Source organism: Patella vulgata, chromosome 1, assembly GCF_932274485.2.
Source record: "Patella vulgata chromosome 1, xgPatVulg1.2, whole genome shotgun sequence".
Taxonomy (NCBI): domain Eukaryota; kingdom Metazoa; phylum Mollusca; class Gastropoda; family Patellidae; genus Patella; species Patella vulgata.
This window is the reverse complement of record NC_065879.2, coordinates 86,864,139-87,008,317: the sequence shown is the minus strand read 5'-3', so window position 1 is coordinate 87,008,317 and position 144,179 is coordinate 86,864,139. Positions and strand designations below refer to the sequence as shown.

The 144,179-nt window shown below is 38.7% G+C and overlaps 6 protein-coding genes and 1 long non-coding RNA gene across 10 annotated transcripts in view; 2 read left to right on the top strand and 5 right to left on the bottom strand.

Moving 5' to 3' along the window:
• Nucleotides 1–13,769: 13,769 nt before the first annotated feature.
• LOC126807839 (intermembrane lipid transfer protein VPS13B) lies at nt 13,770–27,431 on the top strand (the record flags this gene model as incomplete). Its single annotated transcript, XM_050532715.2, has 8 exons — nt 13,770–13,796; nt 14,338–16,009; nt 16,458–16,634; nt 17,934–18,104; nt 18,439–18,624; nt 19,415–19,517; nt 19,975–20,224; nt 21,065–27,431. Coding segments are annotated over 8 exons (2,823 nt in total), but the record flags the coding sequence as incomplete, so codon positions are not given.
• A 494-nt stretch (nt 27,432–27,925) lies between these two features.
• LOC126808867 (gamma-interferon-inducible lysosomal thiol reductase) lies at nt 27,926–36,128 on the bottom strand. Its single transcript, XM_056098301.1, has 7 exons — nt 35,934–36,128; nt 34,909–35,094; nt 33,632–33,706; nt 33,312–33,413; nt 31,643–31,789; nt 30,684–30,752; nt 27,926–29,937 (listed from the first exon to the last, which is right to left on the bottom strand). The coding sequence occupies exons 1-7, from the start codon at nt 36,051–36,053 to the stop codon at nt 29,872–29,874; spliced, it is 765 nt and encodes a 254-aa protein (XP_055954276.1). The 5' UTR covers nt 36,054–36,128; the 3' UTR covers nt 27,926–29,871.
• A 13,218-nt stretch (nt 36,129–49,346) lies between these two features.
• Nucleotides 49,347–63,617, top strand: LOC126808872 (uncharacterized). The gene is made up of 6 exons (XR_007674802.2): nt 49,347–49,601; nt 51,287–51,366; nt 53,733–54,060; nt 57,565–57,618; nt 60,271–60,327; nt 62,991–63,617. It is a non-coding gene; the product is annotated as an uncharacterized LOC126808872 (long non-coding RNA).
• A 2,207-nt stretch (nt 63,618–65,824) lies between these two features.
• Nucleotides 65,825–75,136, bottom strand: LOC126808868 (gamma-interferon-inducible lysosomal thiol reductase). Its single transcript, XM_050533920.2, has 7 exons — nt 74,917–75,136; nt 73,887–74,072; nt 72,370–72,444; nt 71,382–71,477; nt 70,490–70,636; nt 69,133–69,201; nt 65,825–68,075 (listed from the first exon to the last, which is right to left on the bottom strand). Exons 1-7 carry the CDS (start codon nt 75,034–75,036, stop codon nt 68,010–68,012), a joined length of 759 nt encoding a protein of 252 aa, XP_050389877.1. The 5' UTR covers nt 75,037–75,136; the 3' UTR covers nt 65,825–68,009.
• A 1,130-nt stretch (nt 75,137–76,266) lies between these two features.
• Nucleotides 76,267–86,763, bottom strand: LOC126808865 (sulfotransferase 1B1). The gene is made up of 7 exons (XM_050533916.2): nt 86,513–86,763; nt 84,648–84,799; nt 83,079–83,258; nt 81,811–82,134; nt 80,470–80,573; nt 78,549–78,708; nt 76,267–77,469 (listed from the first exon to the last, which is right to left on the bottom strand). The coding sequence occupies exons 3-7, from the start codon at nt 83,236–83,238 to the stop codon at nt 77,351–77,353; spliced, it is 867 nt and encodes a 288-aa protein (XP_050389873.1). The 5' UTR covers nt 83,239–83,258; nt 84,648–84,799; nt 86,513–86,763; the 3' UTR covers nt 76,267–77,350.
• Nucleotides 86,764–91,198: 4,435 nt separating this feature from the next.
• LOC126808849 (uncharacterized) lies at nt 91,199–106,338 on the bottom strand. Of its 3 annotated transcripts, none has more exons than XM_050533877.1 (10): nt 106,272–106,338; nt 103,498–103,892; nt 102,080–102,523; nt 101,228–101,375; nt 99,420–99,628; nt 98,255–98,529; nt 96,905–97,037; nt 96,178–96,558; nt 94,790–95,425; nt 91,199–93,925 (listed from the first exon to the last, which is right to left on the bottom strand). In XM_050533877.1, the coding sequence occupies exons 2-10, from the start codon at nt 103,856–103,858 to the stop codon at nt 93,759–93,761; spliced, it is 2,754 nt and encodes a 917-aa protein (XP_050389834.1). In that variant the 5' UTR covers nt 103,859–103,892; nt 106,272–106,338; the 3' UTR covers nt 91,199–93,758. The 3 variants fall into 3 exon arrangements, with proteins under 3 accessions (XP_050389834.1, XP_050389836.1, XP_050389835.1); XM_050533879.1 differs by having other exon boundaries at nt 98,255–98,526; XM_050533878.2 differs by lacking the exon at nt 106,272–106,338 and adding an exon at nt 106,215–106,237.
• Nucleotides 106,339–139,216: 32,878 nt separating this feature from the next.
• The window catches only part of LOC126808850 (zinc finger protein 37 homolog), an 11,373-nt gene continuing 6,410 nt past the window's right edge, over nt 139,217–144,179 (bottom strand). For both annotated transcript variants that reach the window (XM_050533882.2, XM_050533881.2), the window contains exon 2: nt 139,217–143,628. In XM_050533882.2, the coding sequence (XP_050389839.1) occupies nt 141,072–143,606 (2,535 nt within the window). In that variant the 5' untranslated portion in view covers nt 143,607–143,628 and the 3' untranslated portion in view covers nt 139,217–141,071. The remainder of the gene's footprint in view (nt 143,629–144,179) is intronic.

Below are 144,179 nucleotides of genomic sequence, written 5' to 3'. Positions count from 1 at the left end.
TTTCAAAACCATGGTATTTAAATAAAAGAAAAGGATTCGTACATATTTTCTTTATGATTACAGATACCATTAGCTAATAAATCATCATATATCCATATATGGTGTAGAATCTTCTGTCAACATTTTAAAAACGCTGTTCAGAACATGGTAAGTATGGGTTGTCTCATAATAGCTAATCTGTTTTTGTAAAATTTTACCTTGTAACGATTCTTCTACAGCAGATGTTATAGACAACCTCTGATGCATGCGCAAAATGTGGTGCATTAGATGATTAGAAGTGGCATATTTCATGATTGGTATCTGCAGTGGTCTCATACCGTTCTACTCCACTAACCCCTAGGTTAATCCATTGGGGGGGGGGGGGACATATATTCAAGTTATCTGCCCTTGATGAGTTAACTCATCATTGTACCTTGTAATGATTCTTCTGCAGCGTGGGTGGACAACCTCTGGCGCATGCGCAAGATGATTAGAAGTGGCCTTTTGTATCCCTGTGATAATGATAAAGCAATCTGATCAAAACACAGATCCTATTACGTTTCGTTTTTATAGTTCAAAATTTCGTTTTTATAGTTCAAAATTTCGTTTTACTTGTCTTCACAACACTAGGATCTGGAAGAGTTGTTATATAACAGGTGTTCTAGTTGATGTGAGGGATTAGCCAATGAAACGGTCCGTTATGGTGCGTTCTTTTCATGTTCGGCACGGAACTGTGGGTAAACCAACGCTGATTGATTAATCAATGTCTGACGTCATAGGGTCAAAAGCCGTTTGTATGATCCTTTCCACTACAACAGGTCAGATCTTCATGTAGTGTAGGTCATCGAAAGTATAAAAGACCGAAACGAAATAGGATCTGTGTTTTAATCAGATTGCCGGCGTGGTTTCCCCTTGTCAGTGATGCAGAACAGAGGGCCTGACAAGGACAGCTGCCTAGTCGTTCGGATGGGACGAAAAACCGAGGTCCCGTGTACACATTTGCGTGCACGTAAAAGATCCCTTGGCAGTTGGAATTCGATATAAGAGTAGGCCATAGCGCCGCTGCCCGGGCAAAATTTCCCTCATAGCACACTGTATGGCGTATGCCCGTCTTCAATTAGCCCAGGTTAGGTGCAGAAGCGTAGGACGTTAAACAACATTTCATTTCATTTCATTTAATCAAATTGATTGTGATAATTGGTCTTTGACAGGTAGTTTATGTCCTGGCATGTATATGAAGAGTCCAGGGGAAGAAAGATCTAAGTCACATTCTTGTCTTTTCGCATAAAAGGCAAAACAGACTTTTGGACGAGAATGTTTGACGTGAACAGAACAACGAGTGGGTTTAATTACAACCTCAAAATGAAGTTTAATACGAATCATAATTACCAGTACAACTGATTTCAACTTTTCAGGCAAATTAAGGTTAAATAAAGGGTACGATGGCCATTTCAGAAGGGCCATGGTTTTATGTGACTCCGATCGTTTTTACCTGAAATTTATTGTTCCACAGAAAGCTTATACAATTTGCTACCAGATGGCACCATTAACTCGGGTTCGTTGAAAAAGTGACTTAGATCGTTCTTCCCCGGGGCTCTTCAATTTGTGTCTGACAGTGTCTGTAATAGGTGCTTTATATCCAGGCTTGACTAAAGCAAACGAAAAATATGGCTTATTAATCTGATTCTGAGCTTGGTTCGTAACTATAATTTCTAGTTTAGGGAATCGTTAACCCTTTGTAGATCTTCGCTGGTTGGTGAAATAAATGCTTTTCATTAACTGTAATTAATTGACTAAATTAGGTGGCATGCAAAATTGGAGACAAATCGACCAACCTGTTGCTAAGATACACACGCCATTAAAAGTCGTTGTCAAGGAGTTCAAACTCTAATAGTAATAGTGAATGCGGGAGAACGGCACTACACACACAGCCCTGAAGACTGACCTGACAATGACAACCATCTAGTCGTTCAGATGGTACGAAAAACTGTTGACCTGTGTATACATTGGTGTGCACGTAAAAGATCCCTTGGCAGTTGGAATTCAAAATAAGAGTAGGCCATAGTGCCGCTGCCTGGGAAAAATTTCCCTCATAACACACTGTATGGCGTATACCCATCTTCATTAGCCCAGTTCGGGGCAAAACAGTAGGACGTTAAACTCTATTTCAGTTTATTTCTGAAGACAAACACACGAAAAAATTTTTATTGATGAATAAAACTAATCCCTAAATTCTTACTTGGATCCTATGCCCTATTCAATTTTACGGGTTTGAGTGACTGAATGGTTAATGTGTGCACGTTGGATAGGACGGTCAGTCATTGTTGGATTCCTCGCTTGTATATGACAAGGAGTAGGGTCGCCAGTTCAGCCTTGTTAGTCCCAAAATGACCTAGTTTGTGTCGAATGGACGTCAAACTCCATTTCTCTCTATTCAATTTTGTAAATGATGAGCTTTTTTCTATAATATTCTATAGAAGTCTGCTACAGCTACAAAAAGACTGGTAAGTCTTGGAATTGACAAATCTTAGTTGCTTTTTTTCCCTAATAAAGCATTCTATTGACACTTTCCATTTTCCGCTATGGGTTTGCTTATCATGTTTGATCTATTGCTTCATATTACACTCTTATTACATGAATGTTTAAATTAGATTGGGGGGGAGTGGATGGCTGAATGGTTAGCGTGCGCGCTGTATCATAAAGTCTGTCATTGAGTCGACTGGCGTGGTTTCTAATCCCCGGTTGTACGTGACAAGGAGTAGGGTCGCCTGTCCAACCTCGTGGGTTTTCTCCGGGTCCTCCGGTTTCCTCCCACTGCTAAAAACCCCTACGCGCAAGCGAATTATTGAAATAAAAAATCAAAAAAAAAAAATATGTTAGTCCCGAAATGACCTAGTTTGTGTCGAGTGGACGTTAAACCCCATTTCTCTCTCTCTTTAAATTAGATTGGGGGTGTTGGGTGGCCGAATGGTTAAATGCGCGCGCTTTGGATCATCGAGTTAAGCACACAAACAAAACCTGCAGGTTTAACCACGCCACTTGACTCAATGACAGACGTCCTGATCCAACGTGCATGCATTAACCATTTGTCCCAAGACACTTCATCCCAGGACAACTCGTCCCCAAGGACAATTCATCCACCAACAATTCGTCTCAGGACTATTAGTCCTCTGGGGCTATTCGTCCCCGAACAATGGTCCACAAGGACAATTCGACCCATGAATATTCGTCCCCTGGTCACTGGACAACAATAATGGTAGTCCTAGGGGACAAATCATCCGGTTACAATTTGGTGGGGTATGAATGGTCTCAAGAGAGTAATTGTCCAGCGACGAGTTGTCTGGGGACAAGTTATCCCATGACTATTAGCCCCCCAGGACTATTTGTCCCTGAACAGTGCATCACCAAGGACAATTCACCCCCAGACAATTCGCCTCATGACTATTCGTCCACTAGGACAATTTGTCCCTGGACAACGATAATGGTATTCCTTAAGGGACGAATTACCCGGGGACAAATTTGTGGGGAACGAATAAACCCCAGAGACGAATTGTCCAGTACCCTATTAGGCCATTGTTCAAGGACACCCGGATACCTGAAGGTCTACTGATCATGAATCAGGCCAACATCTTTATAAATTTAGGGGCCTACTGAGGAGTTTGGCGTAGGGCCCACAAGTAGGTAGATCCGACCATATGTTCTTTTAAAATACAGTGGCTCGTAATACTGATCTGGTCGTTGAATGGGATAGCACAGTATGTACCTCATGAACTCTGTCAGAAATAGTTGATTTTTTAAAGAAAATTTCATAAATTGTCTAACGATATCTAGAATAGAACTAGACGATAATACTCGCATACTACGCCCTATTTTAAATTTATACTGATAAGTTTTTTTCTATAATATTCTGTAGAACTCAGCTACGGCTACTAAACGACTGGTAAGTCTGGGGCTATATAAATCTTGGTTTATTTCTTTTTTCCTAAAGCATTCCATTATCATTCTTTCATATTGGAATTTGGGTTTTGCTAATCTCATTTGGCCATTTCCAGAGGTTGGAACAAGATGTGGGACCACAAGTCCGAGTGGATTTCTAAATTTCTGCAACTCGAGTTGTGGGTTGAGTCCCAAGTTGCTGACTTTCGTGTTGAGTCGAGTCCAAAGTCTTCACAAAGCCGTTGTCGCGGCACCTAAGTCCTGTTCAAGTTGCCAGTTTATAGTGAATGAGGCAAGTAAGAGTTATGTCCCTTCGCTGTGACAAGAATCTTTACCTCTTTCAAGTCGTGAGTTGTCACGACTGCCAAACAGTCGTGATTAATATCTCAAGTTGGTCTTTGATGTGACGTAAGTCAGACTCAAGTTTAAGATATGGGACTCGAGTTTCCACCTCTGGCCATTTCACATAGCTATTGCTTGATATTATAATCATCCTATTTATGGTAAATCCACATTTTTAACAAATGGTATGCGCTTAGCTTGGTATGTGGGCATTCAGCAATATTTTAATTTTCTACAAGTATTAACCCTTTTGGGGTAGTAGTTTACAGATATTTCCTCACAGCGACGCTAGATCATCAGATTCTTAAAAATAAATTAGGAGGGGGTGGGTGGGGGCGGGACGGAAAGCATACAAGTCAATAAGGCACTTGGTTCACTCGGCCATCATATTTAAAACCACTCAAGCATAACTGTCACTAAAGGTGCAGAAGGGGGAGGAGGGGGATTGGATGGCCGAATGGTTAGCACGTGTGGGCTGTATCATAAGACCCGTCATTGAGTCAACTGGCGTGGTTTTGAATCCCCGGTGAAAAGGAGTAGGGTCGCCTGTCCAACCTCGTGGGTTTTCTCCGGGTTCTCCGGTTTCCTCCCATCAGTGAACTATATTGGAACAGGATTGCTTGCGGCAGACATTTATAGTTATTTATAAATCCCTGCTTAACATCAGTACAAAAACAGAAGTGGATTTGTAAAATAGGGGGTTTGGATGGCCAAATGTTTAGCACGTGCGCGTTGCATCATATGGTATGTCATTGGGTCAACTGGCATGGTTTTGATTCCCCGGTTGTACGTGACAAGGAGTAGGGTCCAATCCCCTGGGTTTTCTCCGGGTCCTCTGGTTTCCTCCCACTGCTAAAGACCCCTACTCGCAAGCAAATTATTGAAATAAAATTGAACCATGTGTCAGCCCCGAAATGATCTAGTTTGTGTCGAGTGGACGTTAAACCCCATTTCTCTCTCTTTCGGATTTGTAAATATCGACTGAAATATATATGGTGTATTCCTTTGTTTTATCATCTGTGCTTATATATGCAGTATATAATACATACTTAATATCATTAGCATAAACCAGTTTTCAGATATCAGGTAGAAGTATCCAGTCTGAACGTACACCTGTTTTTTTTATAACGTACAAATTTAAACATTTTGTGAAAATACAGGTCAAAATTTTCTGGAATACAATTACTTCTTATTACCGAGCGATGTTTCGACTAGGCTTCTATAGTCATTATCAAGCAATATGAAAATATGGCAATTTATTTTATGATCAGTAGTGGAATACTGCGTTTTATCAGTGAAATAAAAGTGTTATTCCACTGGCTAGTTCTTTTTACCTAAAATGATCGTAAAATCATAAAATAAATAGAACATTTGTCGTTTTGTCGTGAATAACATATTTTCTTTCATCTCTAAGCATTCGTGAAAATATAAGTTTTCTTGCTTCTCAATGAAATGAAATATGTTATTCACTCTAAAACGACAAATATCCTCTATATATACATTTACACAACAATACTTAGTTAATGCTGACCAACCAGAGATACCCCTTAATTACATGTACCTAATTTAATAAGCAGTAATTGTATTCCATAGAATTGTGACCTGTATACTCAAATTCAATTACTAAATGGCATTGAAACAATATATTTTGTGAACACTTGATTTTTAATTGTTGTCTGAACCCAACTGCTTAAATAACAATGAGAGTTATGCCCCTTTATTTTTGGTGAAAAAATGTCTGACAAGAAAAATTTGGAAATAGCAACACTGCTATACATTATGACCTGAATTGTCAAACTTTATTCAAAATTTAAAACCATCAATGATGTTTTGGTTTTCAATTACAAGTCTTTAAAATTGTTTCATGGCGTTGTTTCCCCTTGTCAGTGATGCAAGACGGAGGGCCTGACAAGGACAGCTGTCTAGTCTTTCGGATGGAACGAAAAACCGAGTTCCTGTTTACACATTGCTGTGCACTTAAAAGATGGGATTCGATATAAGAATAGACCGTAGCGCCGCTGCCCGGGCAAAATTTCCCCCATAGCACACTGTGTGGCATATGCCTGTCTTCATTAGCCCAGTATAGGCGCAGAACAGTCGGACGTTTAAACCTCATTTCATTATATTTCATTTCATTTAATAAGCTGATTAAAAATGCCTTACTTTAAAGTAGCTAAATCTCTAACTCAATATCATCCAAAGTCTTACACGTTGAAAATGCGAATTATTTGTCAATTCAAATCAACATTGATGTTGTGATCTTACCAGGAAAAGGCAGGATTCTGATTTCTTATATTTAAGACAAAATAAATACTTTACCATTGGTACACGAATCGTGTTCCATAGTGCGTTTTAGCGTCATTTGCAAAAAGTGACCATAAAGAACGAGGCTAGACATATTCAACTGGAGAGCCTGCTGAATAGACTTGAATAACCAGACGCTAGAAATTGCTGTAGGGTTGAGACACATGCCTTATTTCGCTGGACATAACTGATTTGAAATAAGAGTCAAAACGAAAACAATTGAATGTAAATCAGTTTATATACAATCAGATTACATTATTATATGCGTTGCGACCCATTCGGGTCAATTTCTAGGTCCCAAGTATTAGCGATTTAGCTCCTTTAAGTAGTGATGTAGAAGGTCTTTGTTTTAGATTTTTGATTTTTTATTCAACAGTTTTCTTCATAGCGTCATAATGCCTCCTTAATCTTACTTCACATTATATTTCATTTTTATTGTGTTTAGCTATTTTTGTCCCCCGCCTTTCGAAGAAAGCAGGGGACTATTAAAATGGGTTCGTCCGTCTGTCTGTCCGTCTGTCTGTCCATCTGTCTGTCCGTCACACTTTTTGGGACACAATAACTCTCTTCCTAATTGAGCTAGAATGTTCAAACTTGGTGTATGTGTTTATTAGGTCAATGCCTTGATGGAGTTCGAAGATGAGCATTTTCCGCTTAGGGTAAGCAGAGATAAGCAATTTGATTGGTTGATGCTTTGGGACACGATAACTCTCTTCCTAATTGGGCTAGAATGTTCAAACTTGGTGTATGTGTTGATTAGGTCAATGCCTTGATGGAGTTCGAAGATGAGCATTTTCCGCTTAGGGTAAGCAGAGATAAGCAATTTGATTGGTTGATGCTTTGGGACACGATAACTTTTAATTGAGCTAGAATGTTCAAACTTGGTGTATGTGTTTATTAGGTCAATGCCTTGATGGAGTTCGAAGATGAGCATTTTCCGCTTAGGGTAAGCAGAGATAAGCAATTTGATTGGTTGATACTTTGGGGCACGATAACTCTCTTCCTAATTGAGCTAGAATGTTCAAACTTGGTGTATGTGTTGATTAGGTCAATGCCTTGATGGAGTTCGAAGATGAGCATTTTCCGCTTAGGGTAAGCAGAGATAAGCAATTTGATTGGTTGATGCTTTGGGACACGATAACTTTAGTTCTAATTAAGTGAGATTGATGAAACTTGGTGTATAGTTTCATTACAGTAATACCTTGACTAAGTTTGATAATGAGCATTTTCTGCTCAGGGTAAGCAGAGCGATACGCAATTTGATTGGTCGAGACTTTGGAAAACAATAACTCTCCTACTTTGATTGTTAGACTATAAGTAAAGATATACTGTTTGATTGTTCAATACTTTGTAAAAGATAATTTGTGATAAATTTATATGTGTCCTCTAATTATTTTCCTATTTCGGCGGGGGACATCAGCCTCACTGTTGGCTTGTTTTTTTTAAAGTACATCTCGGCAAACCTCAGCAGATTCCATAACCCTACATCTGGCCTCGGTTGTATGCCACTTTCAAGTTCCCCGGATTACCAACTGCGTTGCCCATGATGATGCCTTTGAAGAATGTTTTATCATACAAATATTTCGAAGTCTGAAGCTGTTTTTGTTTCAAGTTTATCCAATTTTGTTGAAACAAGGACAACTTTGCACTGAAAATTCTACACATGCTTCAAACGACGCAATTTTGATAACTTCTTTTTAAAGGCGACAAGTTTTCCTAATAAGTAAACCGGTGCCGTAATGCAATTGTATAGGCGTAGGTACATATCACTTACCGTCATACAGCCGAGGATAGATGTTGAGTAACGGAATCTGCCGAGGTTTGCTGAGTGGTAACCTTAGGTCAGTGACCTTACATTATAGTTCATTTTTATTATGTTCAGCTTCATTTTCTAATTGGGTGGATGGGTAACCTTATAAGTCAGTGACCATTTTGGTTGTGGTTTCTATTGTTTACGCTTTAGACCTTAAGGTCTGTCATTCAGTCAAATTTCGATCCCACACTTGTATGTGACAAGAAGTAGGATTGTCTGCTTAACCTGTTGGGGGGGGGGGTGAATGGTTAGCACAGTCGCGCCATATCATAAGGTCTGTCATTGAGTCAACTGGCGTGGTTTCGATTCACCGGTTGTACGTGACAAGGAGTAGAGTCGTCTCTCTAACCTCGTGGGTTTTCTGCAGGTCCTCTGGCTTCCTCCTACTGCTAAAGACTCGTAGGTAGCGAGCTTATTATCAAAATAAAATTTTACCATGTTAGTCCCGAAATGGCCTAGCTTGTGTCAAATGGACATTAAACATTAATTTACATACCATAAAATTAGGATTTGAAAGAATCTGATTGTAGAACACCATACATTAGAAATATTTTCAAAATTTGAGATCATACTAAAAATGTTCATAGTTTTTGTAAAAAAATATCTTGGGATTTGAAAGAATTTGACTTTAAAACTTTGTGTTAAAACCCAACACTAATTATCTAAACTAAACAGACCCTATAAACTACACAACAGTAGAAACTAAATGGTTTTCTATGACTCTCAACAGATTTAAACAGTTTTCCAACAATGGTTTGAAATTAAACATTAAATACAGAAACTCCTACTGAAACAGCACAACTACATGATACCCAAGTTGTAATGAAATGTGATTCATTTTGTATTTTTCCTAATTTCAGGTTTTATTAACTCCACTGTATGTTATAAGAACTCACCTACCTCGACCCCTTCTTGTCGACATGGCCTCACCCAAACTACAGGAACACCAGCAGTTAGAGGTCATAGGTCAAGCACGAGAATATCAACTACACACTGTAGGAGGCGACATCAGTCATGCTTTAGCCTTTAGATTAGGGTATGTAAATTTAAATAGTTTATGGCCTGTCCAACCTCGTTGGTTTTCTCCGGGTCGTCTGGTTTCCTCCCACTGCTAAAGACCCATACGTGCAACAAATTTCCGACATAAAATTGAACCATGTTTGTCCCAAAATTATCTAGTTTGTGTCGAGTGGATGTTAAACCCCATTCCTCTCTCTTCCTATACGGTCTTGTTAACCATGCAATTTCTATATAGAGCAACTACTCCAGATCAAAATAGTACTGTGATAGCCAACGATTGCCCTGACACCTGCTGTGTTTAGCCATGGTCCAAGTTCAGCAATTTCTATCTCCCCAGTAGAGAGCAACTACCCTGTGTCTGCAATTAACCATGATACGCTACCATGACAAAGGGGGAGCCACAGTGGTTAAGTGGGTAAGACGCTGGCTGAGTAACCTGGAGGTCACGTTTTCGATCCCTGCATTGGCCGGGAAAGTTTATCAGGATTTTCTGGTGTGGTTTCCCCTTGTCAGTGGTGCAGGACGAAGGGCCAAACAAGGACAGCTGTCTAGTCCTTCGGATGTTACGAATAAAACTGAGGTCCTGTGTATACATTGGAATGCACGTAAAAGATCCCTTGGCAGTTGGAATTTGATATAAGAGTAGGCAATAGTGCCGCTGTCGTTGCAAAATTTTCTTCATAGCACATTGTATGGCGTATTCCCGTCTTCATTAGCCCAGTCAGGAACAGAACAGTAGGACGTTCATTTCATCTCATTTATTCTTATCACAGGCATATGGGGTCTTGTAGATAGCAAGAAATAACCCTTAATGATGAACCTTCATTTTGTCCTTTGAGGACCTACGCACAAATCTGATTTGTTATGGCCCATGTTTCACTTTGTTGAACCCCTTGTAAATGCTCGAACGATAAAAGTTATCATCCAATCTGTATGAAATTAGTATCTGTGTCTTGTAAAAGCTTCTGTTACCCACAAAAAATTAAATATGCGACAACCCTTGGACGATTTAGCTGCTGTGGGCATATGTTTTATTGCCTGACACCCTATCTTTTATTTCAGGGCTGATATGGAGAAATCCAGTCCACCATTAATTATTTCAACTGGTTTGATTGATCAAATAGAAACTACTAAAATGGATCAGGTGGATATCGATGACCTTTGCACTCCATCGACCTCTGACCTCTCCATAACCTGGCCGCATTGTTTTGATAATGGAAATCTGAATACAGGGTAGGTTTTATTACAAAGATGTTGTTGAGTTAATGTTCGATTCTAGAGGTTAATATTTGACCCTTGAGGTTAATATTTGACTCTTGAGGTTAATATTGACCCCCAAGGTTAATATATGACTCTTGAGGTTAATATTTGACCCCCAGGGTTAATTTTTGACTCTTGAGGTTAATATTTGACTCCTCGAGGTTAATATTTGACTCTTGAGGTTAATATTTGACTCTTGAGGTTAATTTTTGACTCTTGAGGTTAATGTTTGGCCACCCTAGCCCCCTTCTAAAGAGGGGGGTTGGATGGCCGAATGGTTAGCTTGTGCACGCTGTATCATAAAGCCTGTCATTGAGTCAACTGGCTTGGTTTCGAATCCCCAGTTGTACGTGACAAGGAGTAGGGTCGCCTGTCCAACCTCGTGGGTTTTCTCCGGGTCCTCCGGTTTCCTTCCACTGCTAAAGACCCCTACGCGCAAGTAAATTATTGAAATAAAATTAAACCATATGTTAGTCCCGAAATGACCTAGTTTGTGTCGAGTGGACGTTAAACCCCATTTCTCTCTCTCTCTCTTCTAAAGAAAGAATAGGCTGGCTATATAGTTGTTCCACAGAAAATTTGTGTAGCGTGTGATAACATAATATGGCTGTTAATCTCAAAATGATATGATTATTCAGTTTCTGTTTATTTTTACAGGGAATTAAATCCTTATATGATGTCAACATGCAATGGTAGCGATGTCATCCAGCCATCTGTCGAGTTAAATGTTCGACTATCAGAGTATATAACTGGATGTTCCACTCTACTAATAGATATAGCACCAGAAATACTACTGGTTAATCTGTCTACTATAAAACTACAGTTACTGGCTAATACACAGACCTATCCACTTGATCCAAGTCAAACTTTTACACTACCCAAATTACAGGTATATTTATATCTGTCTATACTAATATTTGTGACTGTCGTGTGGCTAAGTGGGTAAGACGCTGGCTCGCTAGCCTGGAGATCGGGTGTACGATCCCTGCATTGGCCGAGAAAGTTTATCCAGATCTTCCGGCATGTTCCCCCTTGTCAGTAATGCAGGACGGAGGGCCTGACAAGGACAGCTGTCTAGTCGTATGGATGGTAGGTCCTGTGTAGACATTGGCATGCACATAAAAGATCCCTTGACAGTTTGATATAAGAGTAGGCCGTAGTGCCGCTGTCAGGGCAAAATTTCCCTCATAGCACACTGTTTAGCTTATACCCGTCTTCATTAGTCCAGTTCGGAGCAGAACAGAACATTTGAACGTTAAACTCCATTTCATTTCATTTCATTTAGAAAACCCCAAATTAAAAAGAGTTGCTACACTTAGCTTAAGTGTAGTTATCTCCCTTTAATGAAAGATTACAAGATTTGTATAACGTTTGCTTGTAAATTTCAGAAAGAAGAGTTTGTGCTGGGGTATATTTATAATGGTGAAGTTATCAAGTCTAATGTTATACCATTATCATCAGATGATATGTCCAGTAAATTATATAGTAGTGATATAGGCAGGGTATTATTTATAGATGGTATAGTCCATACAACTATTATATTATCTAATCAGGTTGGTATATGTTCTAATCCACTGTGGGCCCCCTCATCAGATGATGTGTCTAGTAAATTATATAGTAGTGATATAGGCAGGGTATTGTTTATAGATGGTATAGTCCATACAACTATTATACTATCTAGTCAGGTTGGTATATGTCCTAATCCACTGTGGGCCCCCTCATCAGATGATGTGTCGAGTAAATTATATTGTAGTGATATAAGCAGGGTATTGTTTATAGATGGTATAGTCCATACAACTATTATACTATCTAATCAGGTTGGTATATGTTCTAATCCACTGTGGGCCCCCTCATCAGATGATGTGTCTAGTAAATTATATAGTAGTGATATAGGCAGGGTATTGTTTATAGATGGTATAGTCCATACAACTATTATACTATCTAATCAGGTTGGTATATGTCCTAATCCACTGTGGGCCCCCTCATCAGATGATGTGTCTAGTAAATTATATATATTGACCTAAGCAGGGTATTGTTTATAGATGGTATAGTCCATATAACTATCATACTATCTAGTCAGGTTGGTATATATTCTAATCCACTGTGGGCCCATTCATCTTTTTATTGATTCGGTTCAATTTAGATCTTTTACATATATATATGTGCTTAATGGGGATGACTAGGAAGATCCATTCATAGTCGTCGATTTGACATCCTCGGTATGCCCAGCGATCTCATTCCGTTCAACTCCACTATGCTCTGGTTTTTTATGTCAGTCAAAACAGGAAGTGGCAAGTGATTGTGCTATCAAGCGTATTCGTCGATAAAAATAGCACAATCATCAAGGGCAGATAATTTGAATATGTGTCTCCCCTATTTATGAACGCAGGGGTTAGTAGAATAATGCAAGGAATTATGTCAACATATCCTTTCCATAAGTATGACACGAACCTGAATGTCAATGTTACCTGCCACAGGTAGACTTCTGCCGTTCTTCGTGAGTGGTCGTAACTTTCCGGCATTAAACAAGCCATGACATCATTTTAGTCCTTCTGCTCAGAAGGACTAAAATGATGTCACAGATTGTTTATTGCCGGAAAGTTACGACTACTCACAAAGAATGGCAGAAATTGCTAACATTGAAATTTGCCGTTGGTGTTGAGGGCTGGCACCGGTGTGGGGCCTATCTGCATTGGTTTGGGGTTCAGTGGCGCAAGTTTTTAGGTTGGTCTCGTACCTGTTTTTTTAGCTCGGGACATTAAACCCCATTGTTTATTTGTTATTTCAGGTGTTATTTTTAACGTTAAAATCTGAGTTGCATCATGGTATGCGAGTTATTAGTATAAAAGAAGGGTTCTGTATGAGTAATCTTACCAACATTCCAATTAAAACACAACTTATCACATTACCATTAGGATCTTCTAAGGTAAATATACTTTTATTATTAAGAATTAGTGGTCTGAAGCCTTAAATTCATTGAGTTATTTCCCTTTATTAAAACAACTTATTACATTACCATTAGGATCTTCTAAGGTAAATATACTTTTATTATTAAGAATGAGTGGTATGAAGCCTTAAATTCATTGAGTTATTTCCCTTTATTAAAACACAACTCGTCACATTACCATTAGGATCTTCTAAGGTAAATAATACTTATTTCCCTTTATTAAAACGCAACTTATTACATTACCTTGAGGATCTTCCAAGGTAAAAATACTTTTATTAATAAGAATTAGTGGTCTGGAGCCTTCTTAAGTTCATTAAATCAAAATAAGGTTATTTCTCTTTATTAAAACAAAATTATTACATTATATGCTTGATAGTCAGTCCGTACCGAATTGACAGAATTGCAATCGATCGACGCGAAATTGAGTTCTGTCACAGTTCTGTCAGTACCGACAGCGGAGGTGGTGTGAGTAGAATCGTGACATAATTAAACACAACGAATATGTATCAGCTGTCATGATTGGTTGAGATATTTTCTTATCCAACCTTTCACTCGATTGTTACTATTTCGGGGATTGAGGGAGGTCAATTCTGGAACGTGTAATCAAGTATAGTATAGTATATTGAGTTAAAATGAGTTATTTCCCTTCATTAATAAAAGAATCTGAGCAGCGGCACAACTGCCTAGTCGTCATCAAAATCCGACTGTCATTATTTGTCTGTTTAATTTATTTCAGATCAGTCTACCAGACGAAGTTTCAGCTCAAGAATCCATTCCATCCCAGAAGCCACCAGTCAACGCAGACGGCAATTTACACCCCTTGTTATTCTGGTCGCAATATTCCACGCATGATATACAACCGCAGAAAAACAATTACACGCAATATATACATTATATCTCAATAAAACAAAATAGCCTCCCTGGTGCGTCTGCTCCTACTGCAAGCCAGTGGTCAATACCAATCAGGATCGCAGCAAATAAAGATGGCATACGACACACAGTGGCTATTCCTGATCTATCGTTAGATGAATATACCACGCGGCCATTTTGTCTGACGGCGCAAACTAAAAATGGCGTCACTTATCTCGTGCTAATGGAGGATCATAGTCCCGTTTGCTTTCTTCGTAACAATTGTCCATTTCCTTTGTTTTATGGGCAGACGCTAATGAATATAACGCTGTCCGGGATGACCGTTCAAGAAGAAGCGGAACTAGTTGCAAAATTACCCATGATTCCTTCTGGTGGAAACAGTTATTACACAATGCCAAATGTAAATTCAAATTATCCGATAATGGACAGCAGTAAATATCCAAGAATTCATTTTAGTTCCTTGCTTGGTGAAAAAGATGGCGTTATAGATCATTCTCCGTGGAGTCTTGGCGTTGATTTGGCTGCTGGGAATACTTTTATCAAATTACCGCAAGTTGCAGATCTCAAAGTAAAAATAAAGAAAAAGTCTGGTATTTTTGAAGTGGAACTGGAGCCTGTCGGCAAGGCAGAAATATCGGCACGTGAAATACGTAGTAGGCTAAAGGGTGGAAATATTACATTTACGGTCAGTGAAATGGACAAAAAACCTAAAGAATCAGAAATTGAGGCGGAATTGAAACCCATCATGAAACCCCAAAAAAGTAGTGTTAATGTAACTACGGATATTATGATTGGTTGTAACGTAGATCAGTTTTCATTGGTTGTTTTAGACGAATCAAGTTCCCAGGATTCAATTGGAGAAGTGATTCATTTAAATATGGAGGATCTATTTATTGGGACGTACCCAGTCTCTTCTCAAGACAAGAAGTTTTGTCTGGCTGTGTGTGTGGGTAACGTGCATCTGGATAATCAACTCTACGGGTTGGGTCAGTTTGATTTTCCAGTCATTCTCCTTCCCCAGGGAAAAACGAAACGTTTATCAACCAGTGGTGATATTGATAACTTGTCTGTGATAGAAAAACACGCCATTTGTAAATTATCGAGTTTTGTGAATTTTCAAGTTGTGTTGTCGAGTGATAGTCTAGATCATTCAGTGCTGGAATCCCTGGACCTCTCTGTCAAACCATTATCTGTATATATAGACGATATGTATATCTACCGCATTCTCAAAGAAATAGAAATCCTGCTTCCCACCATTTTGTCCACAAACATTCCTGAACCAATCACATGGAGGTATCTACATTCAAATATCAAGCAGACGGCTACTTGTCTAAGTCAACCAATCAGAATTCAGCATTTATCAATCCAACCAATTAAAATGCTACTTAGTGTCCATGCTTCCCTGAAGTTGTTTTTAGCTGCAGACCATACACCGTTATCGTTTGGGGGATTTGAGCGTAATAATTTATCAACCACAAACTATCAGCTAATTCGAGCCCTAGCGATGCATTATGCCTCAGCAGCCATATTTAGAGCAGGTAAGTTCCTGAAACTGTTTTTTATTTTCACTGAAGCCTCGTCAACTTTCATCGACAGTCACTTTAAAAGATATACAACTCCTCTTCTTTTAGAGATTGGGGGGTTGGATGGCCGAATGGTTAGCACGAGCGCGCTGTATCATAAGGTCTGTCATTGAGTCAACTGGCAGGGTTTCGATTCCCTGGTTGTACGTGGTGAGGAGTATGGTCGCCTGTCCAACCGCGTGGGTTTTCTCTGGGTCCTCCGGTTTTCTCCCACTGCTAAAGACCTCTACGCGAAAGCAAAATATTGAAATAAAATTGAACCATATGTTAGTCCCGAAAGAATTATCATTTTAAAGAATGTTAAATCCCAAGTTTATTCTTAAGCTTATTTTGTTTTTAATCTATGACTATGACACACGTTCATGGGTAAGATACTAAACACTATTTCCTTTTTATATTACAGGCATTGTGATTGGTTCGCTAGAAATACTGGGTAATCCAACAGGATTAGTACGTAGCGTTGGTATTGGTATAGCAGATCTGTTTCGTATGCCGTATGCTGGTTTAACAAGGGGACCTGGAGCGTTTGTCAGTGGTGTATCAAATGGAATGGGATCCTTATTAAGAAATGTTTCTGCTGGTTAGTACATGTACATTATCATCGTCTTCAAACGTGGAAACATATACACACTATCTTCTAGTTCAAGAGGTGGGAACTAGTCATGGAGTCAAGTCCCAAGAAAACCCCACATGGTGTCCCAAGTCCTTGACTTTAGTACCAAGTCTTCACAAAGTCCAAATCCCGTTCAAGTTACAAGTTCATCAAATGAGTCAGCAATTTATGGTGAATAAGGGTACGAGCGTATTTCCCTTCACTAGGACTCTAGTCCTCCTCTCAGGTTTCCTCCCACTGCTAAAGACCTCTATGCGCTAGCGAATTAAAGATATAAAATTGTACCATTTGTTAGTCCCGAAATGACCTAGTATGTGTTAAGTGGACGGCATTATAGGTCTTTTTTTTTAAGTTACATTATGGGAGATTCGATAATGAGTTGGCAGTTCTCACTATAATAGTTAAAAACTAGATAACGTGAAGGCAGTTTGCTGAAAATTTCATTCAAATTGATCCACTATGAACTGAGAACTAAGCGAATGAAATTTCTGCCTAGCTCCGGTCATAGTCTCGATTATCCATTTAATCGTTAAATCGAGTTACAGTAAATCGGCTCACAATCCACTTAAGGTCGCAGGCTAGCGATGCCATGTAAAGTTGATTATGGTCTTGATAAGTTAATTAATGTCTAATTAATGATTTAGATAACATTTCAGGCCTAAAGAAAGACCTGCAATAGACAGATTTAGCTCTTGCATAATGTAGGTTTAAACATAATTTAAATTTTCTATGATTGGCATACCTGTACTATTCACATATCTGTATCATTTGCTTGATAAAGATGAGAGTATCCTTGTCGAAACGTCGCTTAGTATTAAACTCAGTAATTGTGTATCCACAAAATTGTACAGTACCTTGTGTTGTAACGAAATATGGTATATGGTAGATATGTTGCCAGTTTGCTGTTTTGTGTTTTTGGCTGTTTTGTAATAGGTACCATTATGAGTACTAGGAAACAAATAGATGTGTCACACTGATCTAGTTTCGAATCAAACTGGCATCTCAGAGTTAAAATCGAGGGTGGGTCACTATTCACAAAGAAAGTAGTTGAATGGATGAAAAACCAAATTCCTCATTGTCAAGGGGGAGATAATTCTCATAATTCTCCTATTCTTTTTAAACCATTATAATTTAATTTATTTATTCCAGATGGGTCACCATTCACAAAGAAAGTGTATTTAGTAGTTGAATGGATGAAAAACCAAATTCCTTGTTGTCAAGGGGGAGATAATTCTACTCTGTTATGATTTAAATTCTTTATTCCAGGTATGATAACATCAGTGACTAATCTAGCATCGAGTGTTTCTAGAAACATGGACAGATTATCCATGGATTCCAGTCATTTACAACGACAGGAAGAGAATCGTAGAAACAGACCTCTAGGTGTATCAGATGGACTAGTTCAAGGTTTTACTGGATTCGGCATCAGTCTCCTAGGTAAGTTACGAGGATTGGGTGGTCTAAAGGATTAATGTGTTCGTGTTGGGCCATTGAGTCAAGAGATGTGTTTTCAATTCCCTGCTTGTATGTGACAAGGAGTAGGGTCGCCTGTCCAACCTCGTGAGTTTTCTCCAGGTCTTCCAGTTTCCTCCCACTGCTAGAAACCCCTACGTGCATGCAAATTATTGAAATAAAATTAAACCATATGTTAGTCACGAAATGACCTAGTTTGTGTCGAGTGGACGTTTAACCCCATCTCTCTCTCTCTTTGTTAGCATAAAGAAATTAATTTGTTAGTCTTAGATAACCAAATAAATTTATATTTGTACAGGGGCAGTAGCAGGATTAGCAGATCAGCCATTACAGAGTGTTTTAACCAATCAGGGTGAGAGTGACAGACGGTCATCTACATCAGCTGTAGCATCTGGTCTTGTTACGGGTATGGGTAAAGGTCTGGTTGGCATAGTAACCAAACCTATAGGTGGTGCTGCTGAGCTTGTTTCACAGACTGGACAAGGTAGGCTTAAATTAATAGAAATTGAAGGCAAACAGAGACACAATACTTGAAATGTCAACACAAAGGCCTCGATGAATGATACTGGATAATCATACATTCCTAATTATACATAATCATACATGATGAGATAAATGTGATGTTTATGAAAAAATGAAAGCAGGTGTTAAACAGTGCCGGATTAACCTTGTGGGGGGGCCCGGGACATACCAACTGTCCGGGGGCCCCATTGTTGTTTGTTCAAATTGTTCGTACTGACCGTGGATCGTACTAGTATGTACTCTGCCCCCTTGAGTGCCTGGGGTGTTTTCCTCCAGGAATTTTTTTTTTAAAATTAGGATTAATTTCAGTGCATCTGAGACAATTTAGACAGCGATTTCCTGGGCCCCCGAAAATCTGTTGGTACATGTACCTACCAGTCCTGGGGCCCCCAATATCCCTTACTGCTCAGGGCCCCAATCCTCGCCCCCTCAGCCCAGGTACTGGTTGGCTCCGTCCGTGATAAAATATTAGTATGACCCATAATTGTGGGGGGCCCCTAAATGTGGGGGGGCCCGGGACATTTGTCCCACTTTGCCCCCCCTAGATCTGGTACTGGTGTTTAACACAACTGGGTTCGATCCCGGTGCTGACCGAGAAAGTTAATCAAGATTTTCCAGGGCGGTTTCCCCATGTCAGTGATGCAGCTCTATTTCTATCTCTCTCTTTCTTAAGTTTAAGTGTGAAAATGCTTTATGAACTTGTGGCCAGGATTAGTACAATTGTGACTATGAGTATAATATTTATATTACAGGATTATTACATGGTACAGGATTAGGACAATTACCACAAAGATTGGTTAAACCTACATCAAGATCTAAATCGTTTTATAGTAACGCTGTTATTAAATATCCTATGTAAGTTTTAACACGTTTTTATATGCCCACTTATCAGTGTGGTGGTATTATGTTGTCACCCTGTCTGTCGGTCTGTCACAATTGGCTTGTAAACACGATAGAGACTACAGTTTTTATATGCCCACATATAAGTGTTATATGAAATAATTCATAGAATACAATATCAAAAAAAACATCGTTTTATCCAACGTTTCGTCAGTGAAAATATTTACTTCTCCTTTTCAGTGTGGGTGTATTATGTCGTCACCCTGTCCGTCGGTGCGTCAACTATTGGCTTGTAAACACGATAGAAACTTCAAATTTGGTGTGAAGCATCGTTGCCATTAGAGATGACAAACCCTGTTCTGCGACTTTTTGTTTCTGGGTTATCCCCCCTTTGCCAAAAACCTTGTGATGTCTCAAACTGTTTATAATATATTTTTAATGTTACTTTCTTCATCTTTTGTTTCTCACACAGGAAAATCTTCAATACTCTGCCAAGAACCAATTTCTTAATGACTGTCGAAGCATGTCACCTTGACATGTCAGGGTCAGAGGTCATGGTCACGCTAATTTTAACGTCTGATATACTATTTGTTGTTAATAATGACGAAGATGCCCAACAACAGGCGTTTTCGTTAGCAGAATTAGAATGTTGTGATAATTTGTCTGACCCCACGTTAATATCGTTGCTATGGACAGACAACTCCTACAAAGCCAATGTTGAGGTAAGTAAGATTATTGTTATACAATTCCTGAGAATCGCTTCATGACTTACATTTATTACACAAAACGTACCGCATGGTTTTCTATAAAAAGGGGGTGGGGTTGGATGGCCGAATGGTTAAAGCGTGCGCATTGTATCATAAGGTCTGTCATTGAGTCAACTGACGTGATTTCGATTCCCTGGTTCTACGTGGCAAGGAGTCGGGTCGCCTGTCCAACCTCGTGGGTTTTCTCCGGCTCCTCTGGTATTCTCCCATTGCTAAAGAACCCTACGCGCAAACGAATTATGGAAATAAAATTGAACCATATGTTAGTCCCAAAATGACCTAGTTTGTGTCAAGTTGACCTTAAAACTCATTTCTCTCTCTCTCTCTCTCTCTCTCTCTCTCTCACTCTCTATTCCATTCTATTCATGCATACTCTATTTCTCTAAAAAGTGGTGTTGGGTTGTCGAGTGATCTAATGTGTGCACTTAAGATCATAAGGTCTAGCATTGAGTCAAGTGGCATGGTTTCGATCCCTGCCTAATCTTGTGGGTGTTTCTGGGTAATCCGGTTTCCTCCCACTGCTGAAGACCCCATTTCTCTCTCTGTCTCAGGGAGTTGAGTGGTCTAGTGGTTTAATGTGTGCACGTGAAACCATGAGGTCTGTCATTGAGTCAAGTGGCATTGTTTCGATTCCCCGCTTGTACATGACAAGGAGTAGGGTTCCCCCCCCCCCCCCTCCTAAAGCCCTATATTCGCAAAGAAATTATTGAAATTAAATTGAACCATATGTTAGTCCCAAAATAACCATGTTTGAGTCAAGTGGACATTAAACCCCATTTTTCTCTCTCTCTACAGGCTGGTAACTCTAATAAGGATCGTGTGGCTGCCTTTGTTTCGTCGGCTGCTACTTTTGCTCAACCAACCAATGAAGACACTCCTGGTACCGACAGCCAATCAGATGGAACTACAGCTAGTATCATGACGGCACCACAATATGATTTTCACGTTAATGAAGAATATCGTAATTTATTTATCTCGCTGTTTAAACTCGTTAAACTTAGAATACAAGGAAAGGGGTTTTCCATTATATGATTTTGAAATTAGGGTTTTACATTGGACCTGGTGTTGCGTAAAAAACTGCATTTATAAACAGTAAATATGAAAAAACGAGATGTTCCTCAGTGTGTTAAAGTTATTTTGGTGGTCGCTCTTTCAAAAGTCAATGCATCTACATCCTGGAATAAACTACCCTTAAACTTCCACAGAAGTCGATCACTCAATCAGACTGGACAACTTATCTGTTTGAATTATTGTTAGACACCAGTGTATTGTGCTTTAATATCATTGCTATGGAGATTATATTATTAGACACCAATGTATGATATCATTAATATTGTTGCTATGGAGATTGTATTGTTAGACACCATCATTAATATGGTTGCTATGGAGATTATATTATTAGAAGCCAGTGTATTAAGTCATTAATATTGTTGCTATGGAGATTGTATTGTTAGAGACACCATTGTATTAAGTCATTAATATGGTTGCTATGGACAGATAATTCCTATATTATTATTATACACTAGTATATCTTTATGTGTCCTATGTGGATATTTAGGGCTTTATAAATGGATATATCAGTCTATTCTGAGAATGGTTCCTGAGCATCTTTGGTGGATATTTAGGGCTTTATATAAATGTATATGTTACTATTGTTATTTATGAATTGTGCTTTGAGAATGGTTCCTGAGCTGAATAACACATATTCACCAGACATTTGAATTATTTATAAATTAACAAAAATAGATGAACATATTATAATCCGAGGATGGTTCCAGAGCCAAAAGTTATAATTTATTATTTTGATATTTTTTCAATTTATGATTTTTTAATATTAACAAAAATAGATGTAATCTATTAGTTAAAGTATCTAAGTCTCGATATCATCCAAAATCTTCAACATTGAAAACACGATTTATTTGTCAAATTAAATCAACATTCATGTTGTGATCTTACCGGAAAAAGATGGGCTTTTGATATCCAATATTTAAGACAAAATAAACATTTTACCATAATGCGCTTCAGCCCCAGTTGTATCAAGAGACTCAAGGGACGAGACTAGACACATTGCACCAAATCAAACGGCGGATGTAGACTGGAATAACCAGACGCTAGAAATTTGCACTCGCTTGAGACTGCTGGCATATTTCGCCGAACATAACTGATTTGAAATTGGAGTAAAAACGGAAACCATTGAATGTAAATCAGTTTATATACATTCATATTACAGTATTATATGCGTTGCGACCGACTTTTGTCAATTTCTGGCTCCCAAATGTTAGCGATTTAGCTCCTTTAAAACCAGTCAACTGAATGTCGACCGAGGGGAGTTTTTTTCCCCTCCCCTTAAAACTGAAAATCGCTCTCCTTTACATAGTCATTGGGGGTTTATTATCATTTATGAAACCAGGAATGACCCCATTACATGAAGTTATTGATCTTCAGAACCATTTCCCATACACACAACTAATCACTCTCCTTAATATCAGATCACTCTCCTTAATTTTTAAATCACTCTTCTTATCAAAACTGGGAGAGTTTTTTTAGGAGAGCGATTTTTTCAATTTGTTGATTGAGGGGAGCTTTATTTGACTCTCCTCTGAAATACAAACAACAACAAATGTAAAACAGAAGGTTTAGGTTAGATGCCATCTTGAGCAAGATTTTCGAGTATATATAATGAAAAATCATTTAGGAAAAGCCTAGCAGTCTTAGAGAAAAAAAAAGATAGCACCGAGAAATTAATTGAAAGTGTATGTTAAATGCCATCTTGAATTGACCTTGTTTGAATCAAAATGGAGGATGAAATTATTGTGACCTGGGTTATTAAAATGTATAGCATTATTAAATTATATTAAACATACATTATGGGAGATTCGATAACGAGTTGGCAGTTCTCACTATAATAGTTAAAAACTAGATAATGTAAAGGCAATTTGGATAACATTTCAGGCCTAAAGAAAGACCTGCAATAGACAGATTTAGCTCTTGCATAATGTATGTTTAAAATGTATAGCATTATTAAATTTTATAGCATTTATTTCTTGCTTTATGGTATATTTGTACATATGAAATATTTGTAAATAATAGTGGTTGGATCATTGGTGTGTAATGTACATTTAAACCTCTCTGATGTGATGGTCTTAACCTGAAACCTAACCCTTGTATTTCATGGGTCAACTGTCTTCAAGTCAACAGGGTGCTAGCAAGGTTCGCACACTCCTTGAAACTCATTGGAAATCCTGGAAAAATGAAAATGTGATTTCCAGTGCTGGAAAATCCTGGAAAAACAAGATTACTCCTTGAAACTCCTGGAAAATTAACATTTGTGTTTTCGCTATATATTTTGAAATATAAAATTGAACGTAGTAATCGAATGTTTCTTCAAAAGTTCACGAGTTCGTTGCTGTAAATGAACTTGAGTCAGTTGAACAATGTTCTTTAAGCGTAAAAAGAAAAATACATTATGATGTTGAATTCTATACAGGGACTCCTGGAAACTGGTAATTAGCTCCTGGAAAACTCATGGAATTTTATGTGTTCTCAGTTGAGCACACCCTGGCTAGGCTAAGAGATTGAGGGGCTTGTCTCACTGGCGCCTATGTTGCACTGTTTGTAAATTTATTAGTGTAGTGCACCCTTTAAAATGCTACGATGATCTCGAGTCAATCCCTAAGCCTGGAATTTCATTCGTCAAAAGGGTGCCGGAGGGTTCAGGGCTTCTCACGTGAATGCCTTAGTTGTACTATTTACTATTTTACTAATTAATTTATACCAGTATTACCTTCTTTAGTATGGCAAGATCTATTTGTTAAGGCCAACTTAATTTTCATCAAGGTCATTGAGATGTAAATAAATTTAGGACACGTGATTGTTGGTTAGATTGTAGGTTAGGGTTAGGGTAAATGTTAGGGTTAGGTCCAGGGTTTGGGTTGGGATTAGTGCTAGCCCTGTTTACATCTCGTGAGCTTTGACCAAACTTGAAGTTGGCCTTATCAAATAGATCTAAGCGTTTTGTATAGTATAACAAGAGGCCAACTCGATTGGCCACTTCCAGAAGAAATAGAAGCTCGTCCGGGAGAATCTGTGGATCGACTGAACAGCATACACAAATGTGGACGATAGTATCAGTTTATCTATCATTGACGTCCTATACGTCGATGTTATCTACAGTCGAATGGTTAGCATGTGCGTGCTGTATCATAAGGCCGGTCATTGAGTCAACTGGCGTGGTTTCGAATCCCCGGTTGTATGTGACAAGGAGTAGGGTCGCCTGTCCAACCTCGTGGGTTTTCCCCGGGTCCTCCGGTTTCCTCCCACTGCCAAAGACCCCAATGCGCAAGCGAATTATTGAAATAAAATTAAACCATATGTTAGTCCCGAAATGACCTAGTTTGTGTTGAGTGGACGTTAAACCCCATTTCTCTCTCCTTCTAGGTCCGGACTGCAAGAGGTGGAATATATTTTGATGGCGGAAGAGTCCAAATCAGGTGCACAGTGTCTTGTTTTGTATAGTTGTCTATACTGACTCTTTATGCGACCATGTCAATCTGGTTAAAACACAGATCCTATTTCGTTTCGTTTTTATAGTTCAAAATTTTGTTTTACTTGTCTTTACTACACTTGGATCTGGAAGACTTGTTATTTAACTTGTTTTCTGCTTGAAATGAGGGGTCAACCAATCAACTGTGGGTAATCCACTAGTAACATCAATGCTGATTGGTTAATCAAATGTCTGACATCATAGGTCAAAAGTCGGTCTTTTGACCCCTGACGTGACCTATCGCTATAACTTGTCAGATCTTCATGTAGTGTAGGCCATCGAAAGTATAAAAAACGAAATGAAATATAGATTTGTATTATAATCAGATTGGGACCATATAAAAATGTGTGTAAATGTGTATACCAGATATATTGAGTATATATAAGATGTGTGTATTATTATTTTGTAAGTAAGAAAAGAGATTATAAGTTAGAAAGAATACTGTATATATGTGAAATTATTATAAGAAATAAATTTATGAATGTTGATTTTATGAAATATACTAATTTATTAACATAAAATATTTATCTTTATATCCAATTTATTATTCCAATAATATTTTCAAAAAATTTCTGATCCTCTTTTTTGTTTATTATAACGAAGGCTATGGCATTAAAATCTAAGTTGAATTAATCTTAAGGTTCTATACCGCTTTTATTTAGGTAGAAAATAGTGTTTTTTGATTAAATTTTCATTTCAATATAGTAAGTGAAAGTTGATTTGTTTAATCAGTAAAACTGTCAACAGTGGAATACCAAATCAGTTATATCTCAATATTTGCTTAAAGATACATTATGGGAGATTAGATAAAGAGCTAGCAGTTCTCACTATAATAGTTAAAAACAAGATAATGTAAAGGGAATATGCTGAAAATTTCAGTCAAATTGATCCACTCTAAACCAAGAATTTAACGAATGAATTTTGGGCCCAGCCTCTATCATCATTACTAAAGTCGGTACAATAAAAAACATAGTCTCGATTATCCATTTTTTGATTTAATCATGAATGAGCGGTAAGCAGCAGATAGCATCCTAATCCAGTAAATATCTGGGTAAGTCAATTAATGTCTAATTAATAATTTAGATAACATTTCAGGCTCTTGCATAATGTATGTTTAATCTGTGAACCTAAAATTTTAAATGTAGACAGAAACCATATATAAACACTCCAAGGAAGGAAGAGAGAATTCGGCTGCACACACCCAGCCTCACCTTGAGCCTGAATGCACGAGATTTAATTAACATTAACAATGTTATTTATTCACTCAAATCAAAGATGTTGTTATATGTTTGTAAGTCAATGGTTATAAACTTACTGTTATCTTTTATAATGTTTTTTACACAGTAGAATTGGATAAAGAAATAACCATCTTAAAACTATTTTGAATTCTTTTTTTTTTTGTAAATAAAACTTTAAGTAAAGTATAAATAACCGTCTTAAAACTATTATGAATTTTGTTTTTAAGTTTGTTTGTTTCTATCAATTACAATATATTCTACATTTGTCTGTAATATTTCCTACCTTGTTGAAACTGACCTAAGCACTTATTGAATGGTGCTCATTCAGGGTCATTTAATCTATGTGTGTGTATTTTTTAGAATTTTCTTACTTTTTCACAGTTGTAATTTTGTCATCTAATAAATATATTAGAGATCACTAGAAAAGCTTCAAAATTTTTTAAATAATGCAAGGAATTGTCAACATATCCTTTCCATGATCCCAAATGTCAATGTTACCTGCCACAGGTAAATTTCAACAGGTAAATTTCCGCCGTTTTCCGTGAGTAGTCGTAACTTTCTGCTAATAAAAAAGCTGTGACCTAATTTTAGTCCTGCTCCTCATATTCTAGTCTATATTTCTATGAGCAGAAGGACTAAAATGACGTCGCGGCTGTTTTATTGGCGGAAAGTTAAGACTACCCACGGAGAACAGGGGAAATCGCTAATGTTGAAATTTACTTGTGGCCGGTAACATTGACATTCGGATTTTTTGTCATACTTATGGAAAGGATATGGTGACTTAAATTACAGATGTGACCTCATCCTTTGATGTTAGCGTACCATTGTTTCAAAGAATCGTACGGGCAATGTGCCAAGTGTAATATTGAACCCGAGTGACGTTTTTCATTGCAAAGCACGTGCGAGTGTCTGTATTCAAGTTGTTTACTGGTCTCGAGCTTAAGACATTGCGTAATATAATGAAACTACGTCCCTCGTGTTGTTTCAATATATTACTTAATATCTGGCTCTCGACCATTAAACCACTCTTAATTACTTGCATTATTTAAAAAAATTATGAAACTTTTCCAGTGACCTTTCATGATGCATGTATGGCTAGGAATCATATGTCTCTAACAGGTGGTTGGAAAATCACTAAACCACGACTTACATCCCGTTTAATTGGGTTATGGTATCAGGAAACTTTAATAATTCAATATGATAAGAGGGATTTTTATGCCAATTAACTTTATACATCCCCTTTAATTGGGTTAAGGTATCAGGAAAAATGTTTCTATTAACTTTGATAAGAGGGGTTTATATGCTTATTATCTTTAATAATTTGATAAGCGGGTCTATATGATAAGAGGGTTAATTAAACAATAAAATTACTGTCATACAATTGGTGGTGTTGTTTTTTTTTGTGTTTCCCTGATTGAAAGGCCAGAAGAAATATCCTCCTATTGTTCATCAGGTCATTTATTCCAACTGAAAACATTGGGTTTTTTATTGGCAGGAGCCTCAGTGAGTCAATGATTGATATGTTGGCTTGTAACCTGGAGGTCCCGTGTTGATCCCCGTGTTGATCCCTGCGTAGGTCGAGAAAGTTCATCAGGATTTTTTCTAGTGGTTTCTTTTTATCAATGGTGCAGAACAGAGGGTCTGGCAAGGGACACTGTATAGTCGTTTGGATGGGACAAAGTCCTGTGTACACATTAGCATGCATGTAAAAGATCCCTTGGCAGTTGGAATTTTCCTCACAGCATGCTGTATGATATATGCCACTCTTCATTACCTCAGTCATAGAAGAACACAATACCATTCAGATCAAATCAATTACAGAAAATATCTTTATTTTATTAATCATTTGAAATATAAATATAACAGAGTATTTTATAATCATTTGAAATATAAATATAACAGAGTATTTTATAATCATTTGATTAATAAAGGAATGTAAATGAAAACAGAGTATTTAAAAATCAACAAATAAATGCAAAACCCACATATAAATAACACCTGTAACATACATAACATCTTAAAAGCAGGTGGTTGGATGGCCGAATGGTTAGCACATGTGCGTTGTATCATAGGGTCTGTCATTGAGTCAACTGGTGTGGTGTCAATTCCTCGGTTGTACGTGATAAGAAGTACGGTCGCTTGTCCAACCACGTGGGTTTTCTCCGGATTCTCCAGTTTTCTCCCACTGCTAAAGACCCCTATGTGCAAGGAAATTATTGAAATCAAACTGAACCATATGTTAGTCTCGAAATGACCTAGTTTGTGTCGAGTGGATGTTAAACTCTGTTTCTCACTGCGACACTGATAACTAAATTAAGTTTGATTAACAAGGATACAAAAATAGATTTGATCAAAAGATCAGCAGAAATAATTCTAGCATTATTAGAGGTAATATAATCACAGTCATAAATCTATGTAATTGCTACATGTACATTACTAGTACTTGTTACTGTTAGAGGTAATTTAATCACAGTCATAAATTAATGTAATTTCTACATTACTAGTACTTGTTACTGTTAAAAGTAATTTAATCACAGTCATAAATTAATGTAATTTCTACATTACTAGTACTTGTTACTGTTAAAAGTAATTTAATCACAGTCATAAATTAATGTAATTTCTACATTACTAGTACTTGTTACTGTTAGAGGTAATTTAATCACAGTCATAAATTAATGTAATTTCTACATTACTAGTACTTGTTACTGTTAAAAGTAATTTAATCACAGTCATAAATTAATGTAATTTAATAAACACCAAACCCTGAGTTCACAAAGCATTCTCAGACTCAAGCTAAGAATTTACTCAACTTTCAATCACTGTTTATAAGAAATATCTTTAATACAGAAACAAAACTTTGCACATAGTTTCTTATTGATGTATTTGATACACTAAAACAATAAAAGTTTTATAAAGGGCTATATTTTAGTTAAAATAAGATGAACAATTTTGAGAATGGTTTGTGACCTCTGGGACAGGTCTATTGCCCATTTACCAAACTTTGTCATTAAATTTCAAGGATGTTCTGCTTGTCTTATATCATCAGACATCAATCCCATTAAAATACAGATCTATATTTTTTTTTTTTTTTTTTATACTTTCGATGGTCTACACTACATGAAGATCTGACCAGTTGTACTGGAAGGTCGTGTCAGGGGTCGTACGAGCGGCTTTTGACCCAATGATGTCAGACATTGATTAATCAATCAGTATTGACGTTTCTAGTGGTTTACTGACAGTTCCGTGCATCGCCTTAACAGACCGTTTCATTTGCTAATCCCTCACATCAATCAGAACGTGGGTTATATAACAACTCTTCCAGATCCTAGTGTAGAAAAGACAAGTAAAACAAAATTTTGAACTATAAAAAATGAAATGAAATACGATCTGTGTTTTAAACAGATTGTTCAGACATTAGCCATCATATGACAGACAAATGCTTTAAAGTTACAATTTCATATTTTCTAAGAAAGTCAAAACATAATTATTTCTATGTCTTTCGCTCAACAGGTTGTCAACTCACTATTATACGATCATAGGTATCATTCTCACACTTAAAAATCATCATTCATGGAATAGCTATCTTCAAATGTTTGAATTTGAAGTTGAAAATGATATTTTTGCCAATTTCTCAACTCACAATAGTGAATTATTGGATTAATAGGATTATTCTTTAACAAGGTAGGACTGTTTATAGATACCATCTATTTTAAGGCTTTATTTTAATACATTTTAAAAATATAACTTAAAAGTATGAAATTGTAACTTTAATCTAATACAAAACTTGTCTGAGCAAAAGCCTTTTGATGTACGATTAGAATCTATTTATAACAACGTTTTGAGTCTGGTTTTTCAAACTTCTTGCATGCAGCGGGTTTCATGGAACCCTGCAATTAAAAAAAAATGAATTAAATTTAAATGGTAAAGACAGGCAAATGTATTCCTGGGATTGAGCTAGTGACTTGCATAGATGACCCACCTTTGATCAGTGAGAGAGAATTGGGGTTTAATGTCCACTTGATACAAACTTGGTCATTTCGGGACTAATATATGGTTCAATGTTAATTTTCTTGAGCATAGGGGTCTTTAGCACTGGGCGGGAACCGCAGGACCCAGAGAAAACCCAAGAGGCTGGACAGACGACCCTATTCCTTGTCACGTACAAGTGAAACCATGTCACTCGACTCAATGATTTCACGCGCACACATTAACCATTCGGCCACCCAACCCCCCACCTTTCAATGCCAAGATCATTTGGTCAATCATGACTCTACCTCCCAAATTCTGGGGGGCAAAAATAAATAAAATGGGGTTTAACATCCTACTTTTCTGCACCGACTGGGGGGAATTTTGCACAGATAGTGGCGCTACGACCTACTCTTATATCGAATTTCAGAATGTCAAGGGTTATTTTACATTCATGCATACATGTACACAGGACCCTGGTTTTTCGTCCCATTCAAACAATTAGACAGCTGTCCTGCACCACTAACAAGGGGAAAACCACGTCGGAAAATCCCGATGATTTTTCTCGGCCGATGCAAGGATTGAATACAGGACCTCCAGGTTAGCGAGCCAGTGTCTTGCTCACCGAGCCACCGCAGCTCCCAGGTGGAAAAAAATTGTAACTTACTTGATAAGTTTGACAGATTAGCTTTATTAAATGGTTGCTAGCTTCATCCTGTATTTTTTCTGTATGTACCTGGTAGAAAAAGGTTTATCAAAAAATTAAATATCTTTAATTAAGGCTCACTGACAATAGAGAGACACTCTATGAAAAATTAGGTTATTTTGGGAGTAACAAACAGCTTCATTTTTACTTTAATAATTTCTTGTGTAGAAGTCTTTAGTAGTGGGAAGAATGGGGTGATGAAAATATACGATTCTACCTGTCAGTTAATTTATCTACCATCACTGGCAGCACAATTGAATGGTTAGAGAGAGAGAGAGAGAGATAGAGAGATATATATATATATATATGGTTTAACATCCACTTAACAAAAAAAGGTTATTTTAGGAATAACATACAGCTTAATTTTATTTTTTATAATTTCTTGCACGTAGGGGTCTTTATAGTACTGGAAGGAACTTGGAGAAAACCCTGTGTATAAAATTAAAGTCAATCCGATGATAACTGTAGGCTCAAGAGGGACTCCTGGAGAGTTTGGTGTGATGACAATATACGACTACATTTCAAACACATAAAACTTAAAGCTAATGATTTCCATTTGGATTTACAAATATATTTTTTCTACTTACCCCATTCAGTGTAACCCAGGGATGGGATTCGCCTCCGGCCTTGTGTTATTTCACATATCAACCCTCGATTAGGGTTATGGAAAACAGCTACTGATTTATTTAGGCGACGTTTCGAAGTAGCTGTTTTCCATAAGTATGTTTATAGTTTATTCAAGTTAATCTACTTACCCCATTCAATGTAACCCATGTTAATCTATTTAACCCATTCAGTGTAACCCATGTTAATTGACTTACCCCATTCAGTGTAACCCATGTTAATCTACTTACCCCATTCAGTGTAACCCATGTTAATCTATTTACCCCATTCAGTGTAACCCATGTTAATCTACTTACCCCATTCAGTGTAACCCATGGTACATATTGATGCTGTGGTCGAAGGGCATCAGTTTTTTCGGCCATTTCATGTTCTAATTTGTTACCAAAACTTGATTTAGCACATTCCAATATCCGGTCTACTGGGGCATAATTTGGGGTTCCACACTAAAAACAAAGCTTATATGTTTAAACTTAAATGAAATGGGGTTTAACGTCCTACTGTTCTGCTCTGACTGGGCTAAGCAAGTCGGGCATACGCCATACAGTGTGCTATGAGGGAAATTTTGCCTGGGTAGCGGAACTATGGCCTACTCTTATATCGAAGATTTTTTACGTGCACGCCAATGTATACACGGGACCTTGGTTTTTCGTTCCATCCGAACGACTAGACAGCTGTTATGAAATACCAATATATTTGAACGATATAACATTAAGGCCATACAAAAAAAATAAAAATCTTTTACGTGCATGCCAATGTATAATATTGATACTAAAACATATTGGTTTGTCAGGTGCCTGGAGTAAGACGTTGGCATGCTAACCTGACGTTCCCATGCTTGATCCCGAGGCTTTTTGAAGTAATTCATTGTCAGTGGTGCAGGACAGAGACAACATATAGTCATTCGGATGAGACAAAAAAATTGAAGTTGTGTTGGTGTTTTTAATAACAGAGTTTAGTCATTCGGATGGGTTGAAAAACTGAATGCCAATATATACACAGGCAGTTGGAATTCCATATAAGAGTAGGTAGTTGCTCCGTTCTCCGGGCAAAATTTCCCCCATAACACACTGTATGGCAAATGCCCGTCTTCAAGCAATTTGCAGATTGTTTTTCTGTCTATTAATTGAATAAATAAATTAGATTTTAGACAAGTAAAACGAAATTTTGAACTATAAAATAACAAAAACAAAATAGGATGAAATATTTACCTGCGGTAATTAAATAATGGTTTTTATTTTTTATTATTTGAAATAAAAACAGGTGACTCAGCAATGAGGATTATCTGAGAAATGAAATGAAATGAAATGGAGTTTAACGTCCTACTGTTCTGCTCCTAACCTGGGCTAATGAAGACGGGCATACGCCATACAGTGTGCTATGAGGGAAATTTTGCCCGGACAGCGGCACTACGGCCTACTCTTATATCGAATTCCAACTGCCAAGGGATCTTTTACGTGCACGCCAATGTGTACACGGGACCTAGGTTTTCCGTCCCATCCGAACGACTAGACAGCTTACCTTGTCAGCCCCTCCGTCCTGCATCACTGACAAGGGAGAACCACGCCGGAAAATCTGGATGAACTTTCTCGGCCAATGCAGGGATCGAACACCCGACCTCCAGGCTAGCGAGCTAGTGTCTTACCCACTTAGCCACGTGATCCCCGATTATCTGAGAACCAGAACCCTGAGTTCACAAAGCATTCTCAAACTTAAGTCAAGAATTCACTCAACTTTTTAATCACTGTTTATTAGAAATATCTTTAATCCAGAAACAGTCAGAAGCACAAAACTTTGCACATAGTTTCTTATTGATGTATTTGATACATTAAAACAACAAAAGTTTTATAAAAGGCTAGATGTTAGTTAAATTAAGGCGAACAGTTTTGTATATATTCTTAACTCAAGTTTGAGAATGCTTTGTGAACCCGGTACCAGAATATTTTTTGTATATGGTCTTGTTTATACCTTTTTAGCTGCCATAATTGGATCGATGGTGGATGTTGCTTTCTCCATACAGTATATATAAGGCATATATTCAGATTGATTCATGTAATAGATAGCACAAGACTGAAAGTAAAATAGTAAAACCTTATAGAGAGAGGGTGGGTTTAATGTCCACTCAACACAAACTAGGTCATTTTGGGACTAACATATGGTTCAATTTTATTTCAATAATTCGCTTGCACATAGGGGTCTTTAGCAGTGGGAGGAAACCGGAGGACCCGGAGTAAACCCACGAGGTTGAACAGAAATATTAAAGAAATAAGCACAAGTTAAATACTCACATCTATCAAGTTACCAACGCATTCATTTGGTCCGTGTTGACAAGTATACTTCCACAGATCACCATGTTCAGTCTCCTGAATACAATAAACAGTTTAAATGAGGAGCCCAATAAAAAACTCTTATAGAAAGTAGACCTACAAGAGAACGGCAAGTAGGCCTACAGGAGGCCCGCAATTAGGCCTACAGAAGAATAGCAAGTAGGTCTATAGGAGAACGGCAAGTAGGTCTATAGGAGAACCCCATGTAGGCCTACAGGAGAACCACAAGTAGGCCTACAGGAGAATAGTAAGGCCTACAGGATAATGACAAATTGGCCTACAGGAGAACTTCTAATAGGCCTATAGGAGAACCATATGTAGGCCTACAGAAGAACCGCAAGTAGGCCTACAGAGTTTCTAGCATATTGTTATTATAAACACAAATGCAATAAGCTGAGTCTTGAAATCCAGTTTTACAATTTTTACATCCAAAAACCATTTTTCAAGGACACAGGGACATGTGTACAAAAAGATTTGCAATTCCTTCACTTTGTGAGTGACAAGTCAATTTAGAACTGTTTTCTCAGAGAAATTGGTAGGTATGTAGCATAACATGTTCCTGAATCAACGACCACTAGCTTTACAACATCTAGCTGTTGCTACATTAGTCTGAAGTACCCAAACCTATAGGTACGTTATCTCCCTTTATCACAAACAAGTGAACAATAGCGTTTTCCAATCAACACTCAAATCAAACATGCCGACCTCCACGGAAACCTTAACATTGAACGAACCTTGAACTCTGTAACTCGATTAGCATGGTTAGACATTTTAGCAGGAAAGTGTTGGACTTAGTATTTGCGATGATATTTTCTATCGAGGAATCTGAGAGACCCCCAATTGGGTCAGTAGCCAATCGAAATTAGTGACGTAATACCCAGGGTATTATGTGAAGGGTTTTATAATATGTACAAATTTAAAGCGAGATCAAGATGTTATTAAAAATGGTTATCATGACTGAATAACCAAAACATTGATTTTTCCAAATATGTGTCTGTGTGGTATCTTTAGGTAACAAAAATGAAACAAAATCTATTACGACTAGGAAATCGAGGCCTAGTTTTTCAGTCTCTTATCATCCAGTACAGACAAATAGAAAAATATCAGATTGTTACAGACTAAATAAATGTTTTATATGTATATAACCTACCTCGGCGTTACCATACGGTACAATGGTAAGATTCATTATTTTAACCTACCTCAGCATTAATTTAATGTTTTAAATGTATATTACCTACCTCAGCATTACCATATGGTACAATGGTAAGATTCATTATTTTACCAACAGCCTGGTAAGCTGGGAAAAGCTGATCAACTATAAATTGTCTACAGTAAGGACATAACGATTCGTAATACAGGGTAAAGTTCACCAGTGGTCCATCAGACTTGATATTCCAACTGTTGACAGCACATTGTTCTGTTACCTGATTATAAAAGAGAGAGAGAAATGGGGTTTAACATCAACTCGACACAAACCAGGTCACTTCAGAACTAACACATGGTTCAATTTTATTTCAATTGATCATTTCAAATGATCATAACTACTGTACTGGTCATTCGAGTCTAATTAGCCTCGCTTCTCCATTTTTAAATTAAATCATTAAATGGCCAAACCATTCTAATCCACTTAGAAAAACCTGCAATTATAGACAGATTTAGCTGTTACATAATGCCTGGTTTAATATTTCGATATTTTTTCATTTAGTTACCGTATATTTAACAAGGGTGGATCAAAAGGGGCACTTGAATACTCAGCCCCTCGATCTGCCCTTTCATAATTTTGTGTTTCTTTATGATCAGGAAGGGGGTAGGATGACCGAATGGTTAGCGTGTGCATGCTGTATCATAAGGTCTGTCATTGAGTCAACTGGCGTGGTTTCGATTCTCCGCTTGTACATGACAAGGAGTAGGGTCGCCTGTCCAACCTTATGGGTTTTCTCCGGGTCCTCCGGTTTCCTCCCACTGCTAAAGACCCCTTGGATGGAACCTGGGACGTACAGGTATAGCTAGCCAACACCTGGCCCGTGACTGAGCCACCACGACTCCTCCTCTAATCTAATATACAAATTGGGGTTATGAGACACAATAAGTGTGGGCGTCTAAAAGATAAAGGTACCCCTTGAGCAAAAAACCCACATCCAATGAAACTGTGACACTGGTATTAAGATGTTAATGACAATTTTGTGCCCTTTTTCAGTGCATTCAATAGTGGAAATTAGAAGCCGTTTAAAACAAAATGAAAGTAGCTAAAGGAAATACAAACCTGACATAATTCGGCGATTTCTTTTGATGAGCACCACAAATCGGGTGGAAAATTACATTTGGTCGACACGGATGTAGAAATAAAATTCACAAGGATAACTGTAACTGCCAAAAACTTCATTTTGCTTGCTACTGACTGATAAGCTAAACTTTTCCTTGTCAAGCGCTTCACAAAAAAATAATAGGTCAGGAAGCATTCAGCTCACCATTTATTGACAAACTATTCAAGACTTGGTTGTCCAGGCTCAGGATAAAAATAAGTCATCTGGCTGATCATGAGACAGAAATGAAATAGGGTTTAACGTCCTACTGTTCTGCTCCAACTAGGCTAATGATGACGCGGTCAATAGAGAGCCAGGAATTTGAACTATTATATTTTCTATAATATTAGAAATTAAAAAAACGAAATGGAAATGATCAATATTGGTCGATTTCAATTCATATTGATGCTGTTATCTTGTAGCAGGCCCGTAGCCAGCGGGGGGCAGGGGGGGGGGGGGCTTGACCTGTCTTGTAGTGAAAATATGGGATCCTATATCCAATATTAAGACATATTGAACATTTTTATAATCACGAGGCATGTCCTGTATTTAATGAATTGGGCCCCATTTGTAATGTAAAAAGAAAAACATATCCTACAAGACAATGTGGGAGTAATAAGTAATGGCTGATTCACAAACGACAAAATAGTAATAAAATACGCGTGTATTTATATTTTATTCTTAAACTCGGCCATATGAAACCCGCTGCACGATAACAAAGAATATCAACCGAAGACTACCGTATCGATTTATAAATGAAATCACATGACAGTAAAAATAAAGCATGTGACCATGGATTGATCAGTTCTATGACTAGTCTCTATCATCCAGATTCTATGATGTGACTTTGTATTTTTACAGTTTTGTTATCGATGAGTATTGTTTGTCATTCAATATTATCGAGCACGTGATGCCCCCATGATTGAGTATACCGACTCTTTTTTTTTTTTACAAAAACACGAGACGAGGAAAGTGTTGCCGAGAAATCCATTCGGATTAGCTCATTTAAAGCAAAATAAAGGATGTGCCTATCGTCACTTCTGTCCGTTGTCCGTCTGTCCGTCCTAGTTCGTAAGACTAGGCATTGTCGACTTCTCCTCAACCGCTTGATGGATTTCACACAAAATTTTGTTGGTATTTTGCCAGGGTGGTGTTTGTTTCCAGATATGTTCAAATGAAGTAGCTCCCAGTGGGGGATCACGGTGGGTAAGACGCTGGCTTGCTAGCCTGGACGGAGGCGACGATATACGATCACATTTAAAAGGCTCAAAACACAATTGTCATGGGTGAACGAAGATTTCTGGAAATCTATTAACGGTAACAGAAAAGTTTTCTCCCTGCCTCTCAATTTTTTTCAGGTGAATGGTGACAGCTGGTGTTATGTGACGCACAACAAGCCCAGTAATTGTTTTGTTAGTGGGATCTCAGCGGCGGGCCCGACTAAAAGCCGGAATTCACTTGAAAACACCGGAATTAACATAGAAAACACCTGATTTCTCCCACAAAACTAATTTATTTTAAATGTATAATACATGATTTTGTAGAAAATGACTCACATTCACCTTATGTACAATTATATAATAACTTCCGGTTTCCTCCCACTGCATAAGACCCCTACGCGCAAGCGAATTATTGAAATAAAAAATAAAACCATATGTTAGTCCCAAAATGACATAGTATGTGTTGAGTCGACGTTAAACCCCATCTCTCTCTCTATATATATAATAACTATGTAAGTGACAACTGCAGCATAGATACAACAAAGATAAAAAGAAAGATAACCAAGGTCAGAGACTAATTGATATTTGCAAACAGGCCGGAACTCGTATACTCAATGGTAGTTACTTTAGTAACGAATTCTTAGAGACTCCTGGTGAAGAGAGCGAGAGTGAGAGAGAGTGAGAGAGAGAGGGGGGTGGGTAACGTTCACTTGACACAAACTAGGTCATTTCAGGACTAACACATGGTGCAATGTTATTTCAATAATTCGCTTGCGCGTAGGGGTCTTTAGCAGTGGGAGGAAACCGGGGGACCCACGAGGTTGGACAGGCGACTTTACTCCTTGTCACGGACAACCGGGGAACCGAACCTAGTGAAGAGAGAGCACTAGGACTTCGTTACTAAAGTTGGGGATCACGGTGGCTAAGTGGGTAGGGCGCTGGCTCGCTAGCCTGGAGGTCGGGTGTTCGATCCCTGCATTGGCCGAGAAAGTTCATCCCGATTTTCCGGCGTGGTTCTCCCTTGTCAGTGATGCAGGACGGAGGGGCTGACAAGGACAGCTGTCTAGTCGTTCGGATGGGACGAAAAACCGAGGTCTCGTGTACTCATTGGCGTGCACGTAAAAGATCCCTTGACAGTTGGAATTCGATATAAGAGTAGGCCGTAGTGCCGCTGTCCGGGCAAAATTTCCCTCATAGCACACTGTATGGCGTATGCCCGTCATGTGTACAAATGAGAAGACGCCTATCGCAATATTCTAAAACTTTTGAAAAATTTCATAATGACCCAACACGGCCAACAGTACGTCAAACATGTTATAAGTTAAAGTAGCTAAGTCTCTAACTCAATATCATCCAAAGTCTTACACGTTGAAAATACGAATTATTTGTCAATTCAAATGAACATTGATGTTGTGATCTTACCAGGAAAAGACAGGCTTCTGATATCCAATATTTAAGACAAAATAAACATTTTACCATTGGTACACGAATCGTGTACAATAGTGCGTTTCAGCGTCATTTGTAACAAGTGACCAGACACTTAGGCTGCCTCTCTACAGTTAGCTCCGCCTGTATTCTCGAGGTATGAAGTAGATGCATCGCTGTGTGCAGTATGACAACTCATGTCAAACGGTGACGCCATATCTTATCTGGAGAGCATGCGCAACAGACTGGAATAACCAGACCCTATAAATTGCTATTCGGTTGAGACTCATGCCGTATTTCGCTGGACATAACTGATTTGAAATTAGAGTCAAAACGGAAACAGTTGAATGTACATCAGTTTATATACAATCAGATTACATTATCATATGCGTTGCGACCCATTTGGGTCAATTTCTAGTTCCCAAATGTTAGCTATTTAGCTCCTTTAAAGCATACTGCACCCAACGATCCATCTACGTCATACAGCGGAGCTAGCTGTAGACAGACAGTCTAAGTTTGGGATGAAGTTAAAGTACACAAAACTGGTTAAATCTAAGAAGCGTGAATTCAAAGATGAATTACTAAACTTGAGCATTTAGATAAATCTAATCCAAAAAACTCTTCTTGGACATTATCAGTTAAAGAGAGAGAGAGAGAGAGAGAGAGAGAGGGGGGGGGTTAACGTCCAAGACTGTTCTGCTTCGACTGGGCTAATGAGAGTGAGAGAGAGTGAGAGAGAGAGAGAGAGTGAGAGAGAGAGAGAAATGGGGTTTAACGTCCACTCGACACAAACTAGATCATTTCGGGACTAATTTGATGTAGATGTTCATTGGGTGAATGTCTTGACTGAGTTCAATGATTAACATTTCGAGCTGAAGCTAGGCAGAGCTAATCAATTTCATTGGTCAATGCTTTGGAGAGAGAGAGAGAGAAATGGGGTTTAACTTCCACTGGACACAAACGAGGTCATTTCGGGACTAACATATGGTTCAATTTTATTTCAATAATTCGCTTGTACGTGGGGTCTTTAGCAGTGGGAGGAAACCGAAGGACCCGGAGAAAACTCACGAGGCTGGACAGGCGACCCTACTCCTTGATACGTACAACCGGGAAATCGAAACCATGCCAGTTGTCAATAACAGACATTATGATACAACCACAGGAGTCTGACCTTCTATCCGTATATATATGCATACACTATGTCCAACCAGACAATATATAATAAAAAAAGAAATATATTGTCTGGTTGGACATGGTGTATGCATATATATAGAAGGTCAGACTCCTTTGATACAACGTACACGCGCTAACCATTCGGCCACCCAACCCCCCTTTTGTATAACAGACAGGCCGGTAGCCAGCTTGCTAGCTTCGGAGGGGCTGTGAAGTTTTTAGGGGAGGCACACCCAGCACAGTCTACAGTAGGTATTTTACAGCTATGGCCGGCAAATTTTTTTTCGGGAGGGCAAAATATTTTTCGTAAAGATACATTATGTAAGATTTAGATAAAGATCCGGTCGTTCTGTTTCTAAAAAAGGTAATGATAAATGAATATATTGAAACTTTTAGACATATTACTTTATTCTGAGCAAATTTATGAATGAAATTTTAACGAGAAATCGTGCTAGATATTCTCGATTGATGATTTGGTTAAAAACAAACAAGATCAATCAACTTTTTTTGATCCTGAAACCATAAAATCTCACTTTCAGGACTTCGGTAAAATAGATACAAATTCTACTGTTCTTTCGATAATAACTTTATGATTGATATCAAACGATAACTGAAAGATCTGGAACAAAATAAAATAAAATGAAATGGAGTTTAACGTCCCACTGTTCTCCTCCGAACTGGGCTAATGAAGACGGGCGTACGCCATACAGTGTGCTATGGGGGAAATTTTGCCCGGACAGCAGCACTACGGCCTACTGTTATATCGAATTCCAACTGTCAAGGGATCTTTTACGTGCACGCCAATGTGTACACGGCACCTCAGTTTTTCGTCCCATCCGAACCACAGATCTGGAACAAACAATAACTTATTTGAATAAGTTGAATGAGCCTAGTCTCAAGGAGGTCCACATTCACATTGTAAAATTAAAGAGTGGGAAAAGTGAAGGATAAGACGGAATAATAAGCAATGAAATTATCAAGGCGCTTAAAACCCGTATTTCACCAAAGGTGGTGGAAATATATATTTAATAGTTGCATCGGGCATGTTTTCTTCTCACATCGATGGGTAGCTGCAGTTTAAAGCCGTGATAATTGTTATCTACGACTACAATTGATACACTATTCGAGGCTTTGAGCAAGTAAAATTAGGTTCAATAGCAAATTTTCAACACAAATAACAGTTACAAATAGTGAAGAGTGGAACACTGAAATCATAATCATAATACAGTTTTTCTGTATTTTCGAATGACTATGACGCCACGTGATTCTGGTTCGGCGGCCATTTTAAAATGAACAGAAATTTCGCATAGCAGTTGGGTTTAATCAAATTATATAATTATACGGTATGGTTTCACCTTTATTTCAATGGGATTGGTTTATTATATGTTAAGCTATGTACAGTACAGTTTGGGGTCAGTGTACTTGGAAATTAAGGGAGTTATAGGCCAGTAACTTTTTTGTAGACGAAAGACTACAAAACTTGCTCAAAGGAAGGCCTTAGGACGGTCCACTACTGTGGCTTGAGCAAGACGGAAAACAGTTGTGGAACCATTTCTAATCCATGGGTAGAAGGTTATATTCTACTGATCACGAAAGTCAAGTCACCGCAGAGTGCGAATGATTTTAGATGTCTTAAAATAATCAGCTGTATTGGAAAGTTATTTATTAGTATATTAACTGAGAGGTTAACCCAGTTTTTAAATAGTGTTAATGTTCCCTCTAACTTCCAGTGTGGCTTTAGAAAACATTATAAAACCTCTGACAATATTTTATTTTTAAGAACTTTAATTGATAAGTGTTTCAAGAAGAATATACGTCTTTATGTTCGTTTCATTGATTTTAATAAAGCCTTGGATAGAGTTTGGAGAGAAGATCTTTTCTACAAACTATTAGATTAAGGTGTAAATGGTAATGTTTATAGAAAATATGTTTTATAACAGCCAAGTACAAGTCAAAGTTAGAAATACACTAAGTGAAACGTTTATGAACGAAGTAGGCGTCATGCAAGGAAATAACCTTAATCCGTTATTATTCAACACCTTTATTGACAAGCCCCCATATATTTTATTGATGTTCCTAAATTAAATGATACCCCTATTTCTGCATTACTATATGCTGATGATATTAGTTTGTTTTCATTATCAAGTAGTGGTTTATAAACCTCATTAAATATAGTTGATAAATATTGCAAGCAATGGAGCCTTAAAATTAACATTTAAAAAAACCCAAAGGTAATGACGTTTAAAAGAAAACAGGAAGAAAACTATTTGACAAATTCAAACTGCCTAGAAATTGTTCAAGAATACAAATACTTAGGTGTAATTGTACGATTTTCTGGTTCTTTAACAAGAGGCGTTGACAATTTAAACGATAAAGCATTGAAAGCATTTTTCAAAATTTTAAAAGCCACGTTAAATTAAAACTTTTTGATATCCTAGTAAACCACATACTATTATATGGATGCGATTCCTGGGGCGACCATATTACATCCAACCATACAATCTGTTAAAATTCTTGAAAAGCTGCAGTTAAATCTTTTTAAACACTTTTTGCATGTTCATAATAAAACTTCAAACTCTGCTGTATTAGCTGAAGTTGGTCGGTTCCCGATTCTTCTTGATGTTAAATACAGGTTGGTCAAGACATGGATCGAATCAAAATCAAAACAAGCCAACCCCCTACTTCAACCTGCTCTGGACGAAATGAAAAATGTCAGCAGTAGATGGAGTAATCAAATTTGATATTTCTTAGAGGAGACTGGACTGGGTGGGTTGTATGAACAACCTATCTCTCAGTCTTTCAATGCAGACGCTTTTCTACAGATGTTCGAACAAAGATTGAGGGATATTTGTAACCGATTCCTAAATCGGGACAGTTTGTACGTTGGAACAGCCTTAAAGAAGAGTGTTTAGTTTAAGATACGTTATTGTTATTGTCTAATGATATGAACTCTCTGTACTGTTGTAATGTTTTTGATGTATGTTTTTGATGTATATTAATTTATTAGGTTATAAACTTCCAGGCTACGCTACGCTTCGCGAAATATAGTAGCCTAGCTAAAAGTATTGATTGTTAAATCGTTTAATGTCCCTGCGTATAATTATATTTTACGTTCGGCTATTTCCAATGTTTATATGATATCTTCGTGTGATGTCATGAAACATTAAAGAGACAATGAATAAATTTATGTATGGTGTACTACAGTTAGGCGAGTCTCCTTTTCAATCCAAAATGGTGTTATAAAAATACTCCTGTTTTCATGATCACAGGCTGGGTGCGCTCGTTCTAGGTCTCCAGCTGCCCTTACAATATTCATGAAATTATGCTCAGTCTTGGAAATATATTGAAAATGGAAGAACTGTTAAGAACTTAAATAATTGCCTTAAAAATAACACAGAAATGATTTTTATTAAAACATTTGGGCAAATTATGATATTGAGAAATGCCTGGAATGAACAAAAGAGCCCAATCTGATAAGAATACAGATCTATATTTCGTTTCATTTTTTTTATACTTTCGATGGCCAAAACTACACGAGTGTAGTAAAGACAAGTAAAACGAAATTTGGACTATAAAAACGAAACGAAATAGGATCTGTGTTTTAAACAGATTGAAAAGCGCCAGGCACTGAGACAGGAAGGCATAAAAAACCTTGTCTACAGGGATAAGAGGACCTGTAAAAATTGTACAAGCGGAGAAGTGGAAGATGAAACGCGCGTTCGTCTCCATTGCTCCGCCCACATTGCCCCACAATCTTCGGTAAAAGTTTTTAGCTTGAATGATTCAATACTGCATATAATGAACGCTGATAAACAGACCCCCCCCCCCCCCCCCTGTGAAAAAATTGTCGACGTCCCTGTTGATAAATGTAATGTATTACAAGGTGTTGCAACGTAATATGAAATGTTTAAAATTAGACATTAAATATCATTTGCTATGTAAGTGTTAATATAATATTATACTTAATATAATTTAACATACTGTCAAATGTATGATAACGTATGTTATTGTTACATTGTCTAATGAATAACTGTCTCGATCTTTCCACAGATTACATAAAATACACACCATTGTTATGGGTTTTCCCGCTTCATTTATCATTATTCACCGTCAAAGACAACTCTGTTTGGGAGATTATCAACACAGGAATTCCACGGTGGTACTTTTTACCGCCGACCACCGCCGACCAAATGCTTTTTACCGCCGACCGTCGTGTAATTACCGCCGACCAAATACTTTTTACCGCCGACCGCATTGTAATGACTTTTGACCGTAATATAATTACCGCCGACCAAATACTTGTTACCTCCGACCAAATGCTTAATGATTCGAAATGAAACGAAATGGGGTTTAACGTCCTACTGTTCTGCTCCTAAACTGGGCTAATGAAGACGGGCATACGCCATACAGTGTGCTATGAGGGACATTTTGCCCGGGCAGCGGCACTATCGCCTACTCTTATATCGAATTCCAACTGCCAAGGGAATCTTTAACGTGCATTCCAATGTATACACGGGACCTCGGTTTTTCGTCTCATCCGAAGGACTAGACGGCTGCCCTTGTCAGGCCCTCCGTCCTGCATCACTGACAAGGGGGAACCACGCTTAATGATTCCTCATACCGCCGACTATTTTACGGTTGTTGTTTTTTTTGTTTTTTTTATAAAAAAGAATACAACAAGAATGTTATTTTTTATTTGCGGTGTAATCACGTACAACTGTCGAAAAACATTCATATATATTTTAAAGAATATGGAAGGGTAAATAAAAAAATATCAACATTGTTTCAGCTACTGGTTATAAATAAATAACATTTTAGGCCTATCTTCTATTAGTGCGAGGGTTAGGGTTAGGGTTGTCGACCATATTTTTATATAATAAAATCTATATTTTTATCAAACTCTCTGTATTTAACCAAATCTATTTATTTGTCACTAATAATTTAATTAATTTTATATAGTCGGCGGTAACAAGGAATCATTAAGCATTTAGTCTGCGGTAACAAGTATTTGGTCGGCGGTAATTATATTACGGTTGAAAGTCATTACAATGCGGTTGGTGGTAAAAAAAGTATTTGGTCGGCGGTAATTTCACGAAGGTCGGCGTTAAAAGTATTGGTCGGCGGTAGTCGGCGGTGGTCGGCGGTAAAAAGTACCACCCGGAATTCCATACGTCATATTATCAACACAGGAATTCCATACGTCATATTATCAACACAGGAATTCCATACGTAATAATAAAAACAAAAGCACGTGGCTCGACGCAAATATATATATATATATGTGGCCGTGTGTATTGTCCCTTTAAAATTTTGCTTACGTGCTATAATGTTACTTGTATTCTTACATGAGATCTATTTATAGCACAGCTAGTAGTGGTCTGACTGGCGTTGCCTGAGTCAGTGAGAGAGCGAGAATTAGAGCTAACAGTCAACACAATTGCTGCGCTGTCAAATCAATGTTCTGGAACCGCGTGGTGAATAAAGATAGTTTTAAAGAAAATTAAACTTGCCACATATATAGTATAGACTAAGGGTATACGTTAATAGGCCTTGTTTATCTGCGTATCATTGCGCATATCCTTATTTCAATAAGAATAAGAGCATTCATAACCGGTATTAGAGTTGGGCGATGTGAAAATTTTTCACATCACGATATTTTTAAAATTATATCACGATACCTACACATATCGCGATATTTTACCTTAACTAAATAAAAACTAAAAAGGATCGTTTCATTCTTAATATACATGTATATATGTCTGTTATATAATAAAAGTATTTATTAACATAGAGAATATTATTTATTCCATGCCCTGTTAAAAATAGTGTTTGAATTGCCAAATTCAGCAAGCATTGTATTTACAAGTAGACATAGAATTGCCCTTTGCTGCCACTAAGGTAGAGTAGAAATTCCTTTTTGGGACTGGTTCAATGCTCTAAATTCCCTTCTGCACAATTTATAGAAAGACAGAACAGTATACAGAGTATGACAGATTTATTACAAGCATGAAAGTAATATTACACTAATTTGGATACAATATATCACCTGGATTTACTTTTAACAATTTACAAACAAATGAAACTAAAAGTAATAAGGCAGACAATTTGTCTACGAAGACTAAAGCATGGCCGCGTACGTATGGAGTTCGGAATTTTATTTCAGATTTTTAGCGAGAAAAACTAACATGTTAACTTTGTCTGGGTTAAGTCGGGTTCCCTTACAAGTGACTATGTTGCCACTTGTGCTAAAGAGCCTTTCTGATGCACAACTTGTTGCTGGAACACACAAGAATTTTCTAGCTACATTGGCTATCTTGGGGAACTGGATTGCAGTCTGCTTCCACCAAAGCAATGGATCCGATTCATACTCTAAATGGGGAAGTGAGAGGTAGTGATTTATTTCTCTATCTATTAACTGGTCTTCTGACAAGTTGAAACTACTATTAGAATCATTTACTCCACCGTCTTCATGTTGTCTTAAAAGTTTTGCCAATTTAAACTTTTTGTTGGAGCTTGGTTCAGATAGGTCATGGTTAGGAACAACTAGATTAAAATGAAGCTCACTATATTCACTTGTAAGCACAATTTGTTCTTTTAATTTGGTATGGACAGAAGCATCCTCTCCATCCTTTAAATATTTGACTTTGAAGCGTGGATCGACAAATGTGGCAATATTAAGTAACATTCGTGAAGTAGCATCTGAATATTTTTCATTCAGATATATATTTCAAAATTTGGGTTTTAGTATCTGTAGTGAGTTGGCTATCACCAGGCTTTTCAATCAGTGTGGTATTATTTAGCATATGCAGAACTGGGATATGCTAACATACTCTTCGCTGCCTAGGACATCAGTAAATTCTGCAACTGGTTCCAATGCTTTCACAACACTCTCTAAAATTTCAATATCCTGCCACTTTGGTATTAGACTAGAACTTTTTCGATCTGCTGAAAGTACTGCAGTTACAGCCTTTTCTTGTTCTATATATCTTGAAATCATTTTGTACATGGAGCCCCATCTTGTGTCACAAGCAATTTTTAAAGAGTGTGTTAGAAGAAGTAGCTGATTCTGCAATTTGAACAATTCTCTTTTCTTTTTCCAGCTAAACGAAAAAGCAGACACCACTTTCTTACATACTGCCACTGCTCTTTCAATTCTATTATCTTTCAAGCCATTATTAATAGCTAAATGGAGGCGGTGTCCAAAACATTGAAGACGGGTCCAGGAGTTCAATTCAGTAGCTTTAATAATGTTTGAACCATTGTCAGTTGTTAAACAAACAAGAAAGTCTTCCTCAAGACCCCAGTCATCTAATGTATCTTTCAATCCACTTGATAAATTTTCGCCAGTATGATCTGCAGGGAAAAACATTGTTAGAAGATGCCTTGTTTGTAAGTTCCATAATTTATCAATGTAATGTAGAGTAAAAGACATGAACGGTTCCATTTGAGAACTGGACCAGAGATCCGTGGTTGCAGAAAAGTAGGGTGACCCACCATAAATAAATATCTCCATATATTTCGACAATTACGCCACAATATTTATATATATGCCAAGCCTCAAATCAGTTTCACACAATTATAGTCACTAAATAAACGATCATGTTGTACTTAATAAGCTATGACCATTAATCATGTATAAATAATAGACTGAAAACTGGTTCCAAGAGTCGTCCATAACATCCAGATACTTTTGAGTAAAAGATAGGTTACGTGCCCTTGTTTTGAAATTAGTCTCGCTTAACCAGTCTATCGACCATTCTACGTCTGATTGACAGGTCGGGATAATCAAGACTACTTTTTTTACGAAACGTAACAGAAAGCTAGAACAAGAAATTGAATTTAGAAATAAGCACGTTAGGTAGCCCAACAATCGTTTTAAGACGCTTGTAAAAGTAAAATGAAACTACTGCTAGTATCATGTTCCTGCCTAACCCGAGTGATTCAGAGATATTATTTGTACTAAACCAAAAGATGCCGCTCTTAACGGTACAGTTAATGATAAAGCGATTTAAAAAATGAAACGAACGTAATTTCTAAATCTGCTGTAATAACCAAGAAGCTTAATTTAACTGCTATTCAAAATCGTCAACAATAAATTTTTTACGGCTGTAATAGTTGATAGATTTGTAGAGAATTGCACGTGCCATGGCTATTTATAGTATCATACTGTCAGTATCGGCACAGCGAATGTGCACGCTTCAGTGGTAGTCTCGAACTATCAGCGGTGGACTGTATTTCTGAGAGTACATGGGTCACCCTAAGAAAAGTACTGAAAATCCTGGATGTCTTTTAAAACTTCCTGTTCTTCTTCCGTTTATGCAGAGACATGGGCCTGGACTAACGTTTCAACAAGACAATGCTCGACCCCATATAGCAATTGCTACCCAGAATTTTTTTAAGATATGCCGGTGTCCAAGTTCTGGATTGGCCGTCGCTTAGCCCCGACCTTAATCCTATTGAACACATCTGGGACGAACTGGGTCGACGTGTTCGTCAGCAAGTGAATCCACCAGACGTTGCAGGACCTTCAACATGCTCTAGCTGGCTGAGCAGTGGCGACGTCTTCCTCGGGTAGTGTTTACTAATGTTCTGAGATCCATGAGAAGACGTTGTGTGGCAGTACGAGACGCTAGAGAAGGCCACAACCGTTACTAAACACTTTATTCCGATTGTTTTCCAAGTCTGTGAATTTCATTTTGGGGGGTACTGTGACATCACGAACGTTATCAATGTCAAGGACTTTCAGCGAGACGTATTCTTGCTTTCTGTTGATGTCAAGGTCGTCTGTGCACAACATAACACTAAAATAGTTGCCTTAAACCAAATATTACAAATCTAGTCCCAAAAATCCCGAGTGTCAAGTTTTTAATTTGGCTGAGTATAGATTGGAAGCATACCCTTTACTATAAATCTCGTAACTGATTCAGTAAGCGATTGCCATCGTTTACTGTTTTTGTTATATTTGCAGGTGTCCAAAATTGTTGTCTGATTCTGATTGGTTGCCTGTAATTTGGTTGTTGAGCTTAATAAACTAGCTGAAGTTGGACTTGGGGTTGTAGATTTTGATCTTGACCTAACCAATTTTGGTGATGGAGGGTACAACAGGCCCACTTCTTCTTTAGATTTGGCGTATTCAGCTGGATGTTTGTTTTTCAAATGTAGAAATAAATTTGTTGTATTGCCACCCTTTGCTGCAACTGGCTTCCTGCAGAATCGACAAATGTGATCAACTTGAGATTTATCGGTTTTGTACCCAAAAAATAGTCAAATATCACTCGTCAGATTTTTTTTTTGGCGGAACCAGGTTGTCCTCTGACTCTATGTCTAGGTCTAGACCTGTTCTTAATCTTAATTCAGATGTAGGCTTACCGGTGTTCATCTTACAAAATGTTAAATTGATTTAATATTATAAAAAACGTGTTCACTGGTTACTACTTTAGTTTTACACACCGACTGAAATGAGCGTGTGCTACCGTTGTTATGGTGACGATGCGGCATAAATCGTCTTGAATAGCTCGCTAAAGTAATATAGTGATTCTAAATAAGTCCTTATAATCCCGACAACGCAAAGCGGAAATCCTTCAATGTACACGTATGATTGAAAGCGAAAGTTGAGTTCAGACTCGATATTTCGGTATTAAGTGCGTAATATCGGCGATATCATAAACGGTTTTATCATGGTGATATACCGGTTTCGGATTTTTCCTACATCGTATCGTCCGTTTTGAGATCCAAACCGGTGTTTTCGGTAATATCGAATTATCGCCCAACTCTAACCGGTATACTTAGGCCAAGTTAGGCTACATGCAGGTGGGTGTAAAGATTAATCGGGTTCTCATTTTTTTTGTGTGTGTCTGTATGTCATTTACAGCCTACAATGCTTAATCGATCGTCTTGAAAACTATTTTATACCTATTCCTTATACCCTAAGGCTGACCTCTATTATTTTTGGTGTATGACCGACCCCCTGGGACAGATTCACACCCAATGTTTGTGTGTCTTTTGTTTCGCCTATTGATATTGTGATTTCAATAACAGGATGGTACCTATTTATATTGTTGAAATTGTTCCTTGTCCAACCCTCAGGAGCAGAGCCACACCCAATTTTTGTATGTGTCTACAGGCTGCAATTCTGAATGGATCATCTTGGAACTTTGCAACTATTTATTTTAGTGCTTGCCCCGACCTCCTGGGGCAGTGTCACACACACTTTTTTTTAATATTTTGTCTGTAAATTTCGCAAAACAAACCCAACGCCTAGCCTTCTTTGCCTCTTGTCATAGTACAGCGATTTCATATTTCATTCTCTTCATTTTAAAAAGTACCATATCAATCAAAACTGGAATGTGGACGTATATTGCAGGGTTAGCGATGCTCTTGTTTAAAATGTCACATACGTGTCTTCTGGTATCTCGCGCTGTATCATAAAGTCTGTCATTGAGTCAACTTGCGAGGTTTCGATTCCCCGGTTGTACGTGACAAGGACAAGGTGTAGGGTCGCCTGTCCAACCTCGTGGGTTTTCTCCGGTTTCCTCCCACTGCTAAAGACCTTTACGCGCAAGCGAATTATTGAAATAAAATTAAATCCATATGTTAGTCCCGAAATGACCTAGTTTGTGTCGAATGGACTTAAACCCCATTTCTCTCTCTCTCTCTTCTGGTATCTAATTATATTCAAAGGCAATTATATGCCCCTTCTAATTCGTAGTTGTCATTGTTAGGAATTACATGTTATAGTCAAACATCGGCTATTTCTGGTAAATTTCAAACTATCTGACGACTAAGACACAGAATTACCTACGTCGAAGGGCGCTCTGTAATCACTAGCAGTAGCATATCTAGAAGCTGTGAATGGGGGGGGGGCCAAATCTAGGGCGCCATCCACGGCTCCAGGACAATTCGTCCCCGGACTATTCGTCCCAATTGACTATTTGTCCCAAGACAATTTCTCCCTGAACAACAATACTGGTCGTTCCATTATCAAAAACTGAATTAATCTTTACTTTTTATCCTAAATCTCAGTTTTGATTCTAGTGTTTTACATCGTTTTACATTTAGTATTAAATCTAGGCCTTAACTTAATGGTTCATGAAGTTTTTTCGGGCTAATTGATATGCATGTAGTAATCAGCTACATGATCAGTGACACCTTTTGTGGGTTAGAGAATCTTTATTGTGTATGATAAAACAATAATAAAATCTTGAGTCATGACGTAACGTTATGTAAACATATTTGGTCCAATTTGGAGTTCTGTTTAAAGCGTAATGACATTGTTATGCAGTTAGCTATTGGTTGTTAATCGGTTATTTCTGACTTTGTATAAAAGTCTGTATGACTACTGGTAGTTTACTGCTTGATCTTTTACTATGCGGGGGCTATGCAGAATTCCAGGGGCTTCTGTGTACCTCCTGATCCTCCCGCAAAAAATAAATATTCACATTCCCAACTATGTCATTTTTAAAACTTATGCATTTGGATTTTTGTTATCTTTTTAGGTATGCCCCGATTAAATAATCTTATCATCCTAATCCTTGCAGTAATTTTTCCCATCGTTTCCAGGTATTCCCAAACTAAGGTAAGCTAATAAACAACATTTGAAATAATCTGTCCCATGTACACATCGGCATGCACGTAATTCGATATAAGTTGGAATTCGATATAAGAGTAGGCCGTAGCGCCGCTGCCCCGGCAAAATTTCTCTCATAGCACATTGTATGGCGTTTGCCAGTCTTCATTAGCCCAGGTTAGGAGCAGAACAGTAGGACGTTAAACGCCATTTCATTTTCGAAATAATCCAATTATAACTTATGCTTCGTTATATTCTTGACACCTAATAACTGAGAAGAAAAGTCACCAATTTTATAACAAAAACACTTGTGATTGTTTAATCACTAGTGCTGATATCAAGTATCGATGCATCGCCCACGAGCAATAGAGAATGTACTTCATAAATCTCTATATAGACCGTATAGCCAACACCCCTCACGCTAACGAGTGTCAATTGAAGTGAATTGCCATCGGACGATATTAATGTCACAGCGCTCGAAATTAACCACGGCAAACGGCAAAACCGTGGTAAAAGCCGACGCAACCCCCGTCAGCCACGGCATAATTCATATTTTTTTGCCGTGGTAGATCTTATGAACCTAATAATGACTAAATGTACCGGTTATAGGATAGTACCAGGAGGATGTCGTCATATATTTGTTTATCATTTTGACGAACATCTGACAAATATATTGTAATTATCGAATACCGGTACACTTTTAACTCATGTGCTGTAGGCATATCCATGCTTTACCGTTACAGTGGTGTTATTTTCAACGATTATAAACTAAAATAGACATAGAGTGCATGGACTGTTGCCTAGTTACCATTCTCGTCATTTGTATTTTTAACTGTATATCGTTTGTCACATACGAAGGACCTGGACCGATTCACACCCTTTGTTTATAATTACTACCCCGTATGTAACGGAGCGTAAAAATTCATAATATTTATTTTATTGCTATCCTTTCAAACCAAAATTACATAAAATAGATCTGTTTTAGCGTTGTAACAACAATATGCCAAACAAACAATAAATTTTAAATTCATTTCTCGAACTTTTCGCGCGTATGGACACACATAACTTACTTCCTCCACTCTTTTTGACACTCGTCTGGCATCGATGCCGTCTCACTCTTAATTCTCATCAGTTTTTATTCCATAAATAATGGGGATTAGAAAAAAAATCGTCGATAACTGGAAACTAGATAGCATTGGTTGTGAGTTAGAATCCAACAACAGTAATTTTTGAATAACAAAATGGCGGCAAAAAATTCCTGATGCATCGATGCGAGTATCGATGTTTGCGTCCGATGCATTGATGCGTAAAATTTTACTTGATATCAGCACTATTATTCACCATGCATATTTATTAATGAATGAATTAGAAATGAAATGAGGTTTAACGTCCTGCTGTTCTACTCCGACTGGGCTAATGAAGGCGGGCATACACCATACAGTGTGCTATGAGGGAAATTTTACCTGGACAGCGGCACTCCGGCCTACTCTTATATTGAATTCCAACTGTAAAGGGATCTTTTACATGCTTGTCAACATGTACACAGGACCTCGGTTGTTTGTCCCATCCGAATGACTAGACAGCTGTCCTTGTCAGGACCTCTGGAATTAATTAGAACCCATATACATTACCTATCATTGCAATCGACAAATGAAGACGTTTTAATTTATGTCGACACAAAGCAGGTCATTTCGGGACTAACATATGGTTTAATTTTATTTCAATAATTCGCTTCAGCGTAGGGGTCTTTAGCAGTGCGTGGAAACCGGAGTACCTGGAGAAAACCCACAAGGTTGGACAGACGACCCTACTCCTTGCCACAGACAACCGGGGATTCAAAACCACGCCAATTGACTCAATGACAGGCCTTTTTATGATACAGCGCACACATGCTAACCATTTGGCCACCCAACCCCCTGGGGTAAAAGCAAGATCTGTGATATTGCATTTTACATTTAAAGCGGAAATTGCAAATTTTCAAGTTATATTTTTAAAATGTATTAAAATAAAAGCCTTAAAATAGATGGTATCCATAAACAGTCCTACCTTGTTAAAGAATAACCCTATTAATCCTATAATTCGCTATTGCCAGCTGAGAAATTGGCAAAAATATCATTTTTAACTTCAAATTCCAACGTTGGAAAATGGCTGCCCCATGTTGTCAATAGCAAAACAGGGGAGGTAATTGTGTTATTTCCTGTGTCATAGATTTTTAAGGATGGGAAATAATGCCCATGATCGTATAATAGTGATTTGATAACCTATTGAGCAAAAGACATAGAAATAATTATGTTTTGACTTTCTTAGAAAATTTGAAATTCTCGCTTTAAGCTAGTATTTGTTATAATAATATTAAAATATCTTGGTGTTTTTAGGATAGAACTTTCCAAGCACAAGATGGGAAATATTGTCGTCTATGTCCTCCAGGCTCCCATTTGAAAGAATCCTGTGTCACTTCGTATGGAGACTCCATGTGTGAAAGTTGTCCTGATGGCCATTTTATCACGTATTACAACAATTCCTCGAAATGTCCGGCCTGTACCCATTGTCCAATAGGTTACACTGAGAAGGAACCATGCACACCTGAAAAAAATAGGGTGTGTGTGTGTCCACCAGGCATGTATTTGACGTTTAGATCAGGTACAGAGGGATACTGTGTAGCACATTCCGTGTGTAAAGAAGGAGAAACGCTGTTAAGAAATGGTAAGTAGTTTATTATTATTATTATTACAACATATTTATAGTGCGCCCATTCATATAGCATATTCAGGAGCATTTTACAAAGTGACAATGTAATCATAAATAAACAACAAGATTATGGACATGTTAACGATTGTATACAGTCAGTTGAAAGCCTGATTAAATAAATGTGTTTTAAGTTGTTTTTTAAAAGAATATAGAGATGTACAACATCTTAAACTAAATGGTAGATTATTCCATAAAACAGGTGCTTGATAACTAAAAGAGCGCTGAACATAAGAGACTAGTTTATGTAGATATATTCTTTTAAAGGAACCATCCCGATTTTAACAGTCTCAGAAATAAAAGTCCGAGTACGTATGAAATTGAAGCGCCAAAATATAAAGGAATGGTGTATTTACCTTGTCTCAAAATGTCAGCTCGAAATATTGAGTCGTTTGTACGTGAACGTCAAAACCGCTTATCTGGACACGTAACCCTTTTGAGATTTCGGGTTGCTGTTCCTATAAAGGTCTATAGAGTGAATGACCTACGTGCTGTAGTCGATAACGAAATGTAAATTTCACCTACACATTATTTTTAGGAGCTCTGCTCTTTGGTAGAGGATTTTAAGGGCTTTGAACACAATATTAAAGGGCCAGTCCGGATAATATATTGGAGAATAAAACTGCTTAATTTTGTCTTAAAATCCTCTACCTTAAGCAGTTGACACATTAGCCGAATCGTTCGGCTGAATCAATCGGCGCCGAATTTTATTCGGCCGAATGGGTGGACACACTAGCCGAATGCTTCGCCCGATTCAACCTGTCGGTTGCATCACCTTTCACGTCACATGATTAAACATGGCGGCGTCTATGTCTTCAATCTATCACGTGACTTCTCGGTATGAGTGGTGATTGGCTAATGAATTCTATATTCGACCGAATGCTTCGGCGAAGCGGACACACCAAGCGAATATATCAAACCTGTTTGATTCGGGCGAATCATTCGGATGAATAGAAATTCGGCCAAATGACAGTGGACACACTAGGCGAATTTCGACGCCGATTGATTCGGCCGAATCATTCGGCTAGTGTGTCCACCACTTTAAGGCCGAGCAATTAACTCAATATGTGATATATTTTCAAACAACTTAAACCTGCCAGTCTTTATCTGGAGATGGAGACTGGTGTCCCAAGCTGTATTATGCGGTGTCTGGATAAAACCAGGCTTTAATTTTATAAAAATAATGTGTAGGTGAAATTTACCTTTCGTTATCAATTACAGCACATGGGTCATTCATTGTGTAGACCTCTTAAGGAACGGGAATCGTTTATCAGGTGACCCAACAAAAAAATTGACCCGAAATCTTAAAAGGGTTATGTGTCCGGATAAGCAGTTTTGACGTTCACACCCAAACGACTTAATATTTTGAGCTGAAACTTTTAGACAATGTAAATACACCATTCCTCTATATTTTCACGCTTAAACATCATACATACTCAGACTTTTATTTTTGAGACTCTGTTCAAATCGGGATAGTCCCTTTAAGCAGTTTAATTCTCCAAAATATAATCGAGATTGGCCATTTAAAGGGAATTTATAGTATAATCGACACTTTACCTTGCGTATTACAAGATACGTTTAAACATACATTATGGAAGAGCTAAATCTGCCTATTGCAGGACTTTCTTTAGGCCTGAAATGTTATCTAAATTATTAATTAGACATTAATTAACTTATCCAGATCATAATCAACACTTGATGTCATCGCTAGCCTGCGATATTTACTGGATTAGAATCCGATCTGCTGCTGAACGCTCAGTGATGATTAAATCAAAAAATGGATACTCAAGACCATGTTTTTTATCGTACCGGCTTTAGTAATGATGATCGAGGATAGTCCTATTATTCAATCGCTTAAATCTTGGTTCAGAGTGGATCAACTTGACTGAAATTATCAGCAAATTCCCTTTACATTATCTAGTTTTTATACACCCACATTTTCATGTGGACGTATATTGTCGTCGCCCCTGTCCGTCCGTCCGTCCAAATTGTCTGTGAACAGTCTACAGGTCACAATTTTTATCCGATTTCTATGAAACTTGAAATATAGGTTTATCACCCTAAGATCTCGGTTCCTGTCGATATTGGCATATATCGGACTGTAACTTCATGGATTATGGCCCCTGATTGTACGAAAATTGCCTTTTTAGCTTGTGGACCCTATAGAGGTCATAATTTTTATCTGATTTAAAAAAAAGTATTATTATATCACCGTTACACCCTAAGGACGGCTGAGTTCGAATTTCTTGAAAATTGGCCCAAAACTGACAGACAAAATGGCCGCCCCTCGTTCTCAAATAGCATAAAAATGTGGTATATCAAGGTTGTGGACCCTATCGAGGTCACAATTTTTATCCGATTTTGTTGAAACTTGAAATGTAAGTTTATAAATAACCAAAAGATCTCGGTTACTTTCGATATTTGGGCATATCGAATTGCAATTTCCTGAATTATGGGCCTTGATTGTAGGAAAAATCACTTTCGTTTTAGCTTGTTCTATATCTATCTCTCGAAAATGTGGGAGTATCCTGCCTGGCAGCCGCTGGTTAACTATTATAGTTAGAACTGCCAGCTCTTTATCTAATCTCCCTTAATGTATCTTTAAGAGTGCAAGTATAGAGATGGTTCAGAAGGATTTTTAAGGGATTTAACATGGTTTTCCCTAACTGAAATGATTTGTTAGGGGGTATTGGCTGGCTGGACGAGAATGTTTTGAAATACCAGACGGGACTTGTTGTTCTGACATAACCTATAACCAGAATATACATGTAGTCACACACCCCCCATCCCCTCTCCTAAATGAGATGGTTCCCAAATCATTTCAAAGTAAAAAAAAAAAAGGCGCTAAGTACTATTTTACTGTAAATACTAAGAGAGAGAGAATGGGGTTTAAAGTCCACTCGACACAAACTAGGCCATTTCGGGACTAACATATGGGTTAATTTTATTTCAATAAATCACTTGCGTGTAGGGGTCTTTAGCAGTGGGAGGAAACCGGCATGAGGTTGGACAGGCGACCCTACTCCTTGTCACGTACAACTGGGGAATCGAAACCACGCTAGTTGACTCAATGCAAGAAATTATGAAGCAGTTCGCACACGCTAACCATGCGGATGTGGCCATCCAACCCCCTGAATACTATAAGCACGTACAAAAAATACACAAAGAAAATATAGTCTATTGCTCTAGAGATAGCAGAGTTAATGGTGCTGACACAATGCTTTTTGTTCAACGTACTTTTAATTTTGTAAATTCGTAACATTATTTTTATCCTAGCTTCTGGTCCTGTTGGTGTTAAATCAGATAAAAAAATCTTGTAATACACCCACTACTGATTCCACTACCCTTTGTTATAACTAACAAGAAAAATCAATATTTAATATAACGTAAATAGTGTTCGGTTTGTCATTATTTTTGCACCAATCTTTTACCATAACATTTACTGTGTTAACTTTCATTTAGGTACAGCAACTACGGACACAGTGTGTCAGTCAAAAGAAGACCATCCCAAGGGAGGTTCGTATTTATCATAATATCGTTAAAGATACATTACCAAATTAAGTGAATAGAAATGTGTTACATTATTTTTATACGCCCACATTTTCATGTACAGATATTAATAGAATACAATATCAAAAAACCATTGTTTTATCCAATGTTTCCTCAGTAAAAATACTAATTTCTTCGGGGATGACGAACTGAATACAAAATGACTGGAAGTCAGTTATGACATTGTTGGAAGTTATGACATCATAGGAATGATGATGTCATGGACTTAGATACATAACATGAAAGGTTAGTTTATAATAAAGGTAAAATTTAATAAGTAAGGAAAATTATGCACGATTATAAATGATTTTGAAACCCCCTGGATTTAACTCATGTAAACCATTAGGCCAAACTGAATCAAGTCTATGAATCCACAGACTTTCTGTCCATGGTTCAATTTTGTCGTCACCCCTGTCCGTCCGTCCACAATTGTTTGTGAACCCGCTACAGGTCACAATTTTTATCCACTTTCAATGAAACCTGAAATATAAGTTTATCACCCTAAGATCTCAGTTCCCGTCGATATTGGCATGTATCGGACTGTAACTTCATGGATTATGGCCCCTGGTTGTACGAAAAATCACGTTTTTAGCTTGTGAACACTGTAGAGGTCACAATTTTTATCGATTTGGTTTAAACTTGAAATGTATGTTTTTAACCCACAGATCTCGGTGCCGTTCGATATTAGCGCATATCGAACGATAACTTCCTGAATTATGGCCCCTGATTGTACGAAAATCACGTTTTTAGCTTGTGGACCCTATAGAGGTCATAATTATTATCCGATTTAAAAAACCTTATTATTATATCACCATTACACCCCAAAGACGGCTGAGTTCGAATTTCGTGAAAACTGTCTAAATATATCACCGTTACACCCTAAGGATGGTTGAGTTTGAATTTCGTAAAAATCGGATCGAAACTGACGGACAAAATGCCAGCCCCTCGTTCGCAAATAGTGTCAAAATATTGTGTATCAGGTTTGTGGGCCCTTTGGAGGTCACATTTTTCATCTGATTTTGATGAAACTTGAAATGCATGTTTATAACCCAAATATCTTTGTTACTGTCGATTTTCGTACGTATCGAATCGTAACTTCCTGAATTATTGCCCCTGATTGTACGAAAAATCGCGTTTTTAGCTTGTGGTCCCTCTAGAGGTCATAATTATTATCCGATTTAATAATTTTGTCTTGAGTGTGAATTTCATGAAAATCAGTACAAAACTGTTGGACAAAATGGCTGCCCCTCATACGCAAATAGTGTAAACATCTGGTATATCAAAGTTGTGGACCCTATATAGAGGCCACAATTTTGATTAAACTTGAAATTCAGTTTTATAACCCAAAGATCTTGGTTCCTTTCGATATCCGTGCATATAAGATTGTAACTTCCTGAATTTTGGCCCCTGATTGTATGTAAAATCACATTTTTATCTTTTGGTCCCTCTAGAGGTCAAAATTATTATCCGATATAAAAAACGTTCAAATATATCACTGTTACACCGTAATGTTGGTCAAGTTCGAATTTTGTGAGAATTGGACCAAAAATGCCGGACAAAATGGCCGCCTCTCATACACAAAAAGTGTAAACATCTGGTATATCAAGGTTGTGGACCCTCTATAGAGGCCACAATTTTGATCTGGTTTTAATGAAATTTGAAACACATGTCTATAACCCAAAGATCTTGGTTCCTGTCGATATTCGCACATATCGGATCGTAACTTCTTGAATTATGGCCCCTGAGTGTACAAAAAATCGCGTTTTTAGCTTGTGGTCCCCCTAGAGGTCACAATATTATCCGATTTAAAAAAAACGTTCAAATATACCACTGTTACAAAGTAATGTTATTTGAATTTTATGAAAATGGAACAAAACTGACGGAGAAATGGCCGTCTCTCGTACTCTTAAAGTGTAAAAATATTGTATATCAAGGTTGGGGACTCTCTAGAGGTCAAGATATTTATCCAATTTTGATGAAACTTTAAATTTATGTTTATATCACAAAGATCTTGGTTCCTTTTGATAATTGTGCATATCCGAATTTAACTTCCTGATAGCCGTGATTGTTTATCCGATTTTAAAAACCGTTTAAATATATCACCATTCCACCATAATGAAGGTTGAATTTGAATTTTTGGAGAATCGAAATGAAACTGCCCAACAAAATGGTCGATCTTTGTATGCAAATTGTGTAAAAAGTATGTTATACGAATGTTGTGAACCCTCTAGAGGTCACAACTTTTATCCAATTTTTGATGAAACTTTAAATATATCTTTATATCACAAAGATCTCAGTCCCTATTGATATTTGTGCATTTCAGATCATAACTTTCTGAATTATGGTCCCTGATTGTACGAAAAATCGCTTTTGTTTTAATCTTGTTCTCTATCCATCTCTTGCAAAATGTGGGCGTATCTTGCCTGGCAGCCGCTGATTTTCCTAGCTCCTGGTCCTGTTAAATCTGATAGAAAAATCTTGTAATACACCCACTACTGGATCAGCTACCTTTTGTTATAACTAACAAGAAAAATCAATATTTACTAAAACGTAAACAGTGTTCCGTTTGTCATTATTTTTTCACCAACCATAACATTTACTGTGTTAACTTTTATTTAGGTACAACAACTACGGACACTGTGCCTCAGTCAACAGAAGAACCACATCCCACAGGAGGTTCGTATTTATCATACTATCGTTAACAGTACATTGCCGAATTTAGTGAATTGAGATTTGTTACTTTTTATTCCATACACTTTTCCGACGTGGTTTCCCCTTGTCAGTGGTGCAGGATGGAGGGCCTGACGAGGACAGCTGTCTAGTCGTTTGGATGAGATGAAAAACCGAGGTCCTGTGTATACATTGGGGTGCATGTAAAAGATCCCTTGGCAGTTGGAATTCGATATAAGAGTAGGCCACACTGTATGGCGTATGCCCGTCTTCATTAGCCCAGATTAGAAACAGAACAGTAGGACGTTAAACCCCATTTCATTTCATTTCATTTTTGTCTCGTGTGAAAATGATCAGTTCCTTAGACATAACGCATACAGTATATACCATGGGTTCCACGTCGGCCGTATATGCCGGTCAAGACCTATGGCTATGGAAAATGACCGTTCCTAGATCTGACCTAACGGTCATTTTGCACGCCGGAAAGAGGGTCTTTTTAAAAAAAAAAAATTTCAAACATGACTACGATCGACCTTCACTGTGTAACTATACAAGAATGCACGTCGTCTAGAAGCCAACCTCGTGATTGGTGTTATAGAGTTGTATATATAGTCGTCAACAGATTATACTGAGTGTTGTGTTGATAATTAATGATGAGTGTCTGGTAGTAGAGCAATAAATGTTAATTGATAAGTGGGAATCTAATCAACGGCGTGAAGCGGCCCATTGTTAATCATTAACGTATTGTCCACGTGTCATAAGAATTTTCAACAACAAAGCCGTTTACTGCTATTACGGTCAGGCACAATGTAAACAAGGTTATTATGATCTTCGAAAAAGGGCAATTGATATGAAGTATTGCTCTTTGAATCCAACCAACTGTCATATCAAATAAAAACAGCATAGAAATTACGTAAATCCTCAACAACGTACGTGTTGGAAGAAAAATGCATTTAAAATAAAATGTTTATAGCGGTATTACGGCCTTGTGGAAATTGTTGAAATAAAATCTAGAGATTAGTTAACTTGCTTACAGAACAATTAAGAAAAATACGTATTCCAGTTCTATTGTGCAGCAATATTGATAATTCCACATGTAGAAGAAATGTTGTGTATATACGGTTACTCTTATACACGACCATATTCTAGGGGGCGCTATTGTCGCTAGCCGTGAAGTTAGTTATCCGTTAGTCATTTAGTTATACATTATTAGGATTTACGTCACAATTCTGCGGCCCGTAATTCCGTAAGAGATGGTCTAAAACCAAAAAAAATGTGAGATATATGCCATGGATAATTATATATTTATCTTCATTTCAAAGTTATTGTATTACAACTCAAAATTATCCAGGTCAGTGTGTTTTCTATAGAGCACGTGTTAATTACGTGTGAGCTACTGAAATGGTTTTTCTCCGGCCAATTCAACTATTTCGTTATTTAAGTAGCCAAAACGGAATATTTAATTATTAAATAATTATCATGAGCCTTACTAATATTTCATTTTTAAGTCAAATATATTTTTTTTGTGCACCCCATGGTGACAAAGTAGTATATACACGTGAATTCACAATACCCTACGATGAATAAAAAACATGAAATATAAATTTACTTTGAAAAGTTTTCGTGAATGACCAGCAGTGAAAATTTTGAAGTGGAAGCACTGGTATATACAGTACACTTTGCATAAGTTGAATCTAAGCGGACTGACCAATTTTATCTGAGTTAAACGAAGACCCAAGTTAGCCGAAGACCGAAATTCAATCTTCACTCGATTAGAAATAAACTGCAAGAGCCGGATAATAATTGATTCAAATGCACATTTCAAGCTTTTGTTGGTATGTGCGAGTAGATAACTTCCGTTTTGCTGCGAGTAGATACGTTCTGTTCTGTCGCCATCTTTGAAACATGTCCTAAATTTCCCCGGAAAGTTTCTTGTACAGCAGACACCGAGTTTCAAATTTTCTGGGAAAATTATACTATTGCCTCGCATCAAAAAGGCTGATTTGAGTCAAAATGATAGGGGAAAGCATGGAATACCTAACTGGTCTTAGACCATTGGTACGAAACTGACTTAGTCAAATTCTGAACATACTGCGATCCGACTTAGGCGAAGGAAAAAAGCCGGAATTAGATCAAATGGACCGAAAATTTTGATCCCGAGTTGAACAAAGATCCGACATGCGCGCAGAAATTTTATAAAAAAAACATGCAGGATCAACGGGTCCAAATGATTTTATCCAAGTTGAGCAAAGATCCAACTTATACGAATCTGAATTATGCAAGGTTTACTGTACATGTATCTACACAATATCGGGGGGGTTGGATGGCTGAATGGTTAGCGTGTCGCGCTGTATCATAAAGTCTGCCTTGAGTCGACTGGCGTGGTTTCGAATCCCCGGTTGTACGTGACAAGGAGTAGGGTCGCCTGTCCAACCTCGTGGGTTTTCTCCGGGTCATCCGGTTTCCTCCCACTGCTAAAGACCTCTATGCGCAAGCGAATTATGTAAATAAAATTAAAGCATATGTTAGTCCCGAAATGACCTAGTTTATGTCGAGAGTGGACGTTAAACCCCATTTCTCTCTCTCTCTCCCCCCCTCTCTCTCTCTACACAATATTTTTAAACTTTTTTGAAAGAAATCAAAATCTGGCTCTTTTTTTTTTATTTCAGGTGGAACAAGGAGGACCTGTTCTCTTTTTACCTTTACATGTATTTTCTTAACATTATGTTTAACATATAGAGGATAGTGAATAACATATTAGATTACATTTATCAGTAGGCCTATATATAAATAATATGATGGAAAATGATATCACCCAACGATATCACCCTAGATGGAAGTGGTCGTAAAACTCTAGAAACGAACGAACGAACGAGCTCACATCATTGCTCCTTGAAACTTGATCTACTCACAGTCTAACCCCATGTGCCTTTCGTAGTATGGGGATAAACCCAGAATTCTCTGACTGCGTCATCTCTATTTTTTGTATCATGGGGAACGGTACATGCATCTCGAATCTCGACCATCAGACACCCTAGGCGACCAAAGAATTAAAACTAGTATTCATGTTTCTGGTTGTATAAAGTTATCATGTATTTTACACATTGTAGGTATTATTTTTGTTCAAACTTCCAATTTTTAATCCCAATCCAGGGATTACTTTTTCTTAAATTTATATTAAGGCGCATGCGCCAATGTTTGTATATAAACCTAGGATTATTTTTTTGCAACCTATTGTATCAACCTCTAAGGGCGAACAGCCCGAAACATGTTCTAGATTATATTTTTAAAACTACTGCACAGTGTTGTCATGTTTGTTGCCGGGGATCTATATTTTTTGGATTATTTTCACGGATTGGTTTCTGCTCTTCCCCGGATGCATCACTGAGATCCAAAGTTGCCTGCACTGTTCCAGGGAATCTTCCACCCTCCTTTTCTTATCGAGTGTGGGGGTTTTATCGTCCTCTACTTGGATTTTCTATAAGAATAATATATGGCCCAACTGTAAATTAAATCGTACTAGAGCTTGTAAATAATTATTTTGATGTCTTGTTTTTGTACGTCCACATTCATAATGTGGATGTATATTGCCGTCCTTCGATCCCTGCATTGGCCGAGAAAGTTCATCCAGATTTTCCAGCTTGGTTTCCCCTTGTCAGTGATGCAGGACGGAGGGCCTGACAAGGACAGCTGTCTAGTCGTTCAGAAGGGACAAAAAACCGAGCTCCCGTGTACACATTGGCGTGCACGTAAAAGATCCCTTGGCAGTTGGAATTCGATATAAGAGTAGGCCACAATGCCACTGCCCGGGCAAAAATTTCCCTCATAGCACACTGTATGGCGTATGCCCGTCTTCATTAGCCCAGTTTAGGAGCAGAACAGTAGGATTGTTATGAAAACCTTTCATACATATTCCTTATACCCAAAGGATGACCTCTATTATATTTTGGTGCATGCCCGAGCCCCTGAGATAGAGGCATGTCCAAGTTTTGTGTCTGTGTTAGGTATTGGCTAAAAATTAATTATTTTAGAACACGGGAACAGTGCCAGCTAATCTAGTCTAGTTGGGGGCGTGGCATTTTGGGGCGTGTCCATTAGGGGTAACCCACCGCACAAACTGTCTGGTAGTGGTCATTCATGATTCCTGTAGTGGTACTGAACAACCCCAAAGCTGTTTTAGCTGGTACAGATTTCAGCTAATCTAGCCTAGCTGTGGTCTGGAAATTAGAAAACTCTTGTCAGGGATACTCCACCACTACAAATGTCTGGCAATTACATAGCTCAGCTCCGTCAGGGGTACCCCACCACTAGAAATGTCTGTCAGAGTGTTTGGTACACCGCAGTGAAATTTTAGTGTGGTACACTTTTGAGCTAATCTAGCCTAGTTGGGGGGCATGGCATTTTGGGTATGGAATACCACACCCGACACCAGAAACCAGGCAGACTTACATTCTGATGATACCAGATATACATGCATTGATACCATATATGAGAAAATTGGTACACTTTTCAGCTAAGTTGAACCCCTGGGCTCCTGGTCTATATACCTTAAGGATGGTAACTATTGATTTTGGTGCATGATCCGCCCCGCTTAGGTGGTGCCACACCCACTTTTTGTCATTTTTTTTTTTGTAAATAATCTACAGGTTGAAATTATTAACAGATTTGGATCAAATTCGGCATGATCCTTCATAGGATGGCAACTATTTATATTGGTCCATATCCATCTCTCCGGGGCAGAACCACTCCCAATTTTTGTGTTTATCATCTGCAGGCTGCAATTCTGAATGGATCATCTTGGAACTTTGCATATTTATTTCTTATACTGTAAAGACAGCAATTTTTTATTTTTGTGCATGCCCCCGACCCCAGGAATTATTTACCTATATTGAAGCTGTACCTATGCTCTTGTTTATTTTTATATGAAAAATTTTGAAATATTATGTGTATTTTTTTAAATATGTGTATTTTTTTAAATATGTGTATTTTTTAAATAAAATATTGGTTTGTAAAGAAATTAAAGCGATAATTTCATATTTTTAAGTTATATTTTTAAAATGTATTAAAATAAAGCCTTGTAAGTGATGCAGGATGGAGGATCTGACAAGGACAGCTGTCTAGTCGTTCGGATGGTACAAAAAACTAAGGTCCCATGTACACATTGCCGTGCACGTAAATGATCCCTTAACAGTTGGAATTCGATATAAGAGTAGACCGTAGTGCCGCTGTTCAGGCAAAATTTCCTTATAGCACACTGTGTGCCGTATGCCCGTCTTCATTAGCCCAGTTCGGAGCAAAACAGTAGGACGTTAAACCTCGTTTCATTTCCTGAAATGACCTCTCTAGAAGGTACCTTGCGGGACAAGTTTAGGTTCAATATTAAAGGATTTTCTTCAGAATGGCTGCATTGATTTGGTAAGAATCATCTTTAGGACTATTACTTGGGCGATTTCACCAATTAAGTAAAATTGTATCATGAAAGAAATGACAATAACAGCAAAGATGAATTTGACAAAAAATATTTTTATTAGTTTAATTATCTCAGAAAAAAATAGAATACATTTGTATACACCGGTATTTAAAAATCTACAAAATAACTACAAAATGTTGATGCTTGTGATTGTATATAAGATGTGTGGGGTGGGGGTAGGGTATTTGTGTGGTGTGTTATTTTTGTGGCGGACTGGGGTGTGGGTATTGGTGTGGTGGGTTGGATATTTGTGTGGGTGGGGGGGGGGGTATTTGTTAGGTGGGTGTGGGTATTTTTGTGGTGTGGGGGGGGGGGGGCGGTATTTGTATGGTAGGGGATTGTGTGTAGATGTACATGTAGATCTTAGCAAGCACCAGTTAGCTAAGGGGTTGGGGGCAGTTCATAATGTTATTCCTCGTCAACAAGTTACCAATCGTACAATAAAACAGAAATGGAATGTTCGTGTTATAATAATTCGGACTTGCAGATGTGTTGGCTATGTCAAAAAAAAAACCAAATACAAACAGTTTAAAAAAAAAATGAAAAAAAAAAAATGACACAAAGTTAAGAGAGGTTAACATTGACACATGTACAATATTCAGGTGTGTGTCTTGGAAATTGAGCAGCAGGAGGTCAAAGGGGGACACAACGTGAAGTTTCACGTATGGTCGGGTGGAACTACCCACAAATTTGATAAATTCAGGCCCCGAGTTCACAAAGCATTCTCAAACTTAAGTTAAGAATTTACTCAACTTTCAATCACTGTTTATGACAAATATCTTTGATCCAGAAACATAAAACTTTGCTCATAGTTCCTTATTGATGTATTTGATACAATAAAACAACAAAAAATTTATAAAGGGCTATATTTTAGTTAAATAAGGCAAACATTTTTAAGTCAATTCTTAACATTAGTCTGAAAATTATTTATGAACTTGGGGACCAGAAGGTTTAAGACAATATTTCTGCTCATTTGTGTGCATACATCTATAGCAGTGGTTCTCAACCCTTTTTTGCCAACGGCAACGGCACACCTTGGAACACATGAAAATATATGTAAAAATATGTGAATTTTGTAAAATAAAAGCATGACAAGTCATAGACGGCATACAACCATAAAATGACTCAAACTAAATAAAGAAAAACGCTGCTATGAAATTACCAGTAAACACGAGCGAATACGCAAATGGGATCATGTGGTTTTTCGCATTTTCGCGGCACACTTAGCAAGATCTATCACCGGTTGAGAATCACTGATCTATAGGATTAGAGTGGAATGAGCCAAAACAGCATTATTTCCGTGAATGTAGGAGAGAAAAAATATTATCTGGATCAGCAGGGAGGGGTCTGCCCCCCCCCCCCCTGGATACACGCCCGAATATTAAGTTATGTAATAAAATGGAGTACTATACAAATTATTGTTATATCACAGTCATCAAGGGGGCATTATGGAAGATTAGATAAAGAGCAGGTAATGTTAACGGAATATGCTGAAAATTTCAGTCAAACTGCTCCACTCTAAACCAATATATTAGCGAATGAATTTTAGGCCTAGCCTCGATTATCATTACTAAAGTCGGTACGATAAAAAACATTGTCTTGATTATTCATTTTTTGATTTAACCATCAATGAGCATTGAGCAGCAGATCAGATTCAAATTCAGTGAAAATTCGACACATAAGATAGCATAGAGAGTTGATTATGGTCTGGATAAGTTAATTAATGTCTAATTAATAATTTAGAAAACATTTCATGCCTAAAGAAAGACCCGCAATAGACAGATTTAGCTCTTGCATAATGATATAAATACAGACATTTTGCCCATTGGTCAATTTTATTTTCAAGGATTTTCGGGGTATCTATTGATGATGTTCTATGCAATCTGATAAAAATACAGATCTATATTTCGTTTCATTTTTTTATACTTTCGATGGCCTACACTACATGAAGATCTGACTGGTTGTACTGTATGGTTGCGTCAGGTGTCGTACAAGAAGCTTTTGACCCTATGATGTCAGATATTGATAACAGACCGTTTCATTAGCTTATCTCTCTTCCAGATCCTAGTGTAGTAAAGACAATTAAAGCGAAATTTTGAACTATAAAAAACGAAAAGAAATAGGATCTGTGCTTTAATCCGATTGAAGTTCTATGCATCATTTGATATTCATAAATTGCCTAATGAGTAAAACCTGTTTGATATTTATCAATTAGTATTTATTTATAACAACGTTTTGAGTCTGGTTGATCAAACTTCTTACATGCTGCTGGCTTCACGGAGCCCTGTAATTAAATAATAAAAACTGATTTTATTCGTTATTACATAGTGGCATTATTTTTATTCTTATTATAGCCCCAAATCCCCCTTTTGCCCGGGGTGGGTGGGTGGATAGCCAAATGGTTAGGTCTGTCATTGAGTCAACTGGCGTGGTTTCGATTCCCTGGTTGTACGTGGGCTCTTCATTTAAACTGAGGGGGGTTGGGTGGTCTAGTGGTTTAACGCATGCGCATGAAATCACAAGGTCTGTCATTGAGTCAAGTGACATTGTTTCGATTCCCCGCTTATACGTAACAAGGAGTAGGGTCGTCTGTCCAACCTCTCGGGTTTTCTCCAGGTCCTTCGGTTTCCTCCCAATGCTAAAGACCCCTACGCGCAAGCGAATTATGGAAATAAAATTGAACCATATGTTCAGGCCTTGAAATAACGGTTTTAGATGTACCTGACAAAATGTCAGGCACTAATGAAATAGTACCTGACATTTTCAAATCAGTGCCGGACAAAATGACAGGCACCAGAGGTTTTGTGCCTGATAAAGCCTGAATCTGTGCCTGACATTGTCCGTGACAGGTGCCTTATTTCCAGGCTTGTGGGGATCACGTGACTAAGTGGGTAAGACGCTGGCTCGCTAGCCTGGAGGTTGGGTGTTTGATCCCTGCATTGGCCAAGAAAGTTCATTCAGATTTTCCGGCATGGTTCCCCCTTGTCAGTGATGCAGGACGGAGGGCCTGACAAGGACAGCTGTCTAGTCCTTCGGATGAGATGAAAAACCGAGGTCCCGTGTATACATTGGAATGCACGTAAAAGATCCCTTGGCAGTTGGAATTCGATATAAGAGTAGGCGATATTGCCGCTGCCTGGGCAAAATTTCCCTCACAGCACACTGTATGGGGTATGCCCGTCTTCATTAGCCCAGTATATGAGCAGAACAGTAGGATGTTAAACCACATTTCATTAAATTTTTTTCCAGGCTTGCATATGTTAGTCTCGAAATGACTTAGTTTGTGTCGAGTGGATGTTAAACGACAACAATGTGGGCGTATAAAAACAAATCAAACTTACTTGATATGTTTGACAGATTAATTTAATTAAATCAGCCTCGGCTTCCTTCTCCAGTTTTTCTGTATGTACCTGGTAGAAATACAGTTCATCAAGAAGTTAAATATCTCTAAAAACCCAAACCAACTAGTCTCAATCATAACTGATTTTGTATAAATTATAATATTTTAAAAGAGCTAAATCGCTAATATTTGGGACCTAGAAATTGACCCAAATGGGTCGCAACGCATATAATAATGTAATCTGATTGTATATAAACTGATTTACATTCAATTGTTTCCGTTTTGACTCTAATTCTTATTTCAAATCAGTTATCTCCAGCGAAATATGGCATGAGTCTCAACTGAATCGCTATTTCTAGCGTCTGGCTATTCCAGTCTATTGTGCATGCTCGCATGGCGTCACCTTTTGACAGGAGTTGTGGAATATGTCTAGTCTCGTTCTTTCTGGTCACTTGTTACAAGTGACGCTGAAACGCACTTTGGTACACGATTCTTGTACCAATGGTAAAATGTTTAATTTATCTTAAATATTGGATATCAGAAGCCTACCTTTTCCCGTTAAGATCACAACAACAATGTTGATTTGAATTGACAAATAATTTGTGTTTTCAGTGTGTAAGACTTTGTATGATATTGAGTTAGAGACTTAGCTACTTTAAAATTGATATCCACGCAAAGGAAAATTATTCATTTGGATAAAGGCATCAATTGTAGTATTAGCCTTTATTCAATTCACCTCGTGGGTTTTCTCCGGGTCCTCCGGTTTCCTCCCACTGCTAAAGACCCCTACGCGCAAGCGAATTATGTAAATAAAATTAAACCATATGTTAGTCCCGAAATGACCTAGTTTGTGTCGAGTGGATGTTAAACCCCATTTCTCTCTCTCTCTTATTCAATTCAAGGTGCGTCACGTGTGTGTCAAGATGGTGGCACAGGAGTCTGGTCCCCCTCACGCAGAGTAAATTTTTTTTCTTCAAACTAACAAATATGCCGTATTCCACTCTTATCTAACATATGTATGCACCTACATGTATATCAGCAGAAAGAGCCATGGTGGCTAGGTGGGCAAAGCCCTGGCTCATTAGCCTGGAGGTTGTGTGTTCGATCCCTGCATTGGCCGAGAAAGTTCATTGGGATTTTCCAATGAGGTTTCCTCTTGTCAGTGGAGTAGGACTGAGGGCCCGACAAGAAACAGTGTCTAGTCGTACAGATGAGATGAAAAACCAAGGTCTGTGAACACATTAGCGTGTTCATAGAAGAATCCCTGACAGTTGGGATTTGAATAAAGAGCAGGCCATAGCACAGCGCGTATTCATAGGATGTGAAACCCCATTTCATTTCTTTTGGTCTATACTTACCCCATTCAGTGTAACCCATGGTACATATTGATGCTGTGGTTGAAGAGCATCAGTTTTTACAGCCATTTCATGTTCTAATCTGTTACCAAAACTTGAGTTAGCACATTCCAATATCCGATCTACTGGTGCACTATATATAGGACCACACTAAAAATATTCATATTTATATAAATACTCAATATATGCACATTATAACCTACACTCAATTTGAGTCGAGTCCCAAGTCCCTGACTTAGTACCAAGTTGAGTTGAGTCAAAATTTTGCTGACTTTAGTACCGAGTTGAGTCGTGTCCCAAGTCGCTGACTCTAGTACCGAGTTGAGTTGTGTCCCAAGTCGCTGCTGACTTTAGTACTGAGTTAAGTCGTGTCCCAAGTCGCTGACTTTAGTACCGAGTTAAGTCATGTCCCAAATCGCTGACTTTATAGTACCGAGTTGAGTCGAGTCCCAAGTTGCTGACTTTAGTACCAAGTTGAGTCGTGTCCCAAGTCGCTGACTTTAGTACCGAGTTGAGTCGAGTCCCAAGTTGCTGACTTTAGTACTGAGTTGAGTCGTGTCCCAAGTTGCTGACTTTAGTACCAAGTTGAGTCGTGTCCCAAGTCGCTGACTTTAGTACCGAGTTGAGTCGAGTCCCAAGTTGCTGACTTTAGTACTGAGTTGAGTCGTGTCCCAAATCGCTGACTTTAGTATAGAGTTGAGTCGTGTTCAAAGTCTTCAAAAAGCCTGAATTCATGTCACCAGTTCATCAAATGAATCGGCAAGTCGTGGCATATAAGCTTGGTAAATTAGAGTTATACACCTTCGCGAGTTGTCACGATTGCTGAGTCCGTCAAGAATCGCCATAAATATTTCAAGACAAGTTCCTACCTTTGCTAAATTAAAAGTATATTTACCTTTTTAGCTGCTGTAATCGGATCAAGCGATGATTTCTCCATACAGTGTATATAAGGGAAATATATTGGTTGGGTCATATAATAAATAGCACAAGTCTGAAAGTGAAATTGTGAAACATTAAAGGGAGTTAACCATCTTTTCACTAACAGGATGCAGACCACCATTCCTCATTGATTTCAATGCTCTTAATCAAATTCTACATTTAACCTTTCTTTTCACATAGTAGGACTTTATAATGTTCTTTACCACTGAATAAAACTTTATTTTATTTTCATTTCACCTTGACATTTTCTTAGAATTATCAGTGAGACAGAAATCTTTAAGAGAGAGAGAGAGAGAGAAGAGAGAGAGAGCGAGTTTAATGTGTACTCCACACAAACTAGGCCAGGTACTAACATATGGTTTAATTTCATTACAATAATTTGTAGGCGACTTTAGCAGTGGGAGGAAGCTGAGGACTCAGGGAAAAACCTACTCCTTGTCACGTAAAAATGGGGAATCGAAACCCATGCCACTTGACTTAATGACAGACCTTAAGATCTAGAGAGCGCAGCCTTAAAGTTACAATTTCATATTTTCTAAGAAAGTCAAAACATAATTATTTCTATGTCTTTTGCTTAATGGGTTGTCAACTCACTATTACACGATCATAGGTGTCATTCTCACACTTAAAACTCATTTACACCGGAAATAATAACACAATTACCTCCCAATTACCTTCCTTGTTTTCTATTCTCCACCATGGAGTAGCAAACTTCAAACGTTTGAATTTGTCAATCAAAATGATATTTTTGCCATTTTCTCAACTGGCAATAGTGAATTATAGGATTAATAGGATTATTTTTTAACAAGGTAGGGCTGTTTATAAATACCATCTATTTTAAGGCTTTATTTTAATAAATTTTAAAAATATAACTTAAAAATATGAAATTGCAACTTTAAACCATTTGGCCACCCAAACCGCCCAAGAAATATAGAGTAACTCACATCTATCAAGTTACCAACGCATTCATTTGGTCCGTGTTGACAATTATATTTCCACAGATCACCATCTTTAGTCTCCTGAAAATATAAAAATATTTACTTTTACATCTTTGAAGCTTGATGTGGAGCCACGGTGGCTAAGTGGGTAAGACGCTGGCTCGCTAGCCTCGAGGTGTTGTCAGTGGTGAAGGATAAAGGGCCTGACAAGGACAGATGTCTAGTTTTTTGGATGGTATTAAAAACCGATGTCCCTTGAATACACTGGCATGCACATAAAAGATCCCTTGGCAGTTGGAATTCAATATAAGATTAGGTCATAGTGCCACTGCCCCGGCAAAATTTCCCATATAACACACTGTATGGCATATGCCTTCCTCATTAGCCCTGTCGGAGCAGAACAGTAGGACGTTAAACCCCATCTCATTTCATTTGAAGCTTGATAGTAATTATAGTACAGTAATGTTTTTAAGCAAATTCTAAATGAACATTCTTTTTTATTGATCATGTAAGCTTACACACTATATTGTTTGTTCTGTCTTGGTTCTGTAGTGCAGATTTCCATTAAGGGAGAGAGAAATAGGGCTTAATATCCACTTGACACAAACTAGGTCATTTCGGGACTAACACATGGATGAATTTTATTTCAATAATTTGCTTGCACGTAGGGGTCTTTATAGTAGTGGGAGGAAATTCGAAGACCTGGAAAAAACCCATTCCGCCATCCAACCCCGCTTTCCTTTAAAGTTTGACTATTTACATATCTAAATTAAAGAGAAAACTATATTTGCTCCAGAAAACAACTTATCAACAATGCAAAACATATTGGTGTGCCTGTAAAAGATCCCTTCAATTTGTGTATTTGGGTGTCTCGAGCAGACATTGATCAGTAAAACGCAGGGACCTGGGTGAAACACATGGGTGAACAATATCCTGTAGATAGGGCAGAGCCATTAAGTTCAATTTTAACTTACCTCAGCATTAATTTAATGCAGCCTGGTGACTCAATGACAGACCTTATGATTCAGCGCGCACGCGCTAAACATTCGGCCATTCTTCCCCCCCACTGGGAAACAAACCCTGAACTATTGGTGACGTAGGTAATTTTGAACCGTAAGGGGCGGGGTGGGGCGCGGAACAATATCTTGAATAATATCGTTTCGTTAATCCGCCGCTGTTGTTTGTATTTCAGAGGACAACAAATTGAAAAAATCGCTCCCCTAAAAAAATGTCCCCGTTTTGATAAGAAGAGTGATTTAGAAATTAAGGAGAGTGATCTGATATTAAGGACAGTGATTAGTTATGTGCATGGGAAATGGTTCTGAAGATCAATAACTGCATGTAGGGGGTCATTCCTGGTTTCATAAATGATAATAAACCCCCCATGACTTTGTAAAGGAGAGCGATTTTCAATTTTAAGGAGAGGGAGAAAAAACCTCCTCTCGGTTGACATTCAGGTGAGCCGCAGGTGCTCAAGAGTGATCGCTCGCCTTAAAAAAACAATGACTGTTAATATTACCTACCTCTGCGTTACCATATGGTACAATGGTAAGGTTCATTATTTTACCAACAGCCTGGTAAGCTGGAAAAAGTTGTTCAGCAAAAAATCTTTTACAATCAGGACATAATGATTCGTAATACAGGGTAAATTTCACCAGTGGTCCATCAGACTTGATATTCCAACTGTTGACAGCACATTGTTCTGTTACCTGATTATAAAAAAACCCACAAAATTATGTAAGGGCAGATCTAGGGATGAGGGCAGGGTATTTTGAGCCACCCTTGTTTAATCTCTCTACAGTAAGGACAGAGTAAAGTTCACCAGTGGTCCATCAGATTTACATTCAAACTGTTGACAGCACATTGGTCTGTTACCTGATTATAAAGAAACACAAAACTGTTCACATTCAAATAATCCTTGAAATCATAATAAATTTAATAGTACAGAGAGAGAGGGAGAGAGAGAGAGAGAGAGAGGAGAGAGAGAGAGAGATGCCACTCAATACAAAGTAGGTCATTTTGGGACTAACATATGGTTCAGTTCTGTTTTTACTGTAATTTCTAATCAGTTATGTTCATTGAAATATGCAAAGAGTCTTAATTGAATGGCAGTCTTTGGCTTCTTGTAATTTGAGTCTACACCAGTAGTATTCTCCAGTGGGATATGTTTAGCGAGGCTCGTTCATCATGTCACTTCATTTCTTAAAAGCCCATCGTTTCACGGTAAGATAACAACATCAATGTTGATTTAAATTGACCAGTAAGTTGTGTTTGAAGATTGTGGATGGTATTGACTTTTAAACCCGCTCCTTTAAGATCTGGGGTGGGGGTGGGGGGGTTGGATGCCTGACACAAGGAGTACGTTTGCCTGTCCAACCAGTTTCCCCCAACTGTTAAAAGACTCCTACGGCAAGCGAATTATTGAAATAGAATTGACCATATGTTAGTCCCGAAATGACTTAGTTTGTATCGAGTGGACCTTCAACCCCATTTCCCTCTCTCTCTCCTCTCTTTAAACAACAAAAAACGAAAGTAGCGAAAAAGAATACAAACCTTACATAACTCGGCGATTTCTTTTGATGAGCACCACAACTCGGGTGGAAAATTACATTTGGTCGACACGGATGTAGAAATAAAATTCACAAGAACAAGTGCAACTGCCAAACACTTCATTTTGTTTGCAAATGACAAATAAGCTAATCTTTCGTGGTAGGTGTGTACAAACCGCCTGCTTCCACAAGACTCAAGAGTTGTCTAAAAATTAGGTCAACAATCACACGGCTCGCTGTTTATTTGTATACGATAAACTTGATTGTCCAGACTCGAAATATTCCAAGTCATAGTTTGTCTATGGGCTGGGCTCGTTGTACATGGTTAAATTTAGCGAAAATTATCGCAGTGGTCGAACTGTTGGTTTATTTATCAGCATATGTAGGGTTTGTTTTTAATAAAGTGGCTCACGACACCTTAAAGGAAACCAATATGTACATTTATTCTAAAAGTAGGCCATTAATAACCGTTAACGCGATTTAAAGAACGGTCAGCCGAACACTACCGATTTATAAACTGAATCACATGACTGTAAATTTAACCTACACTTGAGCTCGTGATTACAATTGTTGTTATAAAAAGTGTTTGTCATTATTCATTCAACAACAATCAATACGCGTGATTGAAAACTTTAGAAATGAAATCGGGTTTAATGTCCTACTTTTCTGCACCGACTGGGCTAATGAAGATTGGTGTTAATTTGTGCTCGGTTAATTTATCGTTTTATCCGAACGACTAGACATGCACTGTCCTTGCCAGGTCCGTGTCCTAGCTACACCACTAAGAATTAAAGGGGAACGTCAAAAAGACCATTTATTGTCCCATCCAGGTCAGGTCCGTACCTAAAAGTTTCGCCCCCCCCCCCTCGTGAAAAAATTTTCGACCATAAAAACTTCCCCCCACCTCGTTGCTATAGTTACGGCCCCGGTCCCATCTGAACGACTAGACACTGTATTTTGAATACCGACCAGCAATGCCTATATGGATTAGGCTATGTAGCAGTCGAAGGATGTGCCCGATTATTAAGTAGCCTACGAGTTAAAGGCTAGCTAGCAGGGTTAGATCTATTTGACAAGGTCAATTTCAAGTTTGGTTCAAGATCACGAGATGTAAGCAGGACTAACGTTAATCCCAACCCTGGACCTAGCCCCAATGCTTTTCCTAACCCTAACCTACAATCTCGCCAACAATCACATCCCTAATCTTACTTACATCTCAACGACCTTGACGAAAATTGAGCTGGCCTTAACAAATAGATTTAGCCCTTTATACAGGCCCTATATAAACACTTAAAAAAGGCTATGGTTCTCTCATATATTTCTATTTCAAAATATAAACAACAGTAAAACATAAAATAGGCTAAATGTTTAATTTTTAAAATGAATTTTTTGTACACGTCATTATTAATTGAAACAAAACAGGTAACAGTAAGAAAAGACAATAACAATGTAAAACTAATTAAATGTTCTTAACTAATTTTTAAATTAAATATACATTATGATATCATTAGGCAAGAGCTAAATCTGCCTATTGCGGGTCTTTCTTTGGGGCTGAAATGTTATAAACTATAAACTATAGGGCCTCTAATTACTAATAATGGCATAAAAGGTCATCGGAGCAAGTAACACCTGCCGTAGGTATTTCCAATTCAGTTTGAGGATTGCCCTTAAAGGAACTAAATCACTATTCTTTGGCACCTAGAAATGGGCACAATTAGGTCGCAACGCATATATGTATATAAACTGGTTTACATTCAATCTTTTCTGTTTTTACTGTAATGTTCGGCGAAATACGCGACGAGTTCAAATTGAATCGCAGTCTGTGGCGTCTGGTTATTCCAGTCTAAACCGGTAGTGTCTCCTGTGGGGTATGCTTAGCCCCGTTCATCGAGTCGCTTCATTACAAATGGCCCTCGAAAGCATTCCAGCACGCGATTCGTGCGCCAATTTTTAAATTTTCATTTTGTCTTAAATATTGGAAATCAGAAACCCACCTTTTCACGGTAAGATAACAACATCAATGTTGATTTAAATTGACCAATAAAATGTGTTCGCAATGTCGAAGACTGTGAATGATATTGAGTTAGCGACTTACCCCCTTTAACAACCGCTTGTAAATATCAACCGGGCGGGTGAGTTACTCAATATATCAGCCAACATCATAATTTCAAACATATCAGGGCGGTAACGCCCATCAATGCCTAAAAGACAGTCCTTACAGTATGGTTCAGTGAGAAACTGAAAGGAAACCAAATTAAAATGAAACGATCAGCGACGAAACCCCTTAACTTCCACGAACCATTACAATAGGTTTAACCGTCAACGTTGAGGCGATAGTATTTGATTGGTTGAATTTGTATGGTTGCTAACGTAAACTGGTTGTCAAGGCTTTGTCGTGGATTAAAAGATAAATATTCCATCCGGGTCATTCCATTCTGTTAACTATCTAACGTAAAACGAATTTTCAAATTTGAATCATGCATTTTTGTCTTATAGACATGATCAAACCAGTCATTTTGAGCCACAGTAAACCAGTTCTTCCAGTCTCCTACTTCACCTGCAATCAAAATAACGAAAGAAAGAATTAATTTAAATGCATGAATTTCCAATCTGATTAAAACACGGATCTTATTTCGTTTTTTTTTTACACTTCATAATTTCGTTTTACTTGTCTTTAGTACACTAGGACCTGGAAAAGTTGTTATATTACCGGCGTGAGGGATTAGCCAATGAAACGGTCTGTTACGGCGAGATCTTGGCGTGCGATGCACCGAACTGTGACGTCATAGGATCAAAAGCCGCTCGTGCGACCCTTGCCGCGACTTTCCAGTACAACCGGTCAGATCGTCATGTAGTGTAGGCCTTCGAAAGTATAAAAAAAACGAAATATAGATCTGTTTTTTAATCAGACTGGAACAATGTCGTTAAAATAGAAATAAAACTGACAACTTTATGGATAACATTCACTGGGTTTTATTAACTGCAACGTTTCAATGCGGATACTCTCATCGTTATCAAGCAATGATACAATCAAACATGTTACAGAAGATTATATACAAGTGGATAAAAATAAACTAATTAACAGTTTAAATCACAAGCCATTAAAGTTAAACCTAATACCTATGAACTATTAATATTAATCAATAAGAAACCCTTATATACAATGTACAAGTGGATAATAGATTGGTGAAAAAATTAAAGAGGCATTATGTAAGAATTATACTAGGAGCTGTCTGTTCTTGCTATAATAGTTCAAAAATGGATAACGAAAAATGTATATATAAAAAATTGTAGTCACATTACTCGATTATCTATTTGACCATTAATAAATTGTTAAATGGCGAGACGGTTCATGTCAATAAATGTCTAAATAATAATTTTGGCGTCGTTTCAGTTCCTCGGTTGTACGTAACAAGGAGTAGGGTCGCCTGTCCAACCTCATGGGATTTCTCTGGACCCTCCGGACCCCCCCCCCTCCCCCCACTGCTAAATAATAATTTATATAACATTTGAAGATAGAGCCAAGACCTGCAATAGACATATTTTGCTATTGCATAACGCCTCTTTAAGTTCTGCCGACATTCGAAGCCCTTGAATTAAGATTTTTTAAAATTTAGTATCATTGACTCTAGTTACCTTTACGATACATGATTGGTTCTCCATTAAAAACTTCTAACTTTCCTTTGTCTTTCTTCATTTGTTTAAAACAGCATTTCTCACATACTGTTTTTATAAAATCGTCATCATAATTTTTACCCAGAAACTTTGCAATCTGTGTTATCCCTTTAATGGGATCCTGTGAAAATAAGCAATGAAATAAAATGAAATGAAATGAAATCGAGTTTAACGTCCTACTGTTCTGCTCCGACTGGGCTAATGAAGACGGGCATACGCAATACAGTGTGCTAAATTTTGCCCGGACAGTGGCGCTATACGGCCTAATCTTTTTTTCGAATTCCAAATGTCGGTTTTTCGTCCAATCCAAACGAATATGCGTTGTTCCCTGTCAGGCACCGAATCCTGCACCGCTGATATTCTCGACCAACGCAGGGATCGAACACGGGACCTCCAGGTTAGCGAGCCAACGTCTTACTCACTGAGCCACAGCGGCTCCGTAAAATGATGAAAAAAATCAAAAAAATCCATAAATGTAATGTCATTAGGTGACAAACTCAACGTCGCATTGACTGACATATTGTCATGGATAATTGACACTATCTCATAGATTAGAATCTGACCTTTCAGCAGAGTTCAAATTGTCACTTCAGTGACTTTTAGATGTGGTAGCACGTGTAGAATTTATGCGCGGGAAAGTATGGTCACAAGATAGCGAGTCATGATATGGAAATAATATGAAATTAAATGGGTTTTAACGTCCTATTGTTCTGCTCTGACTGGGCTAATGAAGACAGGCATACGCCATACAGCCTAAAGTCTGTTTTTGTACAGCTGCTATGCGGGGATTTTTGAATAACTGTTATAATTAAGAAATCCTTAAAGGGCCAATCCCGATAATATTTTGGAGAATAAAATCCTCTACCTTAGGGCCGAGCAACTAACTCAATATATGTGATACGTTTTGAAACAACTTAAACCCGTCAGTCTTCATCTGGAAATGGAGACCGGTGTCCCAAGCTGTATTATGCGGTTTTATTTTATAGAAATAATGTGTAGGTGAAATTTCCCTTTCGTTATCAAGTACAGCAGTTGGGTCATGGGAATGGGAATCGATTATTAGGTAATCCAACAAAAATATACCATTCCTCTATTTTGGCGCTTAAATTTTATACATACTTGGACTTTTATTTTGGAGACTCTGTTTAAATGGGGGTAGTCCCTTTAAATGTGTAGTTTGGCAGATGAGAGGACTATAGTGTGTTTAGTATAGCACACAGCTCTAATAAGCTTCCAATCAAAACATGAAATGAAATGGGGTTTTAATGTCCTACTGTTCTGCTCCAGCTGGGTTAATGAAGACTGGCATGCACCATAATGCGGCCTACTCTTATATGCAATTCCAACTGCCAATGAATCGTTTACGTGCACTCCATCCCATCCGAACGACTATAAGTTGTCCCTCGTCAGCTCCCGGCCTGCATCACTGACAAAGGGGAACACGCTGGACAATCCGCTGAAACTTTCTCGGCCAACACAAGGACCGAACACGAGACATTCAGGTTAGCGAACCAACATCTTATTCACTGAGGGGGGTTGGATGGCCGAATGGTTTGCACGTGTGGGCTATATCATAAGGCCTGTCATTGAGTCAACTGGGGTGGTTTCGAATCCCCGGATGTACGTGACAAGGAGTAGGGTCGCCTGTCCAACCTCGTGGGTTGTCTCCGGGTCCTCCGGTTTCCTCCCACTGCTAAAGACCTCTACGCGCAAGCGAATTATTGAAATAATATTAAACCAGATGTTAGTTCCGAAATGACCTAGTTTGTGTCGAGTGGACGTTAAACCCCATCTCTCTCTCTCTCTCTCTTACTCACTGGGCCACGGCGGATCCCGTCGTTCAAAGAATATTTACGATTAAAGGGAGATAACCTACACTCACCTCTTGTAAATCTTCATATGAAAGAGCCAATATGGGTAGATCAGTGTGACTCATCATCGCCTTTTCCCAACCAAGAACATAATCAAACCAAGAACCATAATCAACTAAAATATCATATTAAACATACATCATGGGAGTAAAGATAAAGAGCTGGCAGTTCTCGCTATAATAGCTCACAAATAGATAATGTAAAATGAATATATTGAAAATTTCATTCATATTACTTTATTCTGAGCCAAGTTAACACTGTTTGTAGTTTTGACAAGATATGCGCATAGTGGTAACCAGGGCACTGGTATATTCGAGACTTAGCCTAGCTTTCCCATTTTAAAATTAAATTTTTAAATGACGAACCGTTTTAATCTAGTTAAAATCTCGAGTATCCAATGGCATCGGGAGTTGATTATGGTCTGGATAAGTCAATTAATAATTTAATAATTTAATAATTTTTTTAACATTTCAGGTCTAAAGAAAGACCTGCAATGGGCAGATTTAGCTCTTGCATAATGTATGTTTAAATGTTATAGAATGTATAATACTGTATTCCTAAAACTCTATTAAAGATGCATTATGTTAGAGCTAAATCTGCCCATTGCAGGTCTTTCTTTTGGATTCCGGTACTCTTCCACTAGCCTCGGCTGTTTGACGTTAAGTGATATGTAGATACACCTATACAATTGCGATGCGGCTACAGGTTTACTTTGTGGAAAACGTGCCGCTTTTAGAATGAAGTTCTCAAAATTGCGTCGTTCGAAGAGTGTGTAGAACGTTCATTGCAAAGTTCTCATTGTTTAAAGAAAATCGGATAAACAGCTTCAGACTTTGAAATCTTTGTATGATAAAACAGTCTTCAAATGCGTTGTCATGGATGACGTCGTTGGTAATTCGGGAACTTGAAAGTAGTTCCAATGGCGGACTTCGTCAACCAGCCGAGGCTAGACGTAGGGTACTGGAATTTGCTGAGGTTTGCCGAGTGGTGAAGCATATATACCCAATCTGATTAAAATACAGATCTGTATTTCGTTTCGTTTTTTTATACATTCGATGGCCTACACTACATGAAGATCCGATAGGTCGCGTCAGAGGTCATACGAGTGGCTGTTAACCTATGACGTCAGACATTTGATTAACCAATCAGCATTGATGTTACTAGTTCCGTGCAAAACACATCTAAAGCTCGCCGTAACAGACCGTTTCATTGGCTAATAGCTCACATTATTCAGAACACGTCATTATTAACAACTCTTCCAGATCCTAGTGTAGTAAAGACAAGTAAAACGAAATTTTGAACTATTAAAACGAAACGAAATAGGATCTGTGTTGTAAACAACCAGTACTTACGACGTCCGTCAAAGACCATGGGGAGATAGTTCTTCCACTGACCATGATATTCATAAAATTCTTCTAACTTTTTGTGATGATTGAAATAAGACACACTGACATCTTTAGGATTCCGCAATAAATAAATAATTTTACATTTCTTATCGTAAATATCAAATGGTAATTTATCAAATGGTAAATGAGTGTTTAGAGTTCGAGGGTCTGGTTGATCGTGAAAATGACTAGCGAGACTCAACTCGATCATCCCGTCATCTTTTTCCACTACTTCTAAATCTATTGTACCAGCTTGCAGTTGACGAGTTATCTCCCATACCCAGTGTGTGCCTGTCAAATAATATAAATGAAATTTAAAAATCACCAAAGAGCACGCATAAGGCTGATACATAATGCTAATCGACATGCAGTTTATAATATGCGTTCTGCTTGATGGAAGGGATTAGCCAATGAAACGGTCTCATACGGCGAGATCTTGGCGTGTGGGGCAGGGAACTGTGGGTTTCCCACTAGACACGTCAACGTTGATTGGTTAATGAAATGTCTGATGTCATAGGGTCAAAAGCCTCTGTATGACCCCTTCCACTACAGGCCATTGTATTTTAAGTGAACTGGGAGTTGCGGAGGTTTGGTGAGTACGACGTTGGCTCGCAATCCCAGAGATCCTTTGTACGATCCCGGTGTTGGCCTAGAAAATTCATCGGATTTTCCGGAGTGCTTCCCGCTTGGGGGGTGGGGGGTGGATGGCTGAATGGTTAGCGTGCGCGCGCTGTATCATAATGTCTGTCATTGAGTCGACTGGCGTGGTTTCGAATCCCCGGTTGTACGTGACAAGTAGTAGGGTCGCCTGTCCAACCTCGTGGGTTTTCTCAGGGTCCTCCGGTTTCCTCCCACTGCTAAAGACCCCTATGCGCAAGCGAATTATTGAAATAAAATTAAACCATATGTTGGTCTCGAAATGACCTAGTTGTGTCGAGTGGACGTTAAACCCCATTTCTCTCTCTCTCTCTCGCTTCCCGCTTGTCCTAGCACGGGACAACGTATACTCGTTTGGGTGGGGCCAAAAACCGAATTCCCGTGTAAACATTCAATATATGAATAGAGCGTAATGCCGCTGTCCGGGCAAAATTTCACTCATAGCCCACCGTATGGCACGCTGTCTGGCGTATGCCCGTCTTCATTAACACCGTAGGGCGTTAAACCACATTCCATTTCATTTCTACAGTAAATATCTGATCTTTAAGAGCTCCTGCATCCTGTTTAAAGCAGATTACCTGATTTGGGGTAGGCACAGACCAAGACGTCGTCGGATCTGAGTTTAAATTCCGGCAGTTTGACCAGGGCTTCGATAGGAAAGGGAGGTAATAACAGATCATCAACTTTAACAACGTTTACAGTGTCTCCGCCATCATCTGCAACTTTTACTGACGTCATGATAGGTAAGCTACTAGAATCTGAAAATGAAATAAAATGGAGTTTAACGTCCTATTTTCATCCCCCGACTGGTCTAATGAAGACGGAAACAGTCATGCAGTTTGCTATGAGGTAGTGGGGGGGGGGGTAGATGACCGAATGGTAAGTACGTGCGCGCTGTATCATAAGGCCTGTCATTGAGTCAGCTTGCGTGGTTTCGAATCCCTGGTTGTACGTGACAAGGAGTAGGATCGCCTGTCCAACCTAGTGGGTTTTCTCCGGGTCCTCCGGTTTCCTCCCACTGCTAAAGACCCCTACCCGCAAGCGAATTAATGAAATAAAATTAAACCATATGTTAGTCCCGAAAATGACCTAGTTTGTGTCGAGTGGACGTTAAGCCCCATTTCTCCCTCTCGCTATGATCGAGAAATTTTGCCCGAACAGTGGCGCTACGGCCTACTCTTATTTCGAATTCCAACTATCAAGGGTTCTTTTACGTGCACTCCAATGTGTACACGGCACTTTGGTTTTTAGTCCCATCCGAACGACTATACGATGTCCCTTGACGTTGTGCCAATAAATCTATCTATCTGATTAAAATACAGATCAATATTTCGTTTCGTTTTTTTATACTTTCGATAGCGTACACTACATGAAGATCTGACAAGTCATAGCGATATGTCACGTCAGAGGTCAAAAGACCGACTTATGACCCTATGACGTCAGACATTTGATTAACCAATCACCATTGATGTTACTAGTGGATTACCCACAGTTTCGTGAAAAACACGCCTAAAGCTAGCCGTAACAGACCGTTTCATTGGCTTATTCCTGACACCATTCAGAACACGAGTTAAATAACAACTCTTCCAGATCCAAGTGTAGTAAAGACAAGTAAAACGAAATTTTGAACTATAAAAACGAAACGAAATAGGATCTGTGTTTTAACCAGATTGAGAAATACTGACATACAAATCGTCCCATCCGAACGACTAGACAGCTGTCCCTTGACGTTTGTGCTAATAAATCTATCCATCTACAATGCTGACATACAAATGGCATTTGTGTGAGTGTGACGGATAATGACTAGAATATAACCTCTTTTCACTGTTGATTTAAGGCCCGCAGAGACAGTTTCAGACAGGGGCCCAAAAGCCGATAAAGACGTACCGCCAGGTATTCTGCATGAAGCAGGCCGTGAACTGTCGGATTTTCAATTCCTACCCGTGGTATAGAGCTGTAGGATAGGCGTTCCCTCACCTTGTTACATAGGTAACCCCCCCCCCCCACCCCACATCCTCTCGCTTGAACGTGCCCTATGTGCCACACCGTAGATACGACACTGCCCCCATTTCTTTGTTTAGCATAATACCACGGTAATATAATCTTTTCGTTTCCTTTTTATGTTCTCAAAATGGTAAGGACAGTACCTTTTGGGCTGTGAAGGGATTCGCCGTCCAGATGTGTTTATTTCTGTAACAGAAGGCGAGCCGTCGTTGCTGTTTCTAAGGAAACAAGTTTCGGCAGGTCAACCAATATGGACAATTGCACCGAAGATCCAATATCTACTCTCAAGTCCAGCCTATGAAAAAAGAGATAAGAAACAAAAACCCTACAAATGAGTACATTATCGTAAGAGATTTGTATATCCATAGACTTGTGTAAACTTTGGACTGATATTATTTGTTAAAGTAATAATTCATGACCAATTTACTATCTATAGCTTACTATAGTTAACGCATTTTGTTATCATCTTTTGTAATTAAACATACATTATGCAAGAGCTAAATCTGCCAATTGCAAGACTTTCTTTAGGCCTGAAATGTTTGCTAAATTATTGATTAAACATTAATTAGCTTATCCAGGCCATAATCAACTCTCGATGGCATCGGATTTCTCTGATATTAAATAGATTAGAACAGTTCCGCCATATTTTGATTTAAGCTAAAAATGGAGGAGCACGACTTAGCTTCGAACAACCAGTGCAGTGATTGAAATTATTGCACACGTCTTGTCAAACCTTCAAAGGCTAATATCTTCGCTCGCAATAGAGCAATTTGAATGAAATTTTCAAATCATTCATTTTACCTTATCTATTTTCGAACTATTATAGCAAGAATGGCTAGCTCTTTATCTAAATCTTACATAATGTCAATAATCACGTGCCCTAACCTTATTTACATCACAGTGATCTTGACGAAAATTGAGCTGGCCTTAACAAATAGATTTAGCCAGAATGCGATACTATTCTTTATTAAATTATATCCCACGGTGACTAAGTGGGTAAGACGCTGGCTCGGTAAGTTGGGGGTCGCAGGTTCGCTCCCGGTGTTGGTCGAGAAAGTTCATCGGGATTTTCCGGCGTGGTTTCCCCTTGGCAGGACGGAGGGTCTAACACGCACAGCTGTTCGGATGATATAAAAAGCCAAGGTCTTGTGTACACATTGGCATGCACTGAAAAGATCCCTTGGCAGTTGAAATTCGATGTAAGAGTAGGCCTTAGCGCTGCTGTCCGTGCTGGATTTCCCTCATAGCACACTGTATATGGCCTAAACCCGTTTTCATTTCATCCCACAATATAATATGTACACCCGTGGTCTAATTGTATAATTGTAGTTTAACAGCAATGGTTAGATAGCCTTCAGAACGGGACATTCATGTGGATATAAACCTTCAGAACGGGACATTCATGTGGATATAAACTTTCAGAACGGGACATTCATGTGGATATAAACCTTCAGAACGGGACATTCATGTGGATATAAACCTTCAGAACGGGACATTCATGTGGATATAAAACTGAAGATTTGTCCTGGCGATCAAAACCATGGGGGGGGGGGGGCAGAGATCTATTCGCCCCCCTCTTCCGATTCTAAGGGTCCCCCCACCCCACCCCCTAAATCCACGCCCATGGTTATTGTATTCAATAACGCCGAGAGAACATCTAACAAAACGTAGCTTTAATTAAAATACTAATTGTGTTCCATATTATGCTTTTTATGTTTATTAGGTGTGTCAATTGCTAAATGCCGCTCAAAGAAGGTTTATATAAAAGGAAGAAACAGCTAACTGTATCTTCGGTTATCATTTGCTTGATAACGTTGAGAGAACCCTCAACAAAGTAGTAATTGCGCTCCATACGTTTTTGTATTTATTGCGTGTGTCAATTGTTAAATGCTGCTAATGGTTAATGCTAAATGATAAGGCCAGCTCAATTTTTCGTCAAAGGTCACGAGATGTAAACAGGGCTAGCGCTAATAATCCCAACCCTAACCCTCAAAGAAGATAAACATACCTTCTTAACTATCAGCTTCACCAACGACGACCTTAATTTACTTCAGCAGCTATCAACCATGACGAAGTATTTTGTTCATAACCTTTTTTCATCCGGTAAGATACATCGCCTTTTTGACTGTACGCTAGCTAGCACAGCAGGAGGTCTATTCTTCTTGAGTGATTATACTCGCAGTAAATTTAATTTTCAATCCCTCGTGGCCATCATTCCGCCGTCTTATAGTGTTGATTTATACAATTCTCTCGCCAAGATAAAACTACCTCCATTGTTATTATGCCGAGCACATAATATCTAGTTTAAAGCGACGTGTTGTTAATGACGAAATTTTTAACGGCTTCACTGGACAACAGACCATGAAGCATTGGTGGCGTAGGTAGGGGCGGGGTGTGGCGCGGGGGCGGAACAAGTTTAATATCACTTAATCGAATATTAAATAGCGATGGTATGGGGAAAGCACACTATTCAAAATAAATTTTGAGAGTGAACAATATTTTATAAGGGTGGAGGTGTCTCAATCCCATTTCCTGCCCCATATACTTTACGGCGTGGTTTCCCCTTGTCAGTGATGCAGGGCGGAGGGCCTGACAAGGACAGCTGTCTAGTCGTTCGGAAGGCACGAAAAACCGAGGTCCCGTGTACACATTGACGTGCACGTAAAAGATCCCTTGGCAGTTGGAATTCGATATAAGAGTGCCGCTGCCCAGGCAAAATTTCCCTCATAGCACACTGTATGGCGTATGCCCGTCTTCATTAGCCCAGTTTAGGAGCAGAACAGTAGGACGTTAAACCCCATTTCATTGCCCCATATACGCCAGTGTTCGGGCCTTCCTTAATTGTCTTTCCGGTGAAATTAATAGCTCCCAAGAGAGAGAGAGAGAAAGAGAGAGTGAAATGGGGTTTAACGTCCACTCGACACAAACTAGGTCATTTCGGGACTAACATAAGGTTTAATTTTTATTTCAATAATTCGCTTGCGCGTAGGGGTCTTTAGCAGTGGGAGGAAACCGGAGAACCCGGAGAAAACCCACGAGGTTGGACAGGCGACCCTAATTCTTGTCACGTACAACCGGGGATTCGAAACCACGCCAGTTGACTCAATGACAGGTTTTATGATACAGCGCGGACGTGCTACCCACTCCCCTCACTTTGCAGCTGCTATTATTTACTTGAGTCGCGGTGTCTCAGTGAGTAAGACAATGGCGGGGGGGGGGGGGTGTCTTTGGTTCTTGAATAATATCGTTTCGTTAATCAGAAGTTGTTGTTTGTATTTTAGAGGAGAACCAAGAAAGCTCTCCTCAATCAACAAATTGAAAAAAATCGCTCCCTAAAAATAGGCTCTCCCAGTTTCGATAAGAAGAGTGATTTAGAAATTAAGGAGAGTGATTAGTTGTGTGTATGGGAAATGATTCTGAAGATCAGTAACTGCATGCAATGGGGTCATTCCTGGTTTCATAAATGATAATAAATCCCCCATGACTTTGTGAAGGAGAGCAATTTTCAATTTTAAGGGGAGGGAAAAAAAACCTCGGTCGACATTCAGGTGAGCGGATCGCTCGCCTTAAAAAAAACAATGACTGCGTTAATACGGAACTAGTATCTTGATATCAGAGTCGTCCCCTTTAAATTGAGAATCATGGTTATGATGATATATATCTGCAGGCACTAGTCGGAAATCAAAGTTTTGCGGGTGATTACCGGGTCGATAGCAGAAGTAATAAGCCGCCATATTGGAATCTTGTAGAGAACACTTGTCACGTCTGCTAATTAATAGCAACCACGTTTATTGAATTTCTATCATCAACAGACGTGAAATCGGACGATTTTGGCGGGAAGAAGAATCTGCCAGGTCGTGAAAATAGAATAAATGATTAAGATCATTATCGTTTCAATTAAAGCTGTAGTCATTCGATGTTGATGGGATTTTTTTTTTCTATTTGGATGATTACTTTATTCAAAAAATTAAGGGAGTAAATCCGATCATACATTAACAAGACAAGACAAATGCATTTTATACAGCTGTTTCTGAGAGAGAGAGAGAGAGAGAGAGAGAGAGAGAGGGGGGGGAGACAGAGAGGGGGGGGGGAGTAATTTCGGGACTAACATTTGGTTCAATTTTATTTTAATAATTTGCTTGGGTAGGGGTCTTTAGCAGTGAGTGGAAACCGGATAAAACCAAATTTGTTAAAATTTATACAGGATGGCCAAAAAATGACAATAATTCATATAAATTAATATAAAAACTACGAAACATTATTAAAGTATGGGGGTTGGTTGGCCGAATGGTTAGCACGTGCGCGCGCTGTATCATACGGTCTGTCATTGAGTCAACTGGCGGGGTTTCGATTCCCCGGTTGTATCGGTACGTGACAAGGAGTAGGGTCGCCTGTCCAACCTCGTGGGTTTTCTCCGGGTCCGGTTTCCTCCCTCTGCTAAAGACCCCTACGCGCAAGCGAATTATTGAAATAAAATTGAACCATGTGTTAGCCCCGAAATGACCTAGTTTGTGTCGAGTGGACGTTAAACCCCATTTCTCTCTCTCTCCCCTCTCTCTGATTAAGGTATGGTATAATGGAAATTCTCCTATATCCGAATATATGGTTACGCATAATTTTTAATTTATCCAAATACTTTAAAGGGGGTAAGCCCGTTCATCGTACGTAACTAATGTACGAAAATTAAATGGAAGCTAGCTTTTTTTTCGCTTCTCTGGTTCTCTGCAGGTAGGTTGGGTCTGTCATCCAGATTGTCCGCTCATATGATGCCAAGTCTAATGCATTTTAACATTTACTCGACACAAACTTATTATGTAAATTCGTTCGGGACTAACATTTGGTTCAATTTTATTTCAAAAATTCTCTTGCGCGTAGGGGTCTTTAGCAGTGGGAGCAAACTGGAAACAACTAGAGAGCGAGAGAGAGAGAGAGAGAGAAAGAGAGAGAGAGAGAGAGAGCGTACGGTATTCAATTCATACCACACTTAAAGATAGGTTGCCAGGCAACAAAACATACGCCCACAGCAGCTAAATCGTCCGTGCGGTCTTCAAGGGTTGTCGCATATTTATTCTTTTGTAGGTAATTGGGGGCCTTTACAAGACAGTTCCATACAGATCAGATTATAAATTTTGTCGTTTGAGGGTTTACAAGGTTCTACAAACTGAAACAAGGGTCTCAACTCTGGACGTAATCTAAATAATTTAAATAATGCATATAAATTTCATACAGATCACATCATCACTTTTGTCATTCAAACGTTCACAATCGCCATAACTCTAGAAATTATTGACGGAAATTGGTGAAATTCAATAGACCTGTTTCACAAATTTAAATGATGCATATAAATTTCAATAGACCTGTTTCACAAATTTAAATGATGCATATAAATTTCATACATATCGGATGATAACTATCATCAATCAAGCATTAACAAGGTTTAACAAAGTGAAACAAGGGCAATAACTCTAGAAGTAATTATTGTAAATTGCTGAAATCCAATAGGCTTTTTCGTTTCACTAATTTAAATCATGCATATAAATTTCACAAAGATCGGGTGATAACTTTTTGCGTTAGAGCGTTCACAAGGATCAATAAAGTGAAACAAGGGCCATAATAAACATAAATTTCTGAAATTCAATAGGCTTCTCCGTTTCACTAATCTAAATAATGCATATAAATTTCACAAAGATCGAATGATAACTTTTGGCGTTGGAGCGTTCACAAGGTTCAATAAAGTGAAACAAGGGCCATAACTATAGACTTAATAAACGGAAATTGCTGAATTTCAATAGGCTTCTTCGTTTCACCAATTTAAATAATGCATGTAAATTTCACAAAGATCGGATGATAACTTTTGGGGTTAGAGCGTTCACAAGGTTAAACAAAGTGAAACAAGGGCCATAACTCTAAAAGTAATAAACGGAAATTGCTGAAATTCAATATGCTTCTTCGTTTCTCCAATCTAAATAATGCATATAAATTTCAGAACGATCGGATGATAACTTTTGACGTGAGAGCGTTCACAAGGATCAGTAAAGTGAAACACGGGCCATAACTCTAGACGTGATAAACGGAAATTGCCGAAATTCAATAGGCTTCTTCGTTTCAGTAATCTAAATAATGCATATAAATTTCAGAAAGATCGGATGATACCTTTGGCGTTAGAGCGTTCACAAGGTTCAATAAAGTGAAACAAGGGCCATAACTCTAGACGTAATAAACGGAAATTGTTGAAATTCAATAGGCTTCTTCGTTTTACTAACTTAAATATTGCATATAAATTTCACAAAGATCGTATGTTAACTTTTGGCATTAGAGCGTTCACAAGGTTCAACAAAGTGAAACAAGGGCCATATCTCTACACATTTCAATGTGGGCGTATAAAAATCACGTGTCAACAGAATATTCAAATCTCGTACGTAATAAAGAGAGAGAAAGAGAGAAATGGGGAGGAAACCGGAGGACCCGGAGAAAACCCACAAAGTTGGACAGGCGACCCTACTCCTTGTTACGTACAACCGGGGATTCGAAACTACGCCAGTTGACTCAATGAGAGGCCTTATGACACAGCGCGCATGTGCTAACCATTCGGCCATCCACCCCACCCCCACCCCCAACAACTAGAGAACTCCTGTCTACATATTCAAATCATAAAACAGTAAAAGCTGGGATAAGACGTCAATAATTCACACAAGATATTTTACAATTTTAATACAAGCTAACAATAATTCATACAAAATACCTGTTATATAAAATGCACGAAAAAAATGCGTATTAATTGTAAAAAAACATGGATAAAATGTAATATAATGGGAATTCTCCGATATCCGAATAGACTTAAAAATGCATTATTTAAGATATAGATAAAGAGCTGACAGGCCCTGTTAAAATAGTTTAAAAATTGATAATGAAAAATGAAAATTTCAGTCAAATTACTTTATTCTGAACGAAGTTATGGATGTTTGTAGTTTTGATAAGAATTGCGTAGTCTCGATTTCATTGCTACCATTATTATGACAATAAAAATGTCTCGATTATCCATTTTTAAATTAAATTATTAAATGGCAGTCCATTAAAATACACGACCATCCGATGGCATCGAGATTTAATTATGAGCTTGTCATGTTATTAAATGTCTAATTAATAATTTATATAACATTTGAAGCCAAAAAAAAGGACCTACAATAGGACGATTTAGCTCTGGTTTTAACCAGATTGAATTAACATGCTGCAAAGTTTTCTCCTGGATTTCAACAACAACAAAATAAAAAAAAAATAAAAAATTCTTATAAATGGTTCTGTACAACTATAATAGGCTTTCAGAGCAAATTTCGCTGCAGGAAACAAAAACAATTAACCTAGGCCTACTGCAAAGGTTTCTCCTGGACGTCAACAAACGAAAGTATCGTACAAATTCTTATCAATTATGCTGTACAAATAATAATTGAACTATAAGCTATATGAGAAAAACGCTGCAGGAAACGATTAACGTAGGCTTTCTGCAAAGTTTTCTCCTGGGTGCCAACAAAAAAATTTGGGACCAATGACGTCATTGCATGGGACTCATTGATATGACAAGGGACGTCACAATGACAATTGATATGGCAAGGGACGCCACTCTGATAATTGCTATGACAAGGGACATCACTCTGATAATTTGAACACGTTGCGGATGATTTGTGGATTAATAATAAAATTGATTTTTTGGAGTGGCTTAGTAATTCCGGATGAAAAAGAGCATTGTACAGTTATTGAACAATGACAGTGGATCCCGTATGGATTCCGTGTATTATGAACACATATGAGGTACCATCAGGCCCGTAGCCAGCTTGTTGGCTGTGGAGGGGCAGTGAGGTTTTTAGGGGGGGGGGGGGGCACCCGGCACAGTCTACAGTAGGTATTTTAGAGCTATAGTCGGCAAAATTTTTTTCGGGTGGGGGGGGGGCAAAACATTTTTTCAGGGGGCATTGTCCCCCCCCCCCCCCTTGCCCCCCGCTGGCTACGGGCCTGTGTACCGTACTGAACTAAAATCTGAAATAAGTTTTGGCCACCGATAAAAAAATAAATACTATCTTTGGTAATATATTCATGGACAGTTGCCATAAATAAGTATTTGAAGTCACAGTGATATTGATGTCACATTTGGTAAGTTTGTGGTTTAGCTTCCATATTGGATCGGTTATGCTTCACATTGTTTTCTGGGATTAGTCAGTGACTAGGTAACCTGAGACAAGCTTTTGAGATTTATTAAATATGGCCATTTTCCTGAGATACTGTTAACCTGGACCTGTTCCACGAAATTTTAACTAAGATAAAATCGAAATTTTAGTAATTTGATTGGATAATATTAGATTGATTTTAGTGCTTAGCCAATCAAAATTGAAGTATCTACTAAAATTTGGATTTTATCTTCAGTTAAGATTTCGAGAAACAGAACCCTGATACCAATGACTAACGAACCTAGGCCATTTACTAATGAAATTTGTTGCCATTATTATAAACTTATGTTTAGTATGTATAGTACAAGTGGTTAGAAATTATACAGTGGTCATCAATGTCGGACTGGCCAGGTTGTCAGCTTGTCCAATGGCAAGTGGGTCTCTGAGAAATTGGGCCGCCTTAGATATTAGACAATATATTTAAAACATAAATTATCAAAAAATATATAAAAATTATTAGCATGAAAATATTATAAAAGTTATATTATATCTTCAATTCTATTACGGGGTTATTAAAAATTAAATGTTAGAATTGTATTGGTGGGTGGGCCTCCTTTGTCTCCTGGCAACCAATATTTTCAGAACCAGTCCGCCACTGGTAGTCATTAATTAGCAGGGGCGTAACTAGCTGTTAAAGAAGTCACTACTTGTGTAGAAGCGTGACTTTGTATATAAGCTTAAGCATTTTGCTCACTTTGATGGAAGCGGACGTTAAATAAAGCTATAACATAATCAACTGCTGCTTGTGTATAAGCGTGACTAATTATAATGCACACCACTAATGAATACACAAATTTAGACAATAGTGATGTATAAAGTTTCATTTATAAAAGTACTTGCGGTTGACCCGGGCATAGCACGTGTCTGCCATGACCCGGAAGTAGCATAACTCCGAAACCGGAAGTGGTAGGTCATTTTAACACCAAATGTCAGCCTCGGGACAACCCTAGTGTATCCGCTAACCATGAACAGACAAACGACAGTCACAAATATTAGTATAGATTGTCTGTTTTCTGAGATTAGTCGGTGACATAATTAACTGTCGTTATCTGTTGGTAAAGTTTTCAACTTGTCACGTAACAAGTCATACCTTCCGTCATCTTTAGTGACAATATTAATATGACGTAAATTTGTGACAGGATGGGTTTGTATAGCTCCTATAGCTGCCTCTATACACTGTACAGTCTGGCCACCAGATACTCCTGAAAAATTACAAAAAAATATTGTACCTTATTTTTCCTTTCATTTCTTTAATTCTCAACTGTTCATAACACGGTAAGGGATTCTACCGCCAAGATTTGATCGCAATTACGATTTCTTATTGCCGACAGTAGGACAGTCGCAGCAAAGGTAAGGTGGGGTGGGGTGGGGCGGGGCAAAATTTTGTAAAATAGTCCCTTGAATCGGCCAGGTCACGTGTAAGTAACGGGTTTTAGATTTCAATCTTCACTGAAAATTATGGACCAATATCTGATTATAATCATTGGCACTAAAAACAAGTCAAATATGACTCTGGCTCGCTAGCCTGGAGGTCGCGTCTTCGATGCCTGCATTGGCCGAGAAATTTCATCGGGATTTTCCGACGTAGTTTCCCTTGTCAGTGGTGCAGGACGGAGAGCCTGACAAACACAGCTGTCTAGTCATTCGGATGAGACGAAAAACCAAGGCCCCGTGTATACATTCGCGTGCAGTTGGAATTCGATATAAGAGTTGGTCCGGGCAACATTTCCCCCATGGCACACTCTATGGTGTATGCCCGTCTTCATTAGCCCAGTCGAAGCAGAACAGTAGGACGTCAAACCCCATATCATTTCATTTTATCGTGAATTTTTTTTTAATTGTGGTTGTTTAAATCCGTTTAAATCTCAGCCATCTGATTATCTAGCGAGTTGATAATAGGCTTGTCATGTGAATAAATGTCTAAATAATAATTTGAGGTCACAATAAAGACCTGAAATAATCATATTAGCTCTTACATAATGCATCTTTAGGTTAGTTTGTCCAGACGGAAAGCTGTTACTGTCGACGCACAGCCACCCGCTGTAGTCTCTGCAAGTGTGCCTTACCTGAACCAAGAAGAGGAATCGTAATGGATTCATGTTTGTCTGTGTCGGCTGTGGACAATATCTGAGAATAAAGCTGCTGTAGTCGATCACCCCCACCCCCACCACAACCAGCACCAGCATCACCAGCATCGCTACCCCTATTCTCGACAGCAGCGCCATCAGCAGCATCATCAGCAACAGATGCAGCACCAGTAGCAACAGGAGCAGCAGCACTACCACCACCATCATCCTCATACTCATCATCATCCTCATCGTCGTCGTCGTCGTCGTCGTCACTATAATCATCATCTACAGCAGGAAGGGCAACAGCTGCCGCACCTCCACCATCTGTCTTTTGAGGAAAGGTTACTTGATAAATTTCTTTAAATTTCAAATTTCCAGGAAGTGTGAAATAGAGTTTCCAATCCTCCAGTTCTCCCTCCATTTCCATTAACGTCTCTAATGAGTCGGTGTATTGTCTCCCACCCTTTGCTTTAAGATACTTAGCTAGACCCCTCTTACTGCTTCCTTTCTTGTCATTACAGACCACCAGTATATCAGCGTGGACATCAACAACATCTTCATTGTACACAAACACAACCAGTCCATTAGGGATCCTTCTGTTGTAACTTTTTAGAGTATTCTTTCTCTTTGTCACTGAAAAAACAGTATCAACATTTTTAGCAAATACAACTAGTCCATTAGCAGTTCTTCTAGGGCAGTCTTTCCCAACCTGTATTTCCCATGCCCTACTTTTTGATAACAAAAAATCTGGTTCCCCACAACAGTTAAACAGACCCATAATTCAAATAAAAACTTAAAGTTCATGATGGGAATATACCTTTAGCAAAAGTATTTCTGATGAAATTCACTTGCGCATTCACACAAATAGAAATTAAAGAATTTATACAAATGCAGATACCTGTACCCCACTATCAGTCTAAACCGGTGCGACCTACGCCCCACTCAATTTTCTCAGGACCCACTGGTGAGGCGTACATCCACCTTGGAAATCACTGTTCAAGGGTATCTAAACGTTTTCTTTCTCTTAGTCAATGAAAGGACAATGTCAACATTTTTAGTAATCGGCATTCTTCGATAAATTCCGGTATTTCCGAGTATTTGAATTTATACTCGGACATCATGTGGACTGATGGTTAATACAGAAACTAAGATTGATGACTGGATAATCGTCGCTTTATCGGGCCCACTCTATGACACATCACTAAACAATCTACTAAGTTGGTAGAGGTAGGTTGAGTTCAATGGAACGTTGTTTCACCAAAACAAAGAGTTCGTTTCCTGTCATATGTGCCACGATGGTTTCCTATTTTTGAAACAGTAATTGCAGTTCGAACCCCGGTTTGGACAAAGACAACCTTTTATAAAACCTGCTTAAATTTACTTACCCACATTTTCTGTAGACTTCTCCTTGATCGCAGGCTTATATCGCTTTTGTCCATTTGGACCTCCTTTGCCTCTTTTAAAAACAGGTATCCCAAAAATTTCATTGTATATACCCTTCACAACATCTGTGTTTACGAACTGACTTACAACTGAAGAAACAAAATCGAAAGGATCTTCAGATATGGATGCGGTCTTCTGTTGGGTTTCTTTTGGAATTCTCCTGGCAACAGCAGTTGGGGCGGTGCCAACAGCTTTCGTAAGACCTTTACAGAGTTTCTTGATGATGGCCTCTTTATTCGCAACGATTTTAATGGTTCTGATCGTCTTGGCTTCATGGTGTTTCAACGTGGTTATGAAAGCTTCTATACATTGGTCGACTGGTCCTGAAAATACCCAACAAAAACTAAAATACCAAACAAAAACTACAATATTATTAATCGAGCATTTGAGAGAGAGAGAGAGGGGAGAGAGAGAGAGAGAGAGAGAGAGAGAGAGGTTTCTTTAGCTAAAGAAAAAACAATTACTTACCTAAAGAAAAACCAATAACTTACCTGTAATATCGATTACTATCTGTAATATCGATTACTCATCTATAATAGATTACCCATCTATAATAGATTACTCATCTATAATATCGATTACTTACCGGAAAATCGATTACTTACCTTTACCCAAAAATCGATTACTTACCTATATTAATGAATGGAAATTATCAAATCGATTACTTACCTATACCAGTGATTGGAAATGTAATCGAATCACGTTTTTCATCATCAGCTGTAGTTAAAATTGTACTGTATAATATCTGTAGATTTGATAACCATTCTTCGGTATTCTCTTCATCTAATTCTGGTATTACTGCCTAGTAGAAATTAAATAAAATGAAATGAAATTGTGTTCAACTTCGTACTGTTCTGCTCCGATTGGGCTAATGAAGACTGATATACGCCTACAGTGTGCTATGAGGAAATTTTTTCCATGATTTCAGATCTTTTAGTGCTTCCAGCGACTCAGTATAATCTGTTTCAATGCCATTTAGTAATTGAACTGGAGTATACAGGAATACAATTACTGCTTATTACTGAGTGACGTTTCGACTAGGCTTCTCTAGTTATTATCAAGCAATGATAAAATACGAAAATACAACAGGACAATATATACATGTACACGGCAACACTTAGTTAATGCTGACCAACCAGAAATACCCCTTAATTACATTACATTTTTCGGGTTGGTCAGCATTAACTAAGTACTGTTGTGTACATGTATATATTTAATCTGTTTTACAGAGAATTACGAAAGTCTTCTTATATCTCTGTAAAAGATGACCGCCTTCAACACGTGCTGTCACAGCACACAGCGTCAATCATTGGCTGAATGGCGCGTGCATTGTTTACATAAGACGTTACTGCTTCGGGTAGAATGCTGCCTTTTAGTCATTTAAATATCCATTTACACTAATTAGGAAATAATTTTTACCTACAAATACGTCAAACGTCTTTATTTATTTTTCTAATACATAAAAAATATATTTTAGAATTTATTTTGTGGGTTGAAAAAAGTTAATATTTGAGACTCATTAAGTCGCATTGATGTCATCCTTATCAGTGATTGTAGAGGCCTAGCGAATATTCACTGCTGATCGGTGTGGTACATATTGTCTTGTCATATTTTATCATTGCTTGATAATGACTAAAGAAGCCTAGTCGCTCAGTAATAAGCAGTAATTGTATTCCATAGAATTGTCACCTGTATACTCGGTATAATCTCGACAAAATCGGCTTCATGATAACGAAGTTTGATCCGGGGGGTTGGATGGCCTAATGATGAGCACGTGCGCGCTCCATCATAAGGCCTGTCATTGAGTCAACTGGCGTGGTTTTGAATCACCGGTTGTACGTGACAAGGAGTAGGGTCGCCTGTCCAACCTCGTGGGTTTTCTCCGGTTCCTCCGGTTTCCTCCCACTGCTAAAGACCCCTACGCGCAAGCAAGTTTGTGTCGAGTGGACGTTAAACTCTCTCTCTCTCTCTCTCTCTCTCTCTCTCTCTCTCGAAGTTTGACTGTATTTTAAAATTTACCTGGTATACGAGATGGAATTGAAGATTGCCTGCTAGAGTGAAGTAAACTTTCCATGATTCTAGATCTCCCTCTTCTAGTGATTTCAGCGACTGGATATAATCTCTACCACCGACTTGTTTTAAATGTTTATCTATACGACCCTGATATTTGGTTGTATTATATTTATAACAGACCAGAATATCAGATGATATATTAACGATGTCATCATCATATAGAGTTATAACCATACCATTGGGTAAGTTTTGTTTATATAACGCCCCGTCAGCATCTTCTTCTGTAACCAAATAAATAAAAATAATGGTTATAATAAAGAGAGAGAGAGAGAGAGAGAGGGAGGGGGGGAGAGAGAGACACACACACAAATATCGAAATATCGAACCCCTCCAAGATCTTTTGACCCTTAACCTTTAGTTTCATCTAGAGGGTCCGCAACTAAATGTGTAAACGGTAGGGACTTTTTTGATGGGAAGTTTCGGTCTGTTTTTCACGACATTTAAACTCATCCGCTGCCGTTGTGTGATGAAAATATAATTCAACGGTATTTGAAATCGAATAAAAATTGTGACCTCTAGATCGTTCACACAATAAAATGCTATTTTTCGTAAAATCAAGGGCAATAATTCAAGAAGTTACAATCCGATGCGTGCGAGAATCTAACCCATTCGGTACCTTTGGGATATTTTAAGTTTCCTCAAAATTAGATACAATATTAAACTGTGACTAAATGAGCGAGATTATACAATAACTGGTCTGAATCCGATTCAAGGGCAAATAACTCGTCCTCAAACGATTCTTTATCAGTACTTTGAGAGAGAGAGACAGAGAGAGAGAGCGGGGGGGGGGGATTTAAAGTCCACTCGACACAAACTAGGTCATTTCGGGACTAACATATGGTTTAATTTTATTTACATAATTCGCTTGCGCGTAGGGGTCTTTAGCCGTGGGAGGAAACCGGAGGACCCGGGGAAAACCCACGAGATTGGACAGGCGACCGTACTCTATGCCACGTACAACCGGGGATTCGAAACCACGCCAGTCGACTCAATGACAGACTGTATGGTACAGCGCGCGCACGCTAACCATTCAGCCATCAAAACCCCCTTCTTTATCAGTACTTTTAGAATATTACATTACAGGCGTCTGTGTACGTAACTTGTACAGTACCTGAACTTGTAGTTAGTTCATCTTCTACTTCTTCTCCATTTTGTTCCGTGTCTGTGTTAAAGAATTCCACCCCCATTTTCTCATTCATTGTCCCCTTAATGCCAGGCATGTCAATCAAATCTGGAACCTTTCGCCCAAGGTACGTACAAATCTCTACAATGGTGTCAATCTTGCTCTGTCCACCACAAGGCGTACTGTCAGTTGAATACCTTAAATCGAGAATTTCAAATTTTCTAAGAAAGTCAAAACATAATTATTTCTATGTCTTTTGCTCAATAGGTTATCAAATCACTATTATACGATCATGGGCATTATTTCCCACCCTTAAAAATCTATGACACAGGAAATAACAACACAATTACCTCCCCTGTTTTGCTATTGACAACATAGGCCAGCCATTTTCCAACGTTGGAATTTGAAGTTAAAAATGATATTTTTGCCACTTTCTCAGCTGGCAATAGCGAATTATAGGATTAATAGGATTATTCTTTAACAAGGTAGGACTGTTTATGGATACCATCTATTTTAAGGCTTTATTTTAATACATTTTAAAAATATAACTTGAAAATTTGCAATTTCCGCTTTAAAAAGAGAGAGTGAGAGAAATGGGGTTTAACGTCCACTCGACACAAACTAGGTCATTTCGAGACTAACACATGGTTCAATTTTATTTCAATCACTCGCTTGCGCGTAGGGGTCTTTAGCAGTGGGAGGAAACCGAAGGACCAGGAGAAAACCCACGAGGTTGGACAGGCGACCCTACTCCTTGTCACGTACAACCGGGGAATCGAAACTCCGCCATGAATAACTTTAAGATGGAATATGTAAGATTTAGATAAAGAGCTCACACTTGTCACTATAAAATTTAAACAATAGATAATGAAAGGGAATATGTTGAAAATTTCAGACAAATAACTTCACTCTGATCTTAGCGACGTTAGGGCTGTTTGGAGAATAGAGGAGTCTCGAATGCCATTGCTACCGTTGGTTTATTTCCCATGAAGGCGCAGTTATTGATCGTAACGGATTAAAGGAGGTCCACTATCGACGCCTTCGTGGGGATCCAGCTTTCGGGGATTAAAATGGATTAAAAATGTAACAATGGAGTTATAGATTGTTATGATAAGAATTTACACTTTCACAATCCCCAATGTGACTAATTAACTAACATTTTAACATGTTTGGAATATGACTTTAAGAAATAAAAACAAATTAATTTAATTTCATCGAATAAGACACCCTGTCTAAATACTCGACTAAAGTTAATTCCTCTTCTTCTTGTCTACTTTTTAATTCCTGGAACTGGCTTTGGATTTGGGCAAATTTATGTATCTTGGTGATTAAGATTCATATTGAATACTTGGGTGATATTTTGATGTTCATCATTAGTTGTCAATTGGTGAATAAAATTCAGAGTCAACATAAATTATTCATAACATCTTTAACACCGTTAATAATTGGGTCCTAAACACAACATGCATGCCTCTCTTCAAACGAAAGCTGACAAGTCCATATCTGCGCCTTCGAGGGAAGGATTAATTTTGGTCACGCTCTGTAACGGCGCCGTCCTTTGAATACACCCTACCGTTGTTACGATTGTAAACATAGTCTTGATTATCCATTTTTCAATTAAATCATTAACTGATGATGTCTCTTGGACACCATACAGCGTGATATGATGGCAATTTTACCTGGAAAGCAGCGCTACCACCTACTCGCATTACGAATTCAAAGGTTCTTAACCGTGCACGCCAATGTGTACACGGCATTCAAAAGGAGTGGTATTCAAAATAAGTATAAAACAATACCTTAAACTTTTGAGATCTTGTCTTAGTTTTGACAACAGTTCTACGTCATCGGATACAATGTTGACACCAGATAAATTCTTTACGTTATGGTTTTGTAGGGCATCAATGGCAGCTTCTACACACTGGTCAGCTGGTCCTCTAGCAAAATCTACAAGTACAACACATAGAAATAGAGAATCCCTCGCCCTAACCCCGGGATAGTGGAAAAAACTCATTTTTAGAAAATTCAATCATTAGTAGGAAACACCCTAACGTGGCTCTCGCCCGAGAGCCTTAAATGTGTTCTTCTTTCTTCAGAAACAAAAACAACAGAATACCACAAGTGACCGCACCCCCCACCCCCAGCGAAATCAACCGTGTATATAAATCTAATGTATTGTATGTATGTATGTATGTATGTATGTATGTATATAAATATAAAATTAGGAAATATCACGAACCAAATTTTCATCATCTTAGGTCAGTGTTTACATGAAGATCTGGTCAGTTGTAGTGGGAGGTCGCGTCAGGGGTCATACGAGCGGCTTTTGGCCCTATGACGTCAGACATTTGATTAAACAATCAGCGTTGATGTTTCTAGTAGAATACCCACAGTTCCGTGCATCGCACGTCAAGAACTCTCTGCAACAGACCGTTTCATTGGCTAATCCCTCACATCAACCAAAATTCGGGTTATATAACAACTCTTCCAGATCCTAGTGTAGTAAAGACAAGTAAAACGAGATTTGACAGTTGGAATTAGGCCATAGTGCCGCTGTCCTGGCAAAATTTTTGTATGGCGTATACCGGTCTTCATTAGCCCATTCGGAGCAGAACAGTAGGACGTTAAACCCAATTTCATTTAGAACTTACCTGAACCGATCAGTGGGAGAGTGACAGTCACGTGCTTCTCTTTATCGGCTCGTGTTAAAATCTTCGAATATAGGTCCTCTAGATTTGATAGCCAGGACTGCATACCACCGGACGGGCAGGATGGTATTTTTACTTGATAAACACATTTGAACTTCAAATCTCCTGCAAAGGTCTGATACACCCCCCAATCTTTCAAACTGCTTTTCTTTTTATACAATTCTCTTAGTGACAGACAATAATCAGGACCTGCTCGTGCTCGGATCTTTTTCGCGATTTTTCCTTCCATCGATCCCGTTCCATAGTTACTGCAAACTAGAACGTCAGCATGCACGGCTAGTAAATCTCCATAGACCACTGAGACGTCCAGACCATTTGCTAAGGTCTGTTGACACAACCATCGCACGTCATTATACTGCTGTTTTGGTTCATCTAGAAATGATCCAGCTGAAATATAGATTTGTAATAATTATCAGAATAACGAGTAAACACACCATATCTGTAGTTATGCCCCCTTTCCCGAAAACCGTGTGAGCGCGATATCTGTAGTTTTTAATAGATTTGGCCAAATGTAAACAAATAACAAATCACAATACATTCTATCAATGAATGTAACCTATCGACAGGTGAGAGAGAGAGAAATGGGGTTTAACGTCCACTCGACACAAACTAGGTCATTTCGGGACTAACATAATATGGTTTAATTTTATTTCAATAATTCGCTTGCGCATAGGGGTCTTTAGGAGTGGGAGGAAACCGGAGGACCCGGAGAAAACCCACGAGGTTGAACAGGCGACCCTACTCCTTGTCACGTACAACCGGGGATTCGAAACCACGCCAGTCGACTCAATGACAGACTTTATGATACAGCGCGCGCACGCTAACCATTCAGCGTCTGTGTACGGAGACGCAGTGGTTCAGTAAGTAATTAGACGCTTGCTCGCTAGCCTGGAGGTCCCAGGTTCGCTCCCGATGTTGGGCGAGAAAGTTTTTCGAGATTTTCCGGCATGACTTCCCAGTGTCAGTGTTGCAGGAGAGCTGTCTAGTTATTCGGGTGTGATGAAAAACCGAGGTCCCGTGTACCTATAAGCGTGCGCATAAAAGATCCCTTGTCAGTTGGAATTTGAAATAAGAGTAGGCCGTAGCGCCGCTGTCCGGGCAAAATTTACCTCACCGCACACTGTGTGACGTATGCCCGTCTTCATTATTTCAGCAGGAGCAAAAATGTAGGACGCTAAACCACGTTTCATTTAATGTCTGTGTAATTTGCAATCTAAATTATCCTGTTTCGTGGCTTTGATTGGTCGGTTGTCAAACTAGGTAGACGAATAAAAACAATTGAAGACAATTTTAGTTGATGTGGCAATGGTTCATGAGCTAATGATGTTCGTTACCATTGCTTCGGGAATATGTAAACATACCTGTGGGTTCAAGGCGTAGCAATGCCTGAGTGAAGTTGTTGTCATGGAGACACGATATAAACTTGTTATAGGCGCCGGGTCCGCAGCCTAAAAGAGTCCTCAGTATCGCCTTAGCCATGGCTCGTGATCCGTTTTTAGCCTCCTTTGTGATCTTTTGTACGTCATCATTGTCTATGACGTTTTTTGAATATAATGAGTCGATGATTGCGTCGGGTCGGCATGCCAGTTCGTTTACCAAGATCGGAAAATGTGTCTGTATTTTATACTCCTCTGGTAGAACACCACGAGTAGGAACTTCTCTGTCTGGTGGGCGTCGGACATCTTGAAAATCAATGTCTGAAGACATACCACCTTCAGCCATATCTTAAAGGGCGTACAACTCTGTTCTTTCGAACCTTAAAAAAACGAAATAAATGAAATGAAATGGGGTTTAACGTCCGACTGTTTTGCTCCGAACTGGGCTAATGAAGACGGGCATACGCCATACAGTGTGCTATGAGGGAAATTTTGCCCGGACAGCGGCACTACGGCCTACTCTTATATCGAATTCCAACTGTCAAGGGAACTTTTACGTGCACGCCAATGTGTACACGGGACCTCGGTTTTTCGTCTCATCCGAATGACTAGACAGCTGTCCTTGTCAGGCCCTCCGTCCTGCATCACTGACAAGGGGGAACCACTCCGGGAAATCCGGATGAACTTTCTCGGCCAATGCAGGGATCGAAAACCCGACCTCCAGGCTAGCCAGCCACTTCAAAAAACGAAAAAGGGTCTAAAAGCAAAGGGGGATGGATAATGTTGTGGTTTAACGCGTGTGCGTGAAATTACAAGGTCTGTCATTGAGTCAAGTGGTGTGGTTTCGATTCCCCATTTGTACGTGACAAGGAGTAGCGTCGCCTGACCAACCTCGTGGATATTCTTTGGGCCCCCCGGTTTCCTTCCACTGCTAAAGACCCCAACGCGCAATGTTCCTGTTCCGGTGTGACTGACCGCAGAGCCTCAAAATGTACAGGCCCCCGCCCTCTTTACTGCACACGCGAGTGTCCTGGTGGTTAAGGTCATTGCTGTGAGCCAATTCTTGTGACCCAGAGGATTAGAAAATGGGATAGAATCTAGAGATCTGCCTGTCAATTCTGTCTGTTTTGTGAGAGTTAGTATAAGACCACAGCGGAGTGGAAGAATAATGTCATATTGGAATCGAGCGATTATGGCGCGAAAAAATTTCAGTTAGCGACGCATAATATCTCTACAGAGCCTTTAATTTTTTGGGACCTGACCCCACCCCGCCACCTTGCCACTGAGGTTAGCAGTCAACACAATAAAATGTGGCCCTGGGAAAACCTTAATATCCTAATTGTGTCCATCCCTAAATCATTAGAAGAAAGGGGTGGGGGGCGAGGGACCTGAGTCAATAAATATATTTGGCTAACACTCGATACAATCAATCGTGGCTGCATACTTTACAGGTTAATATCGTATATGAAATGAAATGAAATGAAATGGGGTTTAACGTCCGACTGTTCTGCTCCTAAACTGGGCTAATGAAGACGATAATACACCATACAGTGTGCTATGAGGGAAATTTATCCCGGGCAGCGGCGCTACGGCCTACTCTTATATCGAATTCTAGCTGCTAAGGGATCTCTTACGTGCACGCCAAGTTGTACACGGGACCTCGGTTTTTCGTCCTATCCGAACGACTAGACAGCTGTCCTTGTCAGGCCCTCCGTCCTGCATCACTGACATTAGCCCAGTCGGAGCAGAACAGTAGGACGTTAAACTCCATTTCACTTCATTCATTTTACACTTAACACAAGAAATCGTGACTGCGCACTTGAGAAATTAGTTTCATACAAATTTAAAATCTCCGGGAAAACCCTGTACTATCTTATCAGGTCGCTGAAGGTCAAGGGCGTATTTAAAATAGTTGGGCCAATATAAATCACCCGAACAGTTCATTTTAAAATAGACTATGACTCATTTCTGTGTTTACGTATACAAAGCAAGGGGTGAATTTTGTCATAGCAGCGACCGAATTCCACCTTGCATTTTGAAGCTCGGCTTTGTGATTCTTTGGAATCTACACCAACAAAATGATGTAAAGATGGAGAGAGAGAAAGAGAGAGAGAGAGAGAGAGAGAGAGAGAGAGAGAGGGGGGGGGTCATTTCGAGACTAATATATAGTTAATCTTTATTCTACTAATTCGGGTAGGACCCGCCGAAAACCCACGAGGTTGGACAGGCGACCCCTACTCCTTGTCACATAACAGCTGGGAATCGCAACCACGCCATTTGACTCAATGACAGACCTTCTGATCCAACGCGCACGCGTTAACGATTCGGCGCCCCCTCCCCCCTTAATTAAATCAACCTGTTAGATTTGTAATAAACAACAACGTCATTACGTAAACCCGCCATATAGTATAATCGATACAACTCATCACTGTATTCCAGGCTATCGTGACCTAAATACGTTTAGTCGATTTTATACACTGAGAAAAGCGATTAAATTTAACCCTCTTATGTTTGTTGTCAGAGTGAATGTCAATTCGATAGCCCAAATAAACTTTCTCTCCTGACAACTGACAAAAACCGCGTTCACTCCCCGATTTTTAACCCTGTAGCGTCCATTACTGGTAATTTTCCACACTGGTGGTTATTTGTAAACAAGAAGATATAACATATCATAGGATCTAATTACAAAAAATAACAATTACCTGTAATAGTAAACCATTCCTTCTATTTACTGTTACAGTCTGTTAAAAAACACTTACCTGTAATAGTTAACTATTCCTTCTTGCATATTATACTGTACTGATATTACAATACCCGTTTATCTGTGTCAGTTCTAATTTTAGCTATTTGTAGAAACCCATATTCTCTGGGAATAACGCTGATATGGAGCGCAGTAAGGGACACAAAATAAAATAATGTGTGTGTGTGTGTGTGTGTGTGTGTGTGTGAGAGAGAGAGAGAGAGAGAGAGAGAGAGAGAGACAACAATCACTGGCTTACGAAGAGTGTTATATGAGTGTTCGATATAAAAACACTAATTATAACACAGAGAGAGAGAGAGAGAGAGAGAGAGAGCCTAAAAGAGTCCTTAATATCGCCTTAGCCATGGCTCGTGATCCGTTTTTAGCCTCCTTTGTGATCTTCTGTACGTCATCCTTGTCTATGATGCCATCGAGAGTTGATTATGGTCTGGATAAGTTAATTAATGTCTAATTGATAATTTAGATAACATTTCAGGCCTAGTGAAAGACCTGCAATAGGCAGATTTAGCTCTTTCATAAGGAATGTTTAAGCTATGTGCAGTACAGTTTGGGGTCAGTCTAATTGGAAATTAAGGGAGTTATAGGCCAGTAACTTTACTTTTTTGTAGTCAAGTGACTTCAAAACTTGCTGAAAGGAAGGCCTTAGAACGATCCACTACTGTAGCTGGAGCATGCCGGAAGACATTAGTAGTGGAACCATTTCTAATTTTATGGGTGATCAAGCAAAACAAACCCTGTTGAAGGAGCTTTCTGTAGATTTCCCTGGGAGTGCGGTTGGGCCACGGAGGATACACAGACAACTGACCCCTCCACACACACACACACTCGTCTTGACTAGGCCCTGGGAAAGAAAACTGTACGACTTTGAACAAACAGACCCAGGCCACGAAGCTGTTTCTGGCTATATATATAAAAATGTAATTGTATTAACTATATCAACGTAAGAACTAGACTAAATAGAAAAAATATAAAATGTCTGTAGTAGGCCTAACCAATACTTACTCTAAGACATAAGTGCACCATATGTCGTGCCAAGTGGAATAGCCCAAAGACTCGCAGCGTTGGCCATATTGTTGTTCACATTATGGAGCCCTAGGCTTAGGCGACTTGCATCATGAAGCACATGAGTATGACACAGATGTGACTGTGAATATTCCAGATCACTTAGAACTTCACAATGTGTTGAATACCATAAATGATCGTCTATGGGCATTCTTAGTACGTCAGGTACCATCCTAGGGACTCTTAAATCGTATCTCTCCAGTATTCAAGCCCTGCCGAATTCAATTTCAACAATGGTCACTGTTAAACATACAGAAATTATGTTAATGACTGTTTCGCGCGTTTTCAACTAAAGGGAGATAACCCATATTAGACTAGTGTACAATGGATGCAGACCACAAAAGTTTTACCGATTGATCTCCCATCTCTGGCTTTCTCCCAAAATTACTGTTAAAAGACAGATCTATATTTCGTTTCGTTTTTTTTATACTTTCGGTGGCCTATACTACATGAAGATATCACAAGTTGTACTATAAGGTCGTGTCAGGGGGTCATACGAGCGGCCTTTGACCCTATGACTTCAGACATTGATTAACATTTCAGCATTGGTGTTATTAGTGGATTACCAAGGATTAACAGACCGTTTCATTGGCTAATAGCTCACATCATTCAGAACACGCCAACGATAACAACTCTTCCTGATCCCAGTGTAGTAAAGACAAGTAAAACGAAATTTTGAACTATAAAAAACGAAACGAAATAGGATCTGTGTTTTAATCAGATTGGTTTTAACGAGGAAGTAGATGGTATACTTGGAATTCGAGTTAATCTAAGTAACATATAATTGATTTCTACTGAGATTTGAGACTATATAAGGACGGAGGGCCTAACAAGGACAGCTATCTAGTCGTTCGGGTGGGACGAAAAACCGAGGTCCCGTGTAAACATGAGCGTGCACGTAAAAGATCCCTTGACAGTTGGAATTCGATATAAGAGTAGGCCGCAGCGCCGCTGTCCGGACACAATTTCCCTCATAGAACACTGTATGGCGTATGCACGTCTTCATTAGCCCAGTCGGGGCAGAAAAGTAGGACGTTAAACCCCATTTCATTTCATTTAATGTTAATATACATATTAATTAATTCAGTAATTCTAATAGTAAGTGTGAGTGTGGGGGGGGGGGGCTGCTCCACACACAATTGCACAATACGCAGAAATTACAAACAAACGTACATCTATCTATCTATCTATCTATCTATCTATCTATCTATCTATCTACTAATATTTGTGACTGTCGTTTATCTGTCTGTTTGTCTGTCTGTCTGTTTGGGGTTGGCGGCTACACTAGGTCTGCCCCGAGTCTGAAATTTGGGGTATAGGGGTAGCTCGGACCGGGGAGTAACATAGGCCAGGTGGCGTTAGTCTACCACTTCCGGTTTCGGGGTTATGACCCCCGAGCGAAGCCGGGCATTCTTCTAGTATAATGCCCATTGCACATCCCTCAATAACGTCGCTTGGTTGTCAATTAATTGTTTCTGAGGATTTGGTGATGGAGGGGGATGGTACGGTGGGGATGTGGGCCTTTTTTGGTTTTCATTAATTAATTGTTTCCGAGAATGTGGAGATTCTGTTTATGATGGCCATAATATAGTCGTTTTTTAACTCTATGCAAAGTGTGGGTGTGGTCTGGTGGCCATGTAAAATAGAAATGAAATGGGGTTTAACGTCCGATGTTATGGGGGAAATATTGTTAGGATAGCAGTATTTCTGCCTTCCCCGTAAAATATAGAACGGGCAATATTAGTTTCAACATTGACACATAACATGGACTTCCTTGTAATTATAAAATCACCAATGTTCAAAATAAAAGGGCCAGTGTGTCAATGCCCTCCCGTGCACTCTCTGGGGATAAAACTCAACGATGGTCTAAACCTAGCTCACATTCCTTGTTGGTGTGTGAACGATCCAAATTCAATATAAAAGTAGGCAGTTAAGCTACTGCTAGGGCACAATTTCCGTCGCAGCACACCGCATGGCGTATAAATGTCTTCATTAGCCCAGTCGTAGCACACCGCATGGCGTATAAATGTCTACATTAACCCAGTCGTAGCACACGGCATGGCGTATAAATGTCTACATTAACCCAGTCGTAGCACACCGCATGGCGTATAAATGTCTTCATTAGCCCAGTCGTAGCACACCGCATGACGTATAAATGTCTACATTAACCCAGTCGTAGCACACCGCATGGCGTATAAATGTCTACATTAACCCAGTTGTAGCACATCGCATGGCGTATAAATGTCTACATTAACCCAGTCGTAGCACACCGCATGACGTGTAAATGTTTACATTAGCCCAGTCGTAGCACACCGCATGACGTATAAATGTCTACATTAACCCAGTCGTAGCACACCGCATGGCGTATAAATGTCTACATTATCCCAGTCTTAGCACACCGCATGGTGTATAAATGTCTACATTATCCCAGTCGTAGCACATCGCATGACGTATAAATGTCTACATTAGCCCAGTCGTAGCACACCGCATGGCGTATAAATGTCTACATTAACCCAGTCGTAGCACACCGCATGGCGTGTTACCGTCTACTTTATCATTTCGGGGGAGCCACGGTGGCTCAGTGGGTAGGACGTAGACTCGCTAACCCCGGGGTCCTATGATTAATCTCTGCGTTGGTCAAGAAAGTTTATCGGGATTTTTCCGGCGTGGTTCCCCCTTGTCAATGACGTAGAACGGAGGGACAGCTGTCTAGTTGTTCAGGTGGGACGAAAAACCGAGGTCCCGTGTACACATTGTCGTGCACGTAAAAGAACCCTTGACAGTTGGAATTGGAAATAAGAGTAGGCCGCTGTCTGGGCTAAATTTCCCCCATAGCACACGGCAGTGACGTGCACGTGAAAGATAACTTGACAGTTGGAATTCGAAATAAGAGTAGGCCGCAGCGCCGCTGTCCGGGCAAAATTTTCCTCATAGCACACTGTTTGTCGTATGCCTGTCTTTATTAGCCCAGTAGGGGCAGAACAATAGGACGTTAAACCCCATTTCATTTCATCTGCTTCCTTTTTCATTTCAATGATCAAGAAATCTGACTGAAGTAAACAACGAGAACCATGACTGTGTCATCATTTATAAAAAGTGAGTTACCAAGGTAGAGCGTGTCATCATTTATAAAAAGTGAGTTACCAAGGTAGAGATGTCACTTTAAGCGAACCATTTACAAATTCATCACATAACCTATAGTTTGAAAACAAATATTTTTTAAAAAATAGTTGAAGATAAGTGAATACGTGACCTCGTATACGGGTTAACTAAACAACAGGAATATTAAACCACTGGGACGTGTACTGATGTAAAATGGCGTAACAATTATCTAGATTGATGTGAAATTCTATAATATTTTGTTTTAGTAAAAAATGTATTCTGTAATATTTCACACCAACAAAAAAAAATAAAATAAAAAGAGAGAGAGAGAGAGAGAGAGAGAGAGAGAGAGAGAGAGAGATATTCTTAATTTTTATTTTAGTAAAAAATGTATTTTGTAAAATTTCACACCAACATTTGGGTGCCTATTGACTTTGTTTGTGGTATCATTTGACGGTCAATTCAATTTGTTCTTATAATGTCTGAATTCTGCATGAGTAATTGAGTTATGCCATCAGAGAGAGAGAGGGGAGAGAGAGAGACAGATAGAGGGGGGCGAGGTCCAAGATCTTTTGACCCCTAACCCTGAGTTTAATCAAGATGGTCCACAACCGTGGCACATGTACATGCATTACATGCTTTGCAACTATTTGCGTAAACGGTGGGGACTATTTTGATGGGAAGTTTCGGACAGTTTTTCACGAATTTCAAACGGGACTATTTTGATGGGAAATGAGAGAGAGAGAGAGAGAGAGAGAGGGAGAGAGAGAGAGAGAGAGAGAGAAGCTTTATTCTGAGCGAAGGTTCGTGTGTTTGAAGTTTTGACATGGCGGCGCCATTGCTACGATAATAAACTGATAAACAAAGTCTCAAGTATCCATCCTAACGTGAAATGTTCTAGCCCATTCAATATGACGACCATCCGATAGTCATTTATGAGCTTGCTATGTGAATAAATAACTAAATAATAATAATTTATATAACATTTGAATCGAAAAATGAGACCTGCAATAGACAGAAATGAAATTAAATGAAATGGGGTTTAACGTCCTACTGTTCTGCTCCGGACTGGGCTAATGAAGACGGGCATACGTCATACAATGTGCTATTAGGGAAATTTTGCCAGGGTAGCGTCACTACGACCTACTCTTATATCGAATTCCAGCTGTCAAGGGATATTTTACGTGCACACCAATGTGCCCTCCGTCCTGCATCACTGACAAGGGCGAACCACGCCGGAAAATCTGGATGAACTTTCTCGGCCCACGAGCGAACTCGCGACCTCCAGACTAGCAAGCCAGCGTCTTACCCACTTAGCCACAGCGACCCCCTGCAATAGACAGATTTAGCGCAACATCTTTATTCTCAAAATAACGTTAATCTGTCTGTACATTTGATGAAAATATCCGCAAGGTGCCCTTTAAGTATTGGCAACAAAGTGTCATATTCACATATTCTTATTGTTTTTAGCACTCATGAATAAAGGTGAGGAATATATAGAATACACAGCATCGCTTCCTGGAGATATATTACATATCTTTTTTCTATGTAAATGCATATATGCGTTCTTATTTTACCAGTAGATCTTAAAGATATTTCTTGACTTGAATTTGAATTATCAATTTATCAAATTGAATTCAACGGCGGTCTAAACCCAGCACACATCCCTGTTCACTGTTCAATAGATTTAATACAACGCTTAGCATAGTCCAATGGACACAAACTAGGTCATTTCGGGATTAATATACGGTTTAATTTAATGTTCGAAACCATGCCACTTGATCCAGTGACAGACGTTATGGTCTAACGCAAGCGATCAAGACCTGACGAGTGTATCTTAAATTATTATGTAAAGTCAAAGTAGTTTAAACATGCAAAAGCTAAATCTGCAAATTGCAGGTCTTTCTTTAGGTCTGAAATGTTACATATACTATTAATTAGACATTTATTAAAGATACATTATGGGAGATTAAATAAAGAGCTGACAGTTCTCGCTATAATAGTTAAAAATTAGATAATGTAAAAGTAATTTGTTGAATATTTCAGTCAAATTGAACCGAGATATCAGCTTTGTAAATTTCCGCCTAGCCTCGTTCATCATTACTAAAGTTAGTACTTTAAAAAGCATAGTCTCGATTATCCATTGTTTTGATTTAATTATCAATGAGCGTTTGCAGCATATATGATTCTAATCCAGTCAATATCGAAGGCTAGCCTTGACATCGAGAGTTGATTATGGTCTGGATAAGTTAATTAATGTCTAATTAATAATTTAGATAAGATTTCAGGCCTAAAGAAAGACCTGCGATAGGCAGATTTAGCTCTTGCATAATGCATGTTTAACAAAACAAGACCATAATCACCTCTTGATGACATCTTATGTGTCGGCGGATTTTCATTGGATTTGAATCCGATCTGCTGCTAAACGCTCATTAATGATTGAATCCAAAAATGGATAATCGAGACTATGTTTTTTTTTTATTGTACCGACTTAAGTAATGATGATCGAGGCTATGCCTAATATTCAATCGCTGCTATCTTGGTTCAGAGGGGAGCAATTTGACTGAAATGTTCAGCATATTCCCTTTACATTATCAAGTTTTTAACTATTATAGTGAGAACTGCCAGCTCTTTATCTAATCTTCCATAATGTATTTTTAATATTTACATTACAGATTTCATAACGTAAAACCACAATATAAATTATTACAATTTGAAACATAAAGTAAAGTATTGAAGATATACTATCTAATCTTTATAAAACATATAGAAATAGATTTCACTAAAAATAAACACACTTATATGGATATACTACTTCTGAATTTTATTAACATATTTTACTTGTCTTGACTACAGTTGAACAATCTGTTTCACAGAGTACTACGAAAGTATTCCAATAACTTTGTAAAAGATGACTGCTCTCAAAATATGACGTCACATCACGCGGCGTCAATCATTCGCTAAATGGGGTGTGCATTGTTTACATAAGATGTTACTGGTCCGGGCAGAATGGTTGCCTTTTACTCATTTTACACACTAAATAGGAAATATTGTTTTCCTACATATACTTCAAACACCTTTATTTATTTTTCTAATGCTTAAAAAAATGTTCTAGAATTTAATTTGCAGAAGGAAAAAATTTAATATCGCGAGCTCATTAAGCCGCACCGATGTCATCCCTATCAGTGATTGTAGCGGCCTAGCGAATATTCACTTCTGATCAGTGTGACAGTTGAGGTCATAAGAGTATAATAATATAACCAAACGAAATATATGTCTAAATCACACTGAAAGAGACAAGGATTCCCAGGTTGTACAGTACGTGACAAGGAATAGGGTCGCTTGTCCAACCTTGTGGGGCTTTCTACTGCCAAATACTCCGAAGCGCAAGCGAATTATTGAAATAAAATTGTACCATATGTTAGTCCCGAAACTAGTTTGTGTCGAGTGAACGTTACACTCTCTCTCTCTCTCTCTCTCTCTCTCTCTCTCCCCCTCTCTCTCTCTCTCCCCCCCCCTCTCTCTCTCTCTCTCTCTCTCTCGATAGCAGAACAGATGTTACCATTGGTATTTCAATTGTTTATGACCGTCAAGGAATGCTCATCTCGTCATGCAAATGCAGATAGATATCAAATAAATATTCCTAAAATCTGCACGATGCCGATGCAATAATTCTGGCAATGTGCACGCAATTCGTTAAAATGTTAAACAGAGATTTTTTGAGTTAGGCTTAAAGGAGCTAAATCGCTAATATTTGGGACCTAGAAATTGTCACAAAATGGGTCGCAACTCCTATAATAATGTATTATGAATGTATATAATGTAATGTAACATTTAATCGTTTCTGATTTTACTATAATTTCTAATCGGTTATGTTCGGCGAAATACGCGATAAGTCTCAATCGAATGGCAATCTCTAGCGTCTGGTTATTCCAGTCTACGCTACGCCGATAGTATTTATTGCACATGCTCTCCAGATAATGCGTTTCTGTTCCATTTCACGTCTGTCATACACACACAGACTAAATAAACTTTTTTCAATTTTATTAAATGGAAGCAGAATAAATACTTAACAAAATTCTCGAAGTATACTTATTGATTTCGACTAAATTCGCCGATTTAGGACTTAAAATGTCGGTCAATTAGCTTAGTGTCTGTTCGAAAGCGACGCTAACTGTAGACAGGGAGCCTAGGTTTAGTACGTCCTGATATTTGGATGTCAGAAACAAACCTAAAAGTAAATTGTTGTTTGAATCTTACCAGAGGTGACGCAAAGTCCCTTCCCCACCCCACCTCACCTAGCATAAATGACCTGGAGAATACCCACCGTGCTGGAATCGATATAAGGCCACTTGGCTCAATGACAGACCTTGTGATGCCACGCGCACGCGTTAACTCCCGTGAAATAAAGCATGTTACAAGAGAACTTGGATAGATCAGTTTTCTGTTTAATAAAATGAGAGAGAACACCTGAAGATGTATCGACAAATGAACTAATATAAATAGTTAATCTATATATATATATTTGTGACTGTCGTTTGTCTGTCTGTCTGTCTGTCTGTTCGGGGTTGGCGGCTACACTAGGTCTGCCCCGAGTCTGAAATTTAGGGTATAGGGGTAGCTCGGACCGGGGAATAACATAGGCCAGGTGGCGTTAGTCTACCACTTCCGGTTTCGGAGTTATGACCCCCGAGCGAAGCCGGTCTGTTCGGGGTTGGCGGCTACACTAGGTCTGCCCGAGTCTGAAATTTGGGGTATAGGGGTAGCTCGGACCGGGGAGTAACATAGGCCAGGTGGCGTTAGTCTACCACTTCCGGTTTCGGAGTTATGAACCCCGAGCGAAGCCGGGTATCCTGCTAGTGAACTGATAATTTAGGTTACTAGTGCTTTATCCCCAAACTATGAAACGATATAGTGTCGAAAAAAGAAAAGAAAACAAAAGTCATTCTTATATCCAGATTGCAAAACAAAGATATAAGCCAAGTTTCTTGAACAAGATATAAATTCTACTTCCTATTCTTTATTTTCTGTACTCTTTTATCAAAGAGTAAAACGGTACGTCAAAACATAAATTGTATCTATACACTAGACGCGAACTCACCTTGAAAGCACTAGTTGTACGTAAATAGTTTACGTTAACCCAACTTGGAATATGCTAATTTGGGTATATTGATTGATCACGTCTCTGTATAACCACCGTACAAAATACTTATAATAAAACATTAGATATTTTCTTAGCGGTGTATATTTGTTATTCTTGTTGGGTTATATAAATTTTGTGGCCTTTTCTGGGAATTTTGTTATTTATCAAGTCACATTGTCATGATCCGCGTTTAGAACAGCTGTTACTCGGTGGAAGGACAGCTGTCTAGTCGTTCGGATGGGACGAAAAACCGAGGTCCCGTGTACACATTGGCGTGCACGTAAAAGATCCCTTGACAGTTGGAATTCGATATAAGAGTAGGCCGTAGTGCCGCTGTCCGGGCAAAATTGCCTTCATAGCACACTGTATGGCGTATGCCCATCTTCATTAGCCCAGTTCGGAGCAAAACAGTAGGACGTTAAACCCCATTTCATTCAATTTCATTTACTCGGTGGAGATTTTGTTTTAAAAGGGGATGCTCGACTGTCAGTTGCAATCAAGCATGCCGCCGAAACGTTCGTTGTGTTTAATTACGTCACAATTCTACTCAAACCATACTCATTGTCGGGACTGGCAGAGATGTGACAGGACAGAATTCCGCTTCACACGATTGCAATTTCGTCATTTCGGAACGTACCGGACTGACAATCGAACATACCCTTAGTTTTGGTGGGACTGTGATTGTCGTATTGCTAGACGATTGAGACTAACCACAATGGAGAGGTGGTACAACAGCGCACAGGTTCATTCTTATACAGTGTGTCGAATGCGGGTGTTCTTGAATAAAAATATCTATCCCTTTATTAAATGAAATCTGTATCACTACGGGCCCGTGATTAAACATTTAGAGCTCAGTGGACGCTTACTTCCAGACCCCGCCCGAATCTAGCCCCCTGATTTGATATGTGCGGTTGTGGGTGATGTGATAGTTTGTATTTTGAATGAAATGAAATAGGGTTTAACGTTCTACTGTTCTGCTCCTATACTGGGCTAATGAAGACGGGCATACGCCATACAGTGTGCTATGAGGGAAATTTTTGCCCGGGCAGCGGCACTATCGCCTACTCTTATATCGAATTCCAACTGCCAAGGGATTTTTACGTGCATTCCAATGTATACACGGGACCTCGGTCTTTCGTCTCATCCGAAAGACTAGACAGCTGTCCTTGTCAGGCCGTCCGTCCTGCATCACTGACAAGGGAAAACCACGCCGGAAAATCGGGATGAACTTTCTCGGCCAATGCAAGGATCGAACACCCGACCTCCAGGCTAGCGAGCCAGCGTCTTACCCACTTAGCCGCCCAGTGGACGCTTACGACCAGCCCCCTAATCACGCCCCCGAATCTAGCCCTTATGCGGAAAAGCTTGTTTTCTGACGAGTCTTAGTCTTATAGACTCCACGACTGGGTTGTGAGACTGTATTTTGAATGAAGCCTGTATCACTGTAGGCCCGTAAATGTACACGTACAGCTCAATGGACGCTTACAACCAGCCCGGAATCCATTCACCCTTTTTGATAGCACTTTTGCTGTTTGTTACTTTCAGTGGCCTTGTCGGCGGGGTTGTCTTCTAGGTGTTTGCGTGATGTGTCTTGTCGGCGGGGTTGTCATCTAGACTTTTGTGTGACATGTCATGTCGGCGGATTTGTCTTCTAGCTTTTTGTGTAATGTGTCTTGACGGCGTCTTTGTCTTCTAGGTTTTTGTGTAATGTGTCTTGATGGCGTCTTTGTCTTCTAGGTTTTTGTGTGGTTTGGTTCTCCTGCTACATTTTAAAAATCAGTCAGCATTTTCAAAACACATGTATATAACAGGCCAACATGATATTAATGCTTGCACACAAAGTTAAAGGTGTCAAATCAGTTTTCACATGATCGTTTTTGCCAAATGAAATTTATTTAGTGTTTTTAGCATTTATGGCAGCGTAGCATAGTCATATGTTAGACATTGTACACCATGCCCTTACCACAAACAGACACGTTTAGGATACTACGTAACATGATCTATGGCGTCATAGCGCATTCATTTAACGTTGACATATATGCCGTGACCTAGGGGTCAAGGTATATAATATAATACTAGCGACAATACATCAATCTTGTAGAAATGGTATATATGCACTATAAGTTTGTCTACGTGTCTATTGTAACATGGTGTGGGAACCATATGTTGTTTTTGTATGGCATGAAGGGAAATACGGCAGGTTAAAAGTAAAGTGCATCTTCGTTTACGATGCATCCATTCTAAATAAAAGGTGAAATGAAATGAGGTTTAACGTCCCACGTTTTTTGCTCCGACTGGTCTAATGAAGATGGGCATACGCCATAGTTTGGGCTTTGAGAGACATTTTGTCCGTACTCTTATTTCGAATTCCAGTTGTCAAGGGATATTTTACGTATAAAATGAAATGGGGTTTAAACTCCCACTCTTCTGTTCCGACTGGGATAATGAACACGGATATGCACCATACATTGTGCTATGAGGGATAGTTTGCCCGGACTCTTTTCGAATTCTAGTGTCTTTTACGTATAAAATGAAATGGGGTTTAACGTCCTACTGTTCTGTACCGACTTGACTAATAAAGACGGGAATACTTCATTCAGTATGCTATGAGGGAAATTTCGAATTCAACTTGTCAATTAGTACACCGTGTTTCGTCCGACCCGAACGACTTAACGTTGTCCCTTCCTTGCCAGGCCCCCGACCTGCACCACTGACAAGGGGGGGGGGGGGACGGCGGAAAAGCCTATGAACTTTCCCGGCCAACAGTGGTTCGATCACGGGACCTCCGGACTACAACAGAGTACTGAAATTCGCCCAATTCTTAAAGAAATGATATTCGTGCTCACGGACAATTGGACAATTTAATTTAAATTTGTCCGGAAGTGACGCTTGATTTGATAAACATCTGTAAATAAACTAACAACTGGGTATAGAAATGAAATGGGGTAAAACGTCCTACTGCTCTGCTCCGGCTGGGCCAATGACGATAGGCATAAGCAATACAGTGTGCTATGAGGGAAATTTTGATGGCCTACTCTTATGTCAAGTTCTAACTGCCAATGGATTTTTACGTGTACACCAATGTATCCACGGGACCTCGGCTTTTCGTCCCATCCGAACAACTAGACAGCTGTCCTTGTCAGGCCCTCCGTCCTGCACCACTGACAAGGGGAAACCACGCCGGAAAATCCCGATAAACTTTCTCGGCCAATCCTGTGCCTTGTTTCTCGAAATCTTAACTAAAAATAAAATCCAAATTTTAATAGACATTCAATTTTGATTGGCTAAGCACTAAAATCAATCTAATATTATCCAATCAAATTACTAAAATTTGGATTTTATCTTAGTTAAAATTTCGTGAAACAGGCCCCTGGTTATCGAAGATGTTTGTGAAATTAACACCAACTGTCAATAAGGAAAGTGATGTATTCTTGTAGATTGCATCACCGATTTGTTTACATCTAACTATAATATAACAAGTTGCATAGTCTACTACTACATTAACATCTTACACAATCGTCGTAATATCTCAAATATGCTTCTATTCTGTTCTAGTGTATTCCATGTTAAAATAATACAGAACAACATCTTGTTTCTACGAGAACGACCTCCGAGAAACAGTTCCAGAAACATCTTGTTTCTATATGAGAACGACCTCCGAGAAGCGTGGGTCTAATATATATTAAACAGTTCCAGAAAACTTAAAATATGAAAAAGAACAAAAGAGAGAGAGGAAGAAATGGGGTTTAAAGTCCACTCGACACAAACTAGGTCATTTCGGGACACAATACAGAACAGTATCTTGTTTCTATGAGAACGATCTCCGAGAAACGTGGGCCTAATATTAAAGGGTTCTAGGAACATCAAAATATGAAAAAAAGAACAAAAGTGAGGGAGAAAGAATTGGGGTTTAACGTCCACTCGATACAAACTAGGTAATTTCGGGACTAACGTATGGTTCAATTTTTATTTCCTTAATTTGCATGTAGGGGTCTTTAGCAGTGGAAGGAAACCGGAGGTTCCAGAGAAATCCCACGAGGCTGGACAGGTGACGCTATTCCTTGTCACGTACAACCGGGAAATCGAAACCACGCCACTTGATTCAATGACAGGCGTTATGATGAAACGCGTACACGTTAATCTATGCGGCCACCCAACCTCCAAGGGGTCTTTTACATGTACGCCAATGTGTACACAGGACCTCGGTTTTTCGTCCCATCCGAACGACTAGACAGCTGTCCTTGCCAGACCCTCCGTCCTGGAACCACTAACAAGGAGAAACCACACAGGAAGAGTCCGATGAACATTTCCGGCCAACACCGGAATCAAACAAACGACCTCCAGACTAACGAGCCAGCGTATTACTTACTTATCCACCGTCTCTCCCTACTGGTAAAAAGATTTGGTAGCAGGGCCCTTATTCACGAAAACTTAAACATACATTATGCAAGAGCAAAATCTGATTATTGCAAGTCTTAATTTAGGCTTCAGGAGTTATATAAATTATAAATTAGATCTTTATTTAAACAACAAGACCAAAATCAACTCTGTAGACCCACGGATGGCTCGGCTACAGCTCGGATTTAAATAGGATTTCACTTATTGATAAATTCAAATATGGCGCACCCTGATGAGAATACGTCAGTTAGATCGAGGCTAAATGATAGAGTGTACTTAGCGAGGCCGCTGTAGAGCGTTTCCGCATGCCATTGAAAACTTTACTTGATAATCGAGATATGTAGGTGGAGTTAACGCCTGTCAATCAAACGTTCGGCCAAGGTGAAGGCACATTTCACTACCATTTCTAGTCAAATATTACAACGATGATAACTATGTTCAGATTAAAGTAATTGACTGAAATTTTCAATATATTCTTCTTTCATCATCTACTTTTGAACTGTTATAGCAAGAATGGCCAACTCTCTATTAAAATCTCCCATAATGTATCTTTAAACTAAGATAACATCGAAATTTTAAGAAATACTGCAACTTCATTGGATATATGCAAATTGATTTTACTGGTCAGCCAATCGAATTGCAGTATTTCTTAAAATTTCGATTTTTATCTTAGTTTAAGTTTTCGTGAATAAGGGCCCAGGTGCCCTAGAATGAGTAGCAAACCCTACATCGTGCACGACACAGTTCCTCGCTTGCTCCAGGCGACATGTCACCATTTTGTTATTTCGTGATGCTTAACGCCCGCTTCCACAGACAAATGTTTTCTAGTAAACCTGCTAGATGGGACAATCGTAGTTCGGAAGTTAGTCCGGCAAAGTGTGGGAATGGTGGCGGGGACGCAATCATGAGTATGTTCTCTCGTATTTGAGATAGGGGTCACGGTTGCTAAGTGGCTAACCTGGAGGTCGCGTGTTCGATCCCTGCATTGGCCGAGAATGTTCATCGGGATATTCCGACGTGGTTTCCCCTTGTCAGTGGTTCAGGACAGAGGGTCTGACAATGACAGCTGTCTAGTCCTTCGGATGATACGAAAAACCGAGGTCCCGTGTATACATTGGCGTGCACGTAAAAAAATCCTTTGGCAGTTGGAATTCGATATAAGAGTAGACCACAGTGCCGCTGCCCAAGAAAAATTCCCTGTATGGCGTATACCCCTCTTCACTAGCGGACGTTAAACCCCATTTCATTTCATTTTGTGTCTTTTAATGATCTTTAATCAACATCACATGTTACCATGGCTACTTATAATTTGTCTACAGATGAATTATTTGCCGTTTTGTAATTGCCTGGTCTACTAGCCCAGAAGGAGGAGAACAGTAGGACGTTAAACCCTATTTCATTTAATGATCTTTAATCAACATCACATGCTACATTGAGTGCGACATGAGGATCTTAGAACATCCTTCATGGCTACTGATTGTTTGTCTAGAGATGAATTATTTGCTGTTTTGTAATTCCCTGGTCTATCAGTATATTGCGAAACATCTGTAATGGCTGCCAATGAAAGAAATGCTATAGTACAACAAATAAATGTCAAGAGTTGAGATGATCTAAAGATTATGCGGCATGATGGCATCGCTTGATATAAAAGGTGAGGAAATTTACTACGCTACAGAAAGTTAGAGTAGCCTTGATCCAACACGCTCGTGACGTCACAAGCTGTTTTAACACCAAGCATCTGTGGTTAGTTTCGTATCTTGTTGTCAAAGATCACGTAAGTTTTCCCGCCGTCAATGTCGTGTGCTCGAGCTCACGTAACCAAACAGTTGGATATGTACTTGTGAACAAATTCAGATTGTTATCCGAGTTTATTTAAAGAAAAATCTGTTTTTGACACATGGAAACAAAATTTATGGCAACTTTTGTAAATGGAATGAAGCAGGGTTTAACGGCCTACTGTATACGGTTCTGCACCGACTGGGATATAAATGAAGACGGAGATTTTGTCCGGGCAGCGGCACCGTTTTTTTAAAACTGTTCCCAGATTTTCAATTTATATATATACTTTTATATATTTTTCTTTTCAAATTGGAGAACAAATTATTAAAAAGTATATTATTTATAGTTTATATCTAATAGATTAATAGGGAAGCTGTAGGGTCTCAGTGAGTAAGACGCTGGCTCGCTAACCTGGAGCGCCTGTCCAACCTCGTAGGTTTTCTCCGGGTCCGCTGGTTTGTCCCATTGCTAAACACCCCTACGCGCAATTGAATTAATGAAATAAAAAATAAAATTAAACGAAATGTTAAATCTCTCTCTCTCTCTCTCTCTCTCTCATGACAGAGCCCTGGCTTTTTAGGTTTTAGGTACTTCGGGCTCCCTTCGCCTATTGAAACTTTTACCCCCCACAACAGTTGACAGTCTGACCCCGGGTACGGCAGACACTAGGAAGTGACAGACCTTATGATACAACGCATACGCGCTAACCATTCAGCCAACTAACCTCACTACAGACAATTGAGAGATTGGCGATATATTGTTTAAATGATAAAACTTGTGTTTACTTAAAGTTTAAACTTTTTTTTTATAAAATTTAACTCGAGACACTGTATAAGTCTTGCCATAAAGCCTATTTAAAAGATGTTATGTTGTACTTTGAAGGTCGACCGGAGCAACAGAGACGTCTCCGATATTTTATTAATTTTTTAAAATTAATTTAATAATGTTTTAACACAGATTTAATTATTATATACTTTTAAAGGAGCGGTGCCTCATGGAGAGAGAGAGAGAGAGAGAGAGAGAGAGAGAGAGAGAGGGGGGCGTGGTTTAACGTCCACTCGACCCAAATTAGGTCATTTCGGGACGGACATAAGGTTCAATTTTATTTCATTAATTCGCTTGCGCGTAGGGGTCTTTAGCATTAGGAGGAAACCGAAGGACACGGAGGACACTAGCGACTCTACTCTTTGTCAGGTAGTTTAATTTCCAGACGATACAAACCACGACGTAAAATGGATTGATGAGAAATTCTTAATATTCCTTTTTAGTAAAAAATGTAGTCAGTGGAATTTCACACCAACAAAAAATCGAAAAATTTTATCTATATTTCGTCAGAGGTCATACGAGCGGCGTTTGACCTATGACGTCAGACATTTGATTAACCAATCAGCATTGATGTTGCTAGTGGATTACCCACAGTTCCGTGCAAAACACGCCTAAAGCTCGTTGTAACAGACCGCTTCATTGGCTAATAGCTCACATCATTCAGAACACGCCAATGATAACAACTATTCCAGATCCTAGTGTAGTAAAGACAAGTAAAACGAAATTTTGAACGATAAAAACGAAACGAAATATGTTCTGTGTTTTAATCAGACGCTCTAATAAATTTGTTATTTTAATGTTCGAGAAAGAGAGCAAGAGAGAGATGGAGGGAGAGGGGTAACGGCCAGTCGACACAAACTAGGTCATTTTTGGTGCGTAGAGGTCTTTGTCAGTGGGAGGAAATGGTGGAATCCGAGAAAACACACCAATTTGGACAGGTGACCCTACTCCTTGTCACGTACAAGTCGAAAATCGAAATCACGCCACTTGACTCAATGGTGGACCTTATGTTCTAAAGCGCTGGCGTTAGTTCACCCCTACCCCATCCCCCACCAGGTACGTTACTGGGTGACTGACAACAAATTGTCATTTTAATTACAAACAATACCAAAGAGGTGTAGTCCTTTTAGCTTGACATTTTCCTCTTTAAAAATTTAAATTTGGAGTGTTTACACTTCGAATTAAATATAATATTAAAGGGTACGCTTAAAGATTTTTTTTTTCGCGTGGCTGTGTCTGCACTTGATGATATTGACGTCATACCTGCTAATCCGGATTATCTCAACAGTGTAATAGATTTATTGCATGATTTCTTTAATATTATCCTTGTTTTGACTAACTATAATAGGTACAACAGATTAGCAATCATTGTGTTGTTTTCCCCTTTTTTTTTAAAAGTCCCGGTGAGTCATTATAGCGCTATAGTTAAACATACATTATGCAAAGCTAAATCTGCCTTGTGCAGGTCTTTCGTTAGGTTTTAAATCTATCTATCTATATATATATATTTGTGACTGTCGTTTGTCTGCCAGTCTGTCTGTTCGGGGTTGGCGGCTACACTGGGTCTGCCCCGAGTCTGAAATTTGGGGTATAGGGGTAGCTCGGACCGGGGAGTAACATAGGCCAGTTGGCGTTAGTCTACCACTTCCGGTTTCGGAGTTATGACCCCCGAGCGAAGCCGGGTATCCTGCTAGTCTTATATAAATTATTGATTAGACATTAATTAACGTTTCCAGACCATAATCAACTCTCGATGTTATCGCTAGTCTGCGATATTTACTGGATTAGGATCCGATTTGCTGCTCAACCTTCATTCATGATTAAATCATGAAATTGATAATCGAGACTATGTTTTTTTTTATCGTACCGACTTTAGTAATGATGATCGAGGCTAGGTCGAAAATTCAATCGCTAAAATCTTGGTTCAGAGTGGATCAATTTGACTGAAATTTCCAGCAAATTCCGATTACATTATCTAGTTTTTAATTATTATAGTGAGAACTGCCAGCTCTTTATCTAATCTCCCATAATGTACTCGTATCTTTAAGTGACTTGATGATCACACCTTTAGGTGCGGACTGGGCCTCGAACCGTCGGACGCTATCCGGGGGCCAAGAGGGTTAAGTTGTCCATAAATAACATTTATCTTCGCATCCAAGGGGAAAAATGATCTATGCGCGGGGTGTGGGAAAAGTGAATCAAGCTAGTTTCGTTTCCTCGTCATATCTAGTCTTCGCCGCAATCGGGGCCCAAGAAAACCAGTAGATCCGAGAGCCCAGATCTGAGCAGTCAGTCCCTGCCTCCATTTTAATTTAAAATGAAAACAACCCTAAAACATCATTTATTCACGGCTAAATCTATTTGTTAAGGCCAGCTCATTTTTTGTGTTGGTCGCCGAGATGTAAATAAGGTTAGGGAACGTGATTGTTGGCGAGATTGTAGGTTAGGGTTAGGGTAAATATTGGGGCCAGGTTCAGGGTTAGGGTTAGGTTGGGATTTGCGCTAGCCCTGATTACATCTCGTGGTGGCCTAGCTATGGCGAAAATTTGAGCCGGCCTTATCATTTAGCCCTAACCATTGATTCACAGCCTTCACAGTTATCAAGACGAAAGATTTTAGAGACTTTTTACACAAAATTATTATAAATAAAAACTTTCAGCAATTAGAACGAAATTTATCGAAGCATAAAAATGGACTGGAGATAAAAGAAAGTTGTTTTTTTTCAATTAGTAAAATAAATTGAGATCACGTGCTGGCCTACGTGACACCTGACATAGTAGTTTTATTCAGTTCCATTCTAGTATTGTTCCATTCAGATCTGCACCAGAAATTTGCACCATTTGGGAATCAGAGGTTGAAAAATAATATTATTTCGTCATGTGGCACTACTCGTTTTGTACTCTACACAATGTGCGTACGTGAGAACGGTTCTGAAAACCAATATTTATTGTAACACGTGCTTCGTAACTCGTAACGGTTCGACATCCGAACTCCTCGAGGTGTACAGCATGCATTTGTTGTTTATTTACACCAAAAACTCAATGTCTAGACTTTAAAGATGCAGAGAGAGGAAGAAAGAGAGAAATGGGGTTTAACGTCCACTGGACACAAACCAGGCCATTTCGGGACTAACACGTTGTTCAATTTTATTTCATCAATTCGTTTGCGCGTAGGGTTCTGTGGCCATAGGAGGAAACCGGAGAAAACCCACGAGGTTGGACAGGCGACCCTACTTCTTGTCACGTACAATCGGGAAATCAAAACCATGCCAGTTGACTCAATGACAGAAACTTATGATACCCCCCCCCCACCCGACCATTTTATAGTTAAATTTTAAAATCTCGCTGATGTTTAAATCCATTTAAATCTCGACCATCCGATGCCCTAGAGGATTGATTATAAGCTTGTCTAAATATTAATTTAAATAAGATATGAAGCCAGACAAAAGACCTGCATAATGCATATATAGGGATACCGTAATTTAGATTGACTTTGTTGAAAGATTACAAATGAAATGGGGTTTGACGTCCTACTTTCCCGCAACAACCGGACTAATAAAGACTGGCATACGCCATCCAGTCTGCTATGAGGAAAGTTTGAAATTAAAAATTAAATTGGGTTTAACTTTTTACTTTTCTGCACCAATCGCAGGTTAATGAAGACGGGTATACTTCATGTAGAGGGAAATTTGGCCCGGGCAGCACCATTTTCGTCTACTCTTCATCGAATTCCAACTGATTTTTGATAATTAACCTCACCAAAAAGATTTTTCTTGCACACACCAGTCCTTTTTTTGTATGTGTGTGTGTGTGTGTGGGGGGGGGGGGGGCACTAAACAATTTAATAATTTTATTTAAAATGGCATCGACTGCAACAATAAAGTTTGTTGCCCGTGGTCAAGAAATTCAGGGTTTGTAAATCGACAGTTTCCAGAACGCTTTGATACGAATTTACAAAGAAATTTATTTAAGATACAAATTTTAAAGGGGATATGGCTCTATTCCGCGGAAACCTAAAATTGACGAAAATGGCTCTAAATCACATAAATATGTAATTTGAATGTATATAAAGAAATTTGTATACAATTTAAAAAAAAAAAAAAAAAAAAAAAAAAAAATTCTTATCAATTATGTTCGGTGAAATACGTGAACAGTTTAAATTGAACGGCAGTCGTTTAAGCCTACTTAGTCCATTCTACACGTTTTTGTTATTATTAGTATTATGTCGTTTGTGAATAATCCATTGCTATGTTTTTCTTTCTTCATTACAAATGATGCCCGAAATCATAGAATACACGACTCGTGTAGTGGTGATTATAAATTTATTGTGTCTTAAATATTGGATTACGGTCCCGTATTTTCACGGCAAGATATCAGCATCAATATTGATTGAAATGGACCAATACTGAATTTTAATTCGTGTTTTTAATTTTGAATATTCTGAAAAATTTTAATATTCAGTTAGAGGTTTAGCCCCTTTAGCACAGCGAATAAACATGTCCTCCAAATCAAAAACAAAACTTCCCAAAGATGCTTCACATTTCCCTTTAAACCCCGACCTTTGCCGAATGGAAATATATATCGCTACGTCAACAGTATCATTGGTAAATGTCCTTAGTTTTTCTCGAAATATATTGCTGCAAGGGGGTTACTTTGCCAAAAGGATGTGCTACGTGAAAATGTTAGACCCACCCCTTATAGTTGACGTCACTTGACGTTATTGTCACGTGATATTGATTGACAGAGAGGACATTATTTATTTTTTTGCAAGTTGAATACGGGTATTTAAACAACAAAGGAAACACTGTATTTAGAGGATAGCTGCATACAACTGAAAGGTAAGAAATTAAACTAATATAATATTTTATCTATTCTACTTGGGGCATGGATAAAGAAGAAATTTGACTGAAATTTGCAATTTTCGGACAATATTTAACATTTCATGGCATGGATAAAGAAGAAATTTGACTGAAATTTGCAATTTTCGGACAAATTTTAACATTTCATGGCTTTATTCACGCTTAAATATACTCAAATTTAACATTTAATTAAAGATACATTATGTAAGATTTAGATAGAGAACTGATCATTCTTGTTAAAATAGCTCAAAAATAGATACTGTAAAATAAAAATATTGAATGCTAAATGAATAATATATTGAAAATTTCGTTCAAATTATTTCATTCTGACCGAAGTTATCAATGTTTGTAGTTTTGACAAGATTTGTGCATTGATTGTTTATTATCGTTACTCAAATTTAACATTTAATTAAAGATACATTATGTAAGATTTAGATAAAGAGCTGGCCGTTCTTGCTATAATAGTTCAAAAATAGATAATCCAATTTGATTAATATAATGAAAATTTCTTTCATATTACTCTATTCTACTGTTTGTAGTTTTGACAAGATGTGTGCATTGATTGTTTATTATCGTAACCATGGATCTGGTTATTCGAGGTATAGCCCCGCTTCTCGTTTTTTAAATTAAACCATTAAATATTCGAACCGTTCTAATCTACTTAACATCGAAGCCTTCCGATGGCATCGAGAATTGATTATGGTCTGGCCATGTTAATTTTAAAATGTCTAATTAATAATTTAGATAACATTTCAGGCCTAAAGAAAGATCTGCAATAGGCAGATTTAGCTCTTGAATAATGTATGTTTAAGAAAACAAAACAAAATAATGTCAAAGGTAGATAATCTTCAACAGGATTAAAATGCGGCGCATCAAAAGATTTTAGGAATAATTACGGATGGCACTGACTGTGTTACTATATCCCATATATCGTAGAGCCACGGTGACTTTGTGCGTAAGACGTTGACTCGCTAACCTGGAGGTTCCTGCCTCGGCCAAGAAAGTGGACCCTCCCCTCCTTTTGTCAGTGGTGTAGAACGGAGGGCCTGGCAGGGGAAACGTATAATCCTTCGAATGGGACGAAAAACCGAGGTCCCGTGTATGCATCGGCGTACAAGTAAAGGAACCCTTGACAATTGGAATTCGAATAAGAGTTGGCCATAGCGCCGCTGTCCGGGCAAAATGTCACTCATAGCACGCTGCGTGACCTATGCCGGTCTTCGTTAGCCCAGTAGGAGAAGAACAGTTGGACGTTAAACTCTATTTTATTTCATTTTCCCGCAGTGGATGTCGAATGTTTGCAAATGTTCAGTTCCTCACATCATTCTGAACGGAACTGAACTATGTTTGGATTGGTATTTAAACATGTACATTATGCAGGAGGTAAATCTGTCTATTGTAGGTCTTACTTTAGGCCTTAAATGTTATCTAAATTATTAATTAGACATTAATTAACTTATCCAGACCATAATCAACTCTAGATGGCATCGCTAGCCTGCGATCTTTAGTGAATTTTATAACATCTTGATATGATGTACGTAGTTAAAGCGAGATCAAGCCTTCTACTAAATATCTAGGAAAACTGGGAGTTTGGGTGGCCGAATGTTAACACGTGTTCGTTGCATCATAAGGTCTGTCATTGAGTAAACTGGTGTTGGTTCTCGATTCCCCGCTTGTACGTGAGAAGAAATAGGTTCACTTGTTCAAGTGGGTCTTGTCCGGGTTCCCCGGTTCCTCCCATGGCCACATACCCCTACGCGCAAACGCAATATTGAAATAAAATTGAACCATAATATGTTAGTTCCGAAATGACCCAGGTTGTGTCGAGTGGATTGCCCTATCCGTTTAATTTAATGTTATACAATATGTTTAAATCAGTGACGGGGTAAGCTCAGATTGTTTGTGTCTGGGTGTTAGTGTTAAACATACATTATGCAACAGCTAAATCTGCCAATTGCAGTTCTTTCTTTAGGCCTGAAATGTTATCTAAATTATTAATTATACATTAATTAACTTATCCAGACCATAATCAACTTTCGATGGCATCGCTAGCCTGTGATATTTACTGGATTATGATCCCATTTGCTGTTCGACTTCCATTCATAATTTAATCATGAAATGGATGATCGAGACTATGTTTTTTATCGGCCGAAATTTCAATCGCTTAAATCTCGGTTCATAGTGGATCAATTTGACTGAAATTTTTAGCAAATTCCCTTTACATTATCGAGTTTTTAACTATTATAATGAGAACTGCCAGCTCTTTATCTTATCTCCCATATTGTATCTTTAATACAAGAAAAGTATTGTGTTGTCTTCATTACGTTTAAAAAAGGGCAACTCAAGTGACCATAGTTCTCTTAACACCAAGTAATTCTATATTTGACAGACTCCATAAATCAACAAGAAATTTAAGAACATTTTTGCTATCGAATACCCAGAATACGAATGTTATTTGGATTCATAGTATATTTGTTGGCTAGATCTATTTGTTAAGGCTAAATCAATTTTCGTCAAGGTCGCTGAGATGTAAATAAATCTATTTGTTAAGGCTAGATAAGGACAGATGTCTAGTCGTTCGGGTGGGACGATAAACAGGGAAATTTTTCCAGGGTAACAGCGCTACGGCCTACTCTTATATCAAATTCCAACTGCCAAGGGATCTTTTACGTGCACGTCAATGTGTACACTGAACCTCGGTGTTTCGTATCATCCGAACGACTAGACAGCTGTCCTTGTCAGGTCCTCCACCCGGCACCACTGACAAGGGGAAACCGCGCCGGAAAATAGGACAAAGAAGAAGTCCAGTAAAAGATCGGGGATCACGTGGCTAAGTGGGTAAGACGCTTGCTCTCTAGCCTGAAGGTCGGGTGTTCAATCCCTGCATTGGCCGAGAAAGTTCATCTCGATTTTCCGACGTGGTTTCCCCTTGTCAGTGATGTAGGACGGAGGACCTGAAAAGGACAGCTGTCTAGTCGTTCGGATGGGACGAAAAACCGAGGTCCCGTGTACACATTGGCGTGCACGTAAAAGATCCCTTGGCAGTTGGAATTCGATATAAGAGTAGGCCGTAGCGTCGCTGCCCGGGCAAAATTTCCCTCATAGCACACTGTATGGCGTATGCCCGTCTTCATTACCCCAGGTTAGGAGCATAACAGTGGGACGTTAAATCCCATTTCATTTCATTTCATTTCCAGTAAAAGATCTATGATTCCTACCGTACACACATGTGCAGAAGTATTTCAAATGACTAACCAAAATGATACGTTATTATTTAGGTCTTGTAAATAAATAATTGTAGTGATTTTATTATTTTAGTTTCAGAAATGTTATGTTATTATTTAGGTCTTGTAAATAAATAATCTTACAGGTGGTATTTTAGTTTCAGAAATGGCCTGTGCAATTACTGGTATGACACCGGCTGAGAAATCAGCCGTGGCCGACACGTGGAAAACCCTTGCAGACCAGAAAAAGGCAAATGGCGTCGCCCTTTTTCTCCAGTAAGTACATTTTTATATGGATATTTTATTTCACCTAGAGCTCTAGCAACATGAGAGAGAGAGAGAGAGAGAGAGGGAGAGAGGGAGAGAAAGGGATGGGGTCACCTCGGGACTAACATATGGTCCAATATAAAGGTATCTTTAAGGAAACCACGCCAGTTGACTCAATGACAGACCTTACGATACAGCGCAAACACGATAACCATTCGCCCCCTCCCTTCCCCTCTAGCAACAAGCAACAGGCACTGGAGCAAAACAAAATGTTGGTGACCTTCGGTCCAGATAACTCGTTAAGCTTTCAAAGTATCCAATACGTACACGGGATTGTGTAAGCATTCACAGGGCCATAACTAGCTCAGATACATTGTAGGGTTTTTTTTATATACGGGACATCTGTTCAAAGGAAGGAGGTGTGGGGGGGGGGGGGGCAGGACCGTAATTAGTGCAGAGCAACGAGGTGGGCGGGAAGTGTAAAATTGACGGACAATGTATATCTATTGTTTTTATGGTCGACAATTTTTTCACGGGGGGTGGGGGCGAATATTGTAGCGCACTAGCGAATATTCACTGCTGATTAGTGTGCCAAATGCCCATGCGGAAGTTTAGGTTTCCCATCAATATTCTTATATAAATATACCTGATTGACATACAGATCTGTATTTCGTTTCGGGTTTTATTTCCATTCGATGACCTCCACTACATTAAGATCTGGGGCCATACAAGCGTCTTTTGGCCCTATGACGTTAGTGTACTGAAGACAAGTAAAACGAAATTATAAACTATAAAAACCGAAACGAAATGGGGCCTGTATTTTCATCAGATTAAAGATGTGTGATTTGATGATATATTTGGACTAAAAACATATTCAAACTAATTTATCTATCAAACATCTGCTTCAAATTCCTCTCAAAACAATGTATTCGCGAGGAAACCCCCCAAGATATGAAAAATCTATTTTTAGAAGTCATGTTTGTCATGTAACTTGATTAGGGGGAGGGGGGGGCTATTTTTAGAATGTATTTGTGGTTATTTACTGTCCATTTGCCATACATATTGAAACCTAAGTAAATTCGTGGATTAACTTCTGTCAACTTTTTTTTCCGCCGTTTAATTGCAGAGTCTGTTGTACGTTTAAACCCGTCAATGTTCCCCATAGCGCCTAACCATTCGATCAAGAAATAACGAACACTCCCTAAGTCAAGCTGGCAGACAATAAGAAGTTGGGTTGCCAGTTAGTGATACATTGATATTATCGCCCAGTGCTTGCCTCATCTGTGTTTTTTGTTTATGGAATCCAATATTTTTCTAGTAAGATTGGGCGTCTCTACTTTCGATTTATACCAAATTTGCCATACTTTTATTGGAAATTACTACCCTATAAATACTTTCGTGAGAATGTATCTTTAAAATGCGCGAGAGTGTATCTTTAAATGCGTGAGAATGTATCTTTAAAATGCGTGTGAATGTATCTTTAAAATGCGTGTGAATGTATCTTTAAAATGCATGTGAATGTATCTTTAAAATGCGTGTGAATGTATCTTTAAATTGCGTTTATTTCAGGCTCTTCTCGACTCATCCCAACACCTTTAACTATTTTAAGAACTTTGAAGGTAAAACTGTCGATCAAGTCAAGGACACCGCTGACATGCGTGCGCATGCTTGTGCTGTCATGTACGCAATAGGCTCGTTGGTTGAAAGCCTGGATGACCCAGAATGTATGGTGGGCTTGGTTAAAAAGGTCGCCAGAAACCACAAAGGTAGAGATATTGGAAAGAGTCAATTTGAGGTAAGAAATGTACAACTTATTTATTTAGCCCGCCGGAAACACGTCATATTTGGTTAACGTTCCGACTCCTGATTTGTGTCTAAAATTCGTATACTACTCCCTAGCAAATACAAGACTGGTAATAGAGTGGTAATGAAATAGGGTTTAACGTCCTACTGTTCTGCACCGACTGAGCTAATGAAGACGAGGATACACCCATCCAACGTACTGTGAGGAACATTTTGCCCGGACAGCGGCACTACGGTCTATTCTTATTTCTTTTACGTGCACACCAATGTTTTCCGTACCATCCGAAGGACTAATACAACGTATGCTCTCCACACGAATATCTCGTGTTCCAATCCCTGTGCCACCGATTTAGTTGCTCGGGTTAGTATCCCAACGTTAGCGGAGAAAATATGAGGATTTTTCAAAGCCGGATGTAGTATCTGTGGAAACTTATTGCCTAGAGATGTTAGCGTCCTTATGCGGTGGACACACTAGCCGAATGATTCGGCCGAATCAATCGGCGTCGTTGAAATTCGACTAGTGTGTCCACTGTCACTCGGCCGAATGATTCACCCGAATCAAACATGTTTGATATATTCGCTTAGTCTGTTCGCTTCGCCGAAGCATTCGCCCGAATGTAGAATTCATTGGCCAATCACCACTCATCATCTACTCATTCCGAGAAGTCACGTGATTGTTTGAAGACATAGACGCCGCCATGTTTAATCATGTGACGTGAAAGGCGATGCAATCGGCTGGTGAATCGGGAGAAGCATTCGCCTAGTGTGTCCACCCATTCCGCCGAATAAAATTCGTCCCCGATTGATTCGGCCGAATGATTCGGCTTATGTTTCAACCGCTTTAGTAGGTTTATAAACTTGATTAAATCTGTGCCCACAAGGAGACGGAACAGGGGTGGCAATGCGGGTTTGACTGAACCTGCAGGCGATATCCCCAGGGGTCTGGATTAGCATATACTCAACTCATTTACAGACGGGATCAACACCTTTGGAATGGAATAGAAATGGTCTTTAAATTGTGGCATTGGGCACTGTATCTCCAAAGGCATGATTGCTTCTTTAGCCAAGAAAATGGAGGAGATGAAATTTCCTAACCCCCTTCCATGGGTTAGATCTATTTCTTAAGGCCATCTCCAGTTTTGGTCAAAGGTCACGAGATGTACACAGGGCTAGCGCTAACCCCTCCGTAACCCTGGACCTAGCCTAACCTTTACCCTAAAACCCTAACCCACAATCTCCACTCGGCAAACCTCGGCAGATTCCATTCCTCCGGTACTGGAATCTTCTTAAGTTTACCGAGTGCCACAATCTCGTCAACTATCACGTGCCCTTCCTTCCATGTCCACCCTATACTTATACAATGGACTCTCATTTCACGACTGACTTTTCCATCAAGTTTTCTAGGTGACACTTGTCTAAATATCACCCTAGGTGGAACCGGGCGTAGATAAACTTGGTTAAACCAGACCGTTTCGCCCATTTATTCTAGAGACGGTAGCTTCCCTAGAAGGACTTATTAAAAGGATTATGAACTGCTTGGTTAAACCGAGCCGATCGGTCATGTAGAGACGGTAGCTTCCCTAGAAGGACTTATTATAAGATTATGAACTGCTTGGTTAAACCGAGCCGATCGGTCATGTAGAGACGGTAGCTTCCCTAGAGGGACCTCTTATAGGATCATGAACTGCTTGGTTAAACCGAGCCGATCGCCTATCTAGAAACGATAGCTTCCCTAGAAGGACTTATTAATAGGATTATTAACTGCTTGGTTAAACCGAACCGATCGGTCATGCAGAGACGGTAGCTTCCCTAGAAGGACTTATTATAAGATTATGAACTGCTTGGTTAAACCGAGCCGATCATGTAGAGACGGTAGCTTCCGTAGAGACGATGACTTCCCTAGAATTGATACTTGTAGGCTTACATACTGCTTGGTTACACGGAATCGAGAAACGGGGGATTCCCTATAGCGACCACTTATTGGTTTATAAACTGCTTGATTAAACCGAGCCGATCGGCTATCTCCAACCCCTTGTGGAATTAAACTCCTGACCTGGCCGCATTGCCGACAAATAAAAAAAACCCAAAATAAATCTACGACATAAAAAAAATACATTACAATTCCTGAGTATACCATATGATTTTTTTTTCATTTCAGCTACTCCGTGGATTATACGGCAGTTATCTTGACAAGAGCCTAGGTGGCGCTGCTACCCCAGCAGTAAAAGCGGCTTGGGACAAATTCTTTGAGTGCTTTGACAACCTTGTTGAGAAATTCCAGGCGTAAAGGGTTAATGTCTATTAGTAGGATAGGTTTAAAGGGTTAATAGAAAGGTTAAAATTTTCGTGTACGCAGTATAGTTTAATGTGTAGGGAGAATAACAGATTGTGCAAATTTAACAGAATGCGCAAATTTAACACGTCATCACGTTACACATAGTGCGTGTACAGAAATCTTAACCAGTCTGACATTGAATGTTAACCCTTTCCGTTCGAGTAGCCGCAAAAGTATTATATTATATATATATATATCAGATATGCTTGACGCGCATTTGTTACATTTTTTATACATTCATTAAGATATATTTTTGTTATAAGCATGAATTAGATTTAACTTTATTAACTGCCAAATTTGAAATCTGTTCTTACACAAAAGACTCATTGATTCAATAGATCGAAAGTAGATCAAGGGCTGAAATCGAAAGTAGATTACGTCACGGACTGAAATTGAAAGTAGATTCGTTTCAGATTACCAACAAACAAAATAATATTTTGTCATTCTTGTTTTAAAAATAAATTTAATAATCCACCTCCTACCTCACATTTCGAAAAATAAAAAGGCGATAAAGAAAATCAAATTGCGAGAGAAAATGCATACTAAGAGCGAAAAAAGTACAAACGGCGGAAATGGAATGGGTAATTCGGTAATTAATTAGTGTGGCAGAATGAACTGAAATGAAACCAGCCACAGTTGGATATGAGTTCGATTTTAATAACTAACTAACTTTGGCGGCCATGTTAGATACAAAAATGCACCTTTAACAACATTTTGTTGGGCGGCCATGTTAGATCCGAAAATACGCCTTTAAAATCATTTTGTTAGGCGGCCACGTTGGATACGAAAGTACACCTTTAAAATCATTTTGTTAAGCGGCCATGCTGGATACGAAAGTACGCCTTTAAAATCAAACTGTGACAACAAATAAACAACCAGACAAAAATGTTTTTGTGTTTTTGTTGGTCACAAGTAATAACATTAAGCTGCCCACCATTTTTAAAATTGTGTGGGATTAGTTATTAAGTCTAGACTAGATAAATAACTTGGTCGGCAGTCAAAGCACGATTTTTTGTTTGTTGGTATATATATTTAGCAATCGGATAACTTGGGTTTTTCTTTCAGTTTTTTTTAATACATTCGTGACTAAGAAAAATAAAGGTTGGCGTATTACATAATTATCTTCACACAATAGATCTAAACTTTGGTGAGTCATAGATTTTTAACTGCGGTTGAAATTTCATAATTTTTAAGGAGATACCGTTACATTGAAGAAAACAGCACGAAGTTTATTATGGGTCTATAGGGCTTACTTTAAAAAATAGAATAATAAAAAAATAAATAAAAAAAAACATTTCGATAAACCTATACACGTAATATCACTCCTCAAATCGTGAATATCGAAACAATATCGTACAATTTATTTCGTTTCTTTATACATTCTGAAATTTTAACAGAGAACAAATGGAAAGATTCTACCTACTTATTTCGTTTCTTTATACATTCTGAAATTTTAACGGAGGACGAATGGAAAGATTCTAAGAGATTATTTCGTATCTTTATACATTCTGAAATTTTAACGGAAAACGAATGGGAAGTAATTTTTAATCGGATACATACACGTCATTGTAAAACGTTTATCAAAGGACGATGTAACTTGTTTATTTTTCTATTATGCTTAACTTAAATATTCATATTATATGCATCGATACTTTTTTTTAGCTGACTTAGAATAAAGTTGTTTAAAAAAACAAAAACAGTGTTGATTTCTTGAATTGTTGGCTCAGGCGGTAAGCATAATTATAAAATAAGACAACTTGTGTGCGATATAACATCGGTGGAAGCGGGCGTTAAACACTAATAGAAGAAGTATTATGTGCCGGGAGAAAAAAGCAAATAGCAGGAAATGTTGAAACCGGTTCCAGGGGTGGGGATGAGGCGAATGGTTAAAGCGTGCGCGTTGGATCATAAGGTCTGTCATTGAGTGGGTGGGTTGGATGGCCGAATGGTTAACTCATGCGCGCTATATCATAAGGTCAGTCATTGAGTCAACTGGCGTGGGTCGCCTGTCCAACCTCGTGGGTTTCCTCCGAGTCCTCCGGTTTCCTTCCACTGCTAAAGACCCCCTACGCACAAATGAATTGTTGAAATTCAACCATGTGTTAGTCCCGAAATGATCTAGTTTGTGTCGTGTGGACGTTAAACCCCATTTCTCTCTCTCTCCCTGCCATAATTTTTGATTCTCCGTTTGTACGTGACAAGGTGTAGGGTCGCCTCGCCTTCCAACCTCCCATTGCTAAAGACCCCTACGTGCAGGCAAATATTGCAATAAAATTGAACCATATGTTAGTCCGAAATAACCTAGTTTGTGTCGAGTGGACGTTAAACCTTATTTCTGTCTCTCTGGTACCAGTTGCTTATCTATTCGTCCTCACTACTCTGTCAAAATTGTCTACAATGGGGTATAGAAATTGAAAAATGAGATTTCGGTAATATGCCTTAATATTTCTCACTGTAAATAATGGGGGGGGGGGATAGAGAGAGAGAGGGAGAGAGAGAGAGAGATGAAATGAAATGGATTAATGAAGACGGGAATGGTGGGGAGAGAAAGTGTGCTTCTATATTTCTCATTCTAAATACATGTATGTAAAAGGAATTGAGGAATAGTGGCTGCATTTACATACCAGTCACCACATGGTTCAACCTCATTTACACACCAGTCACCGCATGGTTCAACCTCATTTACATACCAGTCGCCACATGGTTCAACCTCATTTACACACCAGTTACATGGTTCAACCTCATTTACAAACCAGTCACCACATGGTTCAACCTCGTTTACACACCAGTCACCACATGGTTCAACCTCATTTACACACCTGTCACCACATGGTCCAACCTCATATACACACCAGTCACCACATGGTTCAGCCCCATTTACATACCAGTCACCACATGGTTCAACCTCATTTACATACCAGGCACCACATGGTTCAACCCCATTTCTATGATTCACATGCGCGTAGGTGTCTTTAGCAGCGGGAAGAGAGAGAGAAAAATTGGGTTTAACGTCCACTCGACACAAGCTAGGTCATTTCGGGACTAACATATGGTTTAATTTTATTTCAATAATTCGCTTGCGCGTAAGGGTCTTTAGCAGTGGGAGGAAACCGGAGGACCCGGAGAAAACCCACGAGGTTGGACAGGCGTCCCTACTCCTTGCCACGTACAACCGGGGATTCGAAACCACGCCAGTCGACTCAATGACAGCCTTTATGATACAGCGCGCGCACGCTAACCATTCAGCCACCCAACCCCCCAGCAGCGGGAAGAAATCGGAGTATCCGAAGAAAACCCACGAGGTTGAACATGCAACCCTACTTCTTGCCACGTACACGTGTGGGATCAAAACTGTGCCACTATATAAAGGAATTGGATACTCCGGATTCTAAGCTCGGCTGTCAGTGGTGCATGGCGGAGGGAGGGGGCGAATTGGGGTTTAACATCCAATCGAAAAAGATTATCTCATTTGGTTCAATTTTAGTCCAATAATATGCTTGCGCGTAGGGTTCTTTAGCGGGAAACCGGAGGACCCGGACAAACGCCACAAGGTTGGACAAGCGAAACCAAGCCACTTTGTGATCAAAACCCACGAGGATGAGACTTGCGACCCTACCCCTTGTCATGTAGAGATGGGGAATTGAAACGTCACTGGACTTAATAACAGACAATGGGATCTAAAGTACAAGCTCTTACCCCCCCCCCCACCGCCGGGCAGAGGGCCTGTCAAGATAAACGTCTAGCCGTTTGTGTGGTACAAAAAAGGTTTTTGTCAGTGGTGCAGGGCGGACAGCCTATCAAGGAAAGTGTCTAGTCGTTCGTGTGGTACAAAAAAACGTTTTTGTCAGTGGTGCAGGGCGGAGAGCCTATCAAGGAAAGTGTCTAGTCGTTCGTGTGGTACAAAAAACGTTTTTGTCAGTGGTGCAGGGCGGACAGTCTATCAAGGAAAGTGTCTAGCCGTTCGTGTGGTACAAAAAACGTTTTTGTCAGTGGTGCAGGGCGGACAGCCTATCAAGGAAAGTGTCTAGTTGTTCGGCTGGTACAAAAAAAGGAACTATAACACGTGTATACCTTGGGCAGCACGAAAAAAATCTTTTTGAATTCGAAATAGCGCCGCCGCCCAGGAAAGGTGATATATAAAACCCGATTTCATTTCCAATACCTCCGTATATTATTATTATTACAGCATATTTATAGTGCGCCCTTTCATATAACATATTCGGGGGCACTTTACAAAGTGACAATATAATCATAAATAAACAACAAGATTACAGATATGTTAACGATTGTATAGTCAGTTAAAAGACTGATTAAAAAAATGAGTTTTAATAGAGATGTACAACATCTTAAACTAAATGGTAGATTATACCATAAAACAGGTGCTTGATAACTAAAAGAGCGCTGGCCACGTTTAAAGACCTATCTGTTTGACAGTTCTTACAGATAAACTTAGTTTTGTTAGCGCTTTGAGCAGGCATTTTGTTCTGAGTCTAACGCAATATAATAATCCTTACTATTATTATTTTTATTATTATTTCGAGTTGTCCATTTTGTAAGATTTTTCACCAGTGTGAATCTTCATATGTCGCAAAAAACTAGCTCTTCGTACAAAGGATACAGCACAAACATCACAAATAACTTGTCGAAATTTCTCATTATGCTTTTTCGTATGTTCTTCTACGTACTTTGTTTGGACCAGTCTATTGCACAATTTAGATTTGGATCTTTCTACCTCGGAAATTTTCCTATCCAGATCCCTTTCCCAATCACAATGATGCTTTCTAAAATGCATATTACACTCCATACTTCTCGCAGTGTTTCGTTTGATTATATACCTAATCCCAATAAACACTGCTTTAAGGAAGGCAAATTTCTGTTCCAAATTATGACTGGTCAATGGTCCGATTAACAACCAATAGCTAACTGGGTTACAAAAGCATTACGCTTAAAACTGAGCTCCAAATTGGACCAAATGTGTTTACATAACGTTACGGGAAAAATAGACAAAGTCCCTCAAAAGCTCAAGTATCAGAAGCCAATCTAGCAATGGCCAGAGAGGAATTTCTCAGGCCATTGCTTCAGGAATAAGATTACACTCAGTCTTCCGTTTATATGCTCTATCACAACCTTTACATTTGAACAGTTTTTTGTCTGGGTGGACAGACATATGACATGTGAGTTGACCTGCAAGACCAAAACCACGACCACATATTTCGCAACAATGATTCCTTTCCCTAGAATGAGTGACAGAATGTTTGGTCAGGGCACCTTTATCGCTGAATGCTGTACCACAAATATCACAAACAAAAGGTTTTTCTCCTGTGTGAAGTCGAGAGTGTGTCTGCAAACTGTCTTTGGATGACAAGTTCTTTCCACAGACTTGACACATAAAGTTTGTGGGATTACTGGTCGAAGTCGTCTAGATGAATGGCGTTTCATGTGAATTTCTTGGTTTTCAGGGCAAGCAAATGGCTCAAAGCTAACTGCACACTCAACTTGTTCTTCATCAGTGATATCACTTGCATCTTCCCTATTATCTTCTGCTTCACCCCCACTGTCCACTGCTCCATCCACGTCACCATCTGTCTCATCAAAATTTGTACATGTATCTTCTTCATCTCCAATGTCCACTGCTCCAACCCCATGACCTGCTGAATTATCTTCATTTCTATCTGTTTTAAGAGGTTCCCTTTCCAAACTTGTGTCTCACCAAACTGTGTTAGGATGACAAGTTCTTTCCTCAGACATCACACATAAAGGTTGGGGAATTACTGATCAAAGACTTTTTTAGATGAATGGCATTTCATGTGAATTTCAAGACTTTTAAGACAATCAAATGGCTTAAATCAAACTACACACTCATTTTTTTTTCTTCGTCAGCATCTTCCCTATCTTCTTCTGCTTCACCTCCAATGTCCATACCTCCATCCACATCACCATCTGAGTCATCAAAATTTGTATTCGCTTCATCGTCAATGTCATTTGCCTGATCCTCACTTGATTTATAAAAGAATTTCACATGAAATGGCTTCATTTCCGGCAGCTTTAAGAGGTCCGTTTTCTAAACTTTTGTTTAATATTTTGTGAGTTTTTAAGTGAAGACTTAAAGCGATCTTAGTTTCAAACAATTTATCACAGACATTACATTTAAAGGGGTTCCTTGAAAGAGTCGATGAAGGAGGGTTGCTAAGTGGCTTCAGTATCCCACATGTTGATTTGTTATCTGTTTTGTCCTCAATGCTGGCAGCTTTTTGTCTCTGGTTTTTGTGAAATTTCATATGGGATGTTAAACTCTGGCAGCTTTTAAAAGATCGGTTACAAATGCCACATACAATTGAATTCTTAGGAGTAGTTTCGATCATTGGCTTCAGCATCGTACTAGATGTAGATGCCTCGTCAACAATGTCATGTGCTTTGTTTTCAATTCTGTCTGGTTTAGGAGGATCAGATTCCAAAGTTTTGTCTACGATTTTGTTAGATCTCAAATGGAATATTAAATCATAATCAGAGGACTTCTTGGAAGGAGCAGCCTCGATCTTTGGCTTCAGCATCTGATTAGGTGTAGGTGCCCCATTAACACTGTCACATGCTTTGTCCTCATTGCTATCTGGTTTAGATGGTTCAGTTTCCAAATTTTTGTCTAAATGTTTGTGAGATCTCATATGCAACTTTAAAACCTGGTAGCTTTTAACAGATCTGTTACAAATGTCACAATCAATTGAATTCTTGGAAGGAGTCGTTGCTTTGTCCTCAATGCTGGCCTGTTCAGGAGGATCAGTTTCTAATTTTTTGTCTATGGTTTTGTGAGATCTCATATGTAATTTTAAACCTTGGCAGCTTTTAAAAGATCTGCTACAAATGTCACAGACATTTTTGTCCTCAATGCTTGCAGCTTTTTGTCTATGGTTTTTGTGAAATCTCATATGGGATGTTAAACTCTGGCAGCTTTTAAAAGATCGGTTACAAATGCCACATACAATTGAATTCTTAGGAGTAGTTTCGATCATTGGCATCAGCATCGTACTAGATGTAGATGCTCCGTCAACAATGTCATGCGCTTTGTCCTCAATGCTGGCCTGTTTAGGAGGATCAGATTCCAAATTTTTGTCAAACGTTTTGTGAGATGCCATATGATCACTTAAATTCATTTTGTTTTTAAACGACTTTCTACAAACATCACACACTAATAACTTCTTTGACAGGTGGGATTTGCCATGGGACTTCAGTCTTGTGACATTAAAAAATGATTTACTACAAACATCACATTGAAATAACTTCTTTGACAAGTGGGATTTGCCATGGGACTTCAAACTTGTGACATTAAAAAATGATTTACTACAAACATCACATTTAAAGGGTTTCTCACCCATATGAGTTTTTTTATGCTCTTTAAACGTAGCAGCATCATTAAATGATTTACTGCAAACATTACAATTTGTTTTAATTACATGAATTCGTGAATGTTTTAACAAAGAAATTATATCGCTGAATGATTCCTTACAAGTTATACATGGAAATGTCTTCCTTATTTTTTTATGAACTTTTTTGTGTTTAACCAACATTTTCTTTTGAGGAAATATTACATTGCATAATTCACACTGATGTTTTTTTGACGTAATTACCATTTGTTTTGCTGTTTTCGTAGCAACATGGTTTTTTTTAATAGTTTTACCACATGTTTTGTTTTGTTGTGCTTTTTTAATAACTGATTTGTTTGGTTTATGATGAATGTTTTTAGATTTATTGTTCCTTGAATCTGTTTTGGAGGAGTCGACTTTCCTTTGCCGCATTCCATTTTTCGGAACAGATTTTTTTTTATTAGTTTTACCAAACATTTTGTTTTGTTGAACTTTTTTAATAACTGATTTGTTTGGTTTATGATGAATGTTTTTAGATTTTTTGTTCCTTGAATCTGTTTTGGAGGAGTTGACTTTCCTTTGCTGCACTCCATTTTTCGGAACAGATTTTTCTTTATTAGTTTTACCAAACATTTTGTTTTGTTGAACTTTTTTAATAACAGATTTATTTGGTTTATGATGAATGTTTTTAGATTTTTTGTCTCTTGAATCTGTTTTGGAGGAGTTGACTTTCCTTTGCTGCGTTGCATTTTTCTGCCATGACTTTTTTGTTTTTGTTTGCTTTTTAAATTTTCTCTTGTGTACATGTATTGGTGGCTGGATACTGAATGTTGCTTCCAATTGGTCCGGAGTCAGCTCCAAATCAAACGGCTCTTCATAGTCTTCATGTGAATAATCATTAACTTGTTCCATTTGGCCTTGGTAATGCTCCTTCCCCATATTAACTTGTTCCATTTGGCCTATGTAATGCTCCTTCCCAAAATCAAAGTCGGTGGTTGGTTCCATTTTTATATTATGACTGAGAAGTGGTGAAAATATTAACCCATCCATTGGATTGTGGCTACGACACACGTAAACAGTTTGTAATGCATTGACTGTTTCTTCTAATGAGAAATTATGAGCATCTGGCATGATTTCACTGTCCATGTACTCCATTTTTATGTTGGAAATAAGAGCCATGTTGCTTGAGTACTGTAATAACCTGTAAAGAAAAGAATAGAAGTATTGAGCTTTAGAGAGAGAGAGAGAGAGAAATGGGGTTTAACGTCCACTCGACACAAACTAGGTCATTTCGGGACTAACATATGGTTCAATTTTATTTCAATAATTCGCTTGCGCGTAGGGGTCTTTAGCAGTGGGAGGAAACCGGAGGACCCGGAGAAAACCCACGAGGTTGGACAGGCGACCCTACTCCTTGTCACGTACAACCGGGGATTCGAAACCACGCCAGTCGACTCAATGACAGACTTTATGATACAGCGCGCGCACGCTAACCATTCAGCCATCCACCCCCGGGCTTAAGAGTAGCTTGATGAGTCAACAGAGGTGTTTATTGGTAAATGTGATACTTACATGCATAGTAAATAAAATGAAATGAAATGGGGTTTAAGCCTTAAGGCCTTACTGTTCTGTTCGAACTGGGCTAATGAGAGAGAAAGAGAGAACTAGGTCATTTCGGGACTAACACATGGTTCAATTTTACTTCAATAATTCGTTTGCGCATAGGGGTCTTTAGCAGTGGGAGGAAACTGG

Bases quoted from the DNA above. Each gene is read 5' to 3' on its own strand.
- LOC126808867 (XM_056098301.1), bottom strand. From the start codon at position 36,053: ATGAAGTTTTTGGCAGTTACAGTTATCCTTGTGAATTTTATTTCTACA. The intron at 33,414-33,631 runs GTGAGTATTTAA...TTTTACTTTCAG, and splicing joins GCGTTGGTAACTTGATAGAT to TCTTGTGCTATCTATTACAT. The intron at 31,790-33,311 runs GTATAAACAAGA...CTTTGTTTTTAG, and splicing joins CAATTATGGCAGCTAAAAAG to TGTGGAACCCCAAATTATGC.
- LOC126808868 (XM_050533920.2), bottom strand. From the start codon at position 75,036: ATGAAGTGTTTGGCAGTTGCACTTGTTCTTGTGAATTTTATTTCTACA. The intron at 70,637-71,381 runs GTAAATATACTT...GAATATTTTTAG, and splicing joins CGATTACAGCAGCTAAAAAG to TGTGGTCCTATATATAGTGC. The intron at 69,202-70,489 runs GTAAGTATAGAC...TATTTCTACCAG, and splicing joins CATGGGTTACACTGAATGGG to GTACATACAGAAAAACTGGA.
- LOC126808865 (XM_050533916.2), bottom strand. From the start codon at position 83,238: ATGACGTCAGTAAAAGTTGCAGATGATGGCGGAGACACTGTAAACGTT. The intron at 82,135-83,078 runs GTAATCTGCTTT...ATTATTTGACAG, and splicing joins CTGTGCCTACCCCAAATCAG to GCACACACTGGGTATGGGAG. The intron at 80,574-81,810 runs GTAAGTACTGGT...ATGATATTTTAG, and splicing joins CATGGTCTTTGACGGACGTC to TTGATTATGGTTCTTGGTTT.
- LOC126808849 (XM_050533877.1), bottom strand. From the start codon at position 103,858: ATGGCTGAAGGTGGTATGTCTTCAGACATTGATTTTCAAGATGTCCGA. The intron at 98,530-99,419 runs GTACTGTACAAG...ATTTGGTTACAG, and splicing joins TGAACTAACTACAAGTTCAG to AAGAAGATGCTGACGGGGCG. The intron at 96,559-96,904 runs GTAAGTAATCGA...GGGTATTTTCAG, and splicing joins ATTTCCAATCACTGGTATAG to GACCAGTCGACCAATGTATA.